Source organism: Nelumbo nucifera, chromosome 5 (assembly GCF_055504915.1).
Source record: "Nelumbo nucifera cultivar China Antique chromosome 5, China Antique-T2T, whole genome shotgun sequence".
Classification (NCBI taxonomy): Eukaryota; Viridiplantae; Streptophyta; class Magnoliopsida; order Proteales; family Nelumbonaceae; genus Nelumbo; species Nelumbo nucifera.
Genome location: NC_142653.1, coordinates 78,867,207 through 79,010,138, shown reverse-complemented (window position 1 = coordinate 79,010,138; position 142,932 = coordinate 78,867,207). Strand labels below are relative to the sequence as shown.

General features: G+C 39.7%; 9 protein-coding genes and 2 long non-coding RNA genes across 18 annotated transcripts; 8 read left to right on the top strand and 3 right to left on the bottom strand.

Annotated features, from left to right (window-relative positions):
- Window positions 1-5,047: 5,047 nt before the first annotated feature.
- Window positions 5,048-6,487, top strand: LOC104594012 (uncharacterized). Its single transcript, XM_010254131.1, has one exon. The coding sequence runs from the start codon at window positions 5,048-5,050 to the stop codon at window positions 6,485-6,487; it is 1,440 nt and encodes a 479-aa protein (XP_010252433.1).
- A 4,330-nt stretch (window positions 6,488-10,817) lies between these two features.
- Window positions 10,818-11,807, bottom strand: LOC148791922 (uncharacterized). Its single transcript, XR_016076098.1, has 5 exons — window positions 11,725-11,807; window positions 11,454-11,634; window positions 11,267-11,358; window positions 11,110-11,185; window positions 10,818-11,029 (listed from the first exon to the last, which is right to left on the bottom strand). It is a non-coding gene; the product is annotated as an uncharacterized LOC148791922 (long non-coding RNA).
- Window positions 11,808-19,134: 7,327 nt separating this feature from the next.
- Window positions 19,135-48,563, top strand: LOC104593882 (leucine-rich repeat receptor protein kinase HPCA1-like). 5 transcript variants are annotated; one of them, XM_010253941.3, is made up of 17 exons: window positions 19,137-19,424; window positions 20,471-20,600; window positions 20,829-20,900; window positions 21,104-21,178; window positions 21,269-21,340; window positions 29,214-29,378; window positions 29,475-29,549; window positions 30,279-30,350; window positions 30,746-30,823; window positions 30,899-30,970; window positions 44,863-45,000; window positions 45,119-45,582; window positions 45,694-45,855; window positions 46,017-46,153; window positions 46,665-46,875; window positions 47,282-47,517; window positions 47,943-48,563. In XM_010253941.3, the coding sequence occupies exons 1-17, from the start codon at window positions 19,346-19,348 to the stop codon at window positions 48,420-48,422; spliced, it is 2,718 nt and encodes a 905-aa protein (XP_010252243.1). In that variant the 5' UTR covers window positions 19,137-19,345; the 3' UTR covers window positions 48,423-48,563. The 5 variants fall into 5 exon arrangements, with proteins under 5 accessions (XP_010252247.1, XP_010252244.1, XP_010252243.1 ...); XM_088888064.1 differs by having other exon boundaries at window positions 19,138-19,424; window positions 20,494-20,600; XM_010253945.3 differs by lacking the exon at window positions 45,694-45,855 and having other exon boundaries at window positions 19,135-19,424.
- On the top strand, window positions 30,977-35,445 carry LOC148791921 (uncharacterized). Of its 2 annotated transcripts, XM_088888066.1 has the most exons (3): window positions 30,977-33,964; window positions 34,041-34,528; window positions 34,609-35,445. In XM_088888066.1, exons 2-3 carry the CDS (start codon window positions 34,046-34,048, stop codon window positions 34,906-34,908), a joined length of 783 nt encoding a protein of 260 aa, XP_088744192.1. In that variant the 5' UTR covers window positions 30,977-33,964; window positions 34,041-34,045; the 3' UTR covers window positions 34,909-35,445. The 2 variants fall into 2 exon arrangements, with proteins under 2 accessions (XP_088744192.1, XP_088744191.1); XM_088888065.1 differs by having other exon boundaries at window positions 30,977-34,528.
- Window positions 48,564-50,997: 2,434 nt separating the features above from the next.
- On the top strand, window positions 50,998-75,053 carry LOC104594013 (uncharacterized). Its single transcript, XM_088888330.1, has 10 exons — window positions 50,998-51,210; window positions 56,835-56,955; window positions 57,068-57,139; window positions 57,264-57,341; window positions 57,446-57,517; window positions 65,694-66,052; window positions 72,102-72,160; window positions 72,951-73,356; window positions 73,766-74,001; window positions 74,427-75,053. Exons 1-10 carry the CDS (start codon window positions 51,108-51,110, stop codon window positions 74,904-74,906), a joined length of 1,986 nt encoding a protein of 661 aa, XP_088744456.1. The 5' UTR covers window positions 50,998-51,107; the 3' UTR covers window positions 74,907-75,053.
- On the top strand, window positions 62,555-63,957 carry LOC148791920 (uncharacterized). The gene is made up of 3 exons (XR_016076349.1): window positions 62,555-62,691; window positions 62,853-62,989; window positions 63,479-63,957. It is a non-coding gene; the product is annotated as an uncharacterized LOC148791920 (long non-coding RNA).
- A 4,571-nt stretch (window positions 75,054-79,624) lies between the features above and the next one.
- LOC104593883 (leucine-rich repeat receptor protein kinase HPCA1-like) lies at window positions 79,625-91,162 on the top strand. 2 transcript variants are annotated; one of them, XM_010253946.3, is made up of 19 exons: window positions 79,625-79,871; window positions 80,107-80,227; window positions 80,340-80,411; window positions 80,536-80,613; window positions 80,718-80,789; window positions 85,360-85,521; window positions 85,624-85,698; window positions 86,381-86,452; window positions 86,551-86,622; window positions 86,731-86,799; window positions 87,332-87,406; window positions 87,486-87,557; window positions 87,681-87,812; window positions 87,998-88,485; window positions 88,604-88,765; window positions 88,865-88,998; window positions 89,746-89,965; window positions 90,089-90,324; window positions 90,492-91,162. In XM_010253946.3, the coding sequence occupies exons 1-19, from the start codon at window positions 79,769-79,771 to the stop codon at window positions 90,954-90,956; spliced, it is 2,880 nt and encodes a 959-aa protein (XP_010252248.1). In that variant the 5' UTR covers window positions 79,625-79,768; the 3' UTR covers window positions 90,957-91,162. The 2 variants fall into 2 exon arrangements, with proteins under 2 accessions (XP_010252248.1, XP_010252249.1); XM_010253947.3 differs by lacking the exon at window positions 87,681-87,812.
- A 7,569-nt stretch (window positions 91,163-98,731) lies between these two features.
- LOC104593884 (leucine-rich repeat receptor protein kinase HPCA1-like) lies at window positions 98,732-112,422 on the top strand. The gene is made up of 21 exons (XM_010253948.3): window positions 98,732-98,905; window positions 98,982-99,149; window positions 99,408-99,609; window positions 100,127-100,247; window positions 100,352-100,423; window positions 103,198-103,272; window positions 104,395-104,466; window positions 107,327-107,488; window positions 107,602-107,676; window positions 108,486-108,557; window positions 108,678-108,749; window positions 108,865-108,933; window positions 109,129-109,203; window positions 109,295-109,366; window positions 109,609-109,740; window positions 109,858-110,345; window positions 110,429-110,587; window positions 110,683-110,816; window positions 110,899-111,121; window positions 111,397-111,632; window positions 111,724-112,422. Exons 3-21 carry the CDS (start codon window positions 99,531-99,533, stop codon window positions 112,201-112,203), a joined length of 2,868 nt encoding a protein of 955 aa, XP_010252250.1. The 5' UTR covers window positions 98,732-98,905; window positions 98,982-99,149; window positions 99,408-99,530; the 3' UTR covers window positions 112,204-112,422.
- A 3,912-nt stretch (window positions 112,423-116,334) lies between these two features.
- On the top strand, window positions 116,335-125,289 carry LOC104593886 (leucine-rich repeat receptor protein kinase HPCA1-like). Its single transcript, XM_010253950.3, has 19 exons — window positions 116,335-116,704; window positions 117,166-117,289; window positions 117,390-117,461; window positions 117,692-117,766; window positions 117,865-117,936; window positions 119,648-119,809; window positions 119,901-119,975; window positions 121,308-121,379; window positions 121,478-121,549; window positions 121,666-121,734; window positions 121,976-122,050; window positions 122,154-122,225; window positions 122,422-122,556; window positions 122,767-123,251; window positions 123,346-123,501; window positions 123,617-123,750; window positions 123,822-124,041; window positions 124,259-124,494; window positions 124,665-125,289. Exons 1-19 carry the CDS (start codon window positions 116,623-116,625, stop codon window positions 125,136-125,138), a joined length of 2,862 nt encoding a protein of 953 aa, XP_010252252.1. The 5' UTR covers window positions 116,335-116,622; the 3' UTR covers window positions 125,139-125,289.
- Window positions 125,290-125,585: 296 nt separating this feature from the next.
- Window positions 125,586-127,733, bottom strand: LOC104593885 (putative methyltransferase At1g29790). Its single transcript, XM_010253949.3, has one exon. It carries the CDS (start codon window positions 127,409-127,411, stop codon window positions 126,074-126,076), a length of 1,338 nt encoding a protein of 445 aa, XP_010252251.1. The 5' UTR covers window positions 127,412-127,733; the 3' UTR covers window positions 125,586-126,073.
- Window positions 127,734-134,452: 6,719 nt separating this feature from the next.
- LOC104593887 (putative pentatricopeptide repeat-containing protein At3g28640) lies at window positions 134,453-137,349 on the bottom strand. Of its 2 annotated transcripts, none has more exons than XM_010253951.3 (2): window positions 135,694-137,349; window positions 134,453-135,112 (listed from the first exon to the last, which is right to left on the bottom strand). In XM_010253951.3, exon 1 carries the CDS (start codon window positions 137,242-137,244, stop codon window positions 135,694-135,696), a length of 1,551 nt encoding a protein of 516 aa, XP_010252253.1. In that variant the 5' UTR covers window positions 137,245-137,349; the 3' UTR covers window positions 134,453-135,112. The 2 variants fall into 2 exon arrangements, with proteins under 2 accessions (XP_010252253.1, XP_010252255.1); XM_010253953.3 differs by having other exon boundaries at window positions 134,461-135,112; window positions 135,844-137,341.
- Window positions 137,350-142,932: the final 5,583 nt, after the last annotated feature.

Here is a 142,932-nt window from a genome sequence, read left to right as displayed (position 1 = left end):
TCTAGTAGATCCGCCCTTCGGGGTAAAAGCAATTTGTTGCAAATGGATCTACAAGAGGAAGAAGGGCCCCGATGGCAGGATTGAGACCTACAAAGCTCATTTGGTGGCGAAAGGGTATACTCAGAAAGAAGGTATTGATTATGAGGAAACCTTTTCGCCCGTGGTCATGCTTAAATCCATTAGGATCTTGCTAGCTGTAGCAGCATACCATGACTACGAGATTTGGCAGATGGATGTCAAAACCGCGTTCCTAAATGGAGATCTTAGTGAAGATATCTACATGTAGCAGCCGTAAGGCTTCATAGCTACTGGTCAGGAACACATGGTATGTAAACTTAATAGATCCATATATGGACTTAAGCAGGCTTCTAGGAGTTGGAACATCCGTTTTGATTCTGCTGTCAAAACGTTTGACTTTGAGCAGAACGTGGATGAACCCTGTGTTTACAGGAAGTCCAGTGGGGATAAGATCACCTTTTTGGTGTTGTACATGGACGATATCCTACTCATTGGGAATGATGTAGGAATGTTGACTTCGGTCAAGGTATGGCTATCACAGCCGTTCTCCATGAAAGATCTTGGAAAACCTTCATATATACTGGGTCTTCGACTCTGTAGAGATAGATCGAAGTGGATAATTGGATTATCCTAGGCTGCTTACATTGACAAAATTGTCAAAAGATACAGCATGGAGAACTCCAAGAAAGGAAATGTTCCTTTCAGGCATGGAGTCACTCTCTCCAAGAAGATGTCTCCCAAGACTTCTGAGGAGATTGAGGGCATGAGAGACGTTCCCTATGCCTCAGCCGTAGGGAGCATCATGTATGCCATGTTGTGCACTCGCCTGGACATTGCTTAGGCGGTGAGTGCGGTAAGAAGATTCCAAGCCAACCCAGGGCAGGAGCATTGGACTGCTGTGAAGAACATACTTAAATATCTTCGAAGGACAAAAGAGTTTTGTCTGGTATTCGATTGTAGTTCACTACAAGTTCTAGGGTATACCGATGCCGATTTCCAATCGGATCCAGATGATAGAAAGTTTACATCTGGGTATGTTTTCACTATAGGATCGTGTGCTGTTTGCTGGAAGCAAACAGGGGTCAACTGCAGATTCCACAACCGAGGCCGAGTACATTACCGCAAGTGAAGCTACCAAGGAAGCCGTGTGGATGAAGAAATTCATACACGAATTGGGAGTGATTCCGTCCAGCACATCACACATCCCGTTGTTGTGTGACAACAATGGAGCGATCGCCCAGGCTAAAGAGCCTCGGGCCCACTCGAAGTCAAAGCACATCGAGAGAAAGTACCATGTACTGCGGGAGATCGTTGGTAGAGGGGACATCCTAATTCAAAAGGTAGCATCAGCAGATAATGTGGCAGACCCATTGACTAAACTACTGACACAGAAGGTGTTTGAGAAACATGTGGAAAGTATGGAACTCCGGCTTGTACTAGATTGGACCTAAGTGCAAGTGGGAGCTATTAGACAATTTTGTATGCCCTTAGCTTTAATCCGATTTGATGTACTTTTGACATTTAGTGAAAATAAATAAAGTGCATGTTTGATTCATGTTGTTTGCTACAATTTTGTGTAAGACCCTAAAACTGGACACTTATAGAGACTCGTGTTAGTTTTAAATGTTCACAGCCATTGGATAAGTCTGGGGAGATTTATCCTGCCAAGGTTGATACTGGTGTGCTACCAAGTGTTGGGATGGCCTGTCTCGGCCACCAGGGTAAGACCCAAGGCACATGCAGTATGGGATTACTTGAATCCATGAACCGGACCAGATTTCCAGTATTGCCTTGGACCTTGGAGACAGATGGCAAAACTAGAAAGTTACACCTGACCCCTAGACACAACTATGACACTTCACTAGTTGTCGGATTGGACTGTCTGAGAATTCATCTGAATGGGTGATCATAGTGACAGGATCAGCCCCTTTGTCGGACAAAGGTAATGATTGGGAATGCACTCTCTCTGATGGAAACCAAACTACCGACAGTTGATTTCAATCGTTGGAATTTTTTTTTTGCAAAATTAATATATACATATATATATTTGTACGGTTTCAAAAGTGTTTGCAAATGATTTTAATTCCCGGGATCCATGTGAGTGGAGTGCGGCACTGTTCCTTGCAGCCGAGGGAGAGGTTCTCTCTTGTCGGGCAGTGCTTGATCATTAAGGGCTGAGAGGTTAAGTGTAAGACCATTTAGGATAGTACCTGATGGGCTAATCTTGCACCTACCCATAATCCCTGGGTTTTTATAAGATGGTTTGGCCCAGGGACCACTTAATGTAAGTGTTGGGCCCATAGGGTCCATGTGATGGGCTCAGTGGTTCACTGCGTTTTTCAGTGAATTCGGCTGGGCCTTGTAATAACGGCTGGGCTGAACCCATGTGGCTGGTGTGTAAATCAATGCTTGGGTCCCACACCATACAAAGAAGCCCAACTAGACAGCAGATTGGAAACTAGTTAAGCACTGAACACTTAATGGGCCAAAAGCCCATTTCAAGCTAGGCTGATATGATCACCCATCTGTGGGGCGGATCTGAGATTAATGTTAGCAAAAGGATTGGGCCTTTAACCTTAGCCACTCTGATAGTCCAAATTCAAATCAGATTTGAATCTGGTAAATTCCTGATAAGATTAGGAGTAAGTTAACTTAATCTGCAGATAGTTTTAAGATCATCCGCTATCCAAATACTGATTTGGATTGGGATAACTCCTAATTAGGAAGTTTCTTAATCAAGAAGAAAAGAAGAGAAACCATAAGAGAAACACATCAGATTTCGATCCAAGGGTAGTATGCAAGAAAGGGTCCTGCGAATTGAGATTAGATCTCATTCACACTCCAGAGAGAAGAGAAGCAGTTCAGTCATCTTTGTCTCAGAAGTTCTCCTCCTGTCGCCACCATTCCCTCTTGCAAGATTTGATCTTTGCAGAAGAAAGAAATCAAGAAGTCGATTCTTGACATCCGTCTTGTAGAAAAGACTGTAAAAGATTTGGTGCTCAGAGTTTCCAGAGGGTTCTTGAGAAGGATCCAGTGTGTAGGACGCACTCTGCTGGTTCCGTTCCACCTACAGCTGTGTCATCTTTAGCAGGAGCGGATCTTGGTGTCCTCTTTGGGCGTGAACACCAACTTTGGGAGATACTGTTTCTCCGGATCAGGTATAATCCTCCCTTTTCTTTTTGGTTCAGATCTGGTTCGATTATGGTTCAAGTAGGATCCTTGAATATTGTATTCTAAATTTAGGGAATACGATTCCCAATTGGGAGAAGGTAGGAAAATTTTTGAAATTCGCCCACCCATTCCGCAACCTTTATGGCATCCATTAGATGGATCCTACCATTCTTTCATGCACCTGTTGGGTCGGCCTCTAGGTGATTCGGCCAATTCTTAGAAACAGTCATGGAGGGGGGTGCGGGGGTAATTGGGTGGAGGAACCACCGCCACGGGTTGGGGGGAGGTCTCCTATAAGTACCCAGATGAGGCAAAGATGCCCCGGGCCGACGGGGAAGACCGATGGTGGGAAACAATGCTTTTGCAGAACTACCCACCATTTCTCACTGTCGGCCCGGGCCATCAGGCCGATTGGCGATCGGAAGGTGTTGGCCTGCTCGGTGGGTGAGTAGCAGTAGGGGGGTTTGGTGGCCATCACACCCCTCTGCACCTTTCGGATCGGCCTCTGTGCACTTCGACCAATTCATAGAAACGGTCCCAGGGAGAGGGAGCGGGGGTAGTTGAGCGGCAAAACCTCATGCACAGGGTGGGGAGAGGTCCCCTATAAGTGCCCAGATGAGTTGGAGACACCCCACGCCAATGGGGAAGGCCGACGATGAGAAATAGTGCTTTGTAACAGATTGCCCCTTGGTTGTTGGGCTGCAACTCGTATTGCCATAGCCTTTACACTCGAGTGTCCATTGGTCATCCACCTTCATGGGCAGCCAAGTCATGGGTAAATCACTAAATAGGTCTGGCCTATACTCCAACCTATGGTGATGTTTGTCGATGGGTCACCCACTGACCGATTGACATGCATCACACTATAGTGTTCATGCTTTGCAATGGATTGCCCCTTAGTCGTTGGGATGCAACTCATACCGCCATAGCTTTTACACTCGAGTGTCCATCGGTCATCGACCTGCATGGGCGGCCAAGTCATGGGTAAATCACTAAATAGGTCTGGCCTATACTCTAGCCTATGGTGATGTCTGTCGACGAGTCACCCACTAACTGACTGACAAACATCACGCTATAGTGCTCCTGCCTTGCAACGAATTGCCCCTTGGTAATTGGGCTGCAACTCGTACCACCATAGCCTTTACACTCGAGTGTCCATCAATCATCGACTTGCATGGGTGGCCAAGTCATGGGTAAATCACTAAATAGGTCTGGCCTATACTCCAACCTATGGTCATGTCTATCGACGGGTCACCCATTGACTGATTGACATAAATCACGCTATAGTGCTCGAAATACCCCCTAATCCTTCTATTTAAACCCCATCCCCATCTGAAGCAGTTACCTGATAAGCACCAACCCCCACCACCAAGGTTGTTGGCAGTCCACCTATCAGTTAGCTAATACACGATATTCTATTCGTTCTTCTTACAAACGTTTTCTCCCCCATTTTCTATTTGCACTAGTAGTTATGATTGGTGATCTATATCTTTTTTGCAGGTGTGTCTTCCATTCACAAACACATATGGACTCCGGGGTAGATAATTCAATCTTATGCATTTGCAGCTTCAACGGCGAATCAGTTGGCATCACTGCAGATGAGACCACAGAATTTGATTCATTCATGTTGGACATTTGTAGTAGTTTTGGGATCAACCCACGTGATGCGAAGATATATTACATGATCCAGTGCGAGGAGAAACGCACCCTCAAACTTTGTAACCAAAATGACATACAGACATTTATCCGGTTCAACACCAAAACTTTGGACATTACAGTCTCGTTGAATGAACAAATGGGGGACGTGGGCTGCTAGAATGATTATGGAGAACTTGACTCTGATGACAACGACCAAAGCATGCATACGCATATTGGCTCAAATGGTATGTCTGACAGTGGTAGCATGGTAGCAACAATGTGGCTTGGTCTTATAACCAGAGTTGGGCAAGTGTTCGAAAATGCGATTGCATTTTGGACTGCCATGTCTAAATACTCTATAGCCCATAGATTTTCCTATATATATAAGTGGAACGACAAGACACGCATTCATGCACAATGCAATATGGGCAACTGCCGGTGGGAAATTCGAACTAGTGCATTGGGTGGTGGGCTTATGGTCCGAGTGCATACGTACCAACCTCAACGCTCACACACCGTAGTTGCATCATCCTTTGTAGTTCTTCCTAGGTCGAATAAGTTTGTAGGAAATCTTCTTGTTGAGAAGATACGAGACAGTCTATCATATAGGGCAATAGGCATCATGAAGGACTTCAAACGTGACTACACGTTGCAGTTAACGTATCAACTAGCTTGGAAGGAGAAAGAGGTTGCAAAGGTTCCAATCAATGACAATGATGATGACTCATACTCACGTATTCCATGGTTCTATGAGAAGATTCTCGAGTCCAATCCAGGTTTGTATGTCACTTATAGTATCGATGAAGATGGTCATTTCATGCGACTCTTCTTAGCATTCCATGCATCTATCCATGGATTTCACTATGGGTGCCGACCACTACTATTTGTTGACGGGGCACACTTAAATGGGAAATATCAGGGGAAGCTTTTGGCCACCACCACAATAGATGCCAACAATGGAATGTTCCCCATCACATTTTTCATCGTCCCCGCAGAGTGCCTTGAGGATTCCACTTGGTTTATGGGACATCTTAAAGCAGTAATAAATGATGATAGAGATGTTGTGATTGTTTTGGATAGGGGAAATAGCTTGCTGGATGCGGTCCAGTGGATTTTTCAACCTGATCTACATGCCTTCTGTTGTCGACATCTCATGGAGAATCTAAAATCATTTGTGACACGGATTCGTTTATCGAAGGAGTTGCGTGATGCAATAATGTCTATAATGTTCAAACTCTTCTATGCAAGATCTACCGACAAGTATGAGGCACTAATGGGGAGGCTTTTTATATTGAATGAACGCATTGAAAGCAGGGTAAGGTCCACTGAACCTGAGCATTGGGCGAACTCCAAGCTCCCAGGAATGCGGTACGACCAAATGTTGTCCAACATTGCAAAGATGTTTAATGGATGGGTGTCAAACATTTGTGATCGGCCTATAATGACCATGTTGAACACATTTCAGTTGAAATTGATGGAACTCCTTTGGAGAAGACATTGCGAATCCCAGGACTGCACAACAATGATAGGGAAAAGGACAAAAGAGAAGTTGCATGTGACAATTCACAATAGCATCCAGTTCCAGGTTGTCTATGCATCTATTCATGAGTTTGAGGTCACAAAGGGGGAAAGGCAGTATACCGCCCAATTGGACCAATAGATGTGATAATGCAAGGAGTGGCAAATGAGTGGCCTCCCATGTGCACATGCATGCGCGGCCATATCGTACACGGGGTGAAATGTGTATGAATTTGTTGACCCGTACTACACGATTGAAAAACAAAGGGTCATATACTCTCAGCCGATACACTCTATGTCGTCTGATGAGTTGCATCCCACAGCCATGTCATCGGCTGTGAGTGCAGACATCGGTACTTCATCATCTGCTACATTGCGCCCACTGAAGACAAAATGACCACTTTGCCAACACCGGACCAAACAAAATGAGTCACAGCCTGTTGAGAAAAGGGAAGTTCATTGCGGATGGTATGGTAACACAGGACATTATAGGAGCACGTGCAAGGCACCCATTGAGTAGGGGTATCATCTCTATTGCACCCCACCCTCGCACAATCTTCGCTTTGATTTATGTTTAGTACCTATTTGGAAATTTTAATGTTAGTAGTGTTAGACAGTTTTGTATGCCCTTAGCTTCAATCAGAATGATGTACTTTATGAGTTTATTGTAAATGAATAAAGATACATATTTGATTCATGTTCCTTGGTATGTTTCTGTGTAATACCCTTAAACTGGACACTTAATGAGACTCGTGTTAGTTTAGAATGTTCACAGCCAGTGGGTCGGTCTAGGGAGACCTATCCTGACAAGGCTGACACTGTAGTGCCACCAAGTCGGTTGGGGTGGCCTGTCTCAGCTGCCAGGGTGAGACCCTAGGCACATACAGTGTAGGATTAATTGAATCTTTGAACTGGACCAGATTTCCAGTATTGCCCTGGATCTTGGAGATTGATGGGCAAAACTGGAAAGTTACACCCGACCCCTAGACTCGATTATGATACTACACTAGGTGTCGGATCGGGCTGTCTTTGATGTACCAATCAGTGAGATCCTTAGCGGGGGTCAAAACCTGGGTATGTTGGGACAGTCCGAGAATTCATCTGAGTGGGTGATCATAGTGACAGGATCAGCCCCTTTGTCGGACAAAGGTAATGATCAGGGATGCACTCTCACTGATGGAAACCAAGACTGCCGGCAGCCGATTTCAACTGTTGAGATTTGTTTTGCAAAATATATTTTATATAAGATATAAAAATATATATATTATGGTTTCTAAAATGTTTGCAAAAGGCTTTAATTCCCGGGATCCATATAAGTGGAGAGTGCAACACTGTTCCTTGCAGCCGAGGGAGAGGTCCTCTCTTGTCGGGCAGTGTATGATCATTATGGGCTGAGAGGTTAAGTGTAAGACCATTGAGGATAATGCCTGATGGGCTAATCTTGCATCTGCCCACAGTCCCTGGGTGTTACAAGGTGGCTTGGCCCAGGAACCACTTAGTGTAACTGTTGGGCCCATAGAGCTCATTTGATGGATTTCAGGGGGTACACTGTCTTCAGTAGTGCATTCGGCCAGGCCTTGTAACAAAGGCTGGGCTGAACCCATGATTGATGTGTAGATCAATGCTTGGGTCCCACGCCATACAAGGAAGCCCAACTGGGCAGCAATTTGGAAGCCTTTTGAGTACATAACCTTAAATGGGCCTTAAGCCCATTTCGAACTGGGCTGATTTGATCAGTCATTTAAAGGGGGCGAATTCTAAAGAGGGTCAGCTGAAAGGATTGGGCTTAGACCCTATCCACTCAGAGAGTCCAAGATCTAAATGGGATTTAGATCTGGAAACCTCCTAATTAGATTAGGAGACAGCTGATCTTATCTGCAGATAAGATAAGGGTTATCCCTTATCACTAAGGGACTTCTAACCCAAATATGATTTGGATTAGTAGCTCCTAATCTGATTAGGAGCTGATCCCTTTTGAGATTATAAAAGGGGAAGGGGGCGGCAACCTTCTACACAACAACATCCATAGCATTCTTCTCTTTGAAGAAAGAGAGATTGAGAGATTTCCTGCATACTGCGAATTCTCTCCTGCCGCCACCTTCCTGCTTTTGCCATTCCTTCAGTTCGATTTCCAGTTCTTGGGAGCAATCAAGATTGGATCTTGATTTCAATCTTTTAGGGAAAAGATTGGTTGGAGCTGTACTCAAGTCGTCCAGTTGATCCTTACGAAGGATCAAGTTCTTTTGAAGAACGTTGCTGATTCTGCTCCACCCTGCACTGCGCCATCTTCAGTGGGAGTAGATTTTGGATCCTTCCTTGGGCGTGAACACCTCCATTGGGAGATAGTATTTCTCCGTATCAGGTATAATCCTCTCCCACTCCTTTTGGTTCAGATCTGGTTCAGTTTATGGTTCAAGATTGATCCTTGAAAATATGATTTTCTAAATGGGGAATACGATTCCCAGTTGAAGGGAGAGATAAAATTTTTGAAATTCGCCCCTTATTCCGCAATCTTTGGGCGCCCATAGGATGGATCTCTCATCCCTTCAAGTAGTTGTATTCTCCCTATCTGAAAATGTTAATGTTACTAAGTGTATCTTCCATATCTAGAAATTTTAAGATTTAATGACAGAAATTGTGTACTTTTGATAATTGTTGGTACGTCCAGGGGAGCACTCCCCTCCCTGTGCATGTGGTCCGCTGCTCGACTACCCTCATGCTCTCCCTTTGGAACCGTTTCTAGGAATTGGCCGAATCGCACAGAGGCCAATCTGACAGGTGCGGAGGGGTGTGATGGCCACCAAACCCACTCCCCCTTATTGCCACTCACCCACTGAGCATCCCGACACCTTTCGATCTTCCATTGGCTTGATGACCCGGGTCGACAGTGAGAAATGGTGGTTCTACAAAAGCCCCATTTCCCACCACCGGCCTCCCCCGTTGGCCTGGGGTGTCTCCACCTCATCTGGGTACTTATAGGGGATCTCCCCCCATGACATGGAGGTGGTTCCGCTGCCCGACTACCCCCGTGCCCCCCCCTTCGAGACCGTTTCTAGGGGTTGGCCGAATCGCCCAGAGGCCGATCCGGCGGCTGCGGAGGGGTGTGATGGTCACCAAATCCACTCCACCCTACTATCACTCACCCATCGAGCATTTCGACACCTTCCAACCGCTCATTGGCCCAATGGCCTGGGCTGACGGTGGGAAACGGTGGTTCTACAAAAGCATTGTTTTCTACCGTCAGCCTTTCCCGTTGGCCTGGGGCGTCTCCGCCTTGTCTGGGTACTTATAGGGGACCTCCCCCCACCCCGTGGAGGTAGTTCCTCCGCTCGACTACCCCTGCGTCCCCCTCTGGGACCATTTCTGGGAATTGGCTGAATCGCCCGAAAGCCAATCTGGCGGGTGCGAAGGGGTGCGATGGCTACCAAACCCACTCCCCCATGCTATCACTCACCCACCGAGCATCACAACATCTTCCAATCGCCCATCGACCCGATGGCCCGAGCCGACAGTGGGAAACGGTGGTTCTGCAAAATCACCATTTCCCATCGTTAGCCTTCCCCATTGGCCCGGGGCCTCTCCGCCTCATCTAGGTACTTATAGGGGATCTCCCCCCACCCCGTGAAGGTGGTACCACTGCCCGACTACCCCCGCACCCCCCTCTGGTACCGTTTTTGGGAATTGGCCGAATCACCTGGAGGCTGATCCAACGGGTGTGGAGGGGTGGAGTGGCCACCAAACCCACTCCCCCCTACTACCACTCACCCACCAATCATCCCAACACCTTTTGATTGCCCATTGGCCTTATGTCTTGGGTTGATGATGGGAAACAGTTGTTTTGCAAAAGCACCACTTTCCACTGTCAGCCTTCCCTGTTGGCCCGGGGCTTCTCCACCTCATCTGGGTACTTATAGTGGACCTCCCCACACCCCATGGAGGTGGTTCCTCCGCCCGACTACCCCCACACCCCCCTCCTTGACCATTTATGGGAATTGGCCGAATCACCCGGAGGATGATCCAACGGGTGCAGAGGGGTGCAATGGCCACCAAAAGCATTCCCCCCACTTCTACTCACCCACCAAGCATCCCGACACGTTCGGATAACCCATCGGTCCTATGTTTCAGGCCATCGATGGGAAACGGTGGTTCTGCAAAAGCACTATTTCCCTCTGTTAACCTTCCCCATTGGCCCGGGGCATCTTCGCCTCATATGGTTACTTATCGGGGACCTCCCCCCACCCCATGGAGGTGGTTCCTCCTCCCGACTACCCTTGTGGTAGTAGTTCTGCTGCCCGACTATCCCTGTGCCCCCCCCCCTCTGGGACCATTTTTGTGAATTGACTGAATCGCTCGGAGGCCAGTCACTCCTAATTGCTACTTCACATTGCTTTGTGATGCTACATTTTGAGCAAATATTTGATCGTAAGGTTTCAAGGCAATATCTATAAAAAAATTGCTTTTTGCATTACTTTATGCCTTTCATCTGTAAATTTATGTAGTTAGAGCTGACCAATCATTAGCTCTAATACAAAAATTTCAATTGTTAATATATGCTCAAAGTCGTAAGGTAAGAGAAAGGAAAAATAAATTGGTTTCCAATCATCCTCGTAAGATCTTCAATTTATGGAATATGGTTCCGAATGAGTTGAGCCCCTATCTGCTACCTAATAACATCTATATTTCCCTACAGCAAACATACTACATATTAGTATTAACATGAGACATATAGGCATGTGCTAGCAAATGAAATTCACATGTACTCACTAGATCAAAGTCAAAATGTGAACCCTGGGCGATGCAATCCATGTACTTCATAACAAACACTCCACACTTGCTACCACTGCAAAAAAGATATACTTTTTGACTCAATAACTACCTAACAAGTACCTCTACACCTAAGCATAGATCATACAACACGTACCCAATCTGTCGAGGGGCTGAATCAATGAATTGAAACAGCCAACCGATGATCCCAGGAACAAATGGTGACAATTTTTCTCTCAAAGTTGTTTGCTGCCAAATAATGTAAAATTGAGGAAACACATAAGCAATCGGACCCATTATCTTATACCCAATTACTCATGATACATACCATGGATCTCACTTACGCGTTGTGGAAGCTGCTTTTAAGGAACTATAGGCTTCGATTCTATAGTCCACCATATTCACCACTACTAGCTGCCAGTGTAAGCCATCAGATAAAGGTATTAAAACCTCATTGCACGTCAATATTTCGTAGGGCTTCAACCATTGATAGAGAACATCGTTGCGGGCATCCGATAAATACAACTGCATTACAAACAAATAACAATGGGATTATATCACAAAATGAATCACAAGCATATGGATTTCCGTCACATTGCAATCAACAACCCATACCGATGTCATCAAAGACACATAACATATGTTCATGGTGTTGGTGTTTCTTGCCTCTAGCAAAAATCCATACACATCAATGACCTACACAGCCACACACGTCAAATTAGCCACATTGACAATTAGCCTTGTATGACATGCAACACTCCCCTAAACCAAAATAATACCTCATCGAATACCCATGCTTTCGGGTCGAAGAGGGGTAACAGACAATCCGGGGTAAGAAACACAACACCATCAGTCCATACCAATTGATCATTGCCATAACCATTAATCAAGCTCGTTACACAATAAAAAAATAACGATACAAACAAATTCTAGTTTAAAGAAAATCACTTAAATAGACACAACCTACTAAACAGTCATGTGTACTCGCCCTTTCTTGTGGTTCTTCAAAAACCGTTTCACAACTTCAAGGTCCTCCTTTGGGACCAAGTCCTTCATCTTAAAAGAATTCCACAATGCATGTGCATCCACTGACTGCAACAAATGTTTATTGAATAAACTAATAAGAAAGTCAAATCAAACCAAAACAACCCTACAAATAACCCCAAGACAACACCAATGGTTATCATTTCACCTTTGCCTTCACTTCTCTTTTGGACCCTACAGTAATAGCAAACTCTTTCGCTACTTGCCCTTGCTACCCAAGAGCTTGGAAGGGCAACACCACCATGCTACTTTTCTTCCGTTCTCTCCTTGCTCAAGGAAACTTACGTTTGTAAGTTTTGGAAATGGAGAGCAAGCCATTAAGAATCTCGTAGGATGGGGCAGCAATGCTAGTCCTTTCGGGAGATTGCTCTATCCCCATGGTGCTGCATGCAACTCCAACAGGAAAGTCTGCACCATAATCATCATCATCTGGCAAGTAGTTTGCCAAACCTTCTTGCCCATCATTAAATGGTACACCATAATCCATGGAATATCACAAAGTTCCACATTCTGCTTTCTTGTCAAGTTATACTCTTTGGCCTCCGTACATAGAATTTGATATTCCATGGATTCCATGGATTCCATGCAAGATTTGGAAAATTCTTGAAAAATCAAGTTAGAAGCAATTTAACAAATCTCAACATTAGCAATAAGTCAACTTGTATATAACTCAAAACATCTATGATATGCTAATCCTACCTTTTGCCCAAGCCAATGCCACCCGTGAGCAGCATACTCTCCATCATAAAAAGGTTCCCCACCTACACCATGGCCCCCTCGGTCCACAAATTGCATATCAACACCAAATGTTAATAACTACCATGTACTTAGAACACATAGAGGACTCCAATGTGAAGAAAAAAAATTAAAACTTGCACAGCCCTCCGACTGAACATCCACTAAGGCCATCACCTTGCTAGTAGGGTTCAAACCCTCAATAACCTGTAATAAGTTTATAAATCCGTATGAGATCTTTAGTTTCCACTAGAACTACATAAATAAAAACTACAAACACCCCAAGTAGAGGAGCAGAAGTGAGAACCGTTTCTGCCCTAGCTTTTTTTAACAAATCGGCCCTCTTCAACTTCTATTGATACCCCATATTCCCCCACTTAAACAAACGAGGACTGGCATCAGGAACTAAAGGACTAAATAATGTTGTGTGCTCATAAAGCCATGCCTACAAAAAAGAAATCAACCAATAAATGATAATCAATTGAATGAGAATAACATAAAGAATAAATAAAAAAATCGACTGTCATCCACACTAACCATCAACACTATGCTGCATAAAAATAGACAGCCGCTATACGAGGATGAGCCTCTGCTCGATCCAGCACCACAACCAAAAACAAACTGATCAAGACCACCGACCAAGAATTGATGTACACATTTACCCCAGGCATAATCATCAATATGCTGTAAATCGTCAACGTATTCAGCCTAGAAGGAGCTCACCCTCGAACTGCCTTGGGGAAACAACACACAACTGAACAAGAATAAAATAATCAGCTTTACCACCTCCTCAACATACTCCATACCATCTAATCGTACAATCTTCTTTAGTCTATGTCACACAAGATCCAGCTCTATAGAGGTAGAGTGATTTTGATCAAAGCCAAAAGATCTTTGTAACAATCCACTACCAACAATGCCTTCCGATAGGGAAACTGTACTACCCAATAGGCCAAGACCCGTTATCAGGAGAACATCAGCCTTGCTGAATTGCAGTCCTTCCACCAACTATAAAGTACTGCCTAGTCGAGTCCCACGATTTCACTAAATAACTCAAGAGGGACGTCTCTACAATCACCTATGGCAAATCCAAAAAGTGTCCAAAGGGAGTTTCTTGGAGCCTTCTCTTGTGCTCCAAACATAGAGACAAACTTTGCAACATCTCCCTAAACCGTTTCGAGGAGCACCTAGTCCCAACTTTGCCACCTGACATTTTTTTGTCGGGAATTTAACATCCTATTCTTAGCACAAGTAACAAAAAAAAAATATATATATATAGTACCATTTAAATTTCATATATAAAGAATGACAAAACTCAATTAGCACTAGGGGTAATCATTTCAGCCCGACTTGGAAATTCTGGGCTTTGGCTTGGGTTTTGTGTTCACGCCCAACCCGGGCCCAGGCCTACATTAGGCCCACATATATTTTTAGGCCAGGTTTATACATTTTGTCTATAATGTATACATATGTATACATCCTATTTTACATCCTATTATATATTTTATATATAAATATTATAACATGACTTGTATAATTTATATTATATCAATGTATAAAATAAGTTTTATGCATTTTATGCCATTTAATATATAGATATGTAATGTTTTATATATGAGTGACATTAGCCTGGAATCAGGTCGGGCTTGGACCGTATAGACCTGGGCTAAGACTTATTTTTTAGGCCCAGAACCCCGGGTCAGTCCGGACCCATGCCTAAGCTATAGCCCTTATCATAAATGCAAAGCCTAGTCTGGTCCAGACCCATGATCACCCCAAATTAGCACTCAACAAAATCAAGAAATCATCAAAAACAAAATAAATGAATTGTGCAGAATGTAGACACGGCTAGATGCTTACCGCACTCAAAGCACTAGAAAACATGATGTACCTCCGGTGATTAACACAACTATGAAAAATGGGGAAAACGCTGTAGCTCTGGAAAGATATTGTACCTTTTGGCTTTGAGAAATAGAGAAGAGGGTGAAACTGCTGTGTTTGGTTCAAATGAGGTCGGAGACTGAAATTGCTACGTTCGGTTCAAATGAGGAAGAAGAAGATACTGCTGGATCATTTCTTCGAGGAAGAAGAAGACGCTGCTGGTTTTGTTCGAATGACGGAAGAAGAAGACGTTGTTGGTTCAGTTCGAATGACGAATGGGGTGAGCAAGAAGACTTCAGAGACGCTGCTACTTTTGGTTCGAATGTGTAAGAAGATTACCGTTGGGATGAGGGGTAGACGACGGAAGATTACCATTCGAATGAGGAATGGGGTGACACTGCTACTTTCGGTTCAAATGAGGAAGAAGATGTTTCACTTGGGGTGAGCTGGCTGAAGACAACAGAGACGCCACTACTGCGTTCTGTTATAATGAGGAATGGGGTGACGCTGCTACGTTCGATTCAAATGAGGAAGAAGGGGGTGAGCAAGAAGACGACGAGGATGCCACTGGTGTGTTCGGTTCGAATGAAGAAGAAGATTACCGTTGGCCACTACTGTGTTTAGTTCGAATAAAGAAGAAAAAAAGATGGTCGCTGCTGTGTTCGATTCGAATGAAAAAAATTATCATTGGGATGAGGGGTATAATGGGACCGAAAATTTCACTTATCAAGTGGAACTGTATCGAGTTTCCGTACATCCTTAATTGAATTTGGGGAGCTTACCAAAGATTCCCCTAGAATTTATGCATGTAAGAAAATTAAAAATCTTGGTAATCGGGTTGGTTAACAAGGGAGGGAGGTTTGGAATAGGGACCAACCTATTTTGTCGTATGAAATGGTCGTGTGGTTGGAGTAGACCATCCATGATCCATCAGATACGAAACCCATTGAATTCACCTTATGCTCAGTCCACAATCCATATCAACGCTCAGTAAAAATGTTGCTATGTATTGGACTCGAGACACCATCAATCAATCACAAAGAATGATGTGTTGAGTTTTAACTCTAGTTCAGATGCATATTCTCCTCTTTCATTATTATCTAATAATGTAAGGTCCAGATGCAATGCAACGGAACTTTGACTAATGACTTATGACTATTCTTTTGAGAGAAGAATCAGTAGATGGGTGTAATTAAAGCAATCTTAACGCATTATGATGACTTATAACGGAACCTTGACTAATGACTTATGACTATTCTTTTGAGAGAAGAATCAGTAGATGGGTGTAATTAAAGCAATCTTATCGCATTATGATGACTTATAACGGAACCTTGACTAATGACTTATGACTTGAAAGTGACGTGTGTGCAACGAGAGAGTTTTGGGGTGTTCCATTACTCTCTTTTTTTCATTTTTTTCTTTCTTTTCTTCCTTCACATCCCCTGTTTTCATTCTTCTCAATTAATTCTTTGCCTTTTTCACCTCCTAACTTTTATTTTCTTTCTGTAGGGGTTTTGACAAAGGATGCTTTCTCTTTGATCTTGTGTTTGCCCTCTATGGTTAATTCCGTTCATACTTCTTTGATAGATGCAGTTATTGATGGTAGTTATGTTTTTTAGTAGCGGTTTTTGGGGCTTTTCTGTCTTTCTCGGATCTATTCCAATCATACTTTTACCATACTTTACAGTTTCTTTTGAGAACCTCTTCTATCATTTTCTCTCTCTATTTTTTGTGGATTGGAGATGTGCTGGTTTAGTACTTCACCTTTTGTTTGATTGCAGAAGTTCTTTATGTTTTCTTTCATCCACTTTTATATTTTGTTCTTTCTAAGAAATTATATGTGGGTTTTCCTGATTGGTCTTGTTGTCAATTCTTTGTACATGTATCAATTTCTTCATTTAATGAAATGTACTTTAAGTCTTCAAAAAAAAAAAACTCACGATAATTATTAATTAATATGCAATTTGCTAACTCATCAAAAACTTGGATGCAATTTCGTTTGCTACTTGAGTTGAGCGCTCTGATGGGTTTACAAGTAGGGATTTGACACTTGTGGATACTCACCTATTTGGTTGCAGTCCAATTTTATTTGTACTAGTACAAATGTATAGGAATGTAAATGTATTTGTTTTGGATTTTACTTTATTCTTCTTCATATCTCATTTGTACTGCAACTAAACAAAATAAGTTATGTTTTGAAACAAAAATAAGTCAAAATTTACACTCAAATCATTTGCACTACCATGGTTTTGCATTAATGTAAATTTATTACATTGCAACCAAATAAAGCCTAAGGCTTAGTTTGGAGGGAGTAAAATCATAAATATGTAGAGTACAAAAGTACAAAATCTTGTATTTTATATTATTTTATTTGCATTTGCACTCTTTCTAAACTGAGCCTAAGGCTGCATTTGTTTGCAATGCAAACGCAAATACGTATACTACATATTTATGCATTTTTCGATTCATGAATGCAAATACGATTCACATTTTAAACCGTTTTTGCATTCATCCTGTTTGTTTGAAATCGGTGCAAAGGTGGGGGCTATCATTAAATGCTCCAACTATCTTATACTCCAAATTCCTCAACTTTGGTCGAAAAGTTAATTATCAAATAAACACAAAATTGTATCCAAAACCAATGGTTAGACATTGAAATCTGGAAGTTGAAGAATCAAGATTCTAGTATTGTCTTTTGCAAATCAAGCAGGACTTGAATGGAATAACCTGAATCCGACCCGACCTGACCCAGGTTTTTTGCACAAGTTCGTCATGAGTTTTAAGGCTACAGGTTGGGCCTCGGCGAGAAATTTGGGACCTGACATAAACTTGGGTAGCCTGAATTCATCCAAATGTTTATTCATAGATTGGGCCATAAATCCTAAAAATATACATAAATTCTTTCAAACCCGACCAACTTGCTAGGGCTGTTCACGGGTCGGGTTAGGTCAGTTTATTGATGTTTTTTCAACTGATCCGACCTGGTCAGGTCACCTGAAATTGAAACCAAAATCGACCCTGTGTTAAGCAAAACCGACCTGATCGGTTTGAATCGGTTTGGGTCTGTTTGGATTGGTTTCAGCTCTACTTAGTGGTGACTTAGTTGCTGTTCAAGTGTTCATACAAAATTGAAGTTTTTTGTGCAAATATATCATAATTAATCAGATTTTTTTCAAAGCTTAAACTTAAACAAAACACAAATAAAATATATCAACTTGTAACATACATTAAATTAAAAAAATTAAATAAAAAAAATACTAACCTTTGAATGACTGAATGTGATGCTTGTTAGTTGTTGCTTGAGTCTTAAGTTGAGAGTTGAGACTTGAGCTTGAGTTGAGAGAATGAGAAGATGGGAGTTGGGAGAGCCAAGTTCGAGTGATGTCTTGATGTTGAGAACTTGAAATTTCAAATTTTTGATTCTTGAGAATCAAATTATATTAGAAATTGTGCTTGAGTTGAGGGGCTAAGGGGGGTGGACCAAGTTAGAAGTTATCAAGAAAATAGAAAGTCAAATTGTATTAGAGAAAGAAGACTGAAATTTGTATATTTCAAGAAGCCTTTTAATCTAACTAAAAAAGAACACCTAATTCTAATTGTAATTGGTTGCCTATTTGGTATAAAAGACCTTAGAAACTAACATCATTTGATTATTTTCTTTAAACTTTTCCAAAAAAATGCAAGAAATTATCATCTAAAGGAGGAAAGGTGTAGGGAGTAGGACTAGGGATTCCTTGTCTTATAATACTTGCCATTAATGTCATTCCTAACTAGAAGACTAAAAATTAAGTTTGGTTGTAACTAGGATAGAGACAACTTAGTTAAGTAGGAACTAAGTAGATTGTGACTACTAACTAAGAACTAACTACTAAGTCGGTTCGGTTCGGGTCAGTTTCGGTTTTCATGTGAAAACCGAAACCGAACCGAATCATTAGTTTATGATTTTTTATAACCCGAAATGGACCGGTGCTGAAGAAAATCCGGCCGACTCGGGTTGGGTCTGTTCAGGTTAGTCGGTTTGGTCGGGTTGGGTCTTCTTATGAACAGCCCTACAATTTGCTCAAGCATGTCTAATCCATCTTGTTTTGACTCCAACCCCATTCCAAGGGTACATAATGATGGTTTAGACCATTAAAATATACCTAATTAATACCACATGAGACTTACGACGAATACACAACTCTTTTAATGGATTCTGTCAAATATAAAGGAATATTTTCTAACAGGGGAGGTTTTAGTATTTATCACAAGTCTTATGGACTTTAATATAACAATCATAATAAATGCTTTTATAAAAAAATCATATTAAATGAAAAAATAAAAGCAAGTCTTTCTTTTCGACAGGGAAATAAATTGAAGTCTTTTCAAAATGTCTTTAAAATAAAATACTGGGTGAAGAAGAAGGAGAGTTAGCTTATTTTGGTTTCCAATTTCCATGCAGCTTTGAATGAATCAATAGATGGGAGAGATTCATGACAAATACTAACGCATCTGTCGCTTGAACTAATAATCTGGAAGGAGTTCCGAGTTGCTCCAACTTGTGAATCTTTGGCTTTTGGGTTATAGTACATAAGCAATGGTTCAAAAAATCCAGGCGTTTCTGTTGATTCTAATTCAAATTCCATTTGCAGCTGCCCTCACAACTACTCAGGAAGGTTTGTTTAATTATTTTTCTTTCTTCTGTTTTAAGGGGATGGGTTACAGAGTTGCTTTCTACTGATCAGAAACCAGTCTTTTAGCTATTTAAATGACCTGAATTTCAGGTTTAATATCTGTGTCTCTGTACTATATAATAAGAGTATGATCTCTTTTAGCATTTAGCCCAACATATATATAATGTCTTTTAGACGGTTTGTAGAGGAATTCAAAAGATCTATTTTGAATTATTGTGTTCTCCAATTCAGTGTTTGTAACTTAAGCTCAGTTTGGAAGGAGTATAAATACAAATATGTAGAGTGTAAATACATTTAAAATAATACAAAATACAAGGTTTTGTACTCTACATATTTGCATTTGTACTCCTTCCAAACTGATCTTTACAGAATAGATAGAATAGCCATAAAATCTCCAAATAAATACAGTACTGCTTTATCCCACACTGATTCTGTTCTTTCCTTTGTCATCTTACTTCAACCATGACGCTTCTGACGCTTACTGATTCTGTTCTTTCCTTTGCTTCTGATACTGATTCTGTTCTTAATTTCCTTTATCATCTTACTTCAACCATGATGCTTCTGACGCTTACTAATTCTGTTCTTTCCTTTGCTTCTGATACTGATTCTGTTCTTAATTTCCTTTATCAACTTACTTCAACCATGATGCTTCTGACGCTTACTGATTCTGTTCTTTCCTTTGCTTCTGATACTGATTCTGTTCTTAATTTCCTTTTTCAACTTACTTCAACCATGATGCTTCTGACGCTTACTGATTCTGTTCTTTCCTTTGCTTCTGATACTGATTCTGTTCTTAATTTCCTTTTTCAACTTACTTCAACCATGATGCTTCTGACGCTTACTGATTCTGTTCTTTCCTTTGCTTCTGATACTGATTCTGTTCTTAATTTCCTTTGTCATCTTACTTCAAGTGAACTGGAAGGTTTCTCTGCTAAAAGTTGTTTTCCAAGTAGGAGAGCACCACAAAATAGTGGTGTGGCATGGCTTGATGCTACTTTTTTTTTTTTTTTTTTCTGTTCCTGATGCAGCTGCTGCTCTAAACTCGTTGAAGGATATCTGGAAAAATAAGCCACCTGATTGGGAAAAACCTGATCCTTGCGATGACGGTTGGACCGGAATTTACTGTGATATTGAAACTAGGTCACATGTGATCTACATGTAAGTTCATCACCATCATCATCATCATCATTAATACCTTATCCTAACTATATGGGGTTAGTTACATGAATCCTATTTGTCAATTCATTCTATTTAAAACATATCTACTAATAAATTATTAGTGGTTAAATCATTTCTTACTATTACCGTTCAAAGAATATCAATTCATTCTGACTTTATCAATTAACTCCTCTCACTATTTGTCTATAAAACCAATTTGAATGCTAGAAAATTGGGAAACACCGGATTGATGGGTCAACTGTCCAATAACATCGGGTCCCTCTCGGAGTTACAAATTTTGTAAGTAGTAATCAATTTTCACACCTCCCTTGGTTTCATAAAAGGGAAAATCTATGATACCGGAAAGAGTTTTGACCAATCAATCAAAATCCACCCATGAATATGAATTTATTGTTCAGTTGTTTTTCCGATATCATAGTGGAACCCTTTCTCCTTTGAAAGAAATTGGCGTAAATATATAATTGAGTAATTGACTCATGCAGGGATCTGTCTAACAACCCGGGTTTGAATGGGCTCCTTCCGGATGCTATTGGTAACTTGAAGAATCTTTCACAACTGTAAGAAATTCTTGTGATTTTCAAATTAGAATAATCATGCATGTGTAAATGAACGAATGGGCTTGAATTTCTTCATATAAATATTGTCAGGATCCTAACCGGGTGCAACTTCTCTGGCCGGATCCCAGACAGCATAGGATCTCTGCAGCAGCTAATCCAATTGTAAGACTTTGTATTTCTTTAGATTCATTTGTTTCACTTGATTAACTAAAATCTGATTTATTGATGGAGATGTGGAAAATGAGATATCTGATATAATAACCACATAACTCATATTTTCTAGGATACGATGAGGATGGGATTCTTTACTGAAGTTTCTTCAGGCTTTTAATTAATTTTCAGTAAAATACTTTAGAAATCCCCTTATTAACTTTAATTTACTCCCACCAGAGACATTGTCAGTAGCCGATGGCATTGGGAGACAATTGCCATTCTTATGTAGTTGAGACATTAGGACGATGGGTCCCTTAAGGAATTGTTGGTGAGGTTTAATGTTTGAGTCTGTCCAGGACCAACGCCTTGACCAATCCATAGCAGTGGCCGCCTTGATGCACAGCCTTCAGACCTCCCGCTTTAGCTTTCCTCTAGAGAATAGAGCTCCACAAGACATGATTAATCTCCTTGCCTGAGCTTTAAAATATATCATTTCTCACAGTCCCACGCCATAGGGAGGTCGAGGAAGGAAGGTGTGATTTGAAGCACAAAGAGCGTAATGATCACCACTCTCGCTGGGACAAGAAGAGGTTGGATTGGCATTGGGACTGCAGATCGAGGAGTACTCCACCAAACTTTAGGAACTTAATGCCGTTCAACATGCCACGGGTTGAGATCCTCATGTAGATCGATCCACAACCGGTGCTTCGTTAGGTGGCCCAAAAAGTCGAAGTCCCAAGGCAACAAGAGAATAAGGGACAAGTACTTTGAAACCTCCGCAACCACATTGAGGACCTTGTCAGATGAAGCTACTTCAACAGATATGTTGCTAACCGCTAAGCTCCATGAAAGAGCAATCGATGCCACGTTGGTGCGCTTGAAAACTGAGACCCTCCTCTCACCGAAGTCATAGTAGTCATCTCCGGAGGAATGACGGTGGAAGTGGAGAGCTCCTTTGCCAGGCCTATTGTTGGCTGAATTAGGTGAAAAACCAAGCTACAAAGATGTTAAAGATGGACACCTGATCACATGTACTTGATAACTCAGACCCTCCTCTCACCGGAGTCAAAGTAGTCATCTCTGAAGGAATTACGGTGGAAATGGAGAGCTCCTTTACTAGGCCTATGATTGGTTGAATCAAAGTGAAAACCCGAGCTCCAAAGAAGTCAAAGATGGACACCGGATCACATTCGCTGTAGATGACTTTAAAGGGGTCCAAATGCCTCATGACAATGCATTGATAATTTTAGTCAACATCACCAACTATAAATTATGTCAAGTCCTTGTTGACACAAGAAGTATGGTTGACATCATGTTCAATGAGGCATATCCTAAAATGAAGATCGAACGTAGGCATCTTTCTTGTTTTCAGTTTTTCTGAACTCAAAGACTATGCAGGAAGTTGATGGCCAGCAGACTAAGCAGCTCTACCAACTTTATTTGAACTCGGATAAAGCCTCATCAGTCCTCTTCGCGAAGTATCCTCTACAAAGATGAGCTCTTCGTGGCTTCCGCGGGAGTAGGCAGACAACAGACTGCATGGACGCCCCTGCCGGTCGAGCCTTCCGAGGCTCCCGTGCGAGTTGGTGACCTAAAGTCAGTAGTGCTGCCCTCGTAGGTCGAGCTCCTAGTAGCTTCTTGTAGGAGTGGATAACCGATGTCACTAACGAGGTTGATGCAACGTAGTCGTAGCTCTAAGGCGTGACCTAGCGGCCTAGCCCAGGCACGAACTAGCGAGCTGATAAAAGACCTCGGCACCACATAAGTCCCAGTCGCCTCCTCAGCATGGGCACATAAGACCTAGTCACCTCTTAGTTATGGGCAAAATCAGGGGTAAGGAGAGTGGACTGCGAGTCGCTCCCAGGGCTTAAGGATTTGAATCGACGCTTACGATCTCATCGAATTAGTCATTTCAGGCCAAAAGGAACAATCTACTCCCTTCGTCGAGTTACTTTCGGCTCGGGAGTGGGGGGCAAATGATGAGGGCGGATTTGGCCCTCCAATGATATTGTGACACATGGCATCTCGGAACAACTAGGTGACACCCGGAACCACTTTGGCAACAACTTGCCTTAGCCAAGTTGATGGTGTCCCACCTGGCGGCCTGGCCCTGGCGCGAACTAGTAGCCTGGCACAGGCGCAAGTTGGCAGCCTGGCACAGGCGCGACCTGGCGGCCTGGCCCTGGCACGAACTGGCAACCTGGCACAGGCGTGAGCTGGCTGCCTAGCAGCCTGGCACAGGCGCTGACTTAGCGACCTGCGAGACATGCTCGGCAAAAAATTCGACAGGCATATCCTAACACTCCCACGATCCTTGGAAGATGGCCCACGTGCCGAACGATCCGGAGGGTGGTCAATGTGCATGGCGGTTGCCTCAGGGAATCTCAGACCACTTAGACGACTTCTCAGAAATCTAGGATATGGTGCGTGAAGCCCATGCCAAACAAGGCCTATATAAAGGCACCAACCCCAATGACACGAGGGGGGCAAGTAAGCATATTCTAGCTCTCATACTTTGTGATTTTTAGCTCACTATCGACTATGAGAGTACTGACTTAAGCATCGGAGCGACTTCGCCGGGTTAACCACCCCGGGTCCTCTGACATTGATTCCTTGCAGGTCTTTAAAGAACTACGAAGCTCAACAATCAATCCAGTTTGCCACCAGGCAGCTCGGCACTCTGGTCAGCTCGTCACCTAACCTGCCTAGCTCGGCCCAGTCAGTTCAGCACCTAACCTGCCCAGCTCGACTCAGTTAATTCGGCACCTAATCTGCCCCCAGCTTGGCCTAGTCAGCTCGGCATCCAGGTCCTCATCCAGCAAAAGTTCACTTTGGCCTTTGAGTCATCAACCACTTGGAAGCAGACCAAATGACGAGGTACTTGACAAAAAATTGATACATAACCAAAAATGGATTCATCACCTTCTCCCGGATGATGCTGATTATGTACACAAGGAAATACATGAAGGGATTTGCAGTGATCATTCTGGTGCCTGAACCCTTGCCTACAAGGCTCTTCGATAGGGTTATTTGTAGCTCACCATAAAATAGGATGCAACATAGCTTATACAGAAATGCGACAGTTGCCAAAGACATTCTAATTTGATTTATTAGCCAGCACTCCCCCTAACACTAATTTGTAGTCCTTGGCCTTTCACTCAGTGGGGCATGGACATCCTCGGTAACTTCCTTCCTGTGGCATGTCAAAGGAAGTTCCTCCTCATCGCCATGGACTACTTAACAAAATGGGTCAAGGCTGTACCCCTAGCATGAATCATAGCTCAGAATGCCCAAGGCTTCCTATGGACAAACATCATCTATTGCTTTAATATTCCACAGGTGCTGATTGAAAGTTTGAAGAGTACTGCATCAAGCTTAAAATAGATCATCGTATAACCACAATGCATCGACCTCGGAGCAACGACCAGACCGAAGTCATGAATCACACCTTGTTGAATTGACTAAAGACAAGGTTGAACAAAGCCAGGGGTAGATGGGTAGAACATCTATTAAGCATCCTCTGGGCCTAGTGATCTACTCTATGAATATCAATCAGAGAGATACCGTTCAACCTAGTGTTTGGATTAGAAGTAGTGATCCCTGTAGAGATTGGATCCCCTACACTCCGAACCAAACTCTACAACGAGGAAACCAATAATGAGGACCTCCTCGTTGAGCTAGACCTCTTAGAAGAATCTAAAGACCAGGCATAGATCAGGATGGTAACATACCAACAAGTGACCAAGTACTATGACGCCAAGGTCTACCGAAGACAATTTAAGATGGGGGACTTTATCTTACGTAAAGTCATCGTACTAGAGTTTGGAGTAGGGAATCTCGGACCGAACTGGAGCGACAACAACTTAAGGATGTATTATCAATAAGCGGCATCGAGCCTAATGATGGTCGAACCTACTGTAACTTCAAAAGTCAAAGCAATAAAGCATCTCTTTTTCACAAAGCTAAAGTCTACTGCACCACACTGCATAGACATACACAAACTTGGATGAACACTAATAGTTGAGGCCCAACACCTAATCTGTCTTAGGATGGACATCGTGGGAAGGACACCCCTACCACTCATGGCTAGAGGGTGACAACCGAACACTATACCCTAGAATCGGCATAGCTTCGGCAGGCTGAAGACTCTTGGACCCTTCTCTCCAACTGGGTGTCAAAGTAGTGTTGGCTGAGGACCACATTTGGTCCATTAGAGAGCTCTAAGCTTCTTATGACATGGTAACACCGATCTCCCCATGGAAACACTTGAGAACTCGGAAGTACCTCGGCCACTGAGCACCCCAAGCTTCAACCACCTAAAGACCAAAACTAATTCACAAAATGAAAGCTTCAACCATCCGAAGAACGAGGCCAATTCCTAATCAATCGAAGCAGTTGAAATGAAGGCTTTGGAAAGCAAGATACTGAAGCTGGATCATAACCAATTGGAGTCTAAGGCAAACATAGGACCTTAGCCTAGTTGAAGGCTTCAATCACCCAATGGATTTAGGGCATCCTCGAGGTGATAGCTTGGTTAGCTGTGTCACAAAGCAAATGGATAGACTAGTAAAGGTTGGAAATCACTCCTCAATAGAAAGGAAAAAAGGAAAAAAGTAGAAAGAGCAACATTTGCTAACCAAACAAATGATAGCTTGGTTAGCTTCATTTCACAAAATTTTACAAGTATGAAAGAGCAACATTTTGAATAGAAAGGAAAAAAGTAGAAATCACTCCTCAATAGGGGGGCCATCAATACGGTTCTGGTACTTTGGATGCACGTTGGCCTTGGTCGATTGGGCAGATTACTCCTTGGATGTCTCCTCATGGATCCAAGGGCCTAACTTCTCAACCGCGGATGCAACTTCGGGAAACAGGTGCATGACCATCCTCTTGTAACAGGCAAACTCGGCCAGCCAAGAGTTGGTGGCATAGTTGTCGAGCTCGGTCTGGAACTCTACGAGTGCCTTATACTCCATGACCACCTCCTCCCTCGCCCAGTTTAGCCTCGCCTCGGAATCCTCCGCTGCCTTCTTCGCCTTGTCCTTGGCCTCCTTCACGTCTTGCAAGCGACTCTTCATCTTCTTAAATCCGTTGTCCTTATCTGCTATAGCCTTCTTCACCTTGACAAGCTTGGCCTTCAACTATGCATTCTCTATCTCCTTCACCTGAGTCATCTTGCGGAGACCATGCATGCAATTGACCAGGTCATGACGGCACAAACAGCCTGCATGACAAGGAAGAGGTCAATCTCTTGGATAGCCGAACTCTCTAGAACACTACATGTGTGGTTAGAATCCTCCCTCTGGATAACTATGTCACCAAAGACCTCAGAGAGAAGTGGAGTCCCGCATAGACAAAGATAAGCATTGCCTCCTGAGGATAAGCACCCTCGTAAGGGAAAGTGGAGCCTATCGAAAACCTTGACAAGAAGCTTCATCTCGTTAACCCCGCAAAGAGTCCATCCGACTACAACATGCACACTCACCTATATTAGAGGCATCTCCACTTCTCCTCTCACAATAAAGGATTTTCAACTCTCTAGACTCTCTAGCCCTCTTGCTCTCCTATTGTTCTCCTTGGCTCGGACTAGCTCACTTTCTACAGCTTAACCCGACCGACTTCTCCTTATTACTGACTTGAGCGTCAGAGTACCTTCCCGGGGACCTCATCCTTAGGCCTCTGACTTTCTCTTTGCTTGCAAATCCTCAGTACATGACTCTGTCCTTCCACCTCGGCTCTATCCAATTGGCAGGACTATTATCTACTGCGTGTTTGGATCATGTTGGATCACACAACATCATTCACCTTGAATTGTAATATTCATTATCTAGGCTTTAAGGCTTTATGGATGTTCTTGTTGTATTTGATGGTGAGAACTGGACTTTCAAGACATCCCTAACATGTCTGTTGTATAGTGATAGCCGAGACACCATTAGGCATATATGTTGTTTTACTCTGCTCCTATGTAAGCTTCCTTGTTTGGATTGGATTTCTTTTCTATAACTATTCTTTACCCAAACAGATCATTGTTGGATAGGCTGGTGTTATGATAGGACATAGGTCCACCTAAGTCAACTGATACACTCATCACTTCCATTTAATAATAAGCTAGATCCCAATAGAATTATTCACTTGCCACTAGAGATATATATATTTGGAAACTCAACTATCGTTTACCAATACTCCCAATCTTGTTGTGGTTGAGTGAATCACTATTTGGAGATTGGAGTGCCATTAAAGCTGAAAATGAAACATTTAGAGAGGGCTTAGCCATGGGCCCATGGCCACCTAACTTGACCTTGTTAACATATTCTTAAAGATAATGCCCAATAAGTTAACAAACTTTCAGTTGGGTGGTGGTTTATATCCTCCATCGCACATCTACAACATTACCAAAGATGACAGAAAATTGAAGGCATTCTCATCTTCTTGTGGCATCAAATATTGCCCCCACTTGTGCAACTTTGTCTTTGATATTTTGATAAAATTTGTTATTTTCATAGGCAATATTTTCCTTAGGCTGAATTTAGAAACGATGCAAATAAGTGTGAATGCAAATATGTAGAGTGTAAAACGGTTCATATAAATTACAAAGTTGGGTTAGTTTTGCACTGACAAATTTACCTTCTTACCAGACTTTTAGTTGTAATGGATGCAAACATGAATTTCAATAAAGCATATGCTTTTTCTTATCAAAAGCCCACTTGAATGCAAATTTACTTCTTTTTTATTGATGTACTTTTACATCTTATTATCAATGTAAATATGCATTGATCTATCGTTTGTCAATGCATAAATGTAATGTTGCCAAATACAGGCAAAAGTGAACCATAGTGCAAATTTACCCTGAACCGGGGTTTACACTCCATTTGCATTGTTTCCAAACGCAGCCTTAGGTGTATCACTTAGCTATAGTGCTTGGTATTGTTAATGTTGAAATGTACTCCTGAGAACAAGTGGAACACCCATTCTAAGAAACATGAAAAATCTACATAATTTTATAAAATAATAAACCAAACAAGTGTATGATAAATGTACACATAATACAAGTTTAACGTTCCATATAGAAAATGTCTAATGTTTATTCTGCATTTAATAGTAGCAAATTGATCTACATAAAGAAAAGCATAAAAAGATGGATTTATTATATTAAATCTAGCCATAGATTCATATATTCCAACAAAAACAAAAGTAGTTTCCAACATCATCACAGAAAACAATTAACACCTTACTTTGTTTAATATTAACACGAAAAAGAAAAAAGAAAAAAAAAACAAAGTATTGATCATATCGTAAAGGGAAAATTCCTGATCAGTACTCTGTACTTTGGCTTGAGTGATAATTTGGTCCCTGAACTTTAAAATGCGACAATCCATACCCGAACTTTCAAAATGTGACAATCCAGTACCTATTGTTAAACAGTCCATTAATCTGTCGTTATGTGACATTTGAAAAGTAAAAAATGCCCTAAGAATGCCATCTAATTCTCTTTATCAACCGTCCAAACATTGAAAATAAAATGAATAGTCCCAAATTCTAGATTCTTCTAAACAGTTACCAACTTTTTTGAATAGAAGAGGGTAGGATTTGGGACTGTTCAGTTTTTTATCAACGTTTGGATGGTTGATAAACAGAATTAGATGACACTCGAAGGATATTTTTAAATTTTCAAATGTCACTTAACGGCTGATTAACGGACTGATTAATGACAGGTACTGAATTGTCACATTTTGAAAAATTTTCATCCGTTTTATATTGAAAAAAAATGTAACCATAATATGATTTTCATCAAGGATAATGTTATATTTGAGAGTTCATTGTAAAGGGATCGAATCATTATAAAGTTAGCAGTTTCTAACTACTTTATTGTCATTCTTTGTAGATCTATAAATTTTAACAACTTCAGTGGAGAAATACCGCATTCTATCGGTAACTTAGCCCATCTTATTCTGCTTGATCTAGCTGACAACAAACTCAGTGGAACCATTCCTATATCTGATGGAGATAAAACTACTGGACTGGATAAGTTAACTGCTTGCCAACACTTGTATGTCCAGCTTATCTGAATTTGAATTTATTGTTCTGTTTTTCACATGGAATCACTTCAAATCTAAATAATATAAGATATGTTGGTGATCTACAGTCATCTTGCCAATAATAATCTCTCAGGCACCATTCCAGATCAACTTTTCAGTTCAGATATGCGACTTATACATTTGTAAGTTGTTTAAAAATAGGATCATTAAAATTGTGATTCATTCCTCAAATATATATTTAGTTTTCCTATCTACATTCTTATAATTAAGTCTATATATCGAACTAACATTTCAGACTTTGGGTAGAAACGAAGCACAAATTCCTAATGTGCCTTTGAAATACACAACTTAAATCTTTAAGGTTTTTAAATTCGAACCGGAGAAAGAACAGGTCAGGAGTATGGTTTCTGGGTCGAACGGTCTGACCGTTCGAACCAAATGGATGACATGTTCTGACAAAAAATAAAAAAATAAAAAACAGTCAAACCGTTGAAAGGTTCAACCACCTGGGTCAGCGGTTTTCTGACCAAATCAACGGTTTTTGAGAAAAGGTTCCCGGTTTTTCTGATTCAACCGTCTGATCCAGTCTGATTTTGAAAACCATGCTAAAAACTATATTCAAGTTGGTTTTATTCATCTATAATGATTTGTAATAAATGTTAATCCTTTTATATTTTGCAATACTTTCTTATTTTAAATGCATTAAAAAATATGAAGATTTATTCATTACTAAAATTTATCATGTTAAAGGATACTAGTAAATAGACAATATACTAGCTTGCCTAGTTTGCTAACTTCCTAGATGGTACCGGATGGAATTTGCATTAGAACTTTCACGAAAGGAAATGATATAACAAAAGTGGTTTCAAATATTTTTGTCCTATATACTAATTTTTTTTTTTTTTTGACAGGATTTTGAATGGTAACCAACTCACTGGAGCCATCCCTTCCTCAATGGGAATCCTGAAGAATCTTGAAGTTGTGTGAGTGTCTAGCTTTGATAATTTAATTTTGGGTAAAAGACTTAAATATACCTTGAATTTTCATAAATCGACTTAAACATATCTTGTGGGACCGGTGGTTGATCCATGGCGTAGCAGAGAAATGGTAGAAGGAGAGGGGTGCTGATGTAAAACCTAATCGCTTTATAATATAGTATAGATAGATCAAAATCATCCGTTTTGGTAAATTTCCAAAAATTGAAACCTAGAATCATCATATCATTTTCTCAAAGTCATTTTAATTTAATTGGCACCAGTTTTGGAAACAAGCATATTCTTGTTATACTAATGAAAAAACGCAAATGTTATTTCCAACACATATTTGACCATTAATATGTTGATATTTGCTGATCCAATATTATGTGTGCATCTTATAGGGACTTGAGCTGCAATAGATTTGATCCATCGGAGATCGCCAAATTGTTTACCACCGTATTACGAAATTTGTCCAAAATGTAAACTCTCTCTCTCTCATATGTACACATCAATGTGTCAAAATTTGATCATATTCATCAAATTTGCTTCCGCAGAAAAATGGAGAACACAAACCTTGATGGACAAATCGCCCCATATCTTCTCACTCTTCCTGATCTTGAAAATGTGTGAGTATCAATGGAACCTCTACTTTGTCAAATTTAGCAGTAAGACTCCTAGAAAAAAGAGAAAAACATATGTTATACCTTGTGGTTTGATCTATGACAGATTCAGATCTTCCAACCCCAAAAAACACTTGAGTTTGGGTTATAAAATCATAACCATTTTTTGATAATTATATAGGCCCAACTCAAACCATATGTTATACCATGTGGTTTGCATGTATGTTATGTAATATTTTTGCCATGTGGTAGCATATTATAGCTTGCCAATTGGAACCGTTCGGGAGGTAAGAATCATTGGCTAGTATTCATTATTATCATCTAAGTTTTATCCCAACCAGACGAGGTCAGCTATATAAATCAGGGGGTGTTTAGAGCATTTATTTCTAGGAAAAATTCTCAATTAGTTTTGGGTCTAGTGCCACTTTGATTCCCAAACATTAAAACGCGATAATTTAGCATCCAAATTTTCAAAACGTGTGCCATTATCCAGTCATTAAGTGGCATTTGAAAAGGCACAAATGTCCTTCGAGTGCCATCTACTTTTCTTTATTAACCATTCAAACATTGACAAAAAATGAACAGTCCCAAATCATTTTCTCTTCTATTCAAAAAAGTTGAGGTCACATCTCAGTGGGCATTCTGGTGACCCCAATTTTCTTGAATAGAAGAGGCAAGGATTTGGGACTGTTCATTTTTTGTCAACATTTGGATGATTGATAAAGAAATTAGATGACACTTGAAGGGTATTTGTGTCTTTTCAAATTCCACTTAACAACTGATTAAAAGGCAAGTATTGGATTTGCACATTTTGAAAGTTTGGCTACTGAATTGTCATGTTTTAAAGTTTGGGGACCAAAGTGACACCAAGCCCAAAATACAGGGTATTAATCGGAAATTTTCCCTTATTTCTATTTCAACCATTTGTTCCTAGCCCTTTTAGTCCCTTTAATTTATAGTAGATTGTTTTAATATTTTTTACCCCACCTTTTATTAAAATATTTATGAATAAGATTAGCTATTGAAAATTTTAATACAAAAGAAAATGATATTGAAAAAACTTATAATCAATCAACTGATAGTGCTCAAACCTTGATACCCCTTCTTCGTAAGAGAAAGAACCCTTTTATGCTGGGATCTGGCCGTACCTGACACAACCGCCACTGCTCTAGACGCTATTGCTGGGGCAGGAATGGCAGGCGCAAGTAACCGTTGCAAGCTGCCATTGTCGGGTACAGAACTGTCAGTTGTGCCAAGCCTTTCAGAGACGGCAAAGAGAACGTCGCCTGGCAGGGAGGAACGCCGCCTGGCAAGGGATCAGAGCCCTGCCATCGGGTCTGTCAAACACGGGTGTTAGGCCGGTCCTCCTCCTCGCAGCTTACCGAGCTGCCGATTGCCGAGCTGCTTGGGACAGGATTGTCCTGACACCGAAGTGCCGGGATGCCCGGATTGGAGGCAGCGCTGCTCCGGTTGTCCCTCCCCTGGGGTACTTAGCCGAAGTGTCAGGTCATTCCCTCCCTGGGAAAGGAAAGCTCAGGGCCTTTCGAGGGGAGCTCAGGCCTTTGTGCTAGGCGGGAACCCGGGTTACCCAGGTGTTGGTCCCCGATGAGTTACTTAACTCGCTGAGTGGCCAGCACTGGGCTTGGCGAGTCTCTCTCGTCGAGTTGTGGCTGCGTTGGCGGGTTGAGTCGTCCATCGAGCCAGGTCACGCACACGTGTCCTTGGGCTGCGGGGTTGAGCCAAATCGTCCTCCATCAATTGCCCCCCAACTCCCCGTGCTGTGGACGGAGACCCAGCGCGTGGAGTTCACGGTTCGCTGGGTGGACTTGGCTTGGTACTTGCACCATGACGTTGGGCAGTTCAGCGGTTGGACCGGTCAGGTGTTCGGTTTGCTCGGATGGAAAACCCGTGTTGCGTGCAACTCATGTACGGACGTCACGCGTTTTAGGCTTCGCGGACGCCAAAAAATACGCTAAATCAATTTCGCCTTGAGAGTCCCGCAGCCGGTTTTCTTGAGGGCCGTCGGATTGCTCCAATCTTAAGCGTTGGCTATCGGGCCCCGCGGCTATAAATATCGGGGTTTTGGCCATTTTCTTTCGCCGCTAAGTGTTTTCTGTCTTGAGCTCGTGTCTGAGGTCTCCAGCTCAGGTCTTCCAGCTCGGTTTCATCTTTCTCCGGTGAGTCCCCGAGTTCCCCCTCTTTTCTTTTCTTCTCAGTTCGTTCCTCCCTATGTCCAGCGGGGACAGTTTCTTGGACGAACCCGAGGTGGGCACCTCGGGTCAGGGCGATCCTGCTATCGCCTGGCCTTCCCACGAGGCACGAGCAACCTCGGGTAAACTGGCATCCACTCTCATCGAGGTCGGGCACCGGACTAGTTCGGTCCTTCTACCATGACGCTGGAGAGGCTTCAGGACCTCATTCAACAATTTAACTTTCCCTCAGAGTACTCTTACAGCCTTCCTACCGGCAAATTCCCTTGGGAGCACGGTCCGGGTGAGATCATGATCTTCAGGGAACAACTCGTCGGTGGGCTTCGTCTCCCTCTTCACCACCTTATCCCTGAGGTGTTGGGGCGTTTCAGCCTCACGCTGGATCAGCTCCACCTCAATTCCATTCGGAACTTGGTTGGAACCATTTCCCTTTGTCATGAACGCCGGTTTTCTTTGGACGTGGACATACTCTGCTCCATACTGTTAATAAAAAAGAGCGCCTCTAGCGCTCCTCCCGAGCATGGGTAGGTTTACTACTTGTCTCCTCGCCTAGGCTTCACGATGCTACATAAGTTCCCGAGCAAGGTCCCGGCCTGGAAATGGGACTATTTTGTAGTCCGATCCAGCGCGGGGTGGCCCTTCCTCACTAACTATAGGGTGGCCACCCAGGCTACCAGCATTGCCCTTAATCAGTAGACGTGGGAGACCTTCCACTCATGGGCTTAGGCTGAGCTCGATCATCGGGACTACATCACCAAAGAGAAGCTTGTTCAGGCCGGTTTGAGCCCGGGTAGGTCTATTTCTATCTTTTGTTTTGCTTTATCTGCCTGGTGCCTTCGAGTTTACTGACGCCAGCTTTGTTGCAGGTCCTATGGATGAAGAAGAGAGGATTACTGGTCCTATGCTCCTCCACCACATGAGGAAGAGAAAGAAGCGGGCTGCCAAGAAGGCTCGTGTGGAGTCACCGAGGGCCCCCACCCACAAGCCCGACCACCCTCGGGCCACCACCCTTGAGCCCGAATCCTCCAATGCCCCTCCAATGATAGGCCTGGAGGATGATTTTCCGCCTCAAGAGCCTGAGGCTGTGGAGTGGTTGGTTGCCGAGCCAGCCGGGGCTGCCGTTGAAGCTCCGAGCTCTGCTGGGGCGGCTGCCGAGGTCTCCAAAGATTCGGCCCATTGCGCTGCAGATGCGGCGGCATCTAGTTCGGGGACTAGAGAGGAGGAGGAGTCCATCTTGGATCCCCAGGTCAGCCTTGAAAGAAGTAAGAGGGTGGTTATCACTACGGAGGTTGTGAGTTGGGCTGATCTCTCCCCGGGCCAACTCAGGGCCCGTGCTGCAACCCACGCTATGGTGGTGAGTCCATTTTCCGAGAGCCACTATTTTGGCTCCTTCTCCCCTTTTTTTTTTGGTACTAACTATCTTCCTTCTGTCAGGCGAACACTGCCGTGCATGCCTTGACCTTCCAATTTGACAAACACTTGAGGCATGCTTTGGCAGATGAGGAGTCGTCCCGTGTGGCTCACACCGAGCTAAAGGCAGCCCAAGACAAGATTCATCAGTTGGAGAGTGATGTCGCTGCTCAGAGGAGCTTGAATGACGCCCTGGCATTAGAGAAAGAGGAGCTGGTCCGTGAACGAGATAGGCTGAAGGCTGAGGTGAACGGGCTCCGAGTTGGTCAGGAAGCCTTGAAGCTCGAGGTGGAAAGCCTCAAGGAGGCCCAGGGGGCTTTGTAGTTCGAGATACAAGGGCTCAAGGAAGCCAAGGGGGCCTTTGAGCACGAGGTGGAGTTTCTTAAGGCCGATATCAAGGAGAAGATGGAGATCTTCGATGACGCTCTGGAGTGGGCCAAGGTTCAGGTCGTCATCGACTACGTCAAGTCGTCAAGGTTCGATAATATAATGTTGAAGGCCTACCGTAGGGGATTCAAGCTCGGCCAGTGGTGGATAAGGCACGCCTACTCCAATCTGGATATAAGTGCCTTCACTTCTTACAACATTACGGATGACATGGCACGCCAGGCCGCAGATGATCCAGACTCCGAAGATGATGGAGGCAACGAGGAGGTTGACACTACCGACCTGACCGATTCTTCCGAGGAGACCCCTGAAGAAGCCCCGAGTAAGGCTGATGATCCTCCCAAGTAGTTAGGCGCTCCTTGTATTCTGGGCCTACGAGATCGGTCTCTCTATCATTTTTGTTTTGGTGGTTTTGGAAATGGGAATTTGTAAATTACCTTGAGGCATTCTGTAATAAAATGTATATTTTTCCAAGTGTCTGTGTGACATGTTTTCTTGCCGAAGTAGTTGTCCTATCTCGAGCTATTTAGGCTGCTAAGCCAGACCCCATATGCGGGTGTTCTCTCAGTACTGTCACTCTGATTTGTTCCTCGGTACTTAGTAGGGGTGATTCCGTAGTGGGAGTATGTATTCAGTTAAGTATCTGTATAGTGAAATTGGCTTTTGAGGTGGGCGTCTCCTCACCACCACCACCCCGAACTGTTTTCTTGTGCTTAATAGGGGTGATCATAAGATTTCAGCAACGTGCGCCGAGGTATGTGAAGTAAGGCACGTATCCGACCTGTCTCTTTGGCTGTTTAGGCTAGTGTTTACCCATTGCCGCTTATGCCGAAGTAGGCTAGGGGTTGGGGGGTCCATACCCGAGGCGGCTTCGGTTCTTGGTATGCTAAGCTTTTGCAGATGAGGTGGTAGGGTTATTCATGGCGCCGAGGTCGTTGTCAACCCGGCTTGCTGGCCCATAGGTTATAGGGAATAACCCGTGATCCGCTTTGGTCGGTGGTCTATGGGTAATATTGTCTTAGGTTGATAATATTCCACGCCCGAGGTATCCATTTCCCCTCTAGAGTTTCGAACTCGTATGTCCCTTCTCCGAGTGTTCGCTGTATTCGGTAGGGTCCTTCCCAGTTTGGACCGAGCTTGCCGACGCTGGGCTCGGGTACCATAATCTTACGGAGCACTAGGTCGCCAACGCGGAGATTTCGCTTTTTTATGCTGGCGTTATAATACCGAGCTATCCTTTGTTGATAGGTCGCATTCCTAATGTATGTGAGGTCCCGTACTTCGTCTATCAGGTCGAGGTTGGTGCGTAGCTCGTCCTCGTTTGCTCTTTCTTCATACGCTTTGAGTCTTAGCGAAGGGACTTCAATCTCGGCTAGGATAACTGCTTCGGTACCATATGTAAGGTTGAAGGGAGTCTCTCCCATGGCAGCCCTTTCAGTGGTTCGGTAGGCCCAAAGCACACTAGGTAGCTCGTCCGTCCACAATCCCTAAGCTCGGTCCAAGCGTGCCTTCAGTCGCCGAAGGATGGCCCTATTCGTGACTTCTGTTTGGCCATTCACCTGAGGGTGCACCACCGAGGTGAAGTTTTGCTACATTCCCATGTCTTGGCACTAGTTTTGGAATTTGATGTCTTCAAACTGTTTACCATTGTCGGAGATTAGTACCCGAGGTAATCCAAAACGACACACTATGTTCTTCTAGAAGAAGTTCTGCACATTCCGAGTTGTGATTGTTGTGAAGGGTTCAGCTTCGACCCATTTCGTGAAATAGTCTACTGCCACCACTAGGAATCGTCTTTGGCCTATTGTTGGTGGGAATGGTCCGAGTAGGTCAATCCCCCATTGTGCAAATGGCCATGGTAGATATTAGCGTGCTTCTGGCACTTATGCATTTTTTGATGACTTCGGTTGCATCTGCTTTCATGGTTGGCCAGTAATACCCCTGCCGAAGTGCTTTCTGAGCGAGGGCCCTGCCCCCTAAGTGTCCGCCGCACAGTCCTTTGTGAGTGTCACGGAGGACGAGTTCGGCTTCCGAGGGACGCAGGCAACGTAGGTAGGGGAGCGTGTAGGACCTTCGGTACAGCCGCTCATCTATTACGACGTATTTGGCTACCTGACGCTCTATCCTTCTGGCTGCGTTACGGTCTGTAGGTCGGGCCCCGTGTTGTAGGAAGCTCGTGAGTGGATCAATCCAGCTCGGCTCTACTTGAGTGATGGGAGCGACCTCCTCTGCCCCCCTGAGAATGCTGGGCCGAGGTAAGTCTTCTATATACACAGTTTTCCTGGTGTTGTCTCCCGTGCTGGCTAATCGTGACAGGGCGTCGGCCTCAGCATTCTCTGAGGCCACTACCATAGTTGGTCTGGGGGCTTCATATTCACCTCGGACTTGGTTTACCACTAGCTAGGAGTCACTACAGACGACGATGTGTTTGGCTTTCATTTCCTTTGTGAGGTCCAGCCCGACCAACAGCGCCTCGTATTCTACTTCGTTGTTGGATGTTACGAACTCGAAGCGCAACGCATACTTCAGTTTTACACCGCTTGGTCCGCATAGAACGATTCTGACCCCGCTGCCCTGCCAATTTGACAAGCTGTCTACATGAAGGATCCAGGGCTCATCATCCCAGCTCGGGCTCTGCCTGACTAGAAGAGATGCCTCACTGGTTGCTACTTCACGGTGCTCGGATTCGGCCGGTCCGGGGGCTCTGGGTTCTCCCGACCTGGGGACTTCGGAGCTGAAAGTGCATTATGCAACGAAGTCCGCCAAGGCCTGGGCTTTGATAGCGGTTTGTGGTTTATACTAGAGCTCGTACTCGTTGAGCTCGATGGCCTACTTTGTCAACCTTCCCGAGACCTCGGGCTTGAGTAAAACTTGCCTCAGAGGTTCATTGGTAAGGACAACGATGGTGTGGGCCTGGAAGTAGGGGCGGAGCTTTCGGGCTGCTATAACCAATGCATAGGCTAACTTCTCTATCTCTGGGTACCTCATCTCCGCTCCCTGCAACACTTTACTAACCTAATAGACAGGTCATTGGACCCGATCTACTTCTCTCTTTAGTACTGAGCTGACTACCTCGTCGCTCGCCGAGAGGTATAGTTCCAGTACGTCACCCACTTCGGGTCGGGTCAAGACTGGGATGTTGGCGAGGTGCTCTTTGAGCTCGTCGAACACGAGCCGGCACTCTTCGGTCCATTCATAGCCCTTGCTTTTCATGGCCTTAAAGAAGGGCAGACAACGATCTATGGACTTGGATAAGAAGCGGCACAGGGCGGCCAACCGGCCATTCAGTCTCTGAATCTCTTTTAACTTTTGGGGCGGTTTCATTTCTAGGATGGCCTTGATTTTGTCCGGGTTGGCCTCAATGCCTCGATGGTTGACAGTGTACTCTAGGAATTTGGCTGAGGCGACACCGAAGATACACTTGTTCGGATTTAGTTTCATATTAAATCTACGTAAGATTTCAAAAACTGATTGTAAATCTTGTATTAATTCATGTGAGAGTTGGGTTTTGACGACCATGTCGTCTACATAACATTCTACTTTTGCGCCAACGAGGGGCTTGAACAACTTATTTACAAGCCTCTAAAAAGTAGCCCTAGCGTTCTTCAGCCCAAAGGGCATGACCTTATAGCAGTACAGGCCAAACTCGGTTATGAAAGCGGTCTTCTCTTTGTCAGCTGGGTCCATTTTTATTTGGTTATAGCCAGAATAGGCATCCAAGAAGCTTAGCAACTCGTGCCTTGAGGTCGCGCCCAGTAGGCGGTCGATCCTGGGAACTGGGAAGCAATCCTTCGGACAAGCCCAGTTCAGGTCAGTGTAGTTGACGCACATGTGCCACTTGCCATTAGCCTTTTTCACCAGAACGGGGTTGGCCACCCAGCTCGGGTAATGGACTTCCCTGATAGAATCGGCCGCAAGGAGCTTCCCGACCTCCTCGTTGACTGCCTTCCATCGCTCCGGGGTTAGGTTGCGTTTCTTTTGTCTAATGGGCCTAACTGAAGGATCGGTATTAAGCCTGTGAGTGATAATGTCGGGGTCTATGCCAGGCATTTTTGCTGCCGACCATGCAGAAACGTCTAAATTTCTAAGTAAGAAGCTTACCAGTTGGGACCGCAAGGGCTCGTCTATAGAAGTGCCGATTTGGAATACCCGCGTCGGATCGTTTGTTGAGGTCAGGATGGGGGTGGTCTCCCCAGCCGGTGTGGCCCGCTCCGCGAATTGCTCTGCGGGGCGCCCTAGCTCGAGGTCGTCAGCTGCATTGGCCTTTCCCTTGAGAGTGGCTAGGTGGTAGGTGGAGACTACCGCTTTGCGGGACTCAAGTTGATCGCCTCGCGCCACTCCGATTCCAAAGTCCGTAGGGAACTTCATTGCCAGGTGGTAGGTGGAGACTACCGCTCACAGGACGTGTGTGATGGGTCGGCCCACTATCGCGTTGTAGGGGGAGGGGGTCGCGACCACTAGGAACTCATGGTTGAGCCTTACCACACCGGGCTAGGTACCTACCTCCACCGGCACAATGACTCTTCCCAAAGGCTTGACCTCTTCACCGCTGAATCCTACTAGTGGGGTGTTTGCGAGCTTTAGGTCGCCTTCTGGGATCTGAAGCTGATCGAAGGCTGCTTTGAAGAGGATGTCTGCCGAACTGCCCGAATCCACCAGGACACACTTGACTTCGAAGTCATTGATCTTGACCTTAATGATTCGAAGTCATTGATCTTGACCTTGATGACGAGCGCGTCATCGTGGGGGTAATGCACCCCTTGTGTATCGTCCTCGGTGAAGAAGATCGGCTCCCCTGCCTTCGGCCACTTCGAGGGTTTTAGCTCTTCTCTAGCAGCCTCGCGAGCCGATGACCGAGCCACTGCCGAAGTGTAGCCCGCGACAACGAATCCTCCAACAATTACATGGACGGTCCCTCGGACAGGTCTCTCATCCGGGGGCTGTCTCTACGGTTGCTCTGCCTGTCTGTTAGACTTGGGGGTGTCTTTGCTCTGCTCCCCGTGCCGACCTGCTTTATTATTATTACTTCCATTTTGTACAAAATTTCTTAAATATCCACGACGGATGAGTTCTTCTATCTCGTCGCGGAGGTTATTACAATTCTCAGTGCTATGACCGTGGTCTCTATGGAAACTGCAATACAAGTTTTTGTTCCTGACATTGGGGTCAGCCTTGAGCCGAGGTGGCCACTTTACATACGGGGCATCCTTGATCGCCATGAGGATCTCGGCCCGCTTCGTGTTGAAGGGTGTAAACACCCTTTCTGCTGTCGGAGCTCGGAAAGGTTGAGCTGGTTGTGTCCCTCGAGCTTGATCCCTCCTTTTCATGTGGTGGCTAGGAGCCAGGGGTTCCGGTTCCCTTTTTCTCTTTTCGAGAGCATGCTCGCCTTTCGGGTTAATCTCCTCCTCTGTTCCTATGAACTGATCCGCGAGCTCGAGGAACTCGGTCACTGTCTTGGGTTGGTTGACGACCACATTCCATCTGAACTCTTTGTGTGTGATACCTCGTTTGGCCGCGGTAAGCCAAACTGCGGGGCCTAGGTCGAGTATCTGTAGGCAAGCGTCGTTAAACCACTTGATGTAGTTCTGGATGGGCTCCCCATCCCTTTGGATTATGTTGAGGAGGCTTTCTTGGGTCCTCGGACATCTCTTACTGGTGACGAAGTGGGAGGTGATCACCTTCGCGAACTGTGCCCTGCTCCTTATTGAGCTCGACGATAGGTTTCGGTACCAGGTGCGGGCCACTCCCTTGAAGGTAGTGGAGAAGGCCATGCACATGCAAGATTCACTTGCCCTGGCCAGGTGCATCTAGGATTGGAAGGCGTCGACATGGTCATTGGGGTCAAAGGACCCATCAAACTTATCCAATGGCAGGAGCTTGAAGTCCCTGGCATGGGGATTGCGAGGAGATCCGCAGACAGGGGGGAGGGGATTGAGAGAAGCGGTGTAATTTTCACTTCTCCCGAATTTATTTCTATCCTGCCCTTGGGCTCGGGCAGATCGCAGGTGGTGGTAGTTCGGCGAGCCCGGCGGTGTCTCCGCTGCTTCTTGGTTGGCCTAGTGTTGGTGCTGCTGGCCTTTGTGTTAATGAGCTCGATGGGCTCAGAGTGGGGCAGGGCTGGTTGTCGGTAGCCGCGGACAGAAGGGCCTTGCTCCAGGCCATCGGCTGGCATCTCGAACCCACTCTCCGCGAGCGGAGGCTCGAACTATGAGTGCTGGGGTGACGCTGGCCTAACCTGCTGGGAAGCCCTCGACTTGACCGTGGGTCACGCGGTGGGGGTAGGGAGTCTTTCCTTCCCTCCATGGGATGATGCCGACACCTCTCCCTGGAGGGGGGAAAATTCATCGGGGCGTTGAGGCTTGGTCGGCCGTGCAGCCGGAGGTCGGGGAGGGAGTGAAGGGAACTGCTGCTGGTACTGGTATTGGGATACTTGGTGCAACACCTGCTGCTATTGAAACTAGAGCTGCTGGAATTGCTGCATCTGGGCCTGCATGGCCCTCATGCACTGCATCAAGTTCTCAAATTGGTCCTGGCCAGCCACCAGATGGAGAGCGATGGGTTCGGCGGGGGTCGTCTCGATCGTAGAGGGCAGCAGGACAGTCACGGGTGTCGTCGCGGCGGGCACGTTCAGGCTGGGGATCCCGTCCGCAATGAGGGGGACGGTGAACTGTCCGACGTGAATGGTGCGTAGTTGGAGTTGCTCCTCCGGGGTGTTCCAGCGTTCGGAGTTGCTAGAGGGAGCCATGGGTAACAGTGGGTAAAAGGAAGGGGTTTTTGTAGAGATTAAAGGGAGGCCTTTTGAAGCATTTCCCACAGACGGCGCCAAATGATGATGCACGATCTAGGCACTCCTCGACTGACTGTAAGCTGGCTTCTGGCTGGGACGAACGGCACCTGAGAGGAGAAAGAAGAGAGAGGTTCCCGGGGGGTTGTCCCAGTGGGAACACTCCGATGATTAAGTCAGAACTAGAGTGGATCTTAGAGAGAAAAGTCAGGACATGAGAGTGTTGAAAGTGCTCAAACCTTGATACCCCTTCCTCGTAAGAGCTAGAACCCTTTTATGTTGGGATCTTGCCGTACCTGACACAACTGCCACTGCTCTAGACACTATTGCTGGGGCAAGAATGGCAGGCGCAAGTAACCGTTGCAAGCTGCCATTGCCGAGTACAGAACTGTCAGTCGTGCCAAGCCTTTCAGAGACGGCAAAGAGAATGCCGCCTGGCAGGGAGGAATGCCGCCTGGCAAGGGATCAGAGCCCTGCCATCGGGTCTGTCAAACATGGGTGTGAGGTCGGTCCTCCTCCTCACAGCTTACCGAGCTGCTTGGGACAGGATTATCCCGACACCGAAGTGTCGGGATGCCCGGACTGGAGGCAGCGCTGCTCTGGTTGTCCCTCCCTTGGGGTACTTAGCCGAAGTGTCAGGTCATTCTCTCCCTGGGAAAGGAAAGCTCAGGGCCTTTCGAGGGGAGCTCAGGCCCTTTGTGCTAGGCGGGAACCCGGGTTACCCAGGTTTGGTCCCCGGTGAGTCACTTAACTCGCCAAGTGGCCAGCGCTGGGCTCGGCGAGTCTCTCTCGTCAAGTTGTGGTTGCGCTGGCGAACAAAGTCGTTCATCGAGCCAGGTCACGCACACGTGTCCTCGAGCTACGGGGTCGGGCCAAATCGTCCTCCATCAGTGTATTATTAAATGTGATTTGGGCCACAAACCAATTTTCCACACGGAGGAATCTTATGGTCAAGCGTTCATGTTCTGGAGGGCCCTTTGGAGTTTAGACTGGGTCATATTTTAAATTCTAATTTAGCTATGTAGAGGAATGTTATGGTCGAGCAAGTAGGGATTATCATGGGCTGGGCTGGGTTGGGCTGGGCCACTAATGACCTGTCTTCCGTTGGTTTATGGTTGGACCAATTAACCTCCTGTTTGGCTTTTGGGTAATCATTTGGGGCTATTATTTTGCTGACACTTGTCCCTTAGACTCAATTTGGGTGGTGTATAAATAGAAATATGTGGAGTTATTATTGTGTTATTTTATATGTATTTGTATCGTATATATCTGTATTCGTATTCCATAAATTCAGTTTGGAAGGAGTATAAATGCAAATATATACTATGCAAAACCTTATGTTTTATATTATTTTGTATGTATTTATACTATACATATTTGAATTTGTACTCTTTCTAATTTGAGTCTTAAATATGAAATTGGCTTCAGTGCTCACACCATTTGCACAGTCCCTTATAATCTTGCATTGGGAATATTTCCTCATAAAAAAACATACAAGTATAGAGATATTCCCAATGCCCAACTTTAACGGTATTGTGAGCACTGAAGTCGATCTCCTTAAATGCCTCCTATCCCACTTTAAATACATTTATTCAACAGGTATCAGCGAAATGATACATGATTACTATTATGCTAATCAGATCGACATGGTTTCTTCATAAAAAATATAAAAAAAAAAACAGAAAAATCGAGATAGTTGTTTTAGGTTTGTAGTTGTAGATTGAGTAGTTGACTGTTGAGTAGATTTTTTAATTAGCAACCAATTTGCTAATTTCTAACAATCCTTAAAGTTATGCTTGGTTTGAAGGAAAAGGTAGGGAAATGATGGAAAAAATAGGAAGACCCATACATGGTTTATAAAGGTTACCGTACATTTCCTTTCCTTTTCCTACTTTTTCCTCCAAACCAAACACAGCCTAAAAGAATAGTCATGAGAGTAAACGTGTAGGGTGTGGGATCCTTGAAACACCTAAGAACTATGCTCATCGGATTTTTGAGCCTAATATAATATTTTCTTTAAATTTCTTCTACCATTAAAACTCAACACTAAGATTATGGGAAGGACTTGTTTCCACTTGTACAATGTCAATATATTATGTTTTCTACCATGATGAATCTCAAACTAATTTGAAATTTTACTACGAACAGATTTTAGGTATATATCCAGAAGAAAAAAACATAAATAAGGGGTTTTCTCTTTTAGCTAATACAGTGCAAGATTCTATTATAATAGTCACTTGTCACAGTTCATCACTAACTGTTCCGACATATCCAAGTATTGACCGCAAAAAGATCTCACTAGTTGGGATATCAAAAAGTAGAGAGACCAAAAGCTTGACACGATACCATTACCAAATCAAAAGACTTGAAGAGCAACAATCTGGAACATTTCATCAATTATAAAGTCTAAAAATGCATTGAAAGTTGTCCCCTTCAGCATTTCATAAATGCCCACATTAATAATTTAGGTTTTACCCTAACAATTGAGACAAGCTGTTCACATAAAAGACAGTTTGGGTGTATCAACCTTAATTAGATAAATTGCCGATTAATCCACTAGCTGTAAACATTTAGATCGCATACTGTTCATTAAAGTCTTAGGTACATTATCATAATCTTAAAATGTAGATGAGGGCCAAAGCATAGAAACACACCAAATGACAGATACATATACTCTAATAATATTATTTAGTAGTAAATTTACAATGATGTTAGACTATGAGAGGGATACTTGATATTACTTACTGTTGATATTACTTGTCCAAACACAAAAGAAGTGGATCATTTGGATGATGATGATGGTGATGCCGATTAATCCAAAGCTCCTCATGGATGGCTTAGATTGGCCACATCAACTCTTTACATGGCAAACATAAATCAAGTTTTGTAGGGGAAGCTCCTGCCTGACCCACCTAGGAGATGGATAGTGATATCCAAGAAAATAATTTTTTCCTGTTCCCTACATAAATTTAAAAAAAGAACATAGGATTCTTGATCAATGAGAACCAAAATCCCATTGACCAACTTTCCCCTTCTCAAAATCCGAAAAAAGAACACCCCCAAAATGTCAAACTCGTCTAATGGTACTAAAATGTGGTGAATGGTAGGTATTTGAAGAACAATAATATCAATGGTACCTTAGATCTAAGCAAAATTGTGCCAAGTAAGAATCTGAAACTCGTTGACTTGAGGAATAACAGCATTTCTTCTCTTGTGGAGGGAGCAAAACTTAATTATCGCTTATTGTAAGTTTCTTTACTTTATTACCTACAATTAATCAATTGTCAATTTACTGTTATATTATCTCAGCTTTATCATTAGTTTCTCAAAACTGGAATCGTTTTTTTTTTCACTGGATTACAGTCTAGAGGGTAATCCATGTTGCTACGAATTAGGAAGCATTTGCAAAGAATACTGCAACCCCCCAGAAGAGGAATACACCCCACATTCCACAAACACAGCAACATGTGAGAACCACTGTCCTTCAGATCAAAAGATCAGCCCTAACTGTAATTGTTCATACCCGTACATCAGCACCATATATCTCAGAGCGGCTTCAAACTATGACAATGTTAACTTGGAGGATATGGAAAATGCACTCAGGAATTCATTTCAGAAGGATTTTCACCTTCCAGTTGATTCAATTACTCTAAGTAAGCCTAGAATTTCAAACGGTTACCTTACCTTGGATCTCGAAGTGTTTCCTTCTGGAACAGACCGTTTCAATCGATCAGGGATTTCGGACTTGGTGTATGTTCTCAACTTCCAGGCCTTAGGGCTCATACAGTCATACTTCCTCATCGGTTCACAGTATGGGACTTTTTCAGGTAATCAAAATTAAGCTTCTGTTACTATATATAAGAAGAGTCTGGTGTGTAATGAAGTAGAATAATTTGCTCTCTCTAATGAATCTTGTACCAAATTTGTCATGGATTCAGAGATGTCCTCAAGTTCGAAGGTGTTAGTGAGCCTAGGAGTGATAATTGGAGTGACAGTTAGTGGAGTTGTAGCTGTACTAGCACTACTACTATGTGCAGGATATTATGTCTTGCATCAAAGGAGAAGAGCTGATAGAATGAGTGAGCAAAGCAAGGCTTTTTGTAAGACCCTAGCTCATTATTGAATGGTCTTAACTGACAGAGCTTTTTATATTTTGCGTTATAATTAATTAAACACTGTGCAGTCTATTTCTAGCTGTTCTTTCTTTCCTTCAATTCATAGGCATTATAAGCATGCTGTGATCTTATATCAATCAATGCAGCTTTTTGGGACCTCAACAGTTGTAGCAACAACATTCCTAAACTAAACGTAGCGCGATGGTTCTCATTCGATGAGCTGAAGAAATGCACCAACAATTTCTCAGAAGTCAATGCAATTGGATCCGGGGGTTATGGGAAGGTAAAAACCATGGTTCTATATATATACTAGTAAACGTGTATGTGCATTTGCACGTGGCAGTGCCTTTGATGAAGTTAGATTTGTTTTGTTTCATACTTTCATGCAGTTTCTGTGTTTATTTAAGCCTTATCTATCTACTGATGATAAAGTGTGGGGGCTGTATGTGTTATTTCTCTTTTTGATCCCCACGATACTCTCGTCATAAAGACTCTTTAGTAGACCTTTTCTTATATGGTTACAAGTGGGCAGTTTCTGAAGTAAGAGAAAAGGACATATATGTCCTCTTTATGCCCACTGTATGCTTACATAAAGGGGGGAGAAAACGTCCAGTGAAAATTCCAGAAAGAAGGGGCATTTGCTCTTTTATAAGTAGTATAAAAGAGAGAGAAAGAGAGAGAGAGAGAGAGAGAGAGAGAGCTTGTTTTAATTGATTTTCAGTAAGTATTCATATATATGCATGGTTCAATTATCTTCTATGTTCTGTTGATGCTGATGACAAATTTATGCACAGGTCTACAGAGGAACACTCTCCACTGGCCAATTGGTTGCCATCAAAAGAGCTCAACAACGAGGTGGCATTCAGTTCAAAACAGAGGTCGAGATGCTATCTCGGGTTCATCATAAGAACCTTGTTAGCCTTGTTGGATATTGCTTTGAAAAAGATGAACAAATGTTGGTCTATGAATATATTGCAAATGGTACTCTAAAGGAAAGCCTTTCAGGTACTTGATCTGATCATATGTTCTATATATATAGTAGTACCCTTGTTGCTTTTCAAATGAATTCCTCTCGCAGAATGGACACCCAAAATTAAAGAACCACAGACTCACTCCCCTACTCCATATATATCAGAATCTGCTCATCACCAACTTGTTTTGGAGCTTTCCCCAGACTAGTCTGTGTAGTAGGTTTTGCCTTCAAAAATTGCCCATAGAAAACAGCTTAGTTTTAGATATGTTACTAAGGGCTGAATTTCTCCTCATGTTGAATAGATGGTAGCAGGAGATCTGTCATTGAGATGATTTTTCTGTATAGGATTTGCAGATTTGTCCCAATAAATTAATACCTGTGTATTCCCTTTATATATAAGTTATGAAAATTTATTCATTATATAAATGACTTGTGCAGGAAGGTCAGGAATCAAGTTGGATTGGACAAGGAGACTTAGAGTAGCCGTGGGTTCAGCCAGAGGGGTGGCTTATCTACATGAGCATGTCAACCCACCCATAATACATAGAGATATTAAGTCAACCAACATTCTCTTGGACAATCACTTAAATGCCAAAGTTTCTGATTTTGGTCTGTCCAAGCTCATGGATGACGATGAAAAGGGCCATGTCTCTACTCAAGTAAAGGGGACAATGGTGAGTAATTAATCAACCCACTATCCTGCTATATATCATGCAAAAGACAATACTCAAATTCTATGGTATAGATACATCAAATTTGTTTTGTGATGTTGTAATATATATGTATAATGCATGCTCTAAGGGTGCAAGTTCGGCTTCAGTCAGTGCAACGCCTGCTCGAACAGGTTTTACAGCCTTGCATTGGGAATATCTCCATACTTATGTGCTTTTATTTCATGGGGAGATCTTCCCAATACAAGGTTGCAAATGCTGTTCAAACATTGTCAGCACGGGCTTGCACTGATTGAAGATGAACTCGATCTCAGGGTGCAATTTTACAACCTAAGTCTGTGGTATTTACTGAATACTAAATATATTTTTCACAGAAAGTATTGGGCATTGTTTTAGTCAGATATTTTAAGCATGTTAGTTTGGTGCAGGGCTATTTGGATCCTGAATACTACATGACCCAGCAGTTGACAGAGAAGAGTGATGTGTATAGCTTTGGAGTGATAATGCTAGAGCTGATTACTGCGAGGAAACCAATAGAGCATGGGAAATATATAGTGAGAGAGGTGAAAGCAATAATGGACAAGACCAAAGACCTATATGGCCTTCATGAGCTTCTTGACCCGGTCCTTGGTTCAATAAGCACCAGCCTCAAAGGATTTGAGGAATTTGTGGATCTGGCAATGAGATGTTTACAAGAATCAACAGCTGATCGTCCATTGATGAGCGAAGTAGTCAAAGAGATTGAGGGCATTATGAAGTTTTCTGGTCTAAATACAACTGATGATTTTGCATCAACTTCAGAAAGTTATGGGGAAACTAATGGAGAGCATTCTGGGAATCCTTTTAGTACTGAAACCATTGAGTACAGCAGTTGGAATATACATCATCACAAGGTGGAATCTCAATGAAGCAAAGAGCTAGTGCTTATCTGGCTAAAAGATCTGAATACTGTATCAAAGATGTTGTATAAATAAGGATTAGAAGTGTATTGGAACTATTGGAATAGGAAACAAAGTAGATAAAAATGGTAATAAATGAACTACAATGCATATTAGCATCTTGTTAGAAATAGGTTGGAACAATTATCCAATCTTAAACTGAATGGTTTACTATGAAGTAGTTAAAGAGGTTGATTATGCATCCACCTACTTAAAAATAAACAAAGAATGATTAACTATTTAAGATGAATGAAAATGGTTAGGGTTGTTCAGTACTGGTTAATGTCAACCAGAGAACAATATGTACTTATATTAATTAATAAGGTATGAGTACAATTACAAAAGAAAAAAAAATGATTTTTCATGTCTGCAATGAAAATTAAGGAAACTTGATGACCTACAATAAGATGTTAGTAGGTACCAAACAAAGCAATCTCACGACTTTCCCCTGTATATGTTCTCAAGATACAACCAAGATTGGAGTTTCTCACACTTTAGGGGCTTAAGTCCCTACTTATACTTGCTAATGTACTTGAACATTGGGCTAAGTAATTGACCCCACTGTCTCTTGGCTTAATCTAATCCCTCTGCAAGGTTCCAACCAGCTGGTTGGTAAGCACTTTGACTCCATTTGGGTCAGTTGCCCTAATGATAGATGCTCTCATGGAAGCAATTGCATCTACTTTAGCCTGGACTTAGGGGCCATTTGGCAAGCCTTTTTCGAAAGATCTTTTGGAAGCTCTGACAGTCAAAAGACGATGTGAGCTTTTGCATCAAGATCTTAACAGCCCGAGGACTGTTTGGTTAAGGCGCACCTTTCTGTGTGAAGATAATTTGAAAAAAAGGCAAAAAGCTCCACTTAGAGCTTTCTGAATATATCCCGAAATAGTCTTCCTCCGTCTTTTCAGGGATGTGACTTTCGGCGATTAGATTTTTTCTCAACCTAACAGCAGGAAAAGACCAAAATGCGGGTTGCCAGGCTTTTAAAAAGTCGACAGTCTGCGTGAAAAAACATGCCAAACAGGGTCTTAGTCTCTTGGTCATTCAAGAAGTATCCAACTGTTTCCAAATCCAATTTATGTTGTTGGATTGGGTTGGAATTGGATAAGCCAATATCTGGTCCATTAATATAAGATTAGAATATAGGTGTCAATGGGCTGGGATTAGGTTGAAAAGAAACCAATCTAAATTAAAACAAATTTGAACAGGTTGGATGGTCCAGACAATGAACTGGACCAATCCAAAATGGTTGAAAATATTTATTAGATTACATTGGACCTGGTTGATCCATTTGTAATGGACTCACATTGGACAGGATCGGATTGAACCAAATCCAGTCTAATTAACATCCTTACTTTCTGGTCCGGGTTAAATGACAGTTTTTGTGAATTGAATGGACCAAATCGTTTAGTTAACCAAAAAAATCATGATCTTACGGAGCATTCCAGTTTTTGTCCGATCGTATTATTTATAGATAGATAGATAGATAATTAAGAGCAATATTATAGGTTATTCGAAAATTTATTGCAATCCCATATTGGCATTCATCGCAATCTTCATCTACATCCAGCATTTCCTTTAATTAGATAGATAGTACGCCTATCTGGAAGAAATTTTATTTTATATGAAGAGACAAAACACGCAATATAGATGGAGTGTTGCTCTCAATTATTTGAGGTCCATGATGTAAGTCTTTAATTATCTCACCTACACCATTAAATTTCAACTTTTTAGCATCTCTCTATGGGTTTTGTTCAGGAAAAAACCATCCTTTTCCAACCTTGCTACATGATATAATTGTATGCAAGGTGCCAATCAGCTGGTTGATAAGTCTTTTGCCATCGTAATGGAGACTTGGAATCGAATTCCGCCTGCACGTAAGTTCATGAATAGGCTACCCTTGTATATCCTTTACAAGATATATATTGAAAAAATATGGCATAATTGCATAAACATGTGGGACATATTCCCATCTGTCATTCATCAGAGCTTCTACTCCTCACAGGTACATCTCACTGTGCATTGGGAACATTTCCCATAAATAATAATACATAAGTAGAGGAAATGTTGTGAGGAGTAGATCCAGTCCCAATCCGAACTATCCAAATGCTATAGGTTGAAGGTAAGAGACCGGATCTTCTCTTCACACAAGGCTCCACATACCGACTTCACATGCAAATCCTATCATGCATTGGGAACATCTCCCATACTTATAAGTTATTATTCACAAGACCTAATCAAACGGAGTGAAAAAAGAAAAAGAAAAAAAAATCTGACAATGTGAACAGTGAAATTAAAATGTCTTAAAAGAGATTGAGAATGGGTGCATGTATTTGAACACGTATTAATTCTCTTGAAGAGGGGAGTTAATTATAAGTGGGACTGCATTAATCAATGACAGAAAGAACCGAATCAGGTCATAGAGATGTTATGAGATTGTCAACCAACTTCAACTCTTCTACTTGCAGATATTTTTCTTGGTTCAAATCAAAATTGCTAAACAAGACTTCAGAGTTGACTCCTTGTGGCCAATTATCTCCAGGGCCGCTTAATTAATATATACCAACTTCAACTCTTCTAAATGAATGTTCTGTTACAGAGAAATTTTGTCACCGGAGAGTTGCATCACAACTTGTCGTCGATCAGTCGTCACCAATGGATGAAATAAGGATCAAATTTAAAGCCTGTCTGCTGCTGGTTGTGCTCATTCAAATTTCGTCTGCAGCTGCACAGCAGGCACCAACAGACCCTAACGATGGTATGTGTTCATTTTCCTGATCGATTTCATTATGAATGGACAATGATATAGATTAGCTAGCCATCTGGCAAAATCAGAACAGATGGAAATCTGTAGTTTGATCAAAACAGTCATAGTTTCATCACCCTCTGACCTATTATTATTGGGCAAATTTGATGAACATCCATACATTCAATTCATTATATATATTCCTTCAGAGTTGAGAATGGATCACAGCTTTTCTGCATTCATGCAGCTTGACGCAGCGGGGAAGCAATGAAAACCGGGCTGGCTATGCAAGCACCAGGCGAACACAAGCTTCGTAGAGAAGCCGGACATGAATCTCTAGATGAGAGAGAAAAGTTGGCGAAAGCTGAATGTGTTTATTAGCTTGGAATTAACAGTATTTATAATACATCTGGAAATTGTAAAGTAACTAGGAAAGAAAAATTGTGATAGATCTTGAACATCTAATCTTCTAGCTAGGGTCGAACTCTTCTTGTATGTTGCCTTGATCTCCATCGTTTGATCTCCCTGGGTCTATCTCCTTGGAATTACCTTGGATCTTGAACTTCCTTGAATCTTGGGCTTATCTTGAATATGGAATTCTTGATTTATCTTGAATTCTTGAATTATCTTGGATTCTTGATTTATCTTGAATGTACTTCCTATGAACTGTCGCCCATATGATGAGATGGACCACCATCATTCTCCCCCACTTGGAAAGAACTCGACCCCGAGTCGTGACTAGGATATGCAAGTGTCATCTCTGGTAGGTAGCGATGAAGGTCAGCAACATTAAATGTCTTAGAGATACCCATATAATCTGATAGGTCCACGACATAAGCATTGTCGTTGATTTTCTTCATGATCTTGTATGGACTGTACTTCTGAGGCTGCAACTTGTTGTACTTTCCCACGGTAATCCTTTCCTTCCTCAGGAACACCATAAATTCATCACCGACGTCAAACACCTGGTGCCGACGATGCTTGTCTGCCACCATCTTGTACTTTGCATTTGTTTGCTCCAGTTTCTACTTTACGGCGTCTTGGACGGACTGGATTTGGTCTGCCATTTGTTCTGTAGAGGTACTGACACTGGGGACTCTGGGTAGCTTCACTAGGTCGAGTGCATGATTAGGAACCTTCATGTAGACAATGGAGAACGGAGATTTACCTGTAGAGCTATGGACTGCATTATTGTATGTGAACTCGGCCTATGCAATGGTGAAATCCCACTACTTCGGTCTCTCCCGACAGATACTGCGAATCAAATTACCAAGGGTCCGATTCACCACTTCTGTTTGTCCGTTTGTCTGCGGATGGGCTGTATTGCTAAAATTAATGATGAGTCAAATAGCCTCCACAGAGTCATCCAAAAGTGACTTAAGAACCTCGTATCTCGATCTGATGTGATGGCCTTAAGGTACCCCATGTAAACGGACAATCTCCCTGAAAAATAACTTGGCTGTCGCTGATGCATCTGTTGTCTTCTTGCATGGGAGGAAGTGAGCCATCTTAGAGAATCAGTCAACCACTATGAAGACGGAGTCCATATTTCTTGGGGTTTTTGGCAAGCCTATTACGAAATCCATGGACAAGTCTTCCCAAATTGAAATAGGAACAGGCAGAGGCATGTAGAGGCCAGTGTTCTGGGTTTTTCCCTTAGCTGTCTGACAAATATAGCATCTACTCACAATAATAGACACATCCTTCTTAATTTTGGCCAATAGTAACGCCCCTTGACTGCTTCAATGGTCTTGTCCCTTCCAAGGTGTCCTGCTAATCAACCCCCATGCAAATCCCTGATGATCTTTTTGCGGAGGGAGGTGCACGGGATGCACAACTGTTCCCCTTTCATAAGGAAACCATCATGAATGTAAAAATCATCTGTTGGCTGTCGATTCATACATTTTCCCCATACCTGTTGGAAGTCCTCATCCTGGGCGTATAGGTCTTTTAAGCACTCAAAACCCACAATCTCAATACTAAGGGTCTTGATGAGGGCTACATGTCTGCTAAGAGCATCGGCCACTGTATTTTGTTGTCCCGCCTTATACACACAATTTTGTATGGGAATTTATCAAGGAAAGCAGACCATCTTGCATGCAGATCACTCCTTAATTGTTTTTGCTTACTAAGATACTTTAGGGCTTGGTGGTCAGTGTAAAGAACAAACTCTTTTGCAATTAAATAATGTTCCCATGTTTTCAATGCTCTAACCACAGCATAGAATTATTTGTCATAAGTGGGCCACTTTCTCCTGGATTCACATAACTTTTCACTAAAGAAGGCAATGGGTCTCTTTTCTTGGGACAATACAGCCCCTATGCCAACTCCACTGGCATCACATTCAACTTCAAATAATTTATCAAAATTTGGTAAGGCAAGGACAGGAGCAGTGCATAATTTTTCTTTAATGAGAGCAAAACTCTGCTCTTGTTCTTCTCCCCATTGAAATTTTCTCTTTTTCAAACATTCAGTGATGGGAGCTACAATACTGCTAAAGTGTTTAATAAATCGCCTGTAGAAAGTTGCTAGCCCATGGAAGTGTCTTACATCCGTGACATTTGATGGGGTCGACCACTCCCTAATGGCTTTCACCTTTCTCTTCATCTACTTTAATTCCATCCTTACTTACAATGAACCCTAGGAACAACAAATTTTCGCTCATGAAAGTGCATTTCTTTAAATTAGCATATAATTTGCTTTCCCTTAATGCTTTTAATACCTCCCTGATATGTCCAATGTGTTCAGTGATAGATTTGCTGTAAATTAAAATATCATCAAAATATATCACAACAAATTTACTAGTAAAGGGACGCAGTACCTGATTCATTAGCCTCATGAAGGTGTTGGGTGCGTTGGTTAGTCCAAAGGGCATGACTAACCATTCGAACAGTCCATCTCTAGTCTTGAAGGTTATCTTCCATTCGTCTCCGGGACGGATTCTGATCTGATGGTATTCACTCCTGAGATCAATTTTAGAGAATACTATGGGTCCATCAAGCTGATCTAGCATGTCATCCAGCCTGGGAATGGGGAATTTGTAGCCAATAGTAATTTTATTAATAGCCCTGCTGTCGACACACATCATCCAACTTCCATCCTTCTTTGGTGTTAACAATGCTGGTACTGCACAAGGGCTCTCATACTGACTTGAATATGTCCCTTTTTCAACAATTCTTCTACCTTCTCCCGTAAAATTTCATTTTCTTTAGGACTCATCCTATAATGTGGGAGGTTAGGGTGACTAGCACCAGGAACAAAATCAATGCGATGCTGAATATCTCGCATGGGTGGGAGTAAATTTGGTAACTCATCTGGAACTACATCATGAAACTCATCAAGTAGTCCCTGCACTTCCACTGGAATTTTATTTTCCCCCAGTGTCTCATTCATACTTTCTCCCTTTACTACCAACAAGTGTACCTCGCGGGTATCCTTACATTCTTTTACAAATTCAGCATGGTGATGTGTAATAGTAAGGAAACTTTTCTCATATGTTTTTGGGGCCTTTGGGGAATTCTTTTCAGCCATGGGTAATGAAGTGTAGCGCGTACCCTCTTTTTCAAGTTGGTAGGTATTCTTCCTACCCATGTGTCTTGCATCCGTATCAAACTACCAAGGCCTCCCTAAAAAAAATATGGCAAGCATCCATGTCTACAATATCACAATACACCTCATCATTGTACTTACCAATGGAGAATGGGACCTTGCAACATTCCTCCACCCGTACGCCGCCGCCCTCTTTGATCCACCCAATTGTGTATGGGTTTGGATGTTTTTCAAGGAGTAGTTGTAATCTTTGTACGACATCCCTGCAAATAATATTTTCTTGACTGCCACTATCAATAATTAAATCAAATAATTTACCCTTTACAGTACATCTAGTGTGGAACAGTCAGTGTCGTTGAGGGGAATCTTTGTTTCTTTGGGACAGCATTAATTTTCTCACAACACATGTATATTCCTCATGTTCGTACAAACCTTCTTCATCTTCCCCATCAGGTCCACAATATACTTCCTCTTCAACATCTTCTTCCTCCTCCCTCTCTATCATATTAACTGCCTTCCTTTTGGGACAGTCACTGGACCTATGCCCAACTTCATTGCACTTAAAGCATTTAAAAGGAGCAGGTTTTGCATAGGGATTAATGGGTTTAGGAGGGTTGGAAGGGTTATCTCGAGTATTTCCTCCTGTAATGGCCTTACCAGCGTTAGCTGTAGTCGCCAGGTGAGAAGGTTGTACTCCTGGGGCTGATTTGTTTCTGTCAACAGCTGCCAGTCTGTTGTCGCTCCCACTGTACCGGCGGTAATTATCACCACGGGTCTTTTCTTGGAACATTAATTCAGCTTTTAAAGCTAGGTTCCTTGCTTCCTGCACACTAAGAACCATTTGGACGCCAATTTTATCTCTGATAGCCGGTCTCAAATCGCTCAGATAACGGGTTGCCTGCTGGTTATCACTTTCAGATAGCTGATTTCTTTCAGCCAATCTTAGAAATTCAGATGTATATTCATTGACACTTCTTGAACCCTGCGCACATCGTTGATATGATTCAAACATATATTGTTCATAATTTGGGGGTAAAAATCTACCTCTTATTAGCTATTTCATGCGCCTCCAGGTTCAAATAGGACCCCTTCCTTCTCTGATCTGGGTCTCTCTCATCCGTTCCCACCAGACAGATGCGCCTCCCTTCAGTCGAAAGGCTACCAATTTCACCTTTCGTTCTTCCGGGATCTCCATGTATTCAAAGAAACGGTCGACCTCTGTGATCCAATCTAGAAGACCCTCTATATCCAGATCCCCACTAAAAGTAGGAATATCTACCTTGAGTTTAAACTCATCATTATTCCGACGGGGATTGAAATTACCTGGATTGCGCCAGTTCCTACCGTTTCTGCCATCGCCGGGGATAATAGAGCAACAACTAACTCTAACTCGTCGTCACTATCATCATCAAGAACTGGGTGTCGGGCTATAGGATTGACGATTTGTCTGCCATGGTTGTCTCCTTCGATTGGATACGGATTCTCCCGGTTCCGTGGAACATCCTCCCGTAACAAGGTTCGCAGTTGTCCAGCAATCTCTGCCAACTGCTGCTCGATGTTACGTGTGGCTGTGCGTTGCTCTTCGATTGCTCTCCAAACAGCTTGTAACCCCTGATCTCCGTCACGGGGTTGGTTGCGACTGCCTGACGCAGCGGGGAAGCAATGAAAACCGGGCTGGCTATGCAAGCACCGGGCGAACACAAACTTCATAGCGAAGCCGGACGTGAATCTCTAGAGGAGAGAAAAAAGTTGGCGAAAACTGAATGTGTTTATTAGCTTGGAATTAACAGTATTTATAATACATCTGGAAATTTTAAAGTAACTAGGAAAGAAAAATTGTGATAGATCTTGAACATCTAATCTTCTAGCTAGGATCGAACTCTTCTTGGATGTTGCCTTGGTCTCCATCGTCCGATTTCCCTGGGTCTATCTCCTTCGAATTACCTTAGATCTTGAACTTCCTTGAATCTTGGGCTTATCTGGAATCTGAAATTCTTAATTTATCTTGAATTCTTGAATTATCTTGGATTCTTGATTTATCATGAATGTGCTTCCGATGAACTGTCGCCCACGGGGCCCCATCACAGCTGCTGCTCTAAATTCATTCAAGTCAATGTGGAAAAACAGACCTTCCAATTGGGAAAATTCAGACCCTTGCGTTGGTGGTTGGGTAGGAGTTACTTGCAACAACTCACAGGTGATATCCATGTAAGTTTTTAGTAGCTAGAGTTGTTTTATATATAGAGTTTAATAACTAGTTTCTTATGTTTCCTACTTCTATCATTCTTCTCACTTACGACCAATTTCATCAATATTTTAGAAAATTGTCAAGCATGGGACTCGAGGGTCAATTGTCTGGAGACATCGGTGCTCTAACTGAGTTACAGACATTGTAAGACTTTCTTAATTAATCTCCCTCTTATATCAACTTTCAGACATATTCTGAAATAAGAAACATCTCTCTCTCTCTATAAATCACTTTAATTTTCTGATTAGTACGTAGTTGATTCATGTAGGGATCTGTCTTACAACCGGGGTTTGAATGGTCCCCTGCCGGCCGAAGCAATTGGGAGCTTGAAAAAGCTTTCAAACCTGTAAGGAAATCCTGATGATTTGCAAAGCGATATATAGCTTCTGTTGACCAACTGGTTTTATTGGAATCGTTCAACTTAATTTACTTTCCTTTTCTATATATCAGGATCCTGGTTGGGTGTAGTTTCTCTGGACGAATACCAAGCACAATCGGAGATCTGGAAGAGCTAGTCTTTTTGTAAGAGCTTGGAGTTTGGAATAGATTCTTCTGTTATAATTAATGATGGTTAACTAACATTTTCACTCGTAAAGTTTCATTCATTTATGATGCCAACAATGACAAAGTCTTCTTAGAAGATAAGAGACGAGGACAGTTGGGTTCATTAATTATTGGGAAACTTTCCGATTAGTACTTTGTACTTTGGGCTTAATGTCACTTTGGTCCTCGAAATTTAAAATGTGAAAATTTGGATACCGAATTTTCAAAATGTTTCAATTCAGAATTTATTGTTAAACAGTTCGTTTACTAGCCAATAAGTGGCATTTGAAAAGATACAAATGCCCTTTGAGTGTCATCTAATTCTATTTATCAAACATCCAAACATTGATAAAAGATGAATAGTCTCAAATTCTTGCCTCTTTTATTCAAGAAAGTTGAGGTCATGTCTGTTTGGGTGGATATTCAAGAAGAGTCAAGGATTTGGGACTATTCATCTTTTATCAATGTTTGGATGGTTGATAAAGAGAATTCGATGACACTCAAAGGACATTTGTGTCTTTTCAAATGCCACTTAATGGCTGGTAAACAGACTGGTTAAAGGCAAATATTGAATTGGCACATTTTGAAAGTTTGGGTACTGAATTGTCTCAATTTAAAGTTAAGGGACCAAAGTGACAATAGGCCCAAAGTACAGGGTACTAATCAGGAATTTTCCCTAATTATTTTTATGGTCCAATTAATATTGCACTATGCATTAATTACACATCCTACTATTACCCTTTACCTTTCTCTTTTAATTTGCAAGCTAACTTTTCTAAATGGTTCAGTTAAAAATGACTATCCAAAGACTCTAAACTCATAATTTTTAGTTTATTACATTATCTTTCCAATATTGACTAAGTAGATATATTTTTTGGGAGAATAACGATTCAGCCTGGGGTCAGAATTTTTAGGCCCAAAGTACAGTTGAGGTAGGTGCCAGCTTGGAATTGATGCCAATTCATGGGCGGGCATTGGTGTATAGAATGGGGGTTTGACATTTTGAATGTTTATGGGTTTGCAATAGAATTTAGAAATCTGCATTGGACCTGTCCGTACTTTTCCATTTTTTTCTTTTTTTCTTTCTTTAACTGAAAAAACTATATACGACAAAGATCTATTGTCTCCTCATGGATCCAAGGGCCTAACTTCTCAATCGCGGATGCAACTTCGAGAAACAGGTGCATGACCTTCCCCTTGTAACAGGCAAACTCGGCCAGCCAAGAGTTGGTGGCATAGCTGTCGAGCTCGGTCTAGAACTCTGTGAATGCCTTATACTCCGTGACCACCTCCTCCCTTGCCCAATTCAGCCTCGCCTCGGCATCCTCCGCTGCCTTCTTTGGCTTGTCCTTGGCCTCCTTCACGTCTTGCAAGCGGCTCTTCATCTTCTTAAATTCGTTGTCCTTATCTGCAATAGCCTTCTTCACCTTGACAAACTTGGCCTTCAACTATGCATTCTCTATCTCCTTCACCTAAGTCATCTTGCGAAGACCATGCATGCAATTCACCAGGTCATGACGGCACAAATAGCCTACATGACAAGGAAGAGGTCAATCTCTTGGATAGCCGTGAAGGGAAGAGAGATCCATCCCATGGACGCCCAAAGATTGCGGAATAAGGGGCGAATTCCAAAAAAAAATTTCTCTCCCTTCAACTGGGAATCACATTCCCTATTTAGAAAATCATATTTTCAAAGATCATTCTTGAACCTTAAACTGAACCAGATCTGAACCAAAAGGAGTAGGAGAGAATTATACCTGATATGGAGAAGTAGTATCTCCCAATGGAGGTGTTCACGCCCAAGGAAGGATCCAAAGACTGCTCCCACTAAAGATGGCGCAGTGCAGGATGGAGCAGAATCAGCAATGTTCTTCTCCAAGAACTCTGTCCTTCGCAAGAATCAACAGGATGGCACATGAGCATAGCTTCCTATCAATTCTTTCTCAAAGAACTGATGTCAAGATCGAATCTTGACTTCTCCCACAACCGGAGATCGAACTGGCAAATAGGGTGACAAGAACAGGGAGGCGGCAAGAGAGTATTCGTAGGGTGCAGAATTCTCTCTTCTTGATTTCAGCACTAAAGAAAATCTGATGATTCTCTTCAAAAGGCTGCCGCCCCCTTCTTCTTTTGTTAACCTAAAAAGATCAGCCCCTAATCCCATTAGGAGCTGTTTATCCAAATCATATTTGGATCATCCTTCTCTTCAGGTGATAAGGATAAACCCTTATCTTATCTCTAGATTAGACTAGCTTTCTCCTAATCTCATTAGGAGGTTTCTAGATCTGAATCACATTCAGATCTGGACTCTCTGAGTGGATAGGGTCAAGACCCTATCCTATCTGCTAATCCATCTCGGAATTCACCCCATTATTAACTAAATAAATAGCCTAGTTCGAAATGGGCTTTAGACCCATTAAGCTTATGTACTCACTTAACCTTCCCAACTGCTGCCCAGTTGGGCTTCCTTGTATGGTGTGGGACTCAAGCATTGATCTACACATCAGCCACATGGGTTCGGCCCAGCCTTTGTTACAAGGCCTGACCGAATACAATGTTAAGGACAGTGCATCCCCTGAAAACCCATCAAATGGACTCTATGGGCCCAACACTTACCCTAAGTGGTCCCTAGGCCAAGCCACCTTGTAACACCCAAGGACTGTGGGCAGATGCAAGATTAGCCCATCAGGTATTATCCTCAATGGTCTTACACTTAACCTCTCAGCCCTTAATGATCATACACTGCCCGATAAGAGAGGACCTCTCCCTCGGCTGCAAGGAATAGTGTTGCACTCTCTACTTATATGGATTCCGGGAATTAAAACCTTTTGCAAACATTTTAGAAACCATAATATATACTTTTATATCTCATATAAAATATACTTTGCAAAAACAAATCTCAACAGTTGAAATTGGCTGCCGGCAGTCTTGGTTTCCATCAGTGAGAGTGCAGCCCCGATCATTACCTTTGTCCGACAAAGAGGCTGATCCTGTCACTATGATCACCCACTCAGATGAATTCTCGGACTGTCCCAACATACCCAGGTTTTGACCCCCGCTAAGGATCTCACTGATTGGTACATCAAAGACAACCCAATCCAACACCTAGTGCAATATCATAATCGAGTCTAGGGGTCGGGTGTAACTTTCCAGTTTTGCCCATTAATCTCCAAGGTCCAGGGCAATAATGGAAATCTGGTCCAGTTCATAGATTCAATTAATCATACACTATATGTGCCTAGGGTCTCACCCTGGTAGTTGAGACACACCACCCCAACCGACTTGGTGGCACTACAGTGTCAGCCTTGTCAGGATAGGTCTCCCCAGACCGATCCATTGGCTGTGAACATTCTAAACTAACACGAGTCTCATTAAGTGTCCAGTTTAAGGGTATTATACAGAAACATACCAAGGGAGCATGAATCACATATGCACTTTTATTCATTTACAATAAACTCATAAAGTACATCATTCTGATTGAAGCTAAGGGCATACAAAACTGTCTAACAAGCCAAACTCTCTAGAACACTACACGTGTGGTTGGAATCCTCCCTTTGGATAACTGTGTCACCAAAGACCTCAGAGAGAAGTGGAGTCCCGGATAGACATAGATAAGCATTGCCTCCTGAGGATAAGCACCCTTGTCAGGGAAGGCGGAGCCTACCGAAAACCTTGACAAGAAGCTTCATCTCGTTAACCCCGCAAGGAGCCCATCCGACTACAACATGGACACTCACCTATATTTAAAGGCATCTCCACTTCTCCTCTCACAATAAAGGATTTTCAACTCTCTAGATTCTCTAGCCCTCTTGCTCTCCTACTGTTCTCCTTGGCTCGGACTAGCTCACTTTCTACAGCTTAACCCGACCGACTTCTCCTTATTACTGACTTGAGCGTCGGAGTATCTTCCCGGGGACCTCGTCCTTAGGCCTCTGACTTTCTCTTTGCTTGCAAATCCTCAGTACACGACTCTATCCTTCCACCTCGGTTCTATCCAATTGGTAGGACTATTATCTACAGCATGTTTAGATCATGTTGGATCACACAACATCATCCACCTTGAATTATCTAGGCTTTAAGGCTTTATGGTTGTTCTTGTTGTATTTGATGGTGAGAACTGGACTTCCAAGGCATCCCTAACATGTCTGTTGTATAGTGAATGCCGAGACACCATTAGGCATATGTTGTTTTACTCTTCTCCTATGTAAGCTTCCTTGTTTGGATTGGATTTATTTTCTAGAGCCATTCTTTACCCAAACAGATCATTGTTGGATAGGCTGGTGTTATGATAGGACATAGGTTCACCTAAGTCAACTGATACACTGATCACTTCCATTTAATAATAAGCTAGATCCCAATAGAATTATTCACTTTCCACTATATATATATATATATATATATATATATATATATATATATATATTTGGAAACTCAACTATCATTTACCAATACTCCCAATCTTGTTTTCAAGATCAATGTAGATCGAACTCCAAACAACAAATAATGCTCCAGTATTGATGTGGTTGAGTGAATCACTATTTGGAGATTGGAGTGCCATTAAAGTGGAAAATGAAACATTTAGAGAGGGCTTAGCCATGGGCCCATGGCCACCTAACTTGACCTTGTTAACATATTCTTAAAGATAATGCCCAATAAGTTAACAAACTTCAGTTGGGTGGTGGTTTATATCCTCCATGGCACATCTCGAAGTGTTTCCTTACCTTGGATCTCGAAGTGTTTCCTTCTGGAAAAGACCGTTTCAATCGATCAGGGATTTCGGACTTGGTGTATGTGCTCAACTTCCAGGCCTTAGGACTCGTACAGTCATACTTCCTCATCGGTTCACAGTATGGGACTTTTTCAGGTAATCAAAATTAAGCTTCTGTTACTATATATAAGAAGAGTCTGGGGTGTAATGAAGTAGAATAATTTGAGCTCTCCCTCTCTCTCTCTCTCTAATGAATCTTATACCAAATTTGTCATGGATTCAGAGATGTCCTCAAGTTCGAAGGTGTTAGTGAGCCTAGGAATGATAATTGGAGTGACAGTTAGTGGAGTTGTAGCTGTACTAGCACTACTACTATGCGCAGGATATTATGTCTTACATCAAAGGAGAAGAGCTGATAGAATGAGTGAGCAAAGCAAGGCTTTTTGTAAGACCCTAGCTCATTATTGAATGATCTTAACTGACAGAGCTTTTTATATTTTGGGTTATAATTAATTAAACACTGTGCAGTCTATTTCTAGCTGTTCTTTCTTTCCTTCAATTCATAGGCATTATAAGCATGCTGTGATCTTATATCAATCAATGCAGCTTTTTGGGACCTCAACAGTTGTAGCAACAACATTCCTAAACTAAATGTAGCGCGACGGTTCTCATTCGATGAGCTGAAGAAATGCACCAACAATTTCTCAGAAGCCAATGCAATTGGATCCGGGGGTTATGGGAACGTAAAAGCCATGGTTCTATATATATACTAGTAAATGTGGATGTGCATTTGCACGTGGCAGTACCTTTGATGAAGTTAGATTTGTTTTGTTTCATACTTTCATGCAGTGTCTGTGTTTATTTAAGCCTTATCTATCTACTGATGATAAAGTGTGGGGGCTGTATGTGTTATTTCTCTTTTTGATCCCCACGACACTCTCGTCATAAAGACTCTTTAGTAGACCTTTTCTTATAAGGTTACAAGTGGGCAGTTTCCGAAGTGAGAGAAAAGGACATATATGTCCTCTTTATGCCCACTGTATGCTTACATAAAGTGGGTAGAAAACGTCCAGTGAAAATTCCAGAAAGAAGGGGCATTTGCTCTTTTATAAGTAGTATAAAAGAGAGAGAGAGAGAGCTTCTTTTAATTGATTTTCAGTAAGTATTCATATATATGCATGATTCAATTATCTTCTATGTTTTGTTGATGCTGATGACAAATTTATGCACAGGTCTACAGAGGAACACTCTCCACTAGCCAATTGGTTGCTGATGGTGTGCAATCCAGTCGGTCCTAGCTGCCGGTCACCTTGCCTTTGGCAGAGCCGAAGATACCTGAAACAAGGAAGAAAATGGAGACTTCTGGGGAGGAACCCGGTAGGAACACTCCGAAGATCAAGTTAGTGCTCTTGAGAAGGCAAGGGCAATGAGGGACTTCAAGACCAGAAAGCATAAGAATCACATACCTCCTTCTTTGGGGGAAGGGGGCCTTTTATAATCACCCTGGTACACTCACTTCCATACCTCTGCTAGATCGGGCATCATCACCTCTGCCAGATCGGGTGTGATCATGCCAGACACCAGTTCGGGTGTCATAACCTTTGCCAGTTGCCAGTTCGGGTGTCATAACCACCACTGTCCTCCTTGTCAAGACCGTCTCTTCCATGTCTAAGATGGCGATGGCAGGTGGCCGTTGGAGGGTGGCTGTCATGTGTCGGACCCCTAATCAGTCAGGCGCGCCACCTCCGTGTACGGGCTTCCTGGGTGTCAGGTACGGTTGTTCAGTTAGGCGACTTGGAGCCGAAGTGGTGTGCGAGGTGAAGTCTTGAGTTCGGATAGAAGTGTGGCTCGAACTACCTCGGGGTAGGTCAGTTCGGGTTTTTTCCCTTTGCGCTCCTTGTAAGGCTTAGGACCTCCAAGGGAGAGTTCGGGTTCTTCCTTGGGGAGCTCAGGTCGTGGGTTCCTTTTTTGGGGGAGCTCGGGACTCCTTTTCTCGGAGCTCGGGTTGTGGGCCTGCTGCTGTGTCGTGTTGGCGCTTCTGCCAGGTCACTCTCGATTGCTTCCACGTATCGCGTGGCCAAGGGGTCGGGTCAAATCTTCCTCCATCAATTGCCCCCCACTCCCCGTGCCCGGGGTCCTGACCCGGCGTGGGGAGTTCACGGGATGACGGGTGGATTTGCCTCGTGACGCTTTGGCCTTGGTTTGGAGCTTCTCCAGTCTGACCTGCTTGTGTTTTTGGCCCGATCAGGGTCGGCTTGGTTCGACCCGAGGCCAATCCCGGGTTGTGTGCAGTTCACGCGCGGACGCCAAACGATTTTAAATTTTCGAATGTCAAAAATTAACACTAAACTGACTTCTCCTCGGGGGGCGCGCAGCCGGTTTTGTGGGGAGCCATTGGATGGTTTTGATCTTGGCCGTTGATGCGCGAGTACAGTGGCTATAAATAGTGGGGGGCCTCTGGTCACTTTCCTTCACCATTCTTCAACATTCGTTCCTTGAGCTCGCGTCATACTTCGTAGTCCGGTAGCTTTTCCCCGGTGAGTCCTCAGCCTTCTTTTTGATTCAATGTCTAGCTCGGGTAGTTTAGATAGTCTTCTGGGGGGTCAGATGCTAGTTCTACAAACCGAGCTGCTGCCCCTGACAGCCTTAGTGAGTCCGAGGTGGGGCCCGAGGTAGAGCTCGAGGAAGAGCTCTAGTTCGAGCCCATAGGCCGAGTCACCTCGGGTGGCTTGGCATCCACCTCCCGTCGAGATCAGGTGCCAGATAAGTTCGGGCCTTCCACTATGACGCCCAAGAGACTTTGGTCCCTTATCGCTCAGTACAACCTACCCGGGGAGTATACTTATATTTTACCCTCGGGCGACTTTCCTTGGGAGAACGGTCCGGACGAGATCATGATATTCCGAGAGTAGCTTGTTGCCAGGCTGCGCCTTCCTTTCCATCCCCTTATCGTCGAGGTCATGAATCACTTCGGCGTTACTTTCGGTCAGCTCCACCCGAACTCTATTCGTAACCTTGTTAGGACCATCTCCCTTTGTTGCGAACACAGCCTTCCTTTGGACCTGGAAATCTTTCCTCCATTCTTATGCTCAAGAAGCAAGCGGGTCCCCTGCCTGGGCGTAGGCGGGCCTACTACTTGTCTCCTCGTCCGAGGTTCAAGCTTTTGCATGATCTTCCGAATAAGGTCTCGGCATGGAAGAGGGACTACTTCGTGGTTCGAAGTGCTACGGGGTGGCCATTTCCTACCGAGTGGGGATTGGTGGTTCCTGATCCCAGTGCCACGTTAGATGAAGAAACGGTGAAGGGCCTCTAGGAATGGGCTCGACTTGGACTCAAATGTGAAGTCTACCTAACGGAGGCCAAGCTTATCCAGGCCGGTCTGAGTTCGGGTAGGTTTCTTGCTCAGAGGCTTGCTTTTGCTTTGTTTTTTATTCTCATCTTTTGAAGCCGAGCTCTTTTTGCAGGTGTTATGGAGGCAGAGAAGACTCGAGGTGCGAGCTTGTTTGATGGTATGAGGGGGAAGAAGCGAGCTGCTAAGCGGGTCTGTGCCAACCCTTCCCAGGTTGCGGAGCCTGAGGCACCGAGAATGGAGCCTCGTGGGGAGCCCGTGGTGGCCCCTCCAGTTCAAGAAGCGGCAAGGGTCCCCTATGCCGATACTGCTTATACCCAGGTTGTGCCTTCAGGCTCGGGAAGTCAGGATGGGGCTAGGAGTGTGCTGACACTGAGGTATGCTCTCCAAAAAAGTAAGAAGGCTATTTGCCCTGAGGAGGTCACGGCGTGGGCCGATCTTCCTCCGCAACACATAGGTGCGCGTGCTGCTACTCACGCCATGGTGGCAAGTCAAAATAGTTTTTTTTTTTTTTTGTCAGGCTGATTTGTTTTTGTTTTGGCAGGTGAACTCCTCTATCAACTCTCTAACAATCTAGGCGGAGAGGGGCTTGAAGCGAGTGCAAGCTGCCGAAAAGGCTTCCCACGCTGCGCGAGTCCAACTAACGAGGTCTCGGAGGGACAACGAGGCCTTAGGATCGGTGGTGAAACACATGGCCGACCTGAAGCTAAACCTGGAGCATCAAGTCGGGTACCTACAGGATGATATCAGGGAGAAGAGTGAGATCTTCTCTCAGTGGTGAAACGATTACTACGCTTACTACGCTTAGGATCGGTGGTGAAACGATTACTACGCTTCGCCGCGCTTTGTTGACATGATGGTGGGCTCGTACAGAAGGGGTTTCAAGTTGAGTCGATGGATGATAAGGAACACGTACCCCGAGGTCGACATTAGTGCCATAACCACTTCGTGCATCACTTCAGCAATGGCTGTTGCAGCTGATGATGATGCGGATTCCGAAGATGAAGCAGGACCTTCGGGTATTGTCGAAGTCCCTTCTAAAGGCGAGCTGACTATGTTGCCGAACTGCTAGACTTAGGCCCCGAGGCGAGTTAACATAGTAAGGCTATACGCCCGATCTATTCTCCGCCATGGTTAGTTAACATAGTCTTAGAATTGGGCCCTGGGCTATGCACCTCGGGATCCATACTCGTGCAGCTTGCTTCGTTGATGAGGTGCCGAGGTCATCTTTAGCTCGGCATTCTGGCCCTTACGGTGCCGAAGTCCTCAGCTCGGCATTTCGGCTCTTAGGGTGCCGAGGTCCTTGTTAGCTCGGCATTCTGACCCTTAGGGTGCCGAGGTCCTTGTTAGCTCGACATTCTGGCCCTTAGGCTCTGGTAGTGGCTCATGGCTTGCTTAGTTTGATAATTTATAGGTAATATCGTCTTAAGTTGACGATGTTCCATACCTGGGGTATCTGTTTACCCTCCAGGGTCTCGAGCTCGTATGCTCCCCCGAGTGCTCTCTTTACTCGGTAGGGTCCTTCCTAGTTTGGCCCGAGTTTGCCAACGCCGGGCTCAGGTACCATGACCTTGCGGAGAACCAGGTCGCCGACACGGAAATTTCGTCTCTTAACTCTGGCGTTGTAGTACCGAGCTACCCTTTGCTGGTATGCCACAGTCCTGATGTATGCGAGGTCCCTTACCTCGTCAAGTAGGTTGAGGTTGGTATGTAGCTTGTCGTTATTAGTATTGTCTTTGTATGCTTCCAACAGAAGTGAGGGGATTTCGATTTCGGCTGGGATGATTGCCTCCGTGCCATAGGTGAGGTTGAAGGGAGTTTCTCCGGTGGCGGTCTTCTCTGTAGTTTGGTATGCCCATAGGACGCTGGGCAGCTCGTCTTCCCATAACCCTTTAGCTCGATCTAGCCTGGATTTTAGTCCGCGGAGGATAGCTTTGTTCATGACTTCTACCTGACCGTTTGCTTGTGGGTGCGCAACCGACATGAAGTTTTGCCGGATCCCCATGTCTTGGCACCACTCTTGGAATTTGATGTCCTCGAATTGCTTGCCATTGTTGGAGATTAGCACCTAAGGTAGCCCGAAGCGGCACACTATGTTCTTCTAGAAGAAGTTCTGGACGTTTCGAGCTGTGATGGTTACGAGAGTTTCAACTTCAACCCACTTAGTATAGTAGCCTACTGCCACTACTAGGAACTTCTTTCCTCCTATTGCTGGCGGGAATGGCCCGAGTAGGTCGATACCCCATTGTGCGAAGGGACACGGGCTGGTGAGGTACTTGAGGTCGGCGAGGGGCTGGTGGTGAATATTGGCGTGCTTTTGGCACTTCTCGCAGTTCCTGACTAGCCCAACGATGTCTGCTTTCATTGTTGGCCAATAGTACCTCCGTCATAGTGCTTTCTAAGCGACGGCCTTGCCCCCTAGGTGTCCGCCACATAAGCCTTCATGAATGTCGTGGAGTACGAGCTCGGTTTCGAGAGGCCGCAAGCAGCATAGGTGGGGAGCGTGTAGGATCTTCGGTACAACCGTCCGTCTATCATGACGTACTTGGCTGCCTGGCGCTCTACCCTCCTGGCGGCGTTGCGGTCTGCGGGGAGGGTTTCGTGTAGCCGGAAGCTCACGAGTGGATCAATCCAGATCGCTCTACTTGGGCGATAGGAGAGACCTCCTCTGCCCCCTAGAGAATGCTAGGCTGAGGTAAGTCCTCTATGTACACAATTCTCATGGTGTTGTCACTAGTGCTGGCTAGCCGGGACAGGGCGTCGGCCTCAGCGTTCTCCGACCTCGGGATTTGCTTGATGAAGTGTGACTGGAAGCTAAGCAGGGCCTCTTTTACCTTTGCCAAGTAAGCGATCATAGTTGGCTCGTGGGCTTCGTATTCCCCTGTAACTTGGTTGACCATGAGCTGGGAAACGCTGCAGATAACTATGTGTTTTGCCTTTACTTCTTGCGCCCGAGCTAGCCCGGCTATCAATGCCTCGTATTCTGCCTCATTGTTGGATGCCACGAACTCGAAGCGTAGCACGTACTCCAACTTCGTGCCACTCGGACCATAGAGAACTACACCGGCTCCGCTGCCCTGCTGATTTGAGGAGCCATCTACGTGGAGGATCCATGGCTCTTCCTCCCAGTTCGCGCTCGGCCTAACCAGAAGAGATACCGAACTAAGTGCGACCTCACGGGGCTCAGACTCAATCGGCCTGGGAGAACCGAGCTCACTCGAACTGGGAGCCCCGTGCTCAACCGGGCTGAGGACCTCAGAGCTGAACGTGCATTCTGCAACAAAATCCACCAAGGCTTGAGCTTTGATAGCGGTTTGTGGCTTGTACTGGAGGTCGTACTCATTGAGTTCGATGGCCCACTTCGTTAATCGACCAGAGACCTCGGGCCTGAGTAATACTTGCCTCAAGGGTTTGTCGGTGAGGACGATGATGGTATCAGCTTGGAAATACGGGCGGAGTTTGCGGGTCGCGATGACCAGCGCATAGGCTAGTTTTTCTATCTCCGGATATCTTGTTTTTGCTCCCTACAATATTTTACTAACATAGTAGATGGGTCGTTGGACCCGATCTGCTTCTTTTACCAATACCGAGCTGACCACTTCGTCGCTTGCCGAGAGGTACAGTTCTAAAACATCACCCTCTTCGGGCAGGGTCAATACTGGGATACTGGCGAGGTATTTTTTGAGCTCGTCAAATGCGAGCCGGCATTCCGGGTTCCACTCGAACCCTTTGCTTTTCATTACCTTGAAGAAGGATAGACAACGGTCTGCTGATTTAGACATAAAACGACTTAGAGCAGCTATTCTACCGTTTAATCTCTGAATCTCTTTTACTTTTCGGGGTGGTCTCATATCTAGAACGGCCTTTAATTTGTCCGAGTTGGCCTCAATACCGCGCCGGTTGACGATGTACCCTAGGAACCTACCCGAGGTGACACCGAAGACACACTTGTTTGGGTTTAGTTTCATGCTAAATTGACGCAGAATTTGAAAGACAGAATGCAAATCTTGTATTAATTCATGCGAAAACTGTCTTGATGACCATGTCGTCTACATAACATTCTATGTTTGTGCCAATTAAGGGTTGAAACAGCTTATTCACAAGCCTTTGAAAGGTTGCCCCAGCATTTTTCAGTCCGAAGGGCATAACCTTGTAGCAGTATAGGCTGAACTCGATTATGAAGGTGGTTTTTTCCTCATTGGACGGGTCCATCCTGATTTGGTTGTAGCTCAAGTAGGCATCCAGGAAGCTTAGCAACTCGTGTCCCAAGGTCGCGTCCACTAGGTGGTCAATCTTTGGGAGGGGGAAGCAATCTTTTGGGCAAGCTCGGTTTAGGTCGGTGTAGTCAACGCACATGCGCCACTTGCCGTTTGCCTTTTTTACCAAAACTGGGTTGGCCACCCAGCTCAGGTAATGAACTTCCCTTATGAAGTCTGCTGCGAGGAGCTTCTCGACCTCCTCATCGACCGCTCTCCAGTGTTCTGGGGCTAAGTTGCATTTCTTCTTTCTAATGGGCCTAACTACAGGGTCAGTATTCAGCTTGTGAGTTATAAGGTCAGGGTTTATACCGGGCATCTCTGCCGCAGACCATGCAAAAACGTCTAAATTTTGGAGTAAGAAACTTACCAGTTTGGACTGCAAGGGTTCTTCCAGGGATGCTCCGACCTGAAGTAATCTGGGGGGGTCTTCTGTCGAGACAGAGATGGGAACAGTTTCCTCTGTTGGTGCAGCTCACTCCTCGTTCTGTTCCACCGGCCGCTCCAGTTCAAGGTCGCCAGTTACCTTGGCTTTTCCCTTGAGGGCGGCGACGTAGCACTTCCGGGACTCGAGCTGGTCGCCCCGTGCTACCCCGGTGCTGAAGTCCATTGGGAACTTCATGGCCAAATAGTAAGTAGACACCACGGCCTTTAAAGCATGGGTGATTGGCCGACCTACTATGGCATTGTAGGGGGAGGGGGTCACCTTTATGACAAGTGCATCGTCGTGGGGGTAGTGGACCCCGCGCGCATCATCTTCGATGAAGAATATGGGGTCTCCCATCCTAGGCCACTTTGGGGGATTTTGTTCTTCTTTGGTGGCCTCCCGGGTTGATGCTCGAGCTGCCGCCGAGGTGCATCCTGCTACGATCGATCCTCCAACGATCACATGGATTGTTCCCCGAACTGGTCTTTCTTCCGAGGGTTGCTTCTGCGGTTCAGCTGGCCGGCTGCTGGACTCAGGAGCATCTTTGTTGTGCTCTCCCTGCCGACCTGTCTTATTACTATTATTATTATTATTATTATTCTGTACAAAATTCCCTTCAGATGAGGTGGCCATTTCATGTATGGGGCGTCTTTGATCGTCATTAAGATCTCGGCCCGCTTCGCGTTCAAGGGCGTGTAGTCCGTTTGACCTGCTAAGGGAGCTCGGAATGGCTGGCTTGGCTTCGTCCCCCGAGGTGGGTCTTTCCTTCTCTTGTCATTTGGGTTGGAGGGTTCGCCTTCCCTCTTCCCTTTTTTGGTCCCGCTTTCAGTCCTTTGATTGGTCGCGGGCTGGTTGACCACCAAGTGCCACTTGAACTCCTTGTGTGTCACGCCCCTCTTGGCTGCCGTGAGCTGTACCGCGGGGTCTAGGCGCGGTATCTGCAACCATGCGTCATTAAACCATTTGACATAGCCCCGAATGGACTATCCTTCCCTCTGGACTATTCCGAGGAGGCTCTCCTTGGTTCGGGGACACCGCTTGCTAGTAACGAAGTGCGCGGTGAAGACTTGCATGAACTAGTTCCAGCTTCTAATCGACCCGGGGACCAAGTTCCTGTACCAGGTGTGGACCACTCCCCTGAAGATGGTAGTGAAGGCCACACACATGCAGGACTCACTGGCCCTCGCCAAGTGCATTTGGGACTGGAAAGCATCGACGTGATCATTGGGGTCAAAGGACCCATCATACTTGTCTAGGGGAGGGAGTTTGAAATCTTTGGGCATGGGAACCACAAGGAGTTCTGATGGCAGGGGGGAAGGAACTGAAAGAATAGGGGCAACTTTCACCTCGTCTGAGCTTGTTTCCTCTTTACCTCGGAACTCGGGCAGGATGCGGGTGGTAGTTCAGCGACTTCGCCGACATCTTCGCTGCTGCTTAGAAGGCCTGGTATTGGCGCTACTTGCCTCGGTGTTGCCGAGCTCGATCGGCCCGGACTATTGGTAGTCCGTGGCCAGGACACTGAATTGGTTCTCTGCAAGTGGGAGCTCGAACTTAGAGTGTCGAGGTGTTGACTTCGACAAGGAGGTTCCTGATCCACCAGCGAGCTGCGAGGTGGGGGTAATTAGTCTTTCCCTCCTGCTTGGGGATGAGGCCTGGCTCCTGGAGGGGTTCTGAAGTTCGAAGGCTTCCCCTCAGTGAAGGCGCCCGCCCTGAGGGGAGGGCTTGATTGGCTTCGAAGCAAGGTGCCGAGGTGGGAGCTGTGGTTGGTTCAGAGGCAGTTGGGGGAACTGCTATTGATAGTGAAACTAAGAAATGTTGTGCAGTACTTGCTGCTGATGGAGCTGATGTTGCTAGAATTGCTACATTTGGGCTTGCATTGCCCGTATGCACTGCATCAAGTCATCAAGCTAGTTCTGGCTGGTCGCCAGAGGGACAGCAGTTGGTTCGGCGAAAGTTGTCTCGAAAGGGGGGGGGAAGGGGAACATTCACAGGTGCCACCACACTCGGTGCATTAAGGCTAGGGATTCCGTCCGTTGAGAGGGGGACGGTGAACTGTCCGATACATACAGTGGCGGGTTGAGGGTGTTCCCCTACAACATTCAAATCGGCGTTGTGCCGGTTGCTGCTGGAGGAAGCTATGGAAGCTAAGGTTTCTTTGAGAGAGAGAGAGAGAGAGTTAAAGGTTAGGGGAGGCTTTTTGAAGTCTTCCCACAGACGACGCCAAATGATGGTGCGCAATCCGGTCGGTCCTAGTTGCCGGTCACCTTGCCTTTGGCAGAGCCGAAGATGCCTGAAACAAGGAAGAAAATGGAGACTTCCGGGGAGGAACCCGGTAGGAACACTCCAAAGCTCAAGTTAGTGCTCTTGAGAAGGCAAGGGGAATGAGGGACTTCAAGACTAGAAAGCACAAGAATGACATACTTGCTTCTTTGGGGGAAGGGGGCCTTTTATAATCACCCTGGTACACTCACTTCCATACCTCCGCCAGATCGGGTGTCATCATCTCTGCCAGACGCCAGTTTGGGTGTCATAACCTTTGCTAGTTGCCAGTTCGGGTGTCATAACCGCCACTGTCCTCCTTGTCAGGGCCATCTCTGCCACGTCTGAGATGGCGGTTCAGGTGGCCGTTGAAGGGTGGCTGTCATGTGTCGGACCCCTAATCAGTTCGGGTTTTTGCCCTTTGCGCTCCTTGTAAGGCTCAGGACCTCCAAGGGAGAGCTCGGGTTCTTCCTTGGGGAACTCGGGTCGTGGGTTCCTTTTTTGGGGGAGCTCGGGACTCCTTTTCTCGGAGCTCGGGTTGTGGGCCCGCTGTCGTGCCAAGCTGGCATTTCTGTCAGGTCACTCTTAGTTGCTTCCACGTGTCGCATGACCAAGGGGTTGGGCCAAATCTTCCTCCATCAGTTGCCATCAAAAGAGCTCAACAACGAGGTGGCATTCGGTTCAAAACAGAGGTCGAGATGTTATCTCGGGTTCATCATAAGAACCTTGTTAGCCTTGTTGGATATTGCTTTGAGCGAGATGAACAAATGTTGGTCTATGAATATATTGCAAATGGTACTCTAAAGGAAAGCCTTTCAGGTACTTGATCTGATCATATGTTCTATATATATAGTAGTACCCTTGTTGCTTTTCAAATGAATTCCTCTCGCAGACTGGACACCCAAAATTAAAGAACCACAGACTCACTCCCCTACTCCATATATATCAGAATCTGCTCATCACCAACTTGTTTTGGAGCTTTCCCCAGACTAGTCTGTGTAGTAGGTTTTGCCTTCAAAAATTGCCCATAGAAAACAGCTTAGTTTTAGATATGTTACTAAGGGCTGAATTTCTCCTCATGTTGAATAGATGGTAGCAGGAGATCTGTCATTGAGATGATTTTTCTGTATAGGATTTGCAGATTTGTCCCAATAAATTAATACCTGTGTATTCCCTTTATATATAAGTTATGAAAATTTATTCAACATTATGTAAATAACTTGTGCAGGAAAGTCAGGAATCAAGTTGGATTGGACAAGGGGACTTAGAGTAGCCGTGGGTTCAGCCAGAGGGGTGGCTTATCTACATGAGCATGTCAACCCACCCATAATACATAGAGATATTAAGTCAACCAACATTCTCTTGGACAATCACTTAAATGCCAAAGTTTCTGATTTTGGTCTGTCCAAGCTCATGGATGACGATGAAAAGGGCCATGTCTCTACTCAAGTAAAGGGGACAATGGTGAGTAATTAATCAACCCACTATCCTGCTATATATCATGCAAAAGGCAATACTCAAATTCTATGGTATAGATACATCGAATTTGTTTTGTGATGTTGTAATATATATGTATAATGCATGCTCTAAGGGTGCAAGTTCGGCTTCAGTCAGTGCAACGCCCGCTCGAACAGCTTTTACAGCCTTGCATTGGGAATATCTCCATACTTATGTGCTTTTATTTCATGGGAAGATATTTCCAATACAAGGTTGCAAATGCTGTTCAAACATTGTCAGCACGGGCTTGCACTGATTGAAGCCAAACTCGATCTAAGGGTGCAATTTTACAACCTAAGTCTGTGGTATTTACTGAATACTAAATATACTTTTCACAGAAAGTATTGGGCATTGTTTTAGTCTGATTTTTTAAGCATGTTATTTTGGTGCAGGGCTATTTGGATCCTGAATACTACATGACCCAGCAGTTGACAGAGAAGAGTGATGCGTATAGCTTTGGAGTGATAATGCTAGAGCTGATTACTGCTAGGAAACCAATAGAGCATGGGAAATATATAGTGAGAGAGGTGAAAGCAATAATGGACAAGACCAAAGACCTATATGGCCTTCATGAGCTTCTTGACCCGGTCCTTGGTTTAATAAGCACCAGCCTCAAAGGATTTGAGGAATTTGTAGATCTTGCAATGAGATGTTTACAAGAATCAACAGCTGATCGTCCATTGATGAGCGAAGTAGTCAAAGAGATTGAGGGCATTATGAAGTTTTCTGGTCTAAATACAACTGATGATTTTGCATCAACTTCAGAAAGTTATGGGGAAACTAGTAGAGAACATTCTGGGAATCCTTATAGTAATGAAACCATTGAGTACAGCAGTGGGAATATACATCATCACAAGGTGGAATCTCAATGAAGCAAAGAGCTAGTGCTTATCTGGCTAAAAGATTTGAATACTGTATCAAAGATGTTGTATAAATAAGGATTAGAAGTGTATTGGAATAGGAAACAAAGTAGATGAAAATGGTAATAAATGAACTACAATGCATATTAGCTTCTTGTTAGAAATAGGTTGGAACAATTATCCATTCTTGAACTGAATGGTTTGAGGTTGAGAGCATTATTCAATTGACTGGTATAAAATCTAATTCAAATGTTGATTATGCATCCACCTACTTAAAAATAAACAAAGAATGATTAACCATTTAAGATGAATGAAAATGGTTAGGGTTGTTCAGTACTGCTTAATGTCAACCAGAGAACAATATGTACTTATATTAATTAATATGGTATGAGTACAATTACAAAAGAAAAAAGGTATGATTTTTCATGTCTGCAATGAAAATTAAGGAAACTTGATGACCTACAATAAGATGTTAGTAGATACCAAACAAAGCAATCTCACGACTTTCCCCTGTATATGTGCTCAAGATACAACCAAGATTGGAGTTTCTCACACTTTATGGGCTTAAGTCCCTCTTATACTTGCTAATGTACTTGAACATTGGGCTAAGTAATTGACTCCACTGTCTCTTGGCTTAATCTAATCCCTCTGCAAGGTTCCAACCAGCTGGTTGGTAAGCACTTTGACTCCAATTGGGTCAGTTGCCCTAATGATAGATTTTCTCATGGAAGCAATTGCATCTACTTTAGCTTGGACCTTGGGGTCATTTGGCAAGTCTTTTTTGAAAGATCTTTTGGATGATCTGACAGTCAAAAGACGAAATGAGTTTTTGCATCAAGATCTTAACAGCCCGAAGACTGTTTGGTTAAGGCGCACATTTTTGCGTAAAGATAATTTGAAAAAAAGGCAAAAAGCTCCACTTAGAGCTTTCCGAATAATCCCGAAATAGTCTTCCCCCGCCTTTTCAGGAATGTAACTTTCGGCGATTAAATTTTTTCTCAACCCAACGGCGGGAAAAGACCAAAATGCGGGCTGCCAGGCTTCTAAAAAGCCGACAGTCTGTGTGAAAAAACATGCCAAACAGGGTCTTAGTCTCTTGGTCATTCAAGAAGTATCCAACTGTTTCCAAATCCAACTTATGATGTTGCATTAGAGGTAGTTTGGCTTTAATCTCTACTTCATGAGCTCCACATTCCTTTGTCTTGTGGTGTAACAATTTAGGAGTACCATTTAAAATGCCCGAATGAAGTATATGGCACTTGATGATTACCATTATGTCTGGGAAAAGGCCACTTAGGGTCTCCATACTATTCGATATTTCACTTCCACCAAAGACCAGATCGTAGATATTTTCACTGCTACCATTCTCAAATCAACTACTTTCATCAAAAGTTGAATACCACCCTTCTCAACCTGAGAGGAGATGATAAGGATAAGATTCATGAACAACCGAGTTAATATGAAGACTTACCCTAGTCAAATTCTATATGTTGTATATCTTAACAGTTCCATCTGTAATAGACTCTCTATACTTTGTAACCATAATACTCATTATAAATAAAAGACAATCAATCAATCAATTCATTCCAATGATTCATTTATTTTATAAATCCCTTTATTCAATAGTAAATGATGAACCAATAGATGTAGATGGTTTTTGATGGTGTGTGATCTGGTGCTCCCTACTAGCAGACAGTTCGGATGCTGAACTGAGTAGGTCACCTAGTTAAGCTGCAAAGAAAGAGATTAGAGCGTCCAGGTTGATTTACTCGGTGTGGGCACTCCAATGCTTAAGTCAACGAAGAGTTTTTAGAGAGTTAAAGAGTTGTGAGAGTTAAATCGCACGTACCTTTTCTGAGGAAGGAGACGCCTTTATATAGGCAAGCTGCCATGCAGCTCATGAAGTGCTTCTGAGATCTTCGGCCTGCCTAGTTTGGAGGTGGTTTCACGCCCATAGGTGGATTCCACATAAGTAGATAGTGCTTATCTGGTCACGCCCAAAATGGGCAGAGTGATAACTGGCTCTTCCAACGTGATGTTGTGATCCTAGGGAAGTTAGAGACGATAACCCAATTAATGAGGAGGTCGCCTAGCATGTTAGGCAGGTCACTAACCAAACTCAGGTCAGATCGGTAGAAGCGGGTCGCCTCTCATGCTGACCTGTTGACTTTCTGAGCTGGTTCGTAGTTTGGCTGCCGAGAAGGTGCCGAAGTCATTAGGCGGTTTCAAGGTGTCCGGGGCACTTTTGTGGCTTGCTTGCATGGTGCTAAGATGTCACTTGACTATGTCATGACGCCATATGTCCTCATATCATTAGAGGGCCAAATCGCCCCCTCATCAGTTTTGATGCTTAGAGGGTTTCAAAGCTTACAACAATAGAGAGAGAGGTTACTTTTACCTCTACATATTTGGCAAGGGTTCATAGTATATACTTGGATTTTGTGGGATTTGGGCTGAGAGGTGGTAGTGTCACTAGGCATGAGAGTTGCCACTTAAATTTTGCACAACAATTAGGAAAAAGAAGAGAAAAAGAGTGGAAAATGGGGTAGGGATGATTTTGGAAAACGACTTTGGTCTAAAGTAAAGAATTTTGGTCCAAAATCATCTAATTGACTTCACAATCAATCTCTTCTCAGGCTAGGTAAGGATTAAGGTAACATCATGGAAGGGGTTAGGCACCACACTCATCCGAAATCGAAATTCCAACCTCTACTTTATCCTTTGATTCCTTGGGATATAAAAATCACTACTTTTGTTGCTTATTACACACTCTGTAATTGGGGTATTCTTTAGTTTGTTTTCATCAACCCATCCTTTAGAGAGGATTAAAGGGGATGAAGAATTTCCTCATAGGATCCCAACAATTAGTTTGTTTCCTACTCTACATGACATATTAAAATGCGAAGTAGGGCAAACAAGTTTTGTTTTCAATTATTTTTAAAACATTTTCATCTATAAATGATGCATGAATACGTGAGATACAGGTAACATTACTTTTTTCACAGTAATTTAACTTGGTAAATCTTTATGCCAGTAAAGTTTTTATGGACAAAAATGGGATTTTTAAAACTTTAAGGCATTATGTCATCAAATCACCAACCCAAGGAGTTGTTAGACTCGGATAGGACCACAGATGGTCAGAGTGTGAAAACCGGGAAAGGATTAATGACCTTTCTGATAAGGGTGTCAATAGATCGGTTTTAGATTGGACCCTGTCCAGTCTAAAATCAATTTGGATGGATTGGATGAACCAATAAGATATATTGGATTAGATCAATCTGATTCAAAATATTTATTGGATTGGATTGGACCTGGTCCATCCGTAATAAATTTGTATTGGATTGGGTTGGAATTGGATAAGCCAATATCTGGTCCATTAATATAAGATTAGAATATAGGTATCAATGGGCTGGGTTTAGGTTGAAAAGAAACCAATCTAAATTAAGACAAATTTGAACAGGTTGAACGGTCCAGACAATGAACTGGACCAATCCAAAATGGTTCAAAATATTTATTAGATTAGATTAGACCTGGTCCATCCATTTGTAATGGACTCACATTGGACTGGATCGGATTGAACCAAATCCAGTTCAATTGACATCCCTACTTTCTGGTCCGGGTTAAATGACAGTTTTTGTGAATTGAATGGACCAAATCGTTTAGTTAACCAAAAAAATCATGATCTTACGGAGCATTCCAGTTTTTGTCCGATCGTATTATTTATAGATAGATAGATAGATAATTAAGAGCAATATTATAGGTTATTCGAAAATTTATTGCAATCCCATATTGGCATTCATCGCAATCTTCATCTACATCCAGCATTTCCTTTAATTAGATAGATAGTACGCCTATCTGGAAGAAATTTTATTTTATATGAAGAGACAAAACACGCAATATAGATGGAGTGTTGCTCTCAATTATTTGAGGTCCATGATGTAAGTCTTTAATTATCTCACCTACACCATTAAATTTCAACTTTTTAGCATTTCTATATGGGTTTTGTTCAGGAAAAAACCATCCTTTTCCAACCTTGCTACATGATATAATTGCATGCAAGGTGCCAATCAGCTGGTTGATAAGTCTTTTGCTATCGTAATGGAGACTTGGAATCGAATTCCGCCTGCACGAAAGTTCATGAATAGGCTACCCTTGTATATCCTTTACAAGATATATATTGAAAAAATATGGCATAATTGCATAAACATGTGGGACATATTCCCATCTGTCATTCATCAGAGCTTCTAAACATTTTCCATAAATAATAATACATAAGTAGAGGAGATGTTGTGAGGACTAGATCCAGTCCCAATCAGAACTATCCAAATGCTATAGGTTGAAGGTAAGAGACCGGATCTTCTCCTCACACATGGCTCCTCATACCGACCTCACACGCAAATCCTACCATGCATTGGGAACATCTCCCATACTTATTATTCACGAGACCTAATCAAACGGAGTGAAAAAGGAAAAAGAAAAAGAAAAAAAAAATCTGACAATGTGACAGTGAAATTAAAATGTCTTAAAAGAGATTGAGAATGGGTGCATGTATTTGAACATGCATGAATTCTCTTGAGGAGGGGAGTTAATTATAAGTAGGACTGCATTAATAAATGACAGAAAGAACCGAATCAGGTCATAGAGATGTTATGAGATTGTCAACCAACTTCAACTCTTCTACTTGCAGATATTTTTCTTGGTTCAAATCAAAATTGCTAAACAAGACTTCAGAGTTGACTCCTCGTGGCCAATTATCTCCAGGGCCGCTTAATTAATATATACCAACTTCAACTCTTCTAAATGAATGTTCTGTTACAGAGAAATTTTGTCACCGGAGAGTTGCATCACAACTTGTCGTCCATCAGTCGTCACCAATGGATGAAATAAGGATCAAATTCAAAGCCTGTCTGCTGCTGGTTGTGCTCATTCAAATTTCGTCTGCAGCTGCACAGCAGGCACCAACAGACCCTAACGATGGTATGTGTTAATTTTCCTGATCGATTTCATTATGAATGGACTATGATATAGATTAGCTAGCCATCTGGCAAAATCAGAACAGATGGAAATCTGTAGTTCGATCAAAACAGTCATAGTTTCATCACCCTCTGACCTATTTTTATTGGGCAAATTTGATGAGCATCAAAACATTCAATTCATTATATATATTTCTTCAGAGTTGAGAATGGATCACAGCTTTTCTGCATTCATGCAGCTGCTGCTCTAAATTCATTCAAGTTAATGTGGAAAAACAGACCTCCCAATTGGGAAAATTCAGACCCTTGCGTTGGTGGTTGGGTAGGAGTTACTTGCAACAACTCACAGGTGATATCCATGTAAGTTTTTAGTAGCTAGAGTTGTTTTATATATAGAGTTTAATAACTAGTTTCTTATGTTTCCTACTTCTATCATTCTTCTCACTTACGACCAATTTCATCAATATTTTAGAAAATTGTCAAGCATGGGACTCGAGGGTCAATTGTCTGGAGACATCGGTGCTCTAACTGAGTTACAGACATTGTAAGACTTTCTTAATTAATCTCCCTCTTATATCAACTTTCAGACATATTCTGAAATAAGAAACATCTCTCTCTCTCTATAAATCACTTTAATTTTCTGATTAGTACGTAGTTGATTCATGTAGGGATCTGTCTTACAACCGGGGTTTGAATGGTCCCCTGCCGGCCGAAGCAATTGGGAGCTTGAAAAAGCTTTCAAACCTGTAAGGAAATCCTGATGATTTGCAAAGCGATATATAGCTTCTGTTGACCAACTGGTTTTATTGGAATCGTTCAACTTAATTTACTTTCCTTTTCTATATATCAGGATCCTGGTTGGGTGTAGTTTCTCTGGACGAATACCAAGCACAATCGGAGATCTGGAAGAGCTAGTCTTTTTGTAAGAGCTTGGAGTTTGGAATAGATTCTTCTGTTATAATTAATGATGGTTAACTAACATTTTCACTCGTAAAGTTTCATTCATTTATGATGCCAACAATGACAAAGTCTTCTTAGAAGATAAGAGACGAGGACAGTTGGGTTCATTAATTATTGGGAAACTTTACGATTAGTACCCTGTACTTTGGGTTTATTGCCACTTTGGCCATCTAAATTTAAAATGTGAAAATTCCGATACCAAATTTTCAAAATGTGTCAATTCAGAATTTATTGTTAAACATTTCGTTTACTAGCCGTTAAGTGGCATTTGAAAAGACACAAATGTCCTTTGAGTGTCATCTAATTCTATTTATCAAACATCCAAGCATTGATAAAAGATGAATAGTCTCAAATTATTGCCTCTTCTATTCAAGAAAGTTGAGGTCATGTCTGTCTAGGTGGATATTCAAGAAGAGTCAAGGATTTGGGACTATTTATCTTTTATCAATGTTTGGATGGTTGATAAAGAGAATTAGATGACACTCGAAGGACATTTGTGTCTTTTCAAATGCCACTTAATGGCTGGTAAACAGACTGTTAAAGGCAAGTATTGAATTGGTACATTTTGAAAGTTCGGGTACTGAATTGTCTCATTTTAAAGTTTGGGGACCAAAGTGACAATAAGCCCAAAGTACAAGGTACTAATCAGAAATTTTCTCTGATTATATTTATGGTCCAATTAATATTGCACTGCACATTAATTACACATCCTACTATTACCCTTTACCTTTCTCTTTTAATTTGCAAGCTAACTTTTCTAAAAGGTTCGGTTAAAAATGCTTGTCCAAAGACTCTAAACTCATAATTTTTAGTTTATTACTTTATCTTTCCAATATTGACTAAGTAGATATATTTTTTGGGAGAATAACGATTCAGCCTGGGGTCAGAATTTTTAGGCCCAAAGTACAGTTGAGGTAGGTGCCATCTCGAAATTGATGCCAATTCATGGGCGAACATTGATGTATAGAGTGGGGATTTGACATTTTGAATGTTTATAGGTCTGCAATGGAATTCAGAAATCTACATTGGGTCTGTCCGTACTTTTCCATTTTTTTCTTTAACCGAAAAAAACTATGTACGACAAAGATCTATTGTTAGCCAAAAAAAAAAAAAAAAGACAAAGATCTATTATATAGGTTCTTTTTTTTCAACTCAATTAGTTATTCCATATAATTTGTTAAACTATTATCTTCACCCCATCTAAGTTGTTCTTTTCTATCAACTATTGTATTCAAATAAAATGGTTACTTTAATATTTGTTCTACCAAAAACTGAAATTTAGAGAAAATTGTCAACAAATTAGATGGGGAATGAAACAATCAGAAAGTATATATGGGACTAATAAACCCATAAAATCAAGCTCTCATTGTAAAATCTTTGAAATGGGTTCATCTTGAAAATTATATGATTAGGCCAAATAGTTATTAATAAAAGATTGACATCAGCAGACAGTAGATTTTGCTTGGGCCTGACCAATTCAGTACTTCTTATTGATCAGTGAAAGACGTAAAACTCATTGATAATTACATTAGGCAACAATATTAAAAAGTAGTACACATTATTAAAAATACCATAAATAAGAGACATGTATATATACATGAATTACCCTATCATGAAAACTTAACATTCACATTATATTTTCTAAACATTTATTTTATAGAATTATGAAAACTACAGTTTAGGATTCGATACATTTTGTCATTTTATGGCTTATTTAAAACTATTTAATTTAGGGATATTATCTAAAAGTCAACATGACTTTTGCGCACTTCTCTTAAACTTACCATGACTTTTCAAACTTCCAAAGAGACCCTTGTCAATGAGTTTTATTGTTCAAAACTCACATTCAGTTAAGATTTCCGTTAGATTATCCTTGGAGATCATTAATATATAGATGTTGTTCACGTAAACATTTGAATATTTTATATGACCAAACTACCATTGAATGGTTAGTCAAGCTTATTAAATATTTTTGTGGCAAAATTACCCCTGATTGTTGAGAGCCTAGTATGGGTCTGGGCTTGGGTTAGGGGTAATTTTGTCCTAAAAATATTTAATAAGCTTGACTGACCACTGTGGTCATGTAAAATACTCAAATGCTTACATGGACAACACCTATTAATGATCATTAATGGTGATCTAAGAGAAATCTTAACCGACGGTGAGTTTTGGACAATCAAACTCATTTGCATAAGGCTCTCAAGAGGTTCGACAAGTGATGTGATTTTAAGAGAAACTGGTTGGCCTAGTCCTTTTTTAGTTTTTTTTTTTTTTTTTTTTTGCGTGTACTTGGTTTCCTCCTTTTCTTAATAAAATTTTTATTTACTACCAAAAAGCACAAGATCCAGCATAATAATGATGGTGGTGCGGGTACTGGTAGTAGTATACTATTTAAAATTTTATTATTTGATGAAAATAATTTTAATTAATTTAATGAAAAACATATTATATAAACTAGACATTTTTCCTTGATAACATCAACAACAATAACAGTAATAACAAAACCCTAAAACTTAAAACTCTAATAAAAATTACATCAAACATTTAGGAAAAAACTATGCATATTAAACAATTAATGTTTTTAGCTCATTGTTGACTCGAACAGTTTAATCATTCAAATCATGGTTTTGAAAATCAGACCGAACTAGATGATTGGACTGTTTGACCCAGGAACTAGTCATTACCCTAGGTCCAGTTTTGGATCCAAAAACTGTTTGATCGGGGTTCAGACTAGATGATCGGACCATTTAACCTTGAGAAACAATTCTCAAAGCGGTTTTGGTTCTAGCCTGGTTTTCAAAACCATGATTCAAACTCTATTTTTGGTTTCAATATTTCTAAAAACCCACTATTTTGCCAAAAAAAAAACAACATTGACTTGGTAAAATACCTATCAGCTTGGACGGTTGAACTATTGTCCTAGGGGATGTTTGGAACCATGGTCGTTTTTCAAAAAAACGGTGTCATGTCGGGTCCACAAAGGTGTTTCAACAAATGCCCATGTAACTCATTGTTTGGTTCAGTCGATTATAAAAAATCCGGGCATGCCTCGAAAATCGGGGCCCCACCGATGCATGAAACACCAAATTTGGTGCTTACCAATCAGTGAACTATTTCTCCCAATGGTTGATTGATTTGTATCCTATGTGGTGCTTACCTGTCAGCACGTACATGAAAAACGGTGATGAAAATCACCTTACCAAACAGCATAGTATTGCTCACTGCCTACTAGGCAGAAGCGTTTTTTTTTTTTTTTTTTTTTGTGAAAAGCAGGTCTTGGAAGCATGTGCATTTTTTCTTAATAATCGATCTCAAAAAACGCTCACACTTCCAAACACCATGTTAGTCACTAGGTCACAGATTACAAATTACAATGGATTGAAAACTTCCAAAGGATATAACTTTGCGCTCTTTGATATTAAGATTATAATTGTTTTTGAATTATCAGTTAATAGATATTAGAGAAATATAAAATCACGGATCCAAGCTACTTCCTTCAAATTATGTTAAATTTTAGGAGCTATTTATTATTAATTCTGAATCCAACTATGGTGCATTTCAAAATTTTTACAGCATGTTACATCAAAATTTCAACCAATTATATTAAAAATATTAAATGGTCTATTAACTCTTCATTGGTTTACATTTCCCAAGGTGTATATATCATTAAAGATTTTAACAACATTAAAATGTCATTGTGATGTGTCACTTTATCAATATTTCATTCCCCTTTGAGTTATGTTACGTTGCAACAATATCCATAGAATGAAGAATCGACCATCGATTTTGCCATCAATTATCACTTCCAAGAAGGCATGTGTTAACTTAATATAAGCCAGATCTAGAAATGCTAGTAAATAAGGAATAAAACTTGATAAAATGTAAAGAATAAATTGCTAAAACCTCCCTTAAAGTTTCAGGTTGTTGCTGATCAAACCTCCCCTGAAGCTTGGTAATTGCAATCATCTCTTCTAAACTTTTTAACATAATTGCAAGTAGATCCATTTTTTTAATCCTCTAAAAGGAGGCATGAATATGTCCAAAATACCCATACAGTTACTTTTGAGTTTTGACCACAATATTTATTTTCCAAATTTTTTCTCGTATGAATGATTAGCCCAAATTTATTTTCCAAATTTTTTTCTTTTGTTGTTTATAAAGTTTTATTGTTTTCACTGTATAAACCAATCTCAATAGTAATTGCATAGGTATTTTGGGTATTTTCATACCTTTTCTTAGAAAATTATAACAGAGGGGGCCTATTTGCAAGTATATCAAAAAGTTCAAGGGAGGTGATTGCAATTACCAAACTTTAGAGGAGATTTCAGCAACGATTAAAAACTTCAAGGGAGGTTTCAGCAATTTACCCAAATTTAAATAACTTTCTTGTGATGTCAAATAAATGCTAATAAGAATTGGGTATCATTAAAGTATCAAAATATGTCAATTTTCTAAACCATAAAACTTCAAATTCTATATATTTAGCTGACTATTATTTTGACAAAATGCTTTATTATTATTATTATCTGCAGATCTCTAAATTCTAACAGCTTCACTGGTGAAATACCTCCTTCCATTGGTAAATTATCTAAACTTTATTGGCTGGACATAGCTGACAACAAACTTAGTGGAACGATTCCAGTCTCCAGTAGCAGCACGCCTGGCCTAGATATGCTACTTCATGCCAAACACTTGTATGGCCTAGAAGCTATTCAAAACAAATTATTTAATTTGTTTTTATTTAAGAGTTTTCCTAGACGAAAATCATATGGAACTTTTTTTTTTTCTATTTTCAGTCATTTCGGAAAGAATCAGCTATCCGGCACCATCCCTCCTCAACTTTTCAGCTCAAATATGTCTCTCATACATTTGTAAGCCTTCAAGCAATCTCTCTCTTTCTCTCTTATAGATATGAATAAGGGTATAAATAATGGACCGGTTTTGGATTGGACCCAGTCCAGTCCAAAATCAATTTCGACAGATTGGACGGACCAACAAGACATATTAGATTGGACTAATCCAGTCCAAAATATTTATTAGATTGGATTGGACTTGGTCCGTCTATAACAAATTTATATTGGGTTGGATTGGATTAAGCTAATATCTAGTCCATTGATATAAGATAAGAATATATGTGTCAATGAACCGGGTTTGGATTGAAACCAATCTAAATCAAAATGAATTTGAAGAGATTGGACGGTCCAGACATTGAATTCGACCGGTCCAAATTGATCAAAAACACTCATTGGATTGGATTGGACATAGTCTATTTATAATGGACTCACATTAGACTGGATCGGATTGGACCAAATTCAGTCCAATTGACACCCCTAGATATGGGTTTGAATATAGAATAGTGATAGAGGAAATTACATATAAAACTAAAAAGGAAGAAGGAGCTAGAGCATGGAATTCTGGGAGGTAATTAATCTAGGATAGATACTAGTAAGTAAACATACACTAATATCTATCAATTACAACTTCCATGAAATAACCACAACTTTTCAAAATATATACTTCTTTCACATGCTAATAATCTAATGTGTTTGACAGGCTTTTTGATAATAATCGACTCAGTGGAAGCATCCCTTCAACACTTGGACTCCTGGAGAAGTTGGAGGTTTTGTGAGTTGTTATCTGGCTACCAAAAACTTAATTCATGCTGATATTTTTACTTCTAGTACTGAATGTTCTGTGTACTTACTTGTACAATTTTGTGATAGGCGCCTTGATAGGAATTTGTTAAGCGGATCTGTTCCTTCTGACCTCAACAACCTTAAAAACATCGGTGACCTGTGAGCAAATTAAAATTACCTTCTTTATTAACTAGTTTTTTTTTTTTTTAAACATCTTTTGCAATTTGTTGCTTACATGAGATCTGATATTTGGCTTTCTATTTTCAGGCATTTGTCCAATAATCTACTCAAGGGTCCAATGCCTAACCTAACTGGCGTGGACTCAATTACTTATTTGTAAGTAGAAACTTATGTTAAACCCATTACAATAAGGGGGTGGTCTTTTTTTGGATTTTGAGAGGGGGGAAGTTGGTCAATGGGATTTTGGCTCCCATTGATCAAGAATCCCATGTTTTTTTTTTTCAAATTTATGTGGGGACCAGGGAATGTTTATTTTCCTAGGTATCACTTACCCCGATAAATGATACCCATCTCCTAGGTGGGTAAATAATTTTCCCACATAGGGGGAAAGTTATCAGCACTTGAATGAGACAAGAATGGCCCTTTTAATAATGGACTTTTATGGCTAAAATGGTCATTGCCTTGTTTATCTAGAAAATAAAAGAACATAGGTATACACTTACCCAGGTAAGTGTTTCCTAGGAAAAACTTACATAGATAATTGCATTTACCGGGGTAAGTAACTTACCGAAAAACAAATGGGGCCCAAGTATTTAAACATGGATAGGCAAAGCAAATGGTTTTCATTTATGAATTTTGCTAGCTGTTATGTTGGTGTTCACTGATCCAAAATAATCTGTACCTGTAGGGACTTGAGCAATAATAGTTTCACTACATCAGATATTCCTCAGTGGATTTTAACATTACAAAGCTTGACAACACTGTATTCCTCTCTCTCTCTCTCTCTCTCTCTCTCTCTCTCTCAGAAGAGTTTTCCATCTATAACTAACTTTGTACTGCAGAGTGATGGAGAATACCCAACTGGAAGGACCCTTGCCCCAAGCCCTATTTGGCATTCCTCAGCTACAGACATTGTAAGTATTAGCTGAATCTGAAGTATAAGGTTGTGAGATCATCAAAAGCAAAAGAGCTACAGCAGACACTCATAATATAGATTCTTAGAGGCTGATGATTAAGAAAGTTGATATTGGCCGCAGGAACATGAAGAATAATCATATCAATGGGACCTTAGAACTTAATAGCTATAGTGGGCATCTTCGACTCATTGATTTGGAAATAAATTTCATTGAAAATATTAAGGGAGACAACGGATATCATAATCAGTTAATGTAAGCTCTACATTCATTGGTTCTTTATGGCTTTATCAACTCCAAGGGAGAGATCAATTTAGCTTCTTTTTTCCTTATGATCAGTTGCTCCTTTTTACAGGAATTAGTCCATCTCTCATTACAGATAACAGCTCTCATAACAGCTTCTTTTTTTTAATTCCTTTGTTGTTATTGCTTCGTTGCAGATTAAAGGATAATCCCATCTGTCATGAATCAGTATATGACCAACCCCCAGCACCATACTGCACCCCACAAAGATACACATCTTCATACTCTACAAAAGCAGAAAACTGTACTGCTGTTTCATGTCTCTCAGATCAGAAGTTGAGCCCCACCTGTAAATGCTCATACCCATACAAGGGCATCCTATATTTCAGATCTCCATCCTTCTCTGACTTGTTTAACACATCCTATTATGGCTCTCTGGAAAACAAACTTAAGGAAACATTTCAAAATTGTGCCCTTCCAGTTGACTCAGTTTCTCTGAGTAGCCCTAGAAAGGACTCAGATAACTACCTCGACTTGGATCTGGAAGTCTTTCCTTATGGAGCTGAACGTTTCAATCAATCAGGTGTTCTAAATATTGGATTTGTCCTGAGCAATCAAACCTTTAAGCCCCCACAGATTTTTGGGCCATTCTTTTTTATGGGTTCACCTTATGAATTCTTTCTAGGTAATCAAAAGCTTCCCTTAGTGAGTACTAATAACAGTGGAATTGAATCTAGTGCACTCTTTTCATTTTGTTTTTCATCACTCATTCTAAAGGATTCCTTTTGTGTATTTCTCATTAGAATCATCCTCCAGTTCCAAGAATTCAGTGAGCCTTGGAGTTGTAATTGGGGCAGCAGTTGGAGGACTTGTTCTCCTACTGGCACTACTGTTTGCAGGATATCTTGCCTTTTATCAAAAGAAAAGAGCTGATAGAGTAATTGAACAAAACAATAAGTCATTCTGTAAGGCCATGATTTAACCTGCTATGATCTTGTTCCTACATTTATTTACTCTTTTTGGAGAATATTGTGATGATTGTTGTAATGTCACACCTAATGCAGCTTCTTGGGACCACAATAGTAGTGGCAACATTCCTCAGCTTAAAGGAGCAAGATGGTTCTCATTTGAGGAACTCAATAAATGCACAAACAATTTCTCTGAGGCAAATGCCATTGGATCAGGGGGTTATGGCAAGGTAATGGTTCTAGATGTTGGGAAAAAAACAAACTTATTATTAGCCATCTCTATCTTAATTTCTTCACCCAAAGAAGGCATATTAAGAGGAAGGAGAAACTTTGGTTGGGTAAAGGACAAAACGAGAAGCCATCTGTTGTGGCCATGCTTGTTTTAATATATACTAATAGATGCGGAGACCAAAAGTTATGGTGCCTTAAAATGTCTTAGGCCATTTTAAAGTTTGGCTCACTTTCCCTTCTAACCCAATTTCTTTTGGTTCACCCACTCTAGAGAGTCCTTAGAAACCCTTTTACATCAGTTTACTCCACTCAGAAAACTCAACACTAACTTTGGCTCCATTGGAGAATGATACATGTACAAGTCAACAACATTAAAGGTTGAAAAGAACAGTAATATCACAAAGAAGAAAAGCTACATAAGCATTATCATTAATTTTCTTAAAAATACTAAAGTCATCCAAACTTATACTTCAATTTTTTCTAAGTCTCAGTCCGGTTTCAGGTAATTTAGAAGGACCAACTTTCCCATATTCTTTTTCAGATAAATGTGGGGTCCATGGTAATGGTATTCTATTTTCTTTTTTGGAAAAAAAGAAAACAGAGGAAAAAGGAAGAAAGAAGTAAAAGATTTAACAAAAACCTAAATAATAAATAAACAATAAAAGATTTAAAACCTCAAACAGCAGCATTCTCTTCTTGGAGTATATGAATAGCTCAATTACTATATGATGACTATATGTTCACAGGTTTACAGAGGAATACTTTCCAGTGGCCAGTTAGTTGCAATTAAAAGGGCTCAACAGGGATCCATGCAGGGTGGTGTTGAATTCAAAACTGAGATCGAGCTACTATCTCGCGTTCATCACAGGAACCTTGTCGGTCTTGTAGGATTTTGTTTTCAACAACGTGAACAAATGTTGGTCTATGAATATATTCCAAATGGCACCCTCAAGGAAAGCCTTTCAGGTATCCAAACAATAATGGGTGTGATTAATATATTTTTAAGTTATTTTCACATGCTTTCCCTAATTGATTGCTAAAGCCCATCTTCAGAATTGGACCCTGTTTGTTGACACAAAATTTATACAGGAAAATCAGGTGTTCGGTTGGACTGGGCAAGGAGACTCAGAGTAGCCTTGGGTTCAGCCAGAGGGCTAGCTTATCTGCATGAACATGCCAACCCTTCCATAATTCACAGGGATATTAAATCAACCAACATTCTCCTGGATGATCGATTAAATGCAAAGGTTGCTGATTTTGGTCTATCCAAGCTCATGGGTGACACAGAAAAAGACCATATCACCACTCAAGTCAAGGGGACAATGGTTAGTGGTTGAATCAACAGAACCTCTCTTCTTCATATAAAAGATCTCTCCCTATGGTTGTGACCAAAAAGGGAGTAAAACTAAGAAAGCATTTTGTCAGAAAAGGTTCAAATCAATGTTTATTCTTCGGTTTCTTAATTACAGTCATGAATCTTATTTCTGTGCAGGGATATTTGGACCCAGAATATTATATGTCTCAGATGTTGACAGAGAAGAGTGATGTCTACAGTTTTGGGGTGCTGTTGTTAGAGCTGATAACTGCAAAAAAACCATTAGAGCGGGGGAAGCATATTGTGAGAGAGGTAAGAATAAGTATTGATAAAACAAAGGATCTATATGGCCTTCATCAGCTTCTTGACCCAGCCATTGGGTTAGGGACCAGCCTCAAAGGATTTGAGAAATATGTTGATCTGGCAATGAGTTGCACTGAAGAAACAGGAGCTGATCGCCCAATAATGAGTGAAGTAGTGAAAGAGATTGAGAACATCATGCAGTTCGCTGGTCTAAATCCAAATGCTGATTCTGCATCCACATCAGGAAGCCATAGTGGAGGGCATTCCAAACATCCTTACAACAACGAGTCATTTGATTTTAGTGGCACATGCCCACCTCACAAGGTGGAGCCACAATGAGTGAAAAGTATTTTTTTCAAACTCTGGTCATTGTGAGCATTTGTTCTCTCTCAACTCTGGCAGTTAATTTGGGGGTGAGGGACTGGGTTTATTATTGGATTTGGAGCTTTGCAAGTCATGATGCTTTTGCTTTCCTCTTTGATCAAATTAATATTCAAAACTCTTATTGTTATTGTTATGAAAAACTCAAGAAAATCCGGTTCAAATGGCACTCAAAATGAAAATAAAATAGAGATAAAGAGAAGTAAGCACAAAAAACACACAGATTTACATGGTTCGGCTTATAGCCTATGCCCATGGACGAATGAGAAGCAGAAATCCACTATGTAGTCAGCAATGGAGAATAAATACAGAGTTGTGTACTCACAATCTCACTCACAGAGACAGAATAAACCCTAAACCCCAAAATACACCAATGTCTCACACACTCTCACAAGACAAAAAGTATAGAAGAGAGAACCCCCGAAAAATATATAACTCTTTGTGATTGATTCAGACCTATAAGTTGAAAATGGATCGAGTCCATACCGCCACGGGGGCTTACGCTTCCGCCACAAACCACTATGAAATTTTGTCTTCAGGTTTTTCTCAAATTATTTTAAGACAAATTTATAAAAGGGATCGCCACAAAGAATTCAAAGCACAAATATAACAGTTATGTTTAAGCTTGGCTAGCTACAATTTGAACGGGCCCAAAGGATGTTTAGACCTCAGTACCCACCACCAGAAAAGCCTCACTGGTGAATTATTTCTTCTTTTACAAACTCATCCACCATTTGATATATAAGTCTTTTTTTAACTACTTAATTTATTTCTAATAACCAACCAAATGTATGTTAGAATCGACAGATATATATGGTTGAGACCCCCAGCCCATACCTTTTGTTTATCCTGGATTCCTGATCATCCTCTCGACATCCAACGGGTAAAAATCAAATTACAGAGGGCCCAGATCATGTGGGACAATATCATACATGCAGAGCACAACACACCATCCTTCAGTGTGGACTAGATCATAATGAAGGCATGTTAGGATCCATCCACCAAAAGACAAAGACCCATTTTGACTTTTAAAACCAACAATCTTCTTAGATCATTGTCGACACAATTTAGTATATTGGATTAATATAAAATATGGAAATAAATTATAAAATAAATTTATAATAAGGAAAATATAAGGGAATTAATTCTCTTTGATTTTGCTTAATGGCATGAGCAATCTCTTATTAATAGTTGAATTCATTGAAAACAAGGGCCGTTGGCATATTTCTCAAAGTTTTGATATAGATTTTCTTGATTTTGGTGTTTGCATAGTTGTTTTACATGTGTTGACCCTAGGCTTCGTGCTTGATCTGTTGTGAAGAGTGCATCTCTAAGAAGATTCTATCTTAATGGCCTGATTTCTTTTGGAAGCTTGAATTCAAGTGTGAAGTAAAAAATTAAGAAGTTTTTTTCTTCTTTTTCTCTCTTTAAATTGAAGTAGAGTTGGAATTTGCAAGAGTTTGTGATTGATTGCAATTCTTAAATATCGGTGCGAGTAAATGGGAGCATCTCAATGTGTATGTGTGATTGTGAAAGAGACCCTCTTTCTTCCTATTTTAAAATGGGAGATAAAGGCAATTTTTAACAGACACGAAAAAGGTAGAAGTTTAGTGGCACCATTGTAAATAATTACATGTTTAGTTAGTGGTGTTCATTATACGGTTCAAACCGCAAAACCGAACCGAACCAAATCAAATTTGCAGTTTGCTTTGGTTTATACCTATAAACATTTTGATTCGGTTTGAGAATTTTCTAAATTATGGTTTACGGTTTCGGTTTGGTTTATTGAATTTTATAAGCCGAACCAAACCATAAATAGTAAATCAAAATTCTATATATAATATCTAAATGGAATACATAAAATTATAAATATATAATGAACTCTTTATTTTTAATAAAATAATAAATAAAATTTTAAGTTCTAATTTTTAGGGGAGCTATTTAGGCTCTCTAATTGGATTAAGCCCAAAAGAATCATAGAATAGTTCAAAGTCCCCAAACTGTATTAGAAACCACAACAAACCGTAATAAAACGGTTTGGTTTGGTTTGATTTCCATACCAAAACGGTTTGGTTCTGTTTAGTTTAAAATTTTCTCAAACCGTAATTTACCAGTTTGGTCTAAGATCTTCTCCAAACTACACCAAATCTGACCATGAACACCCTCTATATTTACTATGAAATATGAAAGAAGAAAAGGAGAAAGGACAAGTTATGATTGTTGTTTAGTTTTATTCAATTGCATCATTATAATTAATTAAATTTGTAATGATAATAGTTAAAAGCATGAAAATAAAAAAAAATTATAAGATATTATAAGATTTTATTTAGATTATATAAAAAAATCAATTTGATAAATTTTCAATAATCCGGCATGGACAACCTTTTGTTTTTACTAATAATTAAGCACATGCATTGCACGTAAGAAATTTTTCTTCATATTAATTATTTGAATTTTAGTTATATCATATTTAAGATAGAAATTGAAAATTAACAAAAGTAATAATACGATTAAAAATGAACTTAAATGCTTGTAGCAAATAATAATAATTATTATTATTATTATTAAATTTTGTATTACATTTTTACCATAAATAAAAATAACTTTTATTTTATAAATTATTTTATTTAATATGATGAATATATAACACCAGAAATGTTCTCAAATGTTTTCAACAAAATTTTGTACATTTTCATTTTTAGTGTTCTATCATTTTTTAAATATTCATTATTCAACTACGACATCATGGGTTTCTTAGAAAAGTTGGATCATTGACCCACCATCTAGATAAGAAAATAGCTTTACTTTTGGATTAGTTTTAAATTAAGGAAAAATATAGTCGGAGCCAGTTGTACATTTAAAATTAGGCTACAAGCTAATCCATAAACCAACAAGACTCTAACAACTGGCTCTACATTTCAAATTATAAAAACCTTCACCATGTCACCAGAGGCTTATGTGGTTGTTGCTAACATAGAACTCTTAATCCATATTAGACACAACAAAAAGCTTATACTAAAATTGCCCTTTAATGTTGGGTGATTGGAAAAATAAAAAAAGGGTTTTTAGTCTTTCTCTCTCTCTCTCTCCCTCTCTCTCTCTCTCTCAATCATCTTTATTTGCTCAATGACTGTGTGATTTGAAAATAAATAAAAATAGTTTTTGGTCAGTATTTACGTTTTCTATATCAATTTCTCTCATTTTCTCTCTCTACCTATCGTTCTTCCTCAATTTCTCTCATTATCTTTTTCAATTAATCTCTCTTTCTTCCTTAATTTCTATCATTCTCTCTCAATTTCTCTCCCGCTCCCTCTTTTATTCTTTTTTTATTTTCTTACACACTTATATGGTATTAATCATATTGTATAAAAGAACACGAGACCAACTTGGTATGATTCAAAAATCATTACACCAATTTAAGGGAGAACGATAGAGAAAGAAAGAGAGAGAGGTTTTGATTTGGCTACAGACCAAAGTTAAAAGAGTGTGAAAAACAAAGGGAGAAGGAGATTGAGAGATGATTATGAGAGTAAGAGAGAAGGGAGGGAGATTTAGATACAGATGGAGTGGGAGAGATACTAAAAACATATTTTTAGTATAGGCTTTTTGTTGTGTCCAACACGGAGTAAGAGTCCCATGTTGGTAACAACCACATAAGCCTCCGGTGACTTGGCAGGGGTTTTTTATAATTTGAAATGTAAAGCTATTTGTCAAAGTTTTGTTGGTTTCTAGACCAACCTGCAACCTAATTTTAAATGTATAACCAATTTTAGCTATAATTTTCCCTTTAAATTATAGGGAAATTGTCTAAAACTCACCCTGAGTTTTTAGCATTTCTCTTTAACTCACAACTTTTCAAAATGTCTAAAAGTCACTGTGTCACTAACTTTATGTTAAACAAACTAACCGGTGTTAATATATTACCATTTTAACCTCCATAGAAACATATATAGTATATACATATATTTTAATAATTAATTAGACATGAAAATAGGAAAAAATTCAAACAAATATTTTCAAATATAAAATACATAAAAACACAAAAAATTCAAAAATATAAAAAATTATAGAAATTGTGAAAAAGTAAAAACTTATTTTCAAATTATAAATTGAAAAACAAAATCAGAAGATAAAAATTGTAGAAAAAACACCAAAAATAATAGACAAACACAAAAATTTCAAATAAATAACAAAAAATACAGAAAAATTTATAGATTGTAGAAAATAGAAAATCATAAAAAACAGAAATTATAACAAAACACTAAAAATCCAAAAAAAAAACATGAAAATCGAAAACTAAAAAAATACCCTTTTCCTCTAACTTGCTATCCAAGGGTAATTTGGTCATGAAAAATGTTATTTATGCTGATGTGCATACCTCTATTAAGAAGCATTAACGGTGCATTAACAGAAGGTAAGTTTTGGAAAATAAAAACTCACTGATATGTTGAGTTTTAGACATTTTGAAAAGTTGTGGTGAGTTTAAGAGAAATGCTGAAAGCTCATGGTGGGTTTTAGAAAATTTCCCTAAATAATATAATTAACATTATATAAAATATTTTTTGCTTATTGCACTTAATTTTTGTTTGTTTGTAGCATCATTTGACTTAATACACTAACCCACCATCTTAAAAGAAAAATAGTTTGATATTTAGGTTGATATTAAATTTTGTATTACATTTCCATCATTGATAAAATTATTTCTTCTATATAAAACTTATTTTTCATCAATATAATAAATGCATAATATTAGCGATGTACCCAATATTTGTTTTTTATAAACATATAACATTAAATATGTATCCAAAATTTTATTATTTGATTATGACATCATTTCATTTCTAGGTAGATTTTAAATTTAGCATTCAATTTTCATCTTTAATAAAAATACTTCTTACTTTTCATAGTTATTTATTTTAATTTCTTTATTATTTAATTATGGCATTATTTATTAATCCATTTGACCCCAAATGGTCGAATTGCTTGCCCACCACTATGAGAGAAGAAAACGGTTTGGTTTTCAAAATATTTATTTTTATACTACTAAAATTAATATTGTGAATTTAATTAGAAGAATTTAATGATATGAAAAATATATATTAAATATAGGATTTAATTAGTAGAATAGAAAATATTTTTATTTCTAATTGGTTTTAAATTTACATTCTATTTCCATCATTTATAAAAACATTTCTTATTTATCATACTTATTATTGTTTAATATACATGTTAAAAATGCTCCCAATTTTTTAATTTCTATTTTTTATTTTATCTATTTTTGAATTTTATTATTTAATCGTGGCAACATGGATTGACCCATTTGACTCAAAATGATTTAATTTCTTACCATTACCTAGATGAAGACACTATTTTTGTTAGGTAGACTTTAAAAGTATAAGCTTTTATGTTATTGGAATTATTAATTTATGGGAAATTGTCTAAAACTCACCATGAGTTTTCAACATTTCTCTTAAACTCACCACAACTTTTTAAAATGTCTAAAACTCACCATGTTAGTAATTTTTTTATTTTCCAATACTCACCTTCTATTTGTGCACCGTTAATGCTTCTTAATAGAGGTGTCCATGTCAGCATAAATAACATTTTTCATGACCAAATTACCCTTGAATGGTGAGTTAGAGGAAAATGGTATTTTTCATTTTTCAATTTTCTTCTTTTTTTTTTTGAATTTTTCGTGTTTTGTTATAATTTCCAATGTTTTTTATAATTTCTGTTTTTTTACATTTTTCTATTTTCTTGTATTTTTTGTTATGTATTTGCAATTTCTGTGTTTTTCTATAATTTTTGGTGTTTTTTCTACAATTTTTATTTTCTAATTTTGTTTTTCAATTTCTATAGTTTCTATAATTTGAAAATAATTTTTTATTTTGTTTGCAATTCTTATAATTTTTTATATTTTTTGTAATTTCTATGTTTTTATGTATTTTATATTTGAAAATATTTTTTGAACTTCTTCCTTTTTTCATGTCTAAATTTTAAAATGGTAATATATTAATACTCGTTAATTTATTTTGTATATATTTTATATTTTTCTATGAAGGTTAAAATAGTAATATATTAACACCCGTTAGTCTGTTTAACATCAAGTTAGTGACATGGTGAGTTTTAGACATTTTGAAAAGTTGTGGTGAGTTTAAGAGAAATGTTGGAAACCCATGGTGAGTTTTAGACAATTTCCCTTAATTTATTAAGTATGGATTTAATTAATAAAACTTAATGATAAGAAGAACAAAAATGACTTAAATATATGATTCATTGAACATAAATGCAAGTTAATAACTTAAATATTGGATTTAATGAAAGAGAATTGAATGCATTGAATATCTTAAAATTACCTTTCTTAAGCTCATTTAATATCAAGAACCGATTACTTTATTTGCCTTCATTTTTTATCAATAAATTTAAATATTATTAGAAAAGTAAATTTTGTCTTTAAAAAATTTCAAAAATATTTTTGAGGGCATTGGTGATTTTTAAAGTAGTATAGATATATACAGCGCCAGCCAAAGGCGTCCATTTTTGTGGGGCAGCTTCCTTTCATAATCAAGGCTTGCAGACAAATGGGTTGACTCAATGTCAACCCATACTTAAGTCCATCGAAGACGACAAAGGAAAAGAAAGAAATTGGTCATTAGCATTCATCAAGGTCTGTGTAACTTGAACCACACAATGGCTACAGCTGCTGGGAGAAAATTACTATACACAGAGGAAAAATCCATCGAATCAGGGGGCCTCACAAAATTGATTAAGGCTGTATTTGGTGCGTCTTTATGAGTGGTCTTTTGAGTGTTTATAAGTTAGGAAGATGAAAATACATGAAGAGCCCATTTTGGACTGATTTTGGGAAGTTTTAAATTAAATTTTTCGTGTTTTTCATATTTTATTCTTCTGCGAAAAGATGCACAAAAAGATGCGTATCTACCAAACGTGCTTCAAACTGTTCAGCTCTTTATGCAAAATCTCAATGCGTATTTTAACTATCAAAATTATCAGAAAATATTTCCAAAAAAACGTACCAAATGGGCCCTAAATTACACCATGCATTTTTTTGATAAAAAAAATAAAAAAAAATCTAACAAGGTTCTGAAAGCAACAAATAATGTACATTGTAGATGTAATGAACAGCCTTAAATTAATGTTGTGTAAAAGACTAAATTCTCTTTGAGTTTTCTCATCAGACAAAGACCTCCCCTCCTTTAACAACCCGTCCAAATCCGTTAGCATGTGATATTAAATGTTGCTAATTGTTTTGAAAACCCAAGTTTGCCCTTTTGTGTTCCTTTGACCATGATTCCAGAAACAACGGATAAATTTCAATAATATGATTTGTTTATTTTCCATGAGAAATTTCAATATGGTTTATGTTTCATTTGTCACAATATTGAAGTGAAGTTCATAACTGTTGGATATTTGGTTTTTGTTTTTGTTTTTCTTCTCTTGGTCTTCTGCTCTTAGTTTATTTCTCAGAACCAGACCAGTTTTTTTTTTTTTTAATCTTTTCTTGTTTTTCTGTGGACCTTCTCAAACTTAACAAAAAGATTCTATTTTCTTATTCTCCTTTATAATCACGTTTTAAAACTTAAAGTTTGCATAGAATTGGCTTTTGAATCTAGTGATCTAGGCTGAATTTTCCTTTCTAGTTATTTCTCTATTTTGATAGTTGATAGTTGATACTTGATACCATTATTTCTTTCTGTTTATTTTCTTTTCCAGAAAAGCAGTGAATTATGTGTTGATCCATTGATTTGATTCCATTACAATGAGCTAAAGATACAATAACAGAGAATTCAGGCCAGATCAAGTGTTGGGTGGAGAGGAGGATTTGAAAGTGTTTATCAAGTAGCTGATGATAAACACTTTCAAATGATGGGGATGACTCTTTTCAGGTCTTCATTTCTATTTTTGGTTGCTCTATTTTCTCTATTTCTCTTTAATGATTCCTTCTCTCTTTCAATTTTGCAGAGAACATGGTTGGTCTATGCATAGGCAGAGGTTATATTTCTGGGACAGATTTCTCATGCAACCAAGCAGACAATCAATCTCTTCCATCTCTAATGACCATATTTTCTCAGAGGAGTCAACAATAATCACTGCTGTTGGATTCCACTATTTTGAAAATTTAAAAACTTAGTAAGGGCAAAAAAGTCTTTTACCCATTAATGTTTTGGTAATTAGACTAAATAAGTAAGGGAATTTTCATCACAACTGTTTGGACAATTAATGCAAAGCAAATATTGGTCCAAGTCTTTCTCCAGGGTCTTGAACGGATAGGACACGGTTGGTTAGAAATTCAATAGTTACCAAAGAATCGGCCGGGTTATAATTGATGTCAAGCTTTCCATTTATCAGACTAATCTGGAAATGGTTGATTAGTTCCACAATTTGCAGAGATTACATGAGCAAGAGGAGTAGCTTATCCACCAACTGGGGTTTTAACTTTGTAATCACAAAGAAGAAATCTGATATGTAATTTGTCTTTCTGAGCATTTGGGGTTTTGAATTGTCACCAACATGAATCACAGAATCCAGGCCTGTCTGCTTGTTCTCTGCCCAATATCAATTCTAGCTGTGCAAGCAATCTCTCCAGATGGTATGTTTGTTTTTTGAAGGAGGATGCAATTAATGTATTCTGTAGTTAATTTAGTTTAATGGATATATGGAATTATGGTTATAGTACAGTTCCTAAACCTGTATTTTTTTTTCTTTCATTTATAAGAGTGCAATTTCAACATTTGAAGTTCAGATATTGAACCTTCATTTCTTTATTTAGTTCTTATGTTTCTTCTTTTTTGTGATACAGAGACTGATACCTCAGAGATTCTAATAATCATTTGACTCAATTCTTTATATATATATATATATAGCTACTTAGAAGTTCATCTGCACTGGCAGCAATTCTGTTGAGCAGTAGCCTCATGACTGTGAATTGGTTAAAACAGAAAGAACAGAATCAGTGAAATTTGAGTTGAGGAATAGAATTATGATAGTCTACTGATGAAGAAGGTTTAGAGTTGAATATTGCTCACAGACAGTCTGAATCATTCTGTTCCGTCTGTTCTAATCCTAACCTTAGCTATTAACTCTTGTTTTTGCTGTTGCTGATGCAGCTGGTCCTCTATATTCGTTGAGGTCTCTCTGGCCAAAAACACCAACAAGCTGGGACAATCCTGATCCATGCAATGGTTGGGTAGGAATTATCTGCAACAACGAGTTTCGCGTCATCTCCATGTAATTACTCCTACTTAGCTTAATTAATGGAGCTTCAAGCTTCTACTGCCGGCTTAAAGATGAAATCATATCATCTTTGCACTAACTATGAATTTCAATCATAGAAAACTGTCAAGCCTGGGCCTCAAGGGTCAGCTGCCTGGAGATATCGGATCCCTAACTCAGTTACAAATTTTGTAAGTGTTCTTCTGCTTGCTTTTTCTGCTACATTAATGTGTTTTTTTTTGGGGGTTTTTATTGAGTTCAGATCTGCGCCCACAACGTCCCACAGCACATCCTCGCCCTCTATTGGGAACATCTCCCGATGATAGTACTAGAACCAATAATATCATCATTGGGAGATGTTCCCAATACACGGCGGCGGAGATGTGCTGTGGAATGTTGTGGGGCGCAGATCTGAACTCGTTTTATTATTCAGTCCACCCCGGAAATCTGAACCCCACCGTACAGGTGGGATGAATTCTAACTGTGGATCGATGCCAAATTTAGGCCAGGATGCAGTTTATAGGGGGGCTACTAGTAGACTAGGAGGAGGTTGTAACTTCAGATTTCTGAGGTGGACTGCAGTCTAATTATCTCGTTTATTTTTCAACAACTTTGGCGCTGTTTACTTTCATTGTCTTTTATTTAAACAGCATTTTGTACAACATGCATCTTGAAAAACCAGAAAAGCAAAAACACTTTATTGACTTACTTTTTTACAAATATGCATCATTAGATGCTATTAAGCACCACATAAGCTGAATAGCAAAAAAACTTGTGGAGAAACATTTTAAATTCCATCAAGGAAAGTGATTATGTGGTGCTGAACTGAACTGGCATACGTTTTTCAGATAAACAGCAATAAAACCAAACACCATCTTTGGGTTATATTGCAAAAATGTTTGTGATTTGTGAAGATTGAATACAAACAAGAATATAGAATAAACAAAATGAAAAAATTAAAGCAGGAATCCTTAAATCAAAGGGAAGAACCATGGGGCAATCTCCGAAATCTTTACAATGTAGGGATAATAGAAGAGTTAATTTTAATTTCTGGAATTACAAAACCAACTCCACCAAAAATGGTAGATACATGATTAAAATAAAGAAATGAGAGAGAAATTTTCAACAACTTAGCTGAAAAATAGCCTCCAAAAATATCCTAAAAAAAGGCCTGATACAGTGAAGAAAGATATGTAGATTGAAACTTGGGCATTGAAAAATCCTTTTTGGCACAAAACAACAAGAACGAACTCTCTTCCACTTCTGCAAAATCTTCTCTTCCAAACTTCCCCTTTCTCCTTTCTTGGGAAGTAAAACAAACCCCTAACTTACGGGTGTAAAATGGGTGAATTGGGTCGGGTTCAGTGACAAACCAACCCCACCCCTAATACCTGTTCTTGGGCCTTGACCTAGCCCAATCCAAGATAAAAGCCCCAAGTTGGCCACCCCAATCCCACATCAATTGAATTCAGTTCTACCTGTGTCAAGCTCGAGATTGTGTGATCTCCGGAGGGCTTGATTGTGCCTTGGTGTATATAATGGTGCAAATATATAATACAAACATATATACATAGTATAGCATAAGTACAAAATTTGTACTTACAAACATGGTTTTTAAAACCAGCCCAGAGACTGAACCAGTCAGGGGTCCGGTTACCGTGTCGAACAGTCTGACCATTCGAACCAAACAGTCAGCCTGTTCTGACAAAAAAAATAAAAAAAAATAATAATAATAATAATAAACAGTCAAAACTGTTCAAATGGTTCGAATGGTTAACTGCCCGGGTCAGCGGTTTGTTAACCAAAATCAAAGGTTTTTGGAGAAAATCCGATTTTTGGGAAAAATGGAACCAATCAGGCGACCGGTTCTTGGTTTTTTCCAGTCAGACCGTCTGGTCCGGTCCGATTTTGAAAACCATGCTTATAAAAAATACAAGTACACAATGTGTATAGACATTTTATAAATAAATCATAAAAGTAACTGGGCAGGCTAAAGTTGGGCCGGGCTCAAGAGGATGGATCAGCCAAACTTGGTCTCAAGCCCCAAAAGCCTTGAAACCAAACCCAACCTATGTTGTGATCAAGTCCAATCTTTTAGGACCAAGCATAATAGAACCCAAAAATTCAAGCCAACCAATAATATAAAAGTTGAATAGAGTGGGCACAACCAAGGCCATGTTTGGGAGTGCTTAAAAATAAGTGCTCATTCAAAATAAATGCTTATTTGGACCGGAATCACACCATTAAACATTTATTGGTGTTTGGTAAATAAGTCCAAAATAAGTGATTATTTTAAAAATAATGGCTTATTTTTAAGCCCAAATTTCTAGTTTTTTAAGTGCTTATACAATAAACACATTCATTTTTTTTTCCAAAATTATCCCTAATTGAATTTTAAAATACCACTTATAAAATTATCCCTAGTTGAATTTTATAAAAATGATTTCATAAAATGCTTTTATAAAAGTACTTTTATAAAATTGCTTTCATAAAAGCAATTTAATAAAAGTACTTTCATAAGGATGTATGTTTTGAAAATTTAAAAGTAAGTGAAGGATAAAATAGTCACAAATGCTTATTCAAGTGCTTATTGGAGAAAAAGACTACCAAATACCCAATATGAAATAAGTGCTTATTTTTTAAAGTTGGATGTCTAATGTAAATAAGTGTTTAAAGGAATAAGCACTTATTTTTAAACATTTATTTTTAACATAAATACTCCCAAACAAGGCCCTAAGTTACATTCCAACCCTTTTTCTCTTCATCAAAGAGCTAAACCATGGCTTAAGATAAATAACCAACTTTTAGCTGGTTTACCTAAGAAGCCAACTGAAGAGGCCTTTGACTTGAACTCTATTCGCCCAAGTGGCGATGGAATTGGTTTCAATTCTTTCAGAACTGTAAATTCTGATGTTATTCTTGTCAAAAGATGCAATCTCGCCTGATTCTGAGTTAATTACTGCAGGGACATGTCTTACAACAAAGGTCTGAATGGCCCTATCAGCGGAGCAATTGCTGGCTTGACGAACCTTACAAACCTGTAAGAAAATATGATGAATAAATGAAGTGGTAGAATCCGTTCAGGTCATTTGCAAAGAAGTAATTAAGTTTTTATTTTCCTTTGTTCTTGAAATTGTCACAAAAACACATTCTTTAGGTTCAGTTTGGAAAGAGTATAAATGTAAATATGTACAGTGTAAATACATACAAAATATAAGGTTTTGCGTTCTACACTTTTGCATTTGTGGGTGGCTCAGTTGGTATATTTGTTTGTTCATGTTGGTTTATTTCAAGAAAAAATAATACACGTTTTTTAAACCATTAAGGTAGTGTTTGACAACCAAAAAAAATCAATAATATTGTCGAACACCCCCTAAAATGATGGTTTTAAAAATAAAAGCAAATTTTGTAGCGAAGAAATTATCTAGTTGCTTTTCTTTTTAAAAATAAAATCAATCATACTGTCAAACACCCCCTAAAGTAATGGTTTTTTAAAACAAAAGCAAACTTTATAGCATAAAAGTTAAGATGAAAACATGTTATTTAAAATGGAAATTTAAGAACATGAGTATTTTTCATTTTAATGTGTTTTTTTAACAAACTTATTTTCCAAACCACTTTTTGCTATGAAATCAAAGCCTTAGACATGATGTTGTGGCCCTACCATGAATTAGATGAGGTGACATGGTGGTAGGGCCACAGCAATACATTGAAGCATGATTTTCAAAACTGGAATAGACCAGATGGTCGGACCGGAAAAGTCGGGAACAGATCAGTTGATCGGTTTTGTTTTTTGCCAAAAACGGATTTTGACCAAAAAACATTGATTTAGTCAGCAAATCGCTGACCCGGGTGTTTGAACTGTTCGAACCGTTTAATGGTTTTGACCATTTTTTATTTTCTAATTTTTTTATTAAAACGGGCCAACTGTTCGACATGGAAAGCAGACCCCTGATGGGTTCGTTCTATAGGTCGGTTTTAAAACCTTGCATTGAAGGCCATGAATCATGGTTTTAGACACAGGGCTAAAAGCCTAAAACCATGTTATAGTCAAAGTGAACTCTGTTTTCGAAGCAGCTGGTTTAGTTTTCTTTTTGGAATTTCAACAAGAAAAACAATACACAGAACACCCTCCTAAATCAATGGTTCTCTTCATGTTTAGGATTCTGATTGGATGCAGTTTCTCGGGGGTGATTCCTGACAATATAGGATCTCTGCAGCAGCTGGTCATTTTGTAAGAATTTGAATCTTTTTCGTTTCTTTGGTAAATAATTTGAACCTTAAAAGATAATAATCTGCTCATTCAATGGGTTAATAGATACAATATTAAGGGCCCATTTGGTGGTGGCAATAAGGGCTTGGAATTCGGAATCAGAACCCCAACTGTTTTGGTTGGATGGAATTGAAGTTTCATTCTCATTCTTGGTGGAATAGCATTTCCTCATTATGCCCATTCCCTCTCCTCCCTTGACAATAAAATTCTATTCCAGTGGATTTCAATTCCTATCTGAACCAAACAAATTATCAGAATAAATCATTCTTATTCTGATTCTGATTCTGATTCCCATTCTAAATCCATATTACATGGTGATATAGAATATCATGATAAATTCTAGAAGAAATCATGGATTGATATGCAACGGGAAGATAAAGGGGCCATTTGGGAGGGTTTTAACTATGATTTTAGCTGCCTAAAGTTACCGTGGTAGAGATTTGTTCATAGAGCAATGTAAATAGGAGTCCAGATCACATAGCATGTTAAATGAGAACTTTCAAATTTTTTTGACACCTGTCCCTTGAAATACCCCCAATCTACCCTTGAAAAATATTAAAAACAACTTTTAACAGTTGTCAAAATATTTATAAAGTGTTCACTAAATGTGCTTCCTCTGTGCCTACTGGTAAATAGCTGTACAATATCAAAATTTGGCTTCCCAAATTATTATTATTATTTTTTATGTTCTAAGCTTCCTGAATTCTTTATAAACATTGCCTTTAGGCTTTGCTGGTGGGCCCCACCTCATAAAATCCCCAGAATTAAATAGAAAACCTTTCTAAATTCTAATGGACTCCATTGAATCCACATTATCTTAGCAATGATCATTTATGGCCTGGCCTGGCCCAGCCCACTTTGATTGGCCAGCAAATTTCTGGGCCCGATCAGCCATATAGTCATAATATTTTTAAATATACTTTTCCCATAAAGTTAAATTAAAATTTTAATTTATATGGGTGATCCTGGATGTCCGACCCAGGTTGGACCTTGACATATAATATCAATCCCAAGATGTGGGTTGGGCTGGGCCTGGTCCAAGCGGGTCTTAATGGTATTGATGCCATGTAAAAACCAGACCTTGTCACACTCTCTAGACGGATAGATCCCGGGAATTAAAACCTTTTTAAATATTTTTCATAAAACATATAACAAATCTCAAATAAGTTTGAAATCAACTGCTAGTAGTTTAAGTTGCCATCAGAGAGAGTATTGTCCCCGATCATTCACTTTGTCTGACAAAGGGGTTGATTCTATCACTATGATCACCCACTCAGGTGAATTTTCAGACTGCCCCAACATACCAGGTTTTGACCCCGTTAAGGATCTCGCTGATTGGTATATCAAAGAAAGCCCAATTCAACACATAGTGTAGTATCATAATCAAGTTTAGGGGTTAGGTGTAACTTTCCAATTTTGCCCATCAATATCCAAGGTCCAGGGCACAACTAGAAATTGGTCTGGTTCAGTGTTTCTAATAAATATACACTACATGTGCTTCGGGTCTAATCCTGGCAACTGAGACAAGCTAATCCAACCAACTTGGCAGCATATTAGTGTTAGCCTTGGCAGGATAAACCTCCCCAGGTCTATCTAATGGCTGAAAAGATTTTAAACTAATATGAGTCTCATAAGTGTCCAGTTTAAAGGTAATTACATGGAAACATAGAAAATATAACATGAATTAATTATGTACTTTATTCATTTACAATAAATGGATATATACAATAATCTGATTGGGGCTAAGGGCATACACTGTCTAACACTAATCCAATCTCCTCACCTTATATAAGGATCATTCTGGAGGCCCCTCAAAGATGATGTTGTTAAAAGTCCGATTTAGGGAAATGGGTCTAATGCAAGTTTGAAGGGTAATAAGGCTGCATTTCCATTCCTTGTTTTAAGGACTTATCTCCTTTTTACAATTAAAATGCCTCTACGAACATTAAGTTTTTAACAACAAAAAGGAGATAAGTCCTTAAAATAATGAATGCCAAATACAGCCTAAGAGAGCCAGAGAGGAAAGGGTTAAGCTTGATGTAGCAAAAAGTGTTTTAATAGAAAGGTCATTACCCAATGTTGGGGTCTTGGGAAGTGATGGATTGGATACAATCCTAAACCTTTGTCATGTTTTTTTCTTTGCACAAAGTGGCCACCTTCATATTTGAACCCGCATTCTCATATTTACCAGTAGGGGTTGATACAATCCGAGCTTTCTATGAGCTATTCAATCTTAGCTGTGAAAAGCTTGATCCATCTCAATCTAAACCAAGCTTGGAGACGAGAACGAATCTAATCATGTTCAACTCATGACTCTAATTGAGCTTATATTATATATAACATTTTTAATTTTTTAGACATTATATATATAAGAAAAAAATTATATGTTTATATGAAGCTTGACTCATTATCAAGATCAAACCAACATATAAGCTTTTGAGTCGAGCCAAATTTGAACTGAAGATTCTAGACCGAATTGAGCTTGAGCTCGAAATCAAACCTCAGGTTTTTCTACCGAACCAAGCTCAAATACTTAGATATTCAACTCGGTTCAGTTCGGCTCGAATCCACTCCTATTTGGCCCCCCCTAACTAAAAAGAAGATTTAACCATTCTCATTTAATAATGGATTCACATGGAATGGCCAAAAGGATTCACATATTGTACAACAATAGAAACATCACATTTATCTAATTTATAATATAATAAGCATACTAGGATTGAAAAAGAAGAAGGAAAGCTGATGAATTTTATATTGCATATTATTCATGTAAAATTTTACTGATGAGATTCTTCGTTCTCAACCATTCTATTCTATGTAGATCTCTGAATTTTAACAGTTTCAGTGGAACAATACCTTCTTCCATTGGTAAACTATCTAAACTTTATTGGTTGGATCTCGCTGACAACAAGCTCACTGGAACCATTCCTGTCTCTAGTGGGAACCAACCTGGTCTGGATATGCTAACCCATACTAAGCATTTGTATGTACCATCTCATTTCATCGTTGTATTAGTTCCAAATTAATTTGTTTTATTCTTTCTCCAACTCATTTGAAATATAAATAATGTAAAGTTATGCCCTTTTTATTAAACAGTCACTTCGGAAAGAACCAACTCGGTGGTGAAATCCCGGCTCAACTTTTCAGAGAAAACATGAGTCTTATACATGTGTAAGTTCTAGACCAGCTAGTATTTGTTCAATTAAAGACCTGATTCTACAATTTACTTGCATAAATTTAAGGTGAACTTAGCCAAAGAAAGATTTTCCTATTATCTAAGCATAGGGTCCCGTTCGTTTTTTCGATTTTGAGAGGGGAAAATGTCATCAATGGGATTTTGGTTCCCATTAATCAAGATACCCATGTTCTGTTTTCAGATTTATGTGGGGTTCATGAAAATTTTATTTTCCGTGGGTATCACTTACACCCATCTCCCAAGTGGGTAAAGAAGTTTCCCACTAGGGGAGAAAATTGACAACACCTTGATGAGACAAAATTGTCCCATTTAATAATGGGTTTTTATGGTTAAAACAGTCATTAATTATCTTTTTTACACATTTATGTAGAAAAATATGTATAAAGCACTAGGCAAGTTATATATAAAAGTTATATACGTTATCTTTGTTGGAAATCATTCTGCAATAAAATTCATGTAGGCCACTTAATTAGTTTGATTTAAGATGTCTGATCACTTCATTCATCTGAGATTTACATCCACTAAAACTCTTTAAAATCCCAACCAAATGCCTAGATTCTTCCTAGAATCCAATATCTTTGTACAGAATTGTAATCTTTGAAAGCTATCTCATCTTTGCTAGTCTATATGTCTTGCCAACAGAAGGAACAAGGTATTGTCAGGATTGATATATATCTGAGAAAGTTTCTTACAGTGGGATCAACTGTGTTCCTGTGAATCAAGGCAGAGTAGTTCAGAATTTTTATTTGTTTTCCTTGAAATACTAATTGATTGTTTTGAGCAGGATTTTCGATAATAACAAATTTACTGGGCCTATTCCTTCCACAATAGGACTATTGAACAAATTGCAGGTTCTGTGAGTATTCAACATCCACTCATCTAATGGTCGATTCATTCTAAATTTTCTACTACTACTACTACTACTACTAATGGATTTTCTGTGTTCTGGTTTCGACCATTTTTATCCCTACAACAGGCGCCTTGACAGGAATTTATTAAGTGGACATGTCCCTTCGAGCCTCAACGATCTTACAGACCTCCAGCAGCTGTGAGGACTGAGGACAAATTATAACTCACTCTCTTAAAGCTTGTTTGAGTGAATGGAAAGTGGTTTATATATATTTCACTGCACCTTGAACTGACTTTTGGCCCTCCATTTTCAGGCAATTGTCTAACAATCAACTGACAGGCCCAATGCCTGACCTAAGTGGCATGAAGAACCTCAACTATGTGTAAGTAGGCAGCAAGAAGCAAAACATGTCACTTAAATGAACTTTAGTTCTTCTCATCCTTCAGTTTCAAAATAATCTGAAGTACATATTCTTATACCAAAACATATTTTATTTCTGAGATGAACATATGTGCCCTGTAACATTTGCCACAGTTCCATGTATTTCACTAACCCCTTTGTGAACTGCACCTTGTAGGGACTTTAGTAATAATACCTTTGAGGCATCAGATGTTCCACAATGGTTTTCAACCTTAAAAGTCTTGACCACATTGTATCTCTCTCTCCCTCTCTCTCTCTCTATCTATCTATCTATCTATCTATCTCTTTCTATCATATATCTAATCTTGCTAGCTGGTATGCAGAATAATGGATAACACACAACTTCAAGGATCATTAACATCGGCCCTGTTCAGCCTACCTCAACTGCAAAGTGTGTAAGTATTAGCTGACTTTCAAGTCTCAAGAGCACCACATTAACTAACTAGTTCATCAAGTATTATAAAGAAAAATGAGAGATTTATATAGACATCCTCATAGCATATATAAATGAGCATGCAATTACTTCGAGCATTAAAATTAAGCAAAAAATGAGAGATTTATATATACATCCTCATAGCATAAATAATAGATGCTTAGAGCGAGGATTATGGTTTAAAAATGTGGTTGTGAATGGCAGGAATCTAAAGAACAATCAAATCAATGGTACCCTAGACCTCGGCTATAACTACAGTGCTGCATTGCAAATCGTTGATGTGCAGAATAATCAAATCATGTCTGTGCAAGGTCATGAATACCATAAGAAGTTGCTGTATGTTTCTTGACTTTTCAATATATTCAGAGATGAATTGTTATTAGCATTTTTAATCAACTTTGTCATGCATGAATTCTCTTCTATAAGTACAGCCTCTCACTACTTTTATTTCAGTCTAGATGGTAACCCATTCTGCAGCAGAAACACTGGAGCTGATCCATTGAACTACTGCACGAATCAAGAGCAATCAATTCCACCATATTCCACAAGCAAAAAAAACTGTGGCGCTGATTCCTGTCCTTCAGATCAGGTGTCCAGCCCCAACTGTAAATGTTCATACCCGTACATGGGCACCCTATATTTCAGAGCTCCTTTATTCTCTTGGGTTGGTAACATGACCTATTATTATGAGCTGGAAAAAACACTTACTGGATCATTTAAAAAACTTCAACTTCCAGTAGATTCAGTTTTTCTGAGTAACCCCAGAAAGAGCTCAGATAATTACCTTGAATTGGATCTCCAAGTCTTTCCTTATGGAACAGAACGCTTCAACTTTTCTGGGCTCTCAAGTGTTGGGTTTGTTCTCGGCAACCAAACCATTAAGCCCCCACCATCTTTCGGGCCATTCTTTTTCATTGGTTCAGAATACAAGGCCTTTGCAGGTAATAAAAAGACTCCACTACTACAAGGAAAATTTTGATCATGTCTCACTCTAGTATATATTTCTCTTTGATTCATGACTCAGAATCATCCCCAACATCGAAAAAGTCTATGAGCCTTGGAGTAATAATTGGAGCAGCAGTTGGTGTATTTGTTCTTGTGCTAGCACTACTTTGTGCAGGATATTACGCCTTTCGTCAAAAGAGAAGAGCTGATAGAATTACAGAGCAAAGCAAAGCTTTTTGTAAGGCCATGATTTAATTGAGGAAAGTTTTAATCAATTTTCCTGATACCCATGTGGTGAACATTATTTGATGGCTTTAATGGCAACCAATGCAGCTTCTTGTGATGCCAGTAGCAGTGGCAGCATACCTCAGTTAAAAGGAGCAAGATGGTTCTCATTCAATGAACTTAAGAAATGCACAAACAATTTCTCAGAGGCCAATGTCATTGGATCTGGGGGTTATGGGAAGGTAAGCTATTGTTCTATGTCTCTTGTTTGATCATGAAGAGCCTATTTAATTATTCTGATGATGAAGATATATTTGTATACAGGTTTACAAAGGAACACTTTCTGCCACTGGCCAATTGGTTGCCATTAAAAGAGCTCAAAGGGGATCAATGCAGGGTAACGTTGAGTTCAAAACTGAGATTGAGTTGTTATCTCGGGTTCATCATAAGAACCTTGTCACTCTTGTGGGATTTTGTTTCGAGAAAGATGAACAAATGTTGGTCTATGAATATGTTCCAAATGGTACTCTAAAGGAAAGCATTTCAGGTACTTCAACTCATTTGCTTCTTCAAAAGTGAATCTATTTTCTCTTTTTCTCTGGAAACTTATTAGCTATAGCATCTGAACCTTATAACATTGTGTAGCTAATTATGAGTGTTTCAAAATCCCTCATAGTCAATCATATATTATCAATATAACAAGCAAAGCAAAAAAAAAAAAAAAAAAGTTTTTAGTTTCTACAGGCAGGATTCATTGATTTATTTGAAAAGCTCATCCTCATTACTTGGGGTTTTATTTATTGATGTATATGATTTGTGCAGGGAAGTCAGGAGTCCGATTGGATTGGACAAGGAGACTTAGGGTAGCCCTTGGCTCAGCCAGAGGTTTGGCTTATCTACATGAACATGCCAACCCTCCCATAATACACAGAGATATCAAGTCAACCAACATTCTCCTGGATGAACGCTTAAATGCAAAAGTTGCTGATTTTGGACTCTCCAAGCTTATGGCTGACAATGAAAAGGATCATGTCAGCACTCAAGTCAAGGGGACAATGGTAAGTGAGTACTCAGCTATGCATCTGTTCAAACAATCTCTGGTATTGCTCGAAATGTTAAATAAAGATGTCTTGTGTTGTATTGATGCAGGGTTACATGGATCCCGAATATTATACCTCTCAGATGTTGACAGAAAAGAGTGATGTATATAGTTTTGGGGTGCTAATGTTAGAGCTGATAACTGGCAGGAGACCAATAGAGAGAGGGAGATACATAGTGAGGGAGGTGAGAGTAAAGATGGATAAGACAAAGGATCTATATGGCCTAGATGAACTTCTTGACCCAGTCATTGTATTAGGCACTTCTCTTAAAGGATTAGAGAAATTTGTGGATCTAGCCATGAGGTGTGTGGAAGAATTAGGATCTGACCGCCCAATGATGAGTGAAGTGGTGAAAGAGATCGAGAGCATTCTACAGTTGGCTGGTCTGAATCCAAATGTTGATTCTGCATCCACTTCAGAAAGTTATGTAGGTTCCAGTGGAAGTCACACCCAACATCCTAACAGTGACAGTAAGGAGTTCTTTGATGATAGTGGGGGTTATCCACCTTGCAAGGTAGAAGCACAATGAGTTGAAGTGTCTGATTAGGCTCTGTTTGGTGTAAATGTATAGAAGTACATGCAAATGGGCCGAGTGTCAATCCTGGTTTTCTATTGCTTCAAATTAATTTAAGCTTTTCTTTTTTTATTTGTAAGAAGTAAAACAGGAAGTAAAAGGATGTAATCACACAGCACTGGCTATTTGGCTATGATTTGCAGGTACAACAGAAAAAGAAGGTAGTTTTCTCAAGTTTCTAAATTATTTGAAGATTGTTTGGATTAATTTTAGGCTGCATTTGGCATTCCTTATTTTAAGGACTTATCTCCTTTTTGCTATTAAAATGCTTCCATGAACACTAAGTTTTTAACTGCAAAAAGGAAATAAGGAATGCCAAATGCAGTAATAGTCTTCACTTTTCCTTTTTGATAAAGACATGGTCATGGAAATGGATCAGGTTTGATACCAATTTTTTTTCCATAGGCTGCGTTTGTTTTAGGTGTAAATTCAGTTTTACACCGATGAAAAAGTTTGTGCCGGTTCGGTGATCGATGGAAAATTAGAACCGGGTGAATTTAAATTTTTACACTGATGATGTTTGGTTGTCACAGTGTAAAGTGAAAGGCTTCCACTCTGTTTCTGCTCTGAAACTCTCCCTATCTCGGCAATGCAATGCTGGAGACTAGCGTGTCATCGCCGGATAATTTCCTCTTCGGAAAATACGAACTCGGGAACGACTCTCTCTCTCTCTCTCGATATTCCCCACCTTAGTCTGCTTCACCGCCATCCTCTTTCTCCGTGAGGTCCCACCGTCCTCTAGCTCCACCCAAGAGAAAGAAGAAGATCATTATTTTTCAATATCTTCAACAACATCATCACCATCATTATAGCTGTTTATCTATTGGCTTTTGATGTCACCGGAAATCATGGCCGACTTGTTTCCATTACTTTTCATCCTGCTAGTTGCACCCTTGGCTATCCCGTTGTACTCTGGATTTCAGAACTAGGGACAGAAGTCAAGATCCAGAGATCTTGAACATCAGATCAAAGAGCCATTGTTGGTTCGTGGAACCACACCAGTGACACAGCAGCAGAAGCCACAGGCGGAGATGGGGGAAGTGGAGGTGAGGCCGTCACCCCCTGTGATCGGAGAAGAACACACGATCCTAGAAGTGATCAAGATCTTCCATTTCTTTATTCAGTTCTTATGCATCTTCTTTACGATGATCCGGAGACTGGTCTCTTCCAGATTCTAACCAAACATCTACTTATAATGTTCTGAGCATTATCCCCATATAGAAAAGTAATTGACAACACCAATTCATCTGAATTTATGTTCAAAACCCAACTTACCAAACTAGTACTGTAGAAATTAAATTTACTCATAAATTCTCCTCTAGGTTGGTTTTTCAAATTTGTTTGTCTTTGTAATGATTGGGGAGGGCTACTGTAAAATACAAAAACTTTCCCTAAATTTTCTGACAATCATAAAAACTTCCCTTATAGTTTCATTTTAACAAATATCTCTCCTAAACTTTTGAGAAATTCAACAAAAGCCTCCCTTCTGTCATTGACACATTAGATTGATGCACCAATTTTTTTTAAATACTCATTCTACTCTTTTATAAATTATTTTACATACAAAATTACTCAAATAACTCCATTTTAATTCAACAAAAACCTCTTTTAACAATTATTTCATTAATTTTACATACAAAATTATTGAAATATGTTTTTTGTTGAGTTAAAATGCGATTATTTCAGTAACTTTGTATGTAAAATAATATATAAAAGGGTAGAATAGATATTTGGAAAAAACTGGTGCATCAATCTAACGTTTTCGGTATGGGACAGTGACAAAAGGGAGGTTTTTGTTGAGTTTCTCAAAAGTTCAGAGGAGGTATTTGTTAAAATGAAACTATAGTGGAAGCTTTTATGATTATCAAAAACTTTAGGGGAGGTTTTTGTATTTTACCCTTATTATTATAGATTCACTTTGAATTATGTAAAAGAAAACTGAAAACTGAAAACCATGGATTCACTTTTGGACCCAACCCGAATGGAGGACCAATGCTAAGTTGCTAGCATCGAAGGCCTCAGTCAAATATTGCAAAAAGGACATTAAGCACCTCAGATTAGGGGTGTCTGGACCGGTTTTGGGTTGGACGGATTGAATGGACTGGATGGATCAATATGATATATTGGATTGGACCTGGTCCATTCATACTGAATTTATATTGGATTGAGCCAATATCTGGTCCATTGATAGAAGATAAAAGCATAGGTGTCAATGGACCAGGTTTGAGTTGAAACCAATCTAAATTAACAAGAATTTGAACAGATTGGACAGTCTCTAGACCGATCCAAAATGGTCCAATCTATTTATTGGATTGGATTGGACCAGGTCCATTTGTAATGGACTCACATTCGACCGGGACCAAATCCAATCCAATTGACCCTCGAAAGTCAAAATACTAAAACAAACTTCACTAGAAACCCAATATTTTGGCTAAATGACAATGATAAACAAAAAACGAAGTAAAACAGTACTGATAAACAAAAGTAAGAAACAGGATACAAACAGATTTACGTGGTTTAGTTTAGTCTACACCCATGATGGAAGGAGAAGCAAAAATTTACTATAAAATCAATAATATAGATTAATTACAGGTTACTCACAAAAACCCTAAACCCCAAAAAACACCCCCTTCCTCCCTCCTCCCAAACTACAGCCCTAATTCTTATTCAGGTCGGAACCAATAAACTGAATATGAATCGGATTTAATGACTCAAACCCTATCCTTGTCACTCATTGCTCTCTCTCTCTCTCATCCCTCGTTGACCTCCTTACGAGTCTTTGTTTCCTTGGGAATTGGGTAATGACCTCCTTATAATAAGTCAATGCTTATCGCTCACCCAAGCAACATGGGGATCTGGGTCAGCATTGTACAAACAAATCGTGGTGGCTGTAGTTTTCACCTGCCGTGTATTAGGAACATCATCTGATGAAAATACCAAAAATGATGATATCATCATTGAAAGATGTTTCCCCATACATGGGTGGGAATGTGCTGTGGGACATTGTGAGGGACAATCTTATCGGGGGCTGATTTGAAATCTTCTTTTTCTTTAAATAATGAACCAGCAATTTGGTCCATGGTGACAAAGTCAAATGAATATAACATTGCACCAACTACATACTTCCGCTACTCTTTTTCGTTAAGCAGGGCGACCAGGAATTTGGAGTCATTGGGTCCATGATGACCAGGCTAAATCAAATTGCCAAGTGGTAATATTCTATTGTTATCAACTTCCATATCGGGGACCCGAAAGAAATTTGGAGTCATTGGGTCCATGAAGACCAGGCTAAATCAAATTGCCAAGTGGTACTATTCTATTTGTTATCACTTCCTTGGAACAGCCATCCAGGTTGTATTTATGGGTTTGTAAGGTGGCTGGTTGGTGGTCCTTGAATCACCAAAGATTCTTGGAGGGGCAGGGCAATACCTGGCTCCGGACCCTATGGACCTGTAAGATTGTATTGTAGCCTTGACTTGCCACGTGTCCTATATTAAGAGGATAAGGTCCCACCATGGAGACTAATTGCCAAGTGGTACCTCACTGGTGGCCCCATAACTGAGACAATCCCGGTCTCCCATTTGTAGAGATCAATTGTCTATGTGAAGTGAAACTTCTTATAATGTGAACAGAGGAATTACAATGTTAAGGAGTAAGGACACCCAAGACCCCAGATTACTGGGACCAACATTGGGTAATGGTAGGCAGAGGGCCTCTTATTTAACTACTCTCGTATAGATGATGAATACACACATACATAGTCTATATTATTTTGTCCAAAGATATAAAAAGATGACAGGACGTCAGGATCAATAAACACAAGGATGCAACCAAACAAAATATAGTGATGTGCAGAGATGGTCATCCAACTACTACAAGAATATTTCAAAAAGAATTTAACAAGTTTGTGATATGCTTTTTTTTTCTCCTACAACTATTGACTTTCCTGCAACTGCTAGGTAAGACTTTCAAAATCGATTGCTCATGGGGAATACTTATAAACAATATAGATATTTACATGACGAAAATTAGATGTAAGCCTTTTTATATGGTTTAAAAGAACCAGGTATGATTGGGAAGAAATTTGAAATTGTCAAAGAAGAAGAGAAAGAACAAGAAGAAAGAGGAGGAAGAGCTAAGAGAGTAGTTTTCCTGGGTTCTAATCAATGTTTAGCTTGTCATACAACAGATACATGAAAACAATTGATGGATCTCTAGAATAGCCAAAGGGTACATGAGAAAGAATACAGTTTTATCTATTGGGACTTCAAAACAAAGGAGTTTTCAAGTTTTGCAGCAGTTGTGTAAGAATCGCCCACCAATGAAACTGTGATAGAACTTGTCATCTCTTTGACATTTGGGTTTCTGTGACAAATGGATCAAAGAATCAAGGCGTTCCTGCTCGTTGTTCTCTTTCAAGTTTCATCTGCAGCTGCACAGACAGATCCTCAAGATGGTATGTTTGATATTCTGATTTTATTCAGCATAGAAAAGTGGAATGATGGTTGTAGTTTCAAGTAAATTACTTTGTTGAGTTTGATAGAGAATAACTGTATCAGAGAGGGCCACTAAACTGTCCACAAATTCAATTTCAAGTTAATTACTCTGTTGAGTTTGATAGAGAATAACTGTAAAACAGGATTCATGTAGTGACCCATATAGAAGGGACAAGGTTCTGTAAGAAAAAGTTTGAGTTATTTGCAAGAGATAATCATGTACCTTAGGCTATAAGTGACCATTTTGTATGCCAAAAAGGCTTAAAAATCTCGTTTTCCTAACCAAACTGCTGTTGGCACTGATTTTATTCTTTCTTTTCACTCCATCATACTTTTCTTTTAGAATTCTTATTCCTAGTAAATAGGCACCAGAAAATGATCTTTGTATAATATTTCTTTCTTTTTGTTTTTCCTAATGCAGCTGCTGCTCTGAATTCATTCAAGAGACTATGGAAAAATACACCACCCAATTGGAATAATCCAGATCCCTGCAATGGCAATTGGGTAGGAATTACCTGTAATAGCAATTTCCGTGTAATCTCCATGTAAGTTGATAACATTAACAAATATTATATACTACTTATGGATGATCTTTTATTCTGAATCTCTCACTTTATACCTTACACAACCAACTTCAATGTTTAGAACATTGTCAAGCATGGGATTGGAGGGCCAGCTGTCTGGGGATATTGGGTCCCTATCTGAGCTACAAACTTTGTAAGTCTTCTATTAGTACTTCACATTCTTTTCCCGTTAAACCAAGATATCTTTAACAACTTTCTGCTTCAGGTTTAAAACAAGAAGATGGAACAACCTGACCAGATGGCCTCCCCCTTCCCCCAAGAATTACCCACTGGCTATCTTCAATTTATTTCTTTTTTATGTAATAGTTTATGATTTTAATCTTATGAAAAGAATTATCCCTAATTAACAGTTGATTCATGCAGAGATCTATCTTACAACAAAGGTCTGACTGGTTCTCTCCCGGAAGCAATTGGGAGCTTGATGAAGCTTTCGAACCTGTAAGAAATCCATATACTTTTCTAAATATTAGTTCAAGTTCAACTAGTTTGTAATAAGAACAAAGTGACTTAACCAACTAGTTTTCTTCCTATATCAGGATCCTCCTTGGGTGCAGTTTCTCTGGGCCGATTCCAGATGCAATAGGATCTCTGAAGCAACTGGTTTTTTTGTAAGATTTTGGAATTTGAAAGATAATTCTTCTGTTTTGTCGAATGATTTAATAAAAATTCTCTTTCTCATGAATTCTCATCTCTTGACATTCAATAAATGATAAAGTCATGCAGTCATATATCTCATTTGAGTAGGAGATGAAGAGGATGAAGATCCTGAGGCTCCTTAAATATGCTATTTGAAACTTCCTTTTATTTCTTCTTGAAAATTATTTTTTCCAATAATTAAGTTGAAAGTGCTTCTAATAATCTCCTAATTCCATCTTTCCATTATTGCCCAATAAGAACCATCTTTCAGTTCCTTATGATTTAATATGTTGTGGACAAGTTATTTGACCTCCTGTACCAAATATATGGAAACACGACAAATTTTTTAACATTCTTGCAACATAATTTCAACTCTTGGAAACATCAGAAGTATCACCAAAATTTTAGAAAATGATAATCAAACATGAAAATATACACACTAAACCATTTAACCAACTATGAAAAATAAAAGGAGAAATTATATAGTTGAGTAGAAAATATTTTATCCACGTCTCTCTGAAACTGATTAACTGCTAGCCATGAATTTATCAATAATAATTTAACAAATAGAAGCATAAACATCATGTTTCTTCAGGGTCTAATTACCTTATACCATAAACAACACCAAGTAATTAGTTGCATCCTGATTTTTGGACAACAATTTGGCCCAAAGTTATAAAACTATTAATTCTCCTCAACATTTTTTCCCTTGAGTAAATACCATATTAAATACCACCTTTTTTTCTTAGTATAATAACTGATTGCCCTAATAAGTTTGTATAAATAATTTCCCCCCAATGTAAATAGAATTAAATATTATTACTTCAAATGTTTCCTCATCCTTCTTCTCCAAATTTTTTAAAGTCAATCCTCTGTAAACATATGATTTAGTTCAAAATAAATAAATAATTATGCATGTTGTAACCATTAAGGAGGTTCTTTCTAATGCAAATGGTTTTCTTCTCTAAAAAACAACTGCCATGTCAGCAAAAACAATACACTTTCTTCTGATGTGGTAGTTGCTTTTTTTAGAAAATAAAACCATTAACATTTGCAAACACCCCCAAGTTTCCATGCATTTTTTTCTCAAGTAAAACAAGTTATTATGTAAATGTTAGAAAACCCATTCAAACAAATTTTCAGTCCATAGAGGTTGAAACATCACGAATTATTTTACCCCAGAAAAAAAAAGGAAAAAAGAAAGAAGCAACATTCATATGTCAGTTCAGAACAGAATATAATAGCTGTTACAAAAACCAGATCTCATGCTATAGTATATCTAATTGAGAAAATCTCTGTATATAAATCCAAATATGAATCAGATATCTCAAAGAACCACATCTGCAGAATTATATGATATGTTAGTACACAGTTCAAAGTTTTTACCTGTCTTCCATTCCATAATGTTATTTAAATATGATTTGAATGACCAAAAAATGTGAATGGACATTAGTCGTATCATAACGAATATACTGAGGTACTGGGATGTCAGGGATAAGATTCAGAAATTCAAACCATTTTGTGATACTGCATTCATCATCATCAGCCAAGCCTTATCTCACATTTTTTTATACTGCATTAACCGATAAAAATTAGATATTTAGCAATTCTAATGCAAGATGTTTCTAGCTCTATTTTTCTGAAGAGGATTTGTCTGAAATTATGCACTGTCATTCTCTGCAGATCTCTAAATTCTAATAGCTTCAGTGGTGAAATACCACCTTCCATTGGTAATCTATCTAAACTTTATTGGTTGGATCTAGCTGACAACAAGCTTACAGGAACGATTCCTGTATCTAGTGGGGGCACGCCTGGCCTAGACATGCTAATCCATACCAAACACTTGTATGTCTAAACTTAGTCCAATTGAATTGGTTTTATTCCTTACTTGGAGTCATTTTAAGTCCAAATAATTAGAATTATGCCCATGGTGCAGTCATTTTGGCAAAAATCAACTCAAAGGCACCATCCCGTCTCGACTTTTCAACCCAAACATGGTTCTTATACATGTGTAAGTTCTCTAAGTGAGGTAGCTACCATAGAAAATGTTATTTTTCCATTAAACGATTGTCTTGTCTATATGCATACATGCTACTGATGCTAGTGTGTAAATAGAACAATATAATTTTTACTTAGAAGTTATAGATTCAAGTTTCAAACAAATTATTTTCTATTCATTTCGTTCATGATATGATAATACCAAAGGTATTTTTACTTCACTTTATTAATAATGTTTAATTTTTGTATCATTTTTGTGTTTATTTTAGAAAGCCTAATCAATATGCGATTGCAATCCAAATTCAATAGAAATCTTATATAAATCCAATGGCTAAGATTTGATTTGAATCTAAATATAAACAAATTGAAATTGGATATACCTAATATCTGATTCAATTTGATCCGTTTGCACTCATATATCTATAACAGCTCACAAGCTCAATTTTCTTAATTGGAAGCTTGCTTTTACGAAGCCATATCTGTATCTTAACAAGGATTTCTTCAATATGTCCTCATTTTGTTCTTTATTAAACCACAAATAGTTTTGTGTTTATACATCTACAATAATTTCTTAGAATGGATGATCATATCTTTACAATTTGTTCTCATTGAAAGCATTTCAGGTCCTCATTTATAGTATATCCATTTAAAACTCCTTCCTCAAATCCTATCAATTGTCACCCTGGGAACTTTGTTCAACTCTAAGATAACAAAGCCATGGGAAGGTCTTTCCTTTTCTCCTTTAAATTTTCCATCAATTGCCCACTCCTCAACATAAGTAAAATTTGTTGTATAACAAGATGGAATCATGTATCAATCTTTGACCAATTTCTTCCTCACAAAATTTCATAGTGACATTCAAAATTTGATCCACCAATAATTGATTGAGCTCTTTTGTTTATCTTTCTATTATTATATGTAAGTTATTCCATTAATCTGAAATTTTAATTTTACATAAGCTCTGTTAAACAACTAAGTTAGCCATGATAGACTAATTCCTCCTGTTTCTTGCCCTCATATTTCTCAGAGCTTCTTAAACTATATAGATACCAGTATGGCATACATGTAGTTGATTTTTATCTCAAAATTAATGAAGTCCTCTGGTAATAGAAAGAGCAAATTGGCAAAAATTGGAAATATAGAAATTTACTATAATGTAAATGAAAGGGAAAGTTAACAGTGATCAATAATATGTATGCAAACATACACACTACAACTGGTGTGTCATGTTGTACAGATACTAGTGAACTGGGCATAGATTAGCAGACATGTAGTGAACTCCCATTATGGATCCAAAGAAATTATAAATATTTTGTCCAGATATACTAAGTGATTATGTTCACAGACTACTTGATGGTAACCAACTCACTGGGAGCATCCCTTCCACACTAGGACTTGTCAAGACTCTGGAGGTTGTGTGAGTATTTCCAGCCACTTAAAAGTCAATCCATCCAAAACTTCTAGTACCAATGGATTTTCTGCATTCATGTTTTGATCATTTCATCTTTGTGATAGGCGCCTTGACAGGAATTCATTAACTGGAACCATCCCCTCAAACCTCAATAACCTTACTAATGTCCAAGAGCTGTGAGTAAAAAATAGCCTGCTACCTTAAACTTGACACTTGTTTCAGGAATGAAATGAAACTATTATTTTTAGTGATTTTAGTTCACAATAACTGAGTTTTGGCTTTCCATTTTCAGGCACTTGTCCAACAATCAACTGACAGGTCCTATGCCTAACCTTACAGGCATGAATGTTCTCAACTATTTGTAAGTAGATATGGTACCATTGGGACACATATATTAACTGTGAGATGCAAATGAAAGAAATTTCATCCTTGAATTATTTTCCAAGAAATATGAATCATCGTTCTCCTCTATAAACAAAAGTATGCACCTATCCCAAAAAAATGGCTACTCCTAAGATGGAAATCTAATCACTGTGGTCTGTACAATTTCTATAGAATGCCATTCTATTGTTTACTAACCAAATATGCTTTGGACATGATAGGGACTTGAGCAATAATAGTTTTGATCCATCAGATATTCCTCAATGGTTTTCAACCTTACAAGGCTTGACCACGTTGTATGTTCCTCTTTCTCTCTCTCTCGCTCTCTCTCTCTCTCTCTCTCTCTGTGTGTGTGTGTGTGTGTAAATTTCATCACAAATAACAAATCTCATAATGCAGAGCAATGGAAGGAACACATCTTCAAGGAGAAATAACATCAGCTGTGTTCAGCATTCCTCAGCTGCAGAGTGTGTGAGTATAAATTGGCATTCAAACTTTCAGTACTATATCTAGTTGGAAAAAAAATAGATCAAAACGCCCAGGCATACAAAAATTATAGTTTGTAGTGCACATTTATCTACTCAAAGCATCAAAATAGGAGATATATCCTCATCATTTGCATATATGATTCTTAGAGTCTAATTATTTGAAAATTTGGTGGTGGCAGGAATTTAAAGAACAATCAGATAAATGGTACATTAGATATTGGCGCTAAGTACAGTGGTCAACTGCAGCTAATTGATTTACAGAACAATCTCATTAGTAATGTTTTGGAAGGAAGAGGATATAGTAATTCCTTATTGTAAGCCACATTCATTGTTTTATTTAATTTCATTACTTCCACGGGTAGTTTAACTAAGGATTTTCTTTCAGTTATCTGTCAATTTCAAAGTTTGTAGGTGGCATCCATTTCCCTTTTTTCTTTTGGTATATCAGTTTACTATGCTTATCACAAAAAGTAAGGGAAGGCTCTCACTTTTTTCCCTTTCTTTTTGTAATATTTCTTATTCAGCCTACAGGGTAATCCTTTTTGTGATTCATCAACCGGACCATCAACCAACTACTGCACACTTTCACAGCAATCTATTCCTACATATTCTACAAGACCAAAAAATTGTCTACCCCCTTCCTGTCCTTCAGGTCAAATGTCCAATCCCAACTGTAAATGTGCATTCCCCTACAACGGCACCTTATATTTCAGAGCTCCCTCTTTCTCTGATTTGAGTAATGAATCCCTCTATATATCTCTAGAAAGTTCACTTATGAATTCATTTAAAACGGCTCAACTTCCAGTTGATTCAGTTTCCCTGAGTAATCCTAGAAAGGATTCAGATAACTACTTCGACTTGGATCTCGAAGTCTTTCCTTCTGGAACAGAACGATTCAATGAATTGGGGATTTTGAATATTGGATTTGTGCTCAGCAACCAAACATTTAAGCCCCCAAAGGGTTTTGGGCCATTCTTTTTCATTGGATCACCTTATGGTGCCTTTGCAGGTAATTAAAAGCAGATCCTAGTATGACCAAAGTAATCTGATGTACTATTGTTAAATTTCACTCTAATGGATCTTACTCCATATTTATCATTTAGACTTATCCTCAAGATCAAATAATTCTGTAAGCATTGGAGTTATAATTGGAGCAGCAATTGGTGGTTTTCTACTTGTATCCGCACTACTCTGTGCTGGATATTATGCCATCCGCCAAAAGAGAAGAGCGGACAGTGTTGAACAAAACAAGCCTTTCTGTAAGAACATGATTTACTTGCAATAAGTTTTCCAGTTGCTTATATCTTGTCTCTGCTTTGTATACCTTCTTAGTTCTTAAGGATTATTGTGAATGTTATTGCCATAATAATGCAGCTTCTTGGGACCCCAACAGTAGTGGCAGCACACCTCAATTAAAAGGAGCAAGATGGTTCACATTTGATGAGCTTAAGAAATGCACAAACAGTTTCTCAGAAGCCAATGCTATTGGATCAGGGGGTTATGGGAAGGTAAACCTGTTTCTATATCTCTTGTTTTGAATATGTATAGCTCATGTATTCTGATGATAATACCTTAACAGGTTTATAGAGGAACACTTTCCACAGGTCAATTGGTTGCCATTAAAAGAGCTCAACGAGGATCAATGCAGGGTAACATTGAGTTCAAAACTGAGATAGAGTTGTTATCTCGGGTTCATCATAAGAACCTTGTCAGTCTTGTGGGATTTTGTTTCGAGAGAGATGAACAAATGTTGGTCTATGAATATGTTCCAAATGGTACCCTAAAGGAAAGCCTTTCAGGTATTTGAACTCATTCCTAGCTTTTGTAATGATTTTTTCTCCATTTGAAATAAAAACTACTACCTGCATTATCTGGAAATTCCATGTTGCCTAAGTTTGTATGAGTGTCTGGCATTTTTCCATGGTGAAATCATATATTATCAACAAACCAAGTCTTTGATCATTATTAATCCCCATAGCTCAGAACTTGATTTATTTTCACATATGACATATGCAGGGAAGTCAGGAATCCGGTTGGATTGGACAAGGAGACTTAGAGTAGCCCTGGGTTCAGCCAGAGGGTTAGCTTATCTGCATGAACATGCCAACCCTCCCATAATACATAGAGATATTAAGTCAACCAACATTCTCTTGGATGACCGCTTGAATGCAAAAGTTTCTGATTTTGGTCTATCCAAGCTTATGGGTGACAATGAAAAGGATCACGTCACCACTCAAGTCAAGGGGACAATGGTGAGTAACGAATCAACCAAGGCCCTATTCACACACACACACACACACACACAAAAGAAAAAAAGAAAAGAAAAGAAAAGAAAAGAATCACATCTTGCCTATAGAAGGGATTTAAAGTGATTTAAAGTGTGCTTCAATTCCTTACAAGAACCAAACTTATCTCGGCGCAGGGCTATCTGGATCCTGAATATTATATGTCCCAGCAGTTGACTGAGAAGAGTGATGTATACAGCTTTGGAGTGGTAATGTTAGAGTTGATAACTGCAAGGAAACCAATAGAACGAGGGAAGTACATTGTCAGAGAGGTGAAAATGGCTATTGATAAAACAAAGGATCTATACGGCCTTCATGAGTTTCTTGACCCAGCCATTGGGTTAGGCACCACCCTCAAAGGATTTGAAAAATTTGTGGATCTGGCAATGAGCTGCGTGGAAGAATCAGGAGCTGACCGCCCAATGATGAGTGAAGTGGTGAAAGAGATTGAGAACATCATGCAGTTGGCTGGTCTAAATCCAAATGCTGATTCTGCTTCTACTTCGGCAAGTTATGGAGGAACAGGTGGAGGGCACCCCCGACATCCTTATAACGATGACTTGTTTGATTATAGTGGTGGTTACCCAGCTTACAAGGTGGAACCACATTGAGTAGAATGTGTTTGTCTAGCTGGATATTGAAGAAGTCGGTTCCTTCAACTCTCTAAATTACTTTGGAGACTATCTGGATCTTAATAGTCAGTCCTTATTGGGAAGGACAATCACAATATTTAAGTCCCTGTTATGAAGGAGAATCAACAAATCTGGATTAGAAAGGGAACATGGGTTGAATTTGCTTATTATTTTTGATATTGATATTAGAATAAGGTTTAGATCAAATTCATTTTTTGTTTCAGAACACCCATAGGAGTACAATTGTTGATATTTTTTAAACTCATGAAAAGAATCAATGCTTTGTTTGTATTAGGAAGAGGATTCCCCAATAACAAATGCATGGGAGTGCAAATTGGGAGGGTCATGTTTTTATAGCCTTTGACAGATGGGCACTATGTTGTGCAGAAAGAAAGTTAAAACTGATGAATTGAAACTGAAAACAGGGGAACTCAAAGGTGTTAAGGATCTATATATTCACTATGAAGCATATTCAAGTCCATTTTACAATACTTTTAGGCTGAGCTTGTGGGTAATGCATATTTCTACAGAAAGCTATTTCTACATACGGCTTGGATATCTTATCCATGTTTTACAATTACAAGGATCTACTACCAAATTCTTCTACTTGAGATAAATTAAATTTATTTTATCTGCATCAAAAGAAAACACTAAAACCTTTCAGGAGAAACATTCATCTCTCTCTCTCTCTCTCTGGATATTGAAAACTGAAATCTTATCACAAAAACCCCAAGTGGTCTTCGCATTTATCACTGCACATGTTAATGTGTAATGGTGTAGGATCCTATTTTTGCCTTTTCCCCTGTTCATAATCTTGGAACTCTTGTCCAAATGGCCCTTTCATCCATCATGTCTCAGTTTTTCACATTTATTTATGGAAGCATTTCCCCCACCCTTCATTTGGCCAACAAGAATCAAGTCATGGGCTTCTCCAACACGGCTGAAAAGTACCACTCATTCATTTCGATGCCCCTATCAAGCTTTCGGCCAGAATTCCACCTCAATTTCCTGAACCCAATACGGTCAATCATGGGAATATAGGTTGCGTTCAGCTGTGACCCGAGGCAGAAGAAACGATCAAGCCAGAAGAGCCCACCAGGCCTCAAGACCCTATAGATGTCATAGAGCGTAAACTCAAGCATGGCATCTGGAATCCAGTTGCTGAGTACATGCATGGAGTGCACAATATCCAGTGTTCCTTCAAAGAAAGGGAGCCTCTGTGACACAGTAAGATGGAGAGGGATCAGGCCACGCAACGCAATGAAGCTGTTGAACGGGCCGTCCAAGTTGATTGAGGTGGTGATGATGGTGATATTTCGTTCCCTCATCCTGGCTGCAAATGTGCCGGTTCCACCTCCTATGTCCAACCCAATACGAATCGTACCAGGTGGTTTGGCTCGCAAAACCTCGTCAATCCCATAATCAAGTCCCCCATTGTCGACGATCCACCTGCTCTTCTCCCGGCCCTCCAAATCAAAGCAATCCTTGCAATCGTAGTGACCCTTGGAGCGCTTGCGATCGATGAGGCACTTGTAGCTTTTGCAGCTGTAAGGATCCCATATGATGCTGGTGTCGGCAGGGGTTGCCCAGAGGCTTTCTGGGTGAGGGGTCGGGTCTACGTATCCGACGGGAGACTTGGGGTGGCACCGCCGGCGGGGGAGTGGCTCACACCCTTTTAGCATGAGCCTCTGTGCAAAAACGTCATCTACTGGGCATTCACCTCCGACATCATATGTCATGTACTGTTTCAGCTCATCTAGGAATTGAAGGCAAGCTGCACCAACTGGGGGGAAGACTTCGTCGGAGCCCACCCTGGGAGCATACCCCAGTGGGAGCTTGTGTGGGCTTATTGCTAGCTTGAGCTCACCCGACAACTGAACACTACTGAACCCAGAGGGTTTCACTGGCTCGGTGGGCTCCTGGAGGCGGCCACCCAGCTCGGAGAGAAGGGTCTCTAAAAGCGAATTGGCAGAGATGAGCTGCCGGTGCAGCTGAGCAATACGGGTATTGCTGGAGGCAAGATGGGCTTGAGTGGAGTTGAGCTCTTGCAGAAGAGCCTTGGGATCCAACTCCCAGAGAGAGGGATGGTGAGTGTGATCAGACAAGCTTAAGTTGAAGGACGAACCAGTGAAGATGTAGATGGTGAGAAGATTGGTGAAAATTACCAGGAGAAAGATCTTGAGCCTAGTCTTGTTCTGGTTCTGTTGATGTGGCTTTCGAGGGTAGTCATCCATACCACCCCCCATCCCCATCTGCCTAGCTGCAACTCTGTGGATGGTGACTGGTGAGTGTAGTCAAGTGCTGTGACGGGAGAGAAGAAGGCGGGAAGGGTGGAGTGGAGTGGTGGTGGTGGGGTTGATACTTGATACATTGATGGGGTTACATATTTTATAAAGTTAGAGCTCGTCTCGCTCATTGTGATCCGCCGTTGAACCTGCAACCTTACTTTCAACTCAATCCAGGAGGGTGGATTGTGGGTATGGGTAACTAACTACCTGCACGGCTGCACCTGGCAGTGGCACACTGCTCTGCATTGGTGAAGGAAATGGCAGTGGCACACCTTGTTCTTTTCTGATTCTCTCTTATTAATTTCTTTCGTCTCTTTATACAGCTAATTAGGTTTGGATTGCCTTATAAAACAAGTAAGATCGACAATTTTGGGTTTTGACATCAATTTGAATTATGGGGCAACGTCCATACTACACCTAAATCATCTAATTTATACACCTACGGTTACAAAAAGGTTCAAATATATTTAAGAGAGAAAAGGAGGGCCTGCTTTGTTAGAGACGGTTACAAAATGGTTCAAATATAGTGAATGTTGCAGCAATCAATCAAATGGGTGTGAAATAAAGTGTAGTCAGAGACATTTGGGCTTCTAAAGCGTCTCCTGCCCACGTTTTTAATTTTTTTCGCTTCATGAGGCTACATAAGAGGGGTGGCCCATCCCCTTTTCCTTAACCCTCAAACCCCTGGTGGGAGCGGGATTTGATCCCAGGTCTCTACTCTGATGAGTCAGAGAACTTATCAATTAAGCCACGCATCAGTTGGTTCCTGCCCATGTATTTGAACACTTTTAAATACCTCTTAGACTCGAGTTCACATCTCTGCCATGTATTGAAAATATCTCCCGATGATAATACCAAAACCAAGAGATGCTGTGGGGCGGAGATGTGAACTCCTTAGACTCCAAAGAAGGCATCAACTCCTTATACTCCAAAGAAGGCATCAACTCCTGTTAATATAGTGCATTCTAATAGCTTTAGCATTTGGCAATTTGGAAAATCAAACGTCTTAAAGAAGCATAACTTTTTGTTAAAAGATGTGAATCTTGAAACCAGGGTTGTCCATACCATTCTCTCTCTCTCTCTCTCTTTCAACATATCTATCCTTCAATGACCATCACAAGTGAATTCCTTTGTATCATTTGGTAAATTTGGCAGCATTCCTTCCTGCCCAATTACGTGAGAAAGGTAAAGTGGTAATTGGTAAACCATTTCTCTATCCCCAGCATAGCATACTTTGTGAAAAAAAAAAAATCCCATCGACGCCCTGCGTGAGGAAGATGGAAGCTTCTCCAGTACCTGTTTTGTAAAGACTCCTGAAGCAACAGTGCTCTGTCATCTAGGGAAGAAGGGAAGAAGTTGGGACTTGGAACAATAGCAAAACAAAGTTAAGGTTGTTGGGTTTGCTAAAGTTGTAGTTTTTTGTGGGGGATTTTCTTCATTGGTACATGGTTAGTTTAACTTTGAAGTATTTGACTGAGTGGATGTAATTGGTTTGTAGTGATCCTTTCTTCTCTATGCATTTTTTTTTTTTTTTTTTGTGTTTGGAGCCTGAATTGAAGCTTCCCTTTCATCTAGGTGTTTCTATTTCTCAAATATTTGTTTTTTATTTCAATGATCTGTGTTCTTGTAGTGTTATATTTTCTACACATAAGCATGTTTGACAATTCTACTTCCTGAAGAGGGGTGGAGGGCCTATAGACCCTGAATTTGAACCTTGACGATATCGGTGCTCATCCATGCTTCAATGGAGTTTTCTATACCTGAACATGATAGGCATGCAATTATTTGAGTGTCCATAACTCAAATCCGATGACAGATCAAACTTTATTGTCTCAACAAAAGAGGAGCTTCCCCTGCTCATGTAGGATGTAAATATGCATCCCAAAGATTGGATGTATTGACAAGTCCATTTAATTTCCAGTTTAGTTGGGACTCGGGAAAGAATATTACAGAATGAATAAGATAGAACTTGAAGGAATAAAGAGGAAAAGAAGTTAGAAGTTTAGAAGGTTCATTATAGTTCCATTGGAGAATTAGAAACTAACAAAGAAGAAGAATATTTTTTGGTTAGTTTCATAGGAAATAAATATTAGAGTGGTGGGGGAGGCCAAAGACTTTTTTCCTCTTCTGTTTTTATTTTTTTTAATGTAGTATTAAAGTGGGAGAGGAGAAAAAATCAAATGTGAGCATCTTTCCTTTTTACATTTTGGTACAAAATATGCCATGTCACACCTCCCCTCCATTAATCCACCATGGCTGAATATGTAATAATCATATACAAGAAATGTTGTGTCTATTTGCTACGTTACCCCATCCCTCTCTCTCTCTCTCTGATTAATTAGTTTATATATCATTTTCTCAGTGTTAATAAAGGGTAATTTGGTACTTTTGTTAACTTATAAAGAGGTGATTTTTATTATTTAAGAATAAAAAAAAATTCATTTAAAACCTTCTGTTTTGTTATTGATTGTTAATTAATAATTTTAAACCTTCTGTTTCAAACTTCTCTTTAACGCCCGTGCATGAGTTCCTACCAAGGTTCAAAATATCAATATCGATACTTTTTTTATTTTTATTTCCAAAACCAGTTCAGGGGACCAGTTTAAGGCTCCTCCACCCCCTGAACGGGTCAGAACCCTGATATACCCTCTGTAAAGGCATATCAGGAAACTTCTAGAACGACAAGTATCGACTAATACATATAGATACTTTGAACCTTAATCCCTACTAGTAAATTAATGGCAAAAAAAGACTTCTCAAGCATTTGACACAAATGGAAGGAGAGGAGAAAGGTTTCAAGAGTGATTTTAAGGCCACCATTTATGAAGCCAGAAAGGTAAAACTTTGACCAATATAACCCCTGTGAATTTTGATTAATACTTTATCAATTTTTCAGGTATATGCCGTTTCGGTATTATAGTTGTAAGATTCAAGGGCCTATCAGAAACGTAGAGTGTATTTAAAAGTTTAGACCGGTAGGTGAGGTCCCTGAAATGGATTTTATGCCCCTTCCCCCTTCGTGCCAAAGCCCTTAAGGCTGTGTTTGGTTGCAATGCAATTTTATTTGCATTAATACAAATACATGGGAGTGCAAATGAAGAAAATGCAAATTCCCATTTAATTTTGTTTTGAATATTACTTTATTCTACTTCATTTTTACTGCAATCAAATAAAATAAGTTAAAATTTGAAACAAAAATAGGTAAGAATATACAATGGAACCATTTGCACTGCCATAATTTTGCATCAGTGCAAATTTATTTGCATTGCAACCAAATATAAAGGAGTGTAGACAATGTGCAGGCCCATTCATACCTTACACTGGATCACTTGATCAAACAATATCTGATACCATCTCAATAAATTATTTAGCCTAAAAGCTTAAGCTATTAGATTTTTATTCGCTAACAATATTGTAAAGGCAATTAAAAAAAATGTATCAAGATAAGTTTTGGATACACGTGGATGCAGGGAAAATAGCAAAATACAAATAAGTTATGAAAGTTCAAATATATTATAAAAATGTATCAATAACACTAAATATAAATCTCAAATAAAATATAAGAATCACATACTTTAATGGTCCTTATGAAGAAATATATCATAACCAACATATAGGAATATATAAAATTATGTCATTGGTCATTTTTTAACGACTGACTTATTGCTTTGACTTTTAGTGAATGAGTTATAAATTAATCGATTAAATATTACAGAAGGCTTAAAACTTAATTGACGTATGTTATATGCTTAACTACTAATATTAATATCAGTAAGTAACATGGTTAACCATTGATTACAAAAGACATAAAGTTTAAGTGGTTACCCCTTCAAAATTAATCACTCAAATTACACCCAATTTAACCACTAATATAAACATTTAAGTTTTAAGCACTTAAACTATCCAAAACAACAAAAAAAAATACAAGTATAAAATCAGTAATTCTTCTTATTAAAATTATTATTTTAAATTTATTTGCATTTGTAAAATTATAAAAAAAATCATGAAAATTAAATTTTTGAAAATTTTAATGGATCTATGGATAACGCCGATCATTCATAGATCCACATTATAGTTATTTCAACTATGATATGAAAAAGATATGATATCTGAAAATTTTCTAACCAGTCAATTAGAATCACAAGTACGGTAGCCAATAAGGTGTTATTTATCAAAATTCATGGGTGAATTTTGATTGGTCAAAACTCTTCCCATACCATATCTTTTCTGCATTATAGATTTTCCCTATTCTTTACCATCACATTACGTAAAATATATCAATTTTCTATTTATGTAATTTTTCTAACTTTCATTTAAAAAGTCTATACACCCACCCATAGGGGAAAAGAATCTAATTATCCAACCATTAAAAACACAAATCACAAACTATGAAACTGGTAATATTTTCTTATTAGAATAATTATTTTATGGTCGATACGATATCCTATATGCTACAATATTAACAATTTTTTTTTAAAAAAAAAACTATTTTATATGCATTCCAGGAACCAATGACTTGTTAGAACATACCATATCATACACACCCATTAATATGTTGCAATATTTTGAACCTTGCATGATCATGATCAGATTCAATTTATTAGAGAGTAATGATGGATTTTATTAAAGAAACTTGACACCTAAGAGAGTTTTTTGTTTCTTTCTGATTTTTTTAACTCTTAATAATTTAATCTAATTTAAAAATAAATGTGTGCAAAAAAAATGAGAGGAGATTAGTGCCAGCACTATCATGTACAAAAATAAAAATAAAAATCAGTGCCAGCACTTAGAAGGTGGGAAGAGTCTACGTTCCTGAGCTAAGCTAAGCTCTGCTAGTGCTACCCACGGAACGCTACTAATACCCTACCCCAGAACCAGAAAACACCATAGGAATTGATTATATATGGCATCCGGACTCCTCACTCCTTCCTCTACCTCTGTAATCTATACTATAATAGAGTCATATTCATATAGATAGATTGAATCTGCAAAACTGGGTCCTGGCACACGGTTCTAAGTTGTTGACTTCTTTATTTTCTAATTTCTTTTATTCATATCCATGTGATATTAATTTATTTTTTTGGAGTTAGAACTTAGGAGGGTCGCTAGTACAAATTACAAATGGCAGTTCGGCTCTCTGTCTACCTGTAGACATAGGAAAAGCTTCAGACTTACGAAAGTGGCAAGAAAACTTTCCTTCTAAATTACATGGCTGTGGAAGATAAAGACCCATGTGACTGCTCATGCCTTTCGGGGAACAAGATCATTCTTTCCTATATTTTAATCTCCCAACCCTCCATTAAAATTGTAATAGAATAAGAATAAGATGGCTGAGAATCCCAAGTAGCATTGATCCAGAGGGTACCCATTTGACTGAGACTACATGGGGATTAATCAGAAGCACACTCTTGACTGCGGTAACTTATAACACTAAAAAGTTGAAACTGAATTCTCTCACTATCTGTACCCAGTTCTTGAATATCTGTTCTTCCAGACAATTGACGCCCAAACAGTCCGTTTTTTTCAAACTCAAAACTTTCTGCTTAGATAATGGGACAAACAATACTTTTTCAGATGCCAAATGCTGGATTGTGTGCATACTTGCTCACATCCTAGAAATGTGCAACCATAAAGATGTGCAGTAAAACTTAAAACAGTTGGTCTTTTTTCAGAAATATGTAGATGCCATAGAAAACAGAATATGATGCAATAAACTTGTCCAATTCCTATAAATAAGGGCAACAGATCAGATGATTATGACTGATGGGTTATTCAGGTGAACTCCTAATTAGGGGTGCCATGAGCATATTTTTTAAACCAGACCGGTCCTTGGGTTTTTTGCAATATTCTGAACCAAATCAATCGGTCAACCAGTTGATCACTTTGATTCTTTGGTTTTTCTTCTAGGTCAACTGAAACCAAACTGGTTGGCCGGTCCTTTGGTTTTTCGCAATATTCTGAACCGAAACCAAACTGAATCAGTCGGTTAACCGGATTTTTTTTTTCCGTTTCCTCTGTTCGATTCGGTTTTTCTGCTTTTGATGAGCAGCGCCTCCTAGTGTACATTGTCTAGGGGGAGTGTATTGAATGGTGGATGCCACTTATAGCCAGCAGCCTGTCATATTTGCATATACAGATATGGCATTGGAAGTTTGTTGCAATTAGATTTTCACACAAGGTTGGCCTTTTGGATCCTTGGGATTCTATTGACATTGTTTGGAGTGAAGATAGACATGAATCTAATGGCCAATAATGAACGTGCAGTGGCACATAGATATCACCACTCACCAGATAGAGAATTCCCTTTGAAGCCACTTTTTCTGGGTTCTTGAAATAACCTGAATTGTATTCGTCTCCTAGTGTAGCCCAAAACACCCAACCATGCGTATGCAGATGTTACCAAATAGACAGAATTATTGTGTGTGTGTGTGTCTGTGTGTGTTTAGGCATACATGTTTTCATCACAACTTATATGAGTTTTGAAATACCCATTATTTATTTATTTATTTTTTTGAAAAGGATAAGGTGTCATTAATATTTGTTGCCTCATTTGAGTATTGTAAATTATAGATTCATAGCATCCAGGTGAATGACTAGGGATGGTTAACAAATCATACCAATCAGTCACAACATGGTAACTTTGACTAAATCTAAGCAGTAAACAAGGGGAGGGAAGGATTGGGAGACATAACAGTACCTGCCATTGCCTAAATGGGGAGCTCGGTCTGAGGAATCACTTAGGCTGCCCTACTGAAAACCAATCAAAAATAAGAATTTCTTCTCTAGAACACAGAAAGAACCACATCTATTATATATCTAAACCACAAAAGCAAACATTAGCCAAGGAATAGATTAAACTACTAATAATAGAAGTCTGCTGCTGGATATTCGTCTATTCATTTGAAATCAATAGAAAGAAATGTCAACACAGTAAGTAATCCAAAGATTCTAAACATAAATCACACAAAGAAAAGAAAAGAGAGGCATCTCTCTTTCTTTCATTTAAGTTTTAGCTTTTTCTATCAAAAACTATATATATTCTTTAATTATTAGCTTTCCAAAACCCCAATACAGAAAAGCATGACATAAAAGGAAAACTACACTTTATTGATGCATTCTCTACACAAACACAACCCTTATAGAAGGAGAAAATAAAGACAAGAATGTGAATTTAACAGGGACTTACAAGGAACATTGGCTTTTTATTTGAAGGGAATACCACATTTTCAAGATGAACTTCCAAAATCCTAGGCCCTTGCTTTGGGTGTTTGGGTTGGGAGCATTTTGTGCTTTTTTCTTTTCTTTTCTTCCCGTATACTTCTTGTATACTCTCCTCCTTTCTTTTAATAAAATTTTACCTTATCTTTTTCGAAAAAAAAAAAATGCAGGAACTTAAGGTACATATTGGTTCTTTTGAAGTGGAACTTCCAAAAGTTTTAGCATCCAAAGTAGCTTGATATTCAGAAACATTTTCTCCACTGCACAATAGATGACTTCTTGAACTCTTTCTCTCAATGCTTCCCAAACAGCTGCTAGCCTGCTACCAACCAACTCTTGTTGCTATTGCAGAGAAAGATGCAATGGCTGAAAAAGAATTGGACTACTCCCATGTAGAGTTGTACTAACCATTCAGGTGGGCACATAATTCTCAAGAAGATGAATATTCTGCCACGCACAAAACAAAAAGTTAGGTAATGATTGCCAATAGGACATAAAACGCCAGAACATCAAGTTGCAGGCCTGCAAAATTATTATAAAGTTGCAACTATGACATAAATAAACCAGAAATATCAAGTTGGAGTCTTGCAGCAACATTAAAAAATTTACAACATTATCCACAGAAAAGAGTATGTTATCTTAATATATTGATAGAAACTTGAGAATTAACTAATTTTCAAATTAAAAAGAAAAAAGGCATTCTAGTGATTTGCTCCGTGCTAAGTGAAAAGGCAGATACCACAAACAGATGGAACCATGCCTAACTTCTCACACACATAAAATGTAAGACATGATGATTAAATAAGAGGGGGAAAACAATATGCATAAAAACAAAAAGAAATAAAACCTTAATCTTGTTCCTGTGTTCTACTTAAACGCTTAGAGAAATGAACAAACCAGATTTAGCTGTAAACGAAATTCAGACTACAATACAGTGTAGCAAAATATATACGCCATCTCAAAACCAGATAAAATACGAACTCTATTGTGTTATAAATTGAACACCCGTATCAATTGTGGGTTATTACTCATCTAGTGAACGCATGCAGGCACTTTGATCTGTTATACAAAGGGTGATGAATAATATGGGTCGACAACAAATCCAACATTTCATGTATCTCAAGACAAAGAGGGTGCACTACATCCCCCGCAACGAATTCATTCACTTCCCCATTCACCTCAATGACACTGCATCCCGGTGTCTTTTTGATCCCCATATCGCCAATCAATCTCCGAATTCTCTGTGCATCTTCAGATCTCCGTGCACCCAAGTAAATGTTTGATAGTTGAACATAAGCACCATCTTCTTCCAATGCATCTTGCTCAAGCTGTAGGAGCTCTTCAACTGCAAGCTCCGCAAGTTCAACGTTACCACGCATGCTGCAACCACTGAGCAATGAGCCCCAAACAGAAGCAAGTGGCTTCATTGGCATTCTTCTTATAAGTTTGAGAGCTTCATCTAAGCGGCCTGCCCTGCAAAGCAAGTCCACAGTGCAACTATAATGCTCGTGTTTTGGTACAACACCGTATTTAGACTCCATATGGTTTAGAAGGAAAAGGCCCTCTTCCAGAAGACCAGCATGTTTACAAGCTGTAAGAACCCCAAGAAGCACAACCCCGTCTGGCATAAGCTCGTCTTCCTCCTGCATTTTCTCCAAGCAATGAAGTGCTTCCTTTGCGAACCCATGCACAGCATAGCCACCGATCATTGCAGCCCACGAGAAGACATTTCTCTTGGGCATGCACCGAAATGCTTCCACTGCTTTGTCAATACACCCGCACTTGGCATACATATCAACAAGTGCTGTCCCCACAAACACATCTTCGGTGAAAGCATCCCTCTTTTTAATGTACTCATGGATCCAGATTCCCTGCTGAAGAGCTCCCGAATGAGCACAAGCTGTGAGGCCAGTAGCAATGCAGAACTCATCAGGCTTCACATCAGAGAACATGTTACGGAAAATATTCAGAGCCTCAGAAGCAGAAACCCAACGAAGATACCCATTTATAAGAACGTTCCATTGGATAGCATCTTTCTTCTGAATTTCGTCGAACACATTTTGAGCACCATCCAAATCGACGCATTCCACGTATAAACGGACAAGGGCAGTCTGAACGTGATTGCTAAAGGAAGCCAAACCGTTCTTGAGGACACAGCTATGAATTTGCTTTCCGGCAGGGACCCAAGAGATGCTTGCACAGGCGGCGAGTGCAAAGGGGAAGGTGTGTTGGTCGGGAACGACGTTGTGGTCGCACAACATGAGACGGAAGTAATCAAGAGCAAGCAGAGGTAGAGAAGCGCGAGAGTAGGCTCTGATTAGGGTGTTGTAAATAAACGAATTGGGAGACTGGGTTTGGTGAAAGAGAAGAGAGGCATAGGATAGGCTGCCGGAGACGGGGAGGGCACAGAAGGAAATGAGTTTGCTGATGGCGTAGTTGTTGCGGTGGAAGCCGTGAACGATGAAGAGAGCGTGGATTGCCTTGAGTTGTTGCATGGTTGAACAGCGGTGGGCGAGGGCCAAGCATCGTTTCCATGCTTGGTTGCTGCGGTTGCTGCAGCTGCTGAGCAGTCCAGTCATGTGCGTGCATTGTCGACTGGAGTCTGCTTCCACTTCCAGAGTTCCAGTGGAGACTGAGAAGCTTCAGCCATACTGACTAACTAATGGTCAATTTTTTTTTTTGTTTTTTCTTTGGTGTCGATGGGCCTGGGCTCACATTGCTTGGGCCGTTCGACATTTCGGGCACAAGTTTTTTATCCAAGTCCAACCCATCTTAGCCCAAATATTTGCCTTTGGGTTTATATCCAGATAAAAATGCATTTACTTTCTCTCTCCACTCTGTCTTTCTTTCCCATTTCTTTCCCATCCCAAATTCAAGTTTTATAGTAAAATTATTTTAAGGGAAAATTTTCGATTCGTACCTTGTATTTTGTGCCTAGTGTCACTTTGATTCCTGAACTTTAAAATGCGATAATTCACTACCTGAACTTTTAAAATATGACAATCCAATATCTGCTATTAATCAACAGTTAATCTTCTGTTATGTGACATTTGAAAAGGACACAAGTGCCCTTGAAGTGTCATTTAATTTCTTTATCAACCATCTAAACATTGACAGGAAATTAACAGTCTCAAATCCTTGTTTCTTCTATTCAAGAAAGTTTGGGTTATATTTAAGTGGTCATTCTAGTGACCCCAACTTTCTTGAATAGAATAGGTAAAGATTTGTTCAATATTTGGATAGTTGATAAAGAAAATTAGATGACAATCAAAGGACATTTGTGTGTTTTTAAAATGTCACTTAATGGCTGATTAACACCTATTTAACGGCAGGTACTGGATTGTCACATTTTAAAAGTTCGAGTACTAAATTGTCACATTTTAAAGTTTGATAACCAAAATGACACTAGACTTAAAGTACAAGGTACTAATCGGTTTTTCCAAATTTTAATTCATTGATAAGCCTAAATATTGAGTCCAGCCCACATAGATACGAACCCAGCTTAAGACCCTATAAAAACCAAGACCGGTCCAGTAAAATCGAGCCCATGATCATAACGAGCCCACCCCTCACCATCCCACTTTTGTGCCTCACATCGTTGTGTTTATAGGTTCAGCCAAAATACGAAAATGGGTATGGAGAAAATGGATAAGAAATGCAAAATTTTAATTAATCAGAATTATAAAGGTATAGTTGATTGATAGAAAATAAGAGAGACAAAAGAATTGAGGGAGAGTTGTTAATGAATTTTAAATGTTTTGAAAACTGACTTAAAATCGAAACCGTTTTAGCCACCAGTTTTCTGGGTCAATGGTTCAACTGTCCAGTCTGAATAGATCAGCATATGACAATTAAAAAATTAAAATTAAAAAGTAAATACAATAAAAACCACCCAAAACCGTTTTTTGGGTTGAACAGATTGATGGTTTGATTTCCCAGGTCAACTAATCACTGACCAATTCAATAGTTTTTGGCAAAAAATAATAATAATAATAATAAAACAATTTGGAGATGAAACAAAATCGATATCCTAACCAATTTTCCGACTGAATGGTCCGATCATTTAGGTCAACCATGGTTCAAAAACCACGGATTTTACAAAAGCATGAGTTTGACAACCTAGCTTGAGCTAAATTGAAAATATTCAACTTGGGCTTAGTCTCAGGTAGGTTACATAAAGCAGTGAATATTGTAAAAATCCATATTTAATGGATTTAGGTTGATAAAATGATTGAATGTAAAAGAATTAAATATGTGCTTGCTTCCAAGTTCCATGGATCTTATTTGGAATAGCATGGTATATTTTTTTTATAAGAAAAATACTTTCTATTAAAAAACAGAAATACAAGAAGCGTCCAAACAAAAATATGTCTTCATCTCACCCCATCAAGGCTGCACACCACTATCACACTCCTCCATTCGTTTGGTTCGAACGGTCAGATCGTTTGACCCAAAAACTGAATTTCTGATAGGTTCGTTGTTCAGTTCGGTTTTAAAAATCTTGACCATTTTTCCTCTAACTCATCATTCAAGGGTAATTTGGTCATGAAAATTGTTATTTATGCTGACATGGACACCTCTGTTAAGAAGTATTAACAGTGCACTAACGAAGGTGAGCTTTGGAAAATAAAAACTTACTGACATGATGAGTTTTAGACAATTTCCCAATTAATAGTAATCTACACCTCCAACAAGTACAAGAAAATTAATTGTGGCTCTAATTACGTAATTAGGCTACATAAAGTAACGGGTTTTATGAGATAGGGTATTCTCTTTTAAGGAACTTAGGTTGCTTCCTGAATTACCAATAAGATTAGATTAAAGTAATCTAAATTTCATTATTCCTTTATAGTTTAAGCAAATATGGATGTAATTCCAATCCAATTTGATACAATCTAATAATTTTAAATAATTACATTTGTACATTTATCTACATGAAATTAATATGTATTCGCTAATTAATTTTGTTTGAACATTATGTATTACTAAAGAATTCTAAGTTGAAGTCCTATAAAATTTATTTTCAACACCTTTTATTTAGTATATGCATTAATATTAAGACTTTTAGTTTAATTTATTAATGATATTCAATTTCCATATCCAATCCAAATTTTACATTGATGAATAAGATTTGGATTCAAATATTAAAAACATATCAATTTGAATTCAAACATTAGATTGTGTAGTGAAAACACATTAACATTTAAGGTCCATTTTATTTAGAAAACTACCTCAAAGGAAATACCACTTAAATTCTTTCTTTTTTTTATTTTTTTTCTCTTTGGAAAAGATTCAAAATATAATAGATTTGAAAAAGAAATAACTTTATTTTTCTCATCCCACTAATAAGATTGTGTTGTATACACCTCCGAGTAAGTACTTTCTAGGGGTGGCCACAAGCCTCTCGGCTCATGAAAAGCTCAGCTCAATTTAAACCGAGCTTTGAGTCGAGCTCGAGCCTGATGCATAGGCTTGTTTTCTAATCAAGCCGAGCTCGAGCTCAATGAAGCTCGGCTCGTGAGCCTAGTATAATAAATAAATAATTTTTTATTATATACATACATACATACATACATATAAATATATATATATATAATAAATAATGTTTATTATATATAATAATATTTTTATTTTTTATGTATAGTAATAAATAATTTTTATAATTCTAACTTTTTTGTATGCAAAATAAAAATAATTTTTATATGTATATTTTTATTTTTATATATATAATAATAAATAATTTTTGTAATTCTTATTTTGTTGTATGTAAAATAAAACAATATTTTTATATGTATAATTTTTATTTTTTAGAAAAAGCATGGCTTGTAGTTGATCTCAAACTTGCGAGCTTTGAACCGAGCTGAGCTCGAGCCTAAGACTATTTTAGTGAGCTGAACTCGAATAGCCAAGTATTCGGCTTGGCTCAGTTCAAATCCACCCCTAGTACTTTCTTATCAAAGAAATGTCAACAAGTTGATTGGGCTGAACCATGTCTAATTTAGCTTACGCTTTTAAATTTTGTTTTCAGCTTTGGCTTATCTCAAGGCTTCACAAAGCCTAGGGTAATTCTAAGTTTATCTTCTCAAAAATTTTGCCATTCAACTTATGAAAATTAAAATAACACTTACTCATGATCATCACCATCCAAGCCATTTCCCAACCATATAACATTAGTTACATGCAAGGTTTAAAGTATCGGAAACGCTAAGTGTATCAAAAAGACAATTTTAATTAGCGACATATTGGGACGATACACCTTGGATACACATATGTATTAGAGAAAAATCAAGATGCACATGAAAATACTATAAATACTTCACTAAATTATAAAAAAAACATCAATAACACTAAATATAATACTTCAATGAGGTATATATTAATTAGATTAACATATCCTAGTGGACTTTACAAAGAATAATATATTATAGTCAATATATGAGAGCATATAGGCATTATCTAGAAGGGTTATAACCACAAAATATCAATGTCTAATAATTTAATACATGTAGCATTAAAATAGTGAATGATGAACTAAAGATAACTAAGCATCTAGTATTATCTATTCACAATTGATAAAAGAAAAAAGACAATTAGCAATAGAAGTATAGTAACATACCTTCATGAAGATGGTGTTCATTAATAACTTATATGATACAAAAAAAAAATTAATATTAATAAAGAAATTTCAATTCCTATATGGATATAGGTCATCCATATATAACCCTTATGGTTAGATTACAAATAATATAATTAACTATTTATTTATTTTTTAATTCCTAAAATTATAAAAATAAAAAATAATTATTGCAAATGAAATTTCAATTTTCTATGAATATGATAGATCATCCATATATTTATAGCATATATTCAACCTTTATGGGTAGACAAAAAATTCATTTTTCACTTTTTTGTTGTTTTATATTTTTTTAAATTTCTTCATAAAAATTCCATAGATCTAGTAATAATATCAAAAAAACTATGATTTTCAACACAAGTGTAGATCAACATATATTTAAACATTCTCAAGCATTCACATGTACACAGACACACACACACACTCATGAACTCATAACATATTATGGGAAAAGTTGAAAAATTTTACTTTCTTTTATAATATTTTTCAAATCTTAAAAAATCTTCAAAAACCTTGATGATTCACACTTGTTTTGGGGCTTCTTTCCCCCTTTTTTTGATTTCTTCCTATTATAAAATTAGTAACATATTGACTGATACACCCTAATATGCTATCATTCCCCCGTATCATGTAGTCAAAGATATATATGATACGATATGCCCTGTATTGGGTGTATCAAAACCTTAAGCCTTGGCCACATAAATCATGTTTCGCCATTATGTTTTGTGGATGCCAAGTCCCTTGTTAATTTATCGGCACTCAAATCATTTCTTACTTCTTCAACCCATGTCCTTTTTAATCTATCCCTAGCCCTTCCAATAACCTCTTCGACTTGCAATTAATCACTTATTGTCATGGATACTATAGATGATGCAATTTATGCACATGACCAAATCATCTTAATCTACTTTGTCTCATTTTATCACTTAGTCCCTATTCGCTTTTCGGTAAGTTACTTACCCGGGCAAATGCAGTTACCTGGGTAAGTTTTTCCTAGAAAACACTTGCCCGTATAAGTGCATTTTACCCATGTTCTTTTATTTCTCATGTAAATAAGGCAATGACCATTTTAGCCATAATAATCCATTATTAAAAGAGGCATTTTTGTCCCATTCAAGTGTTACGTTGTCAACTTTCTCCCTAGGTGGGAAAGTTATTTACCACCTAGGAGATGGATATCACTTACCCAGGTAAGTGGTAACCAAGAAAATAAACTTTCCATGTTCCCCACATAAATCTGAAAAAAGAACATGGGGTTCTTAATCCCATTGACCATCTTCCCCCCTCTCAAAATCTGAAAAAAGAACACCCCCTTATTGGAACAGTTCCCAGATTCTTCTAAATGGTTCCATTTTCGATTTTATACCATCTAGTTTTTTCACATGAAAAAGATGTTTTTGAATTTTGGACTGGTTATACTTAGGCCATGTTTGATGATTAAGTACTTGTTAAAAGAAATACTTACACAAGTACTTCTTAAAAGTACTTATTTTAGCAATCACTTAAGGTTGTTTTGTAACCCACTTTTCAAATCACTTATTATGTTTTTAAGCACTAATTGGGGTGGGGATGTTTGATAAGCTACTTTCCCCATAAGTGTTTATATTGACACAAATGATAATTTTACCCTCCA

Excerpts from the sequence above, each read along its gene's own strand:
- LOC104593883 (XM_010253946.3), top strand. The coding sequence starts at position 79,769 with ATGGATGAAATAAGGATCAAATTCAAAGCCTGTCTGCTGCTGGTTGTG. Across the intron at positions 86,453-86,550 it reads CTGGAGAAGTTGGAGGTTTT|GCGCCTTGATAGGAATTTGT; the intron begins GTGAGTTGTTAT and ends ATTTTGTGATAG. Across the intron at positions 87,407-87,485 it reads TTACAAAGCTTGACAACACT|AGTGATGGAGAATACCCAAC; the intron begins GTATTCCTCTCT and ends TTTGTACTGCAG.
- LOC104593885 (XM_010253949.3), bottom strand. The coding sequence starts at position 127,411 with ATGGGGATGGGGGGTGGTATGGATGACTACCCTCGAAAGCCACATCAA.
- LOC104593882 (XM_010253941.3), top strand. The coding sequence starts at position 19,346 with ATGGTTCAAAAAATCCAGGCGTTTCTGTTGATTCTAATTCAAATTCCA. Across the intron at positions 20,601-20,828 it reads AGGTCACATGTGATCTACAT|AAAATTGGGAAACACCGGAT; the intron begins GTAAGTTCATCA and ends TTTGAATGCTAG. Across the intron at positions 21,179-21,268 it reads TTGAAGAATCTTTCACAACT|GATCCTAACCGGGTGCAACT; the intron begins GTAAGAAATTCT and ends AAATATTGTCAG.
- LOC104593886 (XM_010253950.3), top strand. The coding sequence starts at position 116,623 with ATGGATCAAAGAATCAAGGCGTTCCTGCTCGTTGTTCTCTTTCAAGTT. Across the intron at positions 117,462-117,691 it reads CTATCTGAGCTACAAACTTT|AGATCTATCTTACAACAAAG; the intron begins GTAAGTCTTCTA and ends TGATTCATGCAG. Across the intron at positions 117,937-119,647 it reads CTGAAGCAACTGGTTTTTTT|ATCTCTAAATTCTAATAGCT; the intron begins GTAAGATTTTGG and ends CATTCTCTGCAG.
- LOC104593884 (XM_010253948.3), top strand. The coding sequence starts at position 99,531 with ATGAATCACAGAATCCAGGCCTGTCTGCTTGTTCTCTGCCCAATATCA. Across the intron at positions 104,467-107,326 it reads CTGCAGCAGCTGGTCATTTT|ATCTCTGAATTTTAACAGTT; the intron begins GTAAGAATTTGA and ends TATTCTATGTAG. Across the intron at positions 109,204-109,294 it reads TTAAAAGTCTTGACCACATT|AATAATGGATAACACACAAC; the intron begins GTATCTCTCTCT and ends GCTGGTATGCAG.
- LOC104593887 (XM_010253951.3), bottom strand. The coding sequence starts at position 137,244 with ATGACTGGACTGCTCAGCAGCTGCAGCAACCGCAGCAACCAAGCATGG.
- LOC104594013 (XM_088888330.1), top strand. The coding sequence starts at position 51,108 with ATGGATGAAATAAGGATCAAATTTAAAGCCTGTCTGCTGCTGGTTGTG. Across the intron at positions 51,211-56,834 it reads ACCAACAGACCCTAACGATG|CTGCTGCTCTAAATTCATTC; the intron begins GTATGTGTTCAT and ends GCCCCATCACAG. Across the intron at positions 57,342-57,445 it reads TTGAAAAAGCTTTCAAACCT|GATCCTGGTTGGGTGTAGTT; the intron begins GTAAGGAAATCC and ends TCTATATATCAG.
- LOC148791921 (XM_088888066.1), top strand. The coding sequence starts at position 34,046 with ATGGATGAAGAAGAGAGGATTACTGGTCCTATGCTCCTCCACCACATG. Across the intron at positions 34,529-34,608 it reads CTGCAACCCACGCTATGGTG|GCGAACACTGCCGTGCATGC; the intron begins GTGAGTCCATTT and ends TCCTTCTGTCAG.
- LOC104594012 (XM_010254131.1), top strand. The coding sequence starts at position 5,048 with ATGCATACGCATATTGGCTCAAATGGTATGTCTGACAGTGGTAGCATG.